General features: G+C 38.8%; 16 protein-coding genes, 1 long non-coding RNA gene, 1 other non-coding gene and 1 pseudogene across 25 annotated transcripts; 12 read left to right on the plus strand and 7 right to left on the minus strand.

Annotated features, from left to right (window-relative positions):
• Positions 1-1,028: 1,028 nt before the first annotated feature.
• Vkor (Vitamin-K epoxide reductase) lies at positions 1,029-2,441 on the plus strand. Its single transcript, XM_089471167.1, has 3 exons — positions 1,029-1,640; positions 1,694-1,806; positions 1,872-2,441. Exons 1-3 carry the CDS (start codon positions 1,285-1,287, stop codon positions 2,081-2,083), a joined length of 681 nt encoding a protein of 226 aa, XP_089327293.1. The 5' UTR covers positions 1,029-1,284; the 3' UTR covers positions 2,084-2,441.
• A 2,638-nt stretch (positions 2,442-5,079) lies between these two features.
• resilin (pro-resilin) lies at positions 5,080-7,777 on the plus strand. Of its 2 annotated transcripts, XM_018012278.2 has the most exons (3): positions 5,080-6,038; positions 6,336-6,470; positions 6,572-7,777. In XM_018012278.2, exons 1-3 carry the CDS (start codon positions 5,157-5,159, stop codon positions 7,361-7,363), a joined length of 1,809 nt encoding a protein of 602 aa, XP_017867767.2. In that variant the 5' UTR covers positions 5,080-5,156; the 3' UTR covers positions 7,364-7,777. The 2 variants fall into 2 exon arrangements, with proteins under 2 accessions (XP_017867767.2, XP_017867768.2); XM_018012279.2 differs by lacking the exon at positions 6,336-6,470.
• A 144-nt stretch (positions 7,778-7,921) lies between these two features.
• On the minus strand, positions 7,922-14,526 carry LOC108616835 (arylsulfatase I). Its single transcript, XM_089471498.1, has 7 exons — positions 14,057-14,526; positions 10,698-10,824; positions 10,457-10,616; positions 10,308-10,395; positions 9,859-10,250; positions 8,326-9,076; positions 7,922-8,270 (listed from the first exon to the last, which is right to left on the minus strand). Exons 2-7 carry the CDS (start codon positions 10,812-10,814, stop codon positions 8,108-8,110), a joined length of 1,671 nt encoding a protein of 556 aa, XP_089327624.1. The 5' UTR covers positions 10,815-10,824; positions 14,057-14,526; the 3' UTR covers positions 7,922-8,107.
• A 99-nt stretch (positions 14,527-14,625) lies between these two features.
• ZnT49B (solute carrier family 30 member 9) lies at positions 14,626-17,744 on the minus strand. Of its 2 annotated transcripts, XR_016270551.1 has the most exons (9): positions 17,401-17,744; positions 16,500-17,333; positions 16,313-16,439; positions 15,844-16,250; positions 15,455-15,783; positions 15,319-15,393; positions 15,147-15,260; positions 14,798-15,079; positions 14,626-14,741 (listed from the first exon to the last, which is right to left on the minus strand). XR_016270551.1 is itself a non-coding variant. In XM_089471495.1 (8 exons), exons 2-8 carry the CDS (start codon positions 17,308-17,310, stop codon positions 15,035-15,037), a joined length of 1,908 nt encoding a protein of 635 aa, XP_089327621.1. In that variant the 5' UTR covers positions 17,311-17,333; positions 17,401-17,744; the 3' UTR covers positions 14,626-15,034. The 2 variants fall into 2 exon arrangements, 1 of the variants encoding a protein (XP_089327621.1); XM_089471495.1 differs by having other exon boundaries at positions 14,626-15,079.
• Positions 17,745-17,983: 239 nt separating this feature from the next.
• LOC149268812 (methylglutaconyl-CoA hydratase, mitochondrial) lies at positions 17,984-19,379 on the plus strand. 2 transcript variants are annotated; one of them, XM_089471502.1, is made up of 3 exons: positions 17,984-18,001; positions 18,061-18,480; positions 18,650-19,379. In XM_089471502.1, the coding sequence occupies exons 2-3, from the start codon at positions 18,153-18,155 to the stop codon at positions 19,225-19,227; spliced, it is 906 nt and encodes a 301-aa protein (XP_089327628.1). In that variant the 5' UTR covers positions 17,984-18,001; positions 18,061-18,152; the 3' UTR covers positions 19,228-19,379. The 2 variants fall into 2 exon arrangements, with proteins under 2 accessions (XP_089327628.1, XP_089327627.1); XM_089471501.1 differs by lacking the exon at positions 17,984-18,001 and having other exon boundaries at positions 18,035-18,480.
• Positions 18,503-18,574, plus strand: TRNAA-UGC (transfer RNA alanine (anticodon UGC)). Its single transcript has one exon. It is a non-coding gene; the product is annotated as a tRNA-Ala (tRNA).
• Positions 19,380-23,626: 4,247 nt separating the features above from the next.
• Positions 23,627-34,933, plus strand: LOC149268814 (proton-coupled amino acid transporter-like protein pathetic). 2 transcript variants are annotated; one of them, XM_089471499.1, is made up of 7 exons: positions 23,627-24,086; positions 30,623-30,765; positions 30,832-31,060; positions 32,730-32,851; positions 33,354-33,834; positions 33,899-34,026; positions 34,086-34,933. In XM_089471499.1, exons 2-7 carry the CDS (start codon positions 30,623-30,625, stop codon positions 34,429-34,431), a joined length of 1,449 nt encoding a protein of 482 aa, XP_089327625.1. In that variant the 5' UTR covers positions 23,627-24,086; the 3' UTR covers positions 34,432-34,933. The 2 variants fall into 2 exon arrangements, with proteins under 2 accessions (XP_089327625.1, XP_089327626.1); XM_089471500.1 differs by lacking the exon at positions 23,627-24,086 and adding an exon at positions 28,995-29,146.
• LOC149268815 (uncharacterized) lies at positions 24,387-26,490 on the minus strand. Its single transcript, XR_016270553.1, has 2 exons — positions 25,105-26,490; positions 24,387-24,980 (listed from the first exon to the last, which is right to left on the minus strand). It is a non-coding gene; the product is annotated as an uncharacterized LOC149268815 (long non-coding RNA).
• Positions 34,934-35,576: 643 nt separating the features above from the next.
• Positions 35,577-39,548, minus strand: Iswi (nucleosome-remodeling ATPase imitation SWI). The gene is made up of 6 exons (XM_089471493.1): positions 39,359-39,548; positions 39,028-39,242; positions 38,713-38,967; positions 36,529-38,641; positions 36,286-36,446; positions 35,577-36,217 (listed from the first exon to the last, which is right to left on the minus strand). The coding sequence occupies exons 1-6, from the start codon at positions 39,404-39,406 to the stop codon at positions 35,947-35,949; spliced, it is 3,063 nt and encodes a 1,020-aa protein (XP_089327619.1). The 5' UTR covers positions 39,407-39,548; the 3' UTR covers positions 35,577-35,946.
• Positions 39,549-39,774: 226 nt separating this feature from the next.
• On the minus strand, positions 39,775-42,325 carry LOC149268817 (chromatin-remodeling complex ATPase chain Iswi-like). Its single transcript, XM_089471494.1, has 4 exons — positions 42,093-42,325; positions 41,819-42,027; positions 41,510-41,761; positions 39,775-41,448 (listed from the first exon to the last, which is right to left on the minus strand). The coding sequence occupies exons 1-4, from the start codon at positions 42,114-42,116 to the stop codon at positions 39,897-39,899; spliced, it is 2,037 nt and encodes a 678-aa protein (XP_089327620.1). The 5' UTR covers positions 42,117-42,325; the 3' UTR covers positions 39,775-39,896.
• A 141-nt stretch (positions 42,326-42,466) lies between these two features.
• On the minus strand, positions 42,467-44,414 carry prel (preli-like). 3 transcript variants are annotated; one of them, XM_089471504.1, is made up of 6 exons: positions 44,274-44,414; positions 44,065-44,194; positions 43,795-43,963; positions 43,516-43,729; positions 43,012-43,443; positions 42,467-42,945 (listed from the first exon to the last, which is right to left on the minus strand). In XM_089471504.1, the coding sequence occupies exons 3-5, from the start codon at positions 43,893-43,895 to the stop codon at positions 43,039-43,041; spliced, it is 720 nt and encodes a 239-aa protein (XP_089327630.1). In that variant the 5' UTR covers positions 43,896-43,963; positions 44,065-44,194; positions 44,274-44,414; the 3' UTR covers positions 42,467-42,945; positions 43,012-43,038. The 3 variants fall into 3 exon arrangements, with proteins under 3 accessions (XP_089327630.1, XP_089327631.1, XP_089327629.1); XM_089471505.1 differs by having other exon boundaries at positions 43,795-43,929; positions 44,065-44,406; XM_089471503.1 differs by having other exon boundaries at positions 44,065-44,406.
• Positions 44,415-44,488: 74 nt separating this feature from the next.
• eEF1beta (elongation factor 1-beta) lies at positions 44,489-45,430 on the plus strand. Its single transcript, XM_018012281.2, has 2 exons — positions 44,489-44,683; positions 44,783-45,430. The coding sequence occupies exons 1-2, from the start codon at positions 44,604-44,606 to the stop codon at positions 45,369-45,371; spliced, it is 669 nt and encodes a 222-aa protein (XP_017867770.1). The 5' UTR covers positions 44,489-44,603; the 3' UTR covers positions 45,372-45,430.
• A 136-nt stretch (positions 45,431-45,566) lies between these two features.
• LOC149268818 (lysozyme-like) lies at positions 45,567-48,694 on the plus strand. Its single transcript, XM_089471508.1, has 3 exons — positions 45,567-45,795; positions 47,927-48,097; positions 48,306-48,694. The coding sequence occupies exons 1-3, from the start codon at positions 45,714-45,716 to the stop codon at positions 48,536-48,538; spliced, it is 486 nt and encodes a 161-aa protein (XP_089327634.1). The 5' UTR covers positions 45,567-45,713; the 3' UTR covers positions 48,539-48,694.
• Positions 48,695-49,281: 587 nt separating this feature from the next.
• LOC149268819 (lysozyme-like) lies at positions 49,282-49,994 on the plus strand. The gene is made up of 2 exons (XM_089471507.1): positions 49,282-49,440; positions 49,501-49,994. The coding sequence occupies exons 1-2, from the start codon at positions 49,371-49,373 to the stop codon at positions 49,938-49,940; spliced, it is 510 nt and encodes a 169-aa protein (XP_089327633.1). The 5' UTR covers positions 49,282-49,370; the 3' UTR covers positions 49,941-49,994.
• A 499-nt stretch (positions 49,995-50,493) lies between these two features.
• On the plus strand, positions 50,494-51,240 carry LOC149268820 (lysozyme 2-like; annotated as a pseudogene). The gene is made up of 2 exons (XR_016270552.1): positions 50,494-50,801; positions 50,863-51,240. The product of XR_016270552.1 is annotated as a lysozyme 2-like (transcript).
• Positions 51,234-53,449, plus strand: LOC149268821 (uncharacterized). The gene is made up of 3 exons (XM_089471506.1): positions 51,234-51,447; positions 52,352-52,516; positions 52,582-53,449. Exons 1-3 carry the CDS (start codon positions 51,234-51,236, stop codon positions 52,824-52,826), a joined length of 624 nt encoding a protein of 207 aa, XP_089327632.1. The 3' UTR covers positions 52,827-53,449.
• On the minus strand, positions 52,823-85,675 carry LOC149268822 (uncharacterized). Its single transcript, XM_089471496.1, has 6 exons — positions 85,537-85,675; positions 83,156-83,644; positions 55,410-56,476; positions 54,940-55,352; positions 54,776-54,867; positions 52,823-53,867 (listed from the first exon to the last, which is right to left on the minus strand). The coding sequence occupies exons 2-6, from the start codon at positions 83,303-83,305 to the stop codon at positions 53,742-53,744; spliced, it is 1,848 nt and encodes a 615-aa protein (XP_089327622.1). The 5' UTR covers positions 83,306-83,644; positions 85,537-85,675; the 3' UTR covers positions 52,823-53,741.
• LOC149268823 (inactive pancreatic lipase-related protein 1) lies at positions 60,596-66,986 on the plus strand. Its single transcript, XM_089470380.1, has 6 exons — positions 60,596-61,109; positions 64,505-64,604; positions 64,675-64,829; positions 64,902-65,375; positions 66,291-66,444; positions 66,512-66,986. Exons 1-6 carry the CDS (start codon positions 61,058-61,060, stop codon positions 66,753-66,755), a joined length of 1,179 nt encoding a protein of 392 aa, XP_089326506.1. The 5' UTR covers positions 60,596-61,057; the 3' UTR covers positions 66,756-66,986.
• A 4,324-nt stretch (positions 85,676-89,999) lies between the features above and the next one.
• On the plus strand, positions 90,000-100,229 carry inaC (inactivation no afterpotential C). The gene is made up of 11 exons (XM_089469553.1): positions 90,000-90,375; positions 97,799-97,830; positions 97,890-98,084; positions 98,151-98,279; positions 98,337-98,493; positions 98,548-98,776; positions 98,836-99,233; positions 99,293-99,494; positions 99,554-99,742; positions 99,800-99,940; positions 99,992-100,229. The coding sequence occupies exons 1-11, from the start codon at positions 90,092-90,094 to the stop codon at positions 100,142-100,144; spliced, it is 2,109 nt and encodes a 702-aa protein (XP_089325679.1). The 5' UTR covers positions 90,000-90,091; the 3' UTR covers positions 100,145-100,229.
• The last annotated feature ends 6,160 nt before the right edge of the window (positions 100,230-106,389 follow it).

Consider the following 106,389-nt stretch of genomic DNA (forward strand, 5'->3'; position numbering starts at 1 on the left):
CATATATATTATTACAATTGTGTGTATTTTTAAGAATTGTAATTATAAGTTTCCGTTCCATGTTAAAAAGCAATTTTTTTTTTTTAATTAAAATGAATTTTTATCAGGTCTATCAAAACCCGCTTAGGGGTTTAAGTATTTATTTATTTATTTTTGTATTTTTTATTTACATATTTATTTATATTATATTATATTATTAAGTATTTATCTATTTGAAAAGAATTTGAGTTCAGGCCATTGGAAATTATCTGTCAATTCTTCTTCTCCTTCTACAACCTCAATAGTACGGCTTGCTAAATTATTTAAGCTATTGCTTAAACTGACTTGGCTTCAACTTCAATTTAAACATCATCTTGTGCAGTTGGCATCTCCCCTGCACATAAATTCAAACTCGTGAGGCTATAAATTAAAAAGGGACATGCGCGACTTGGACAAGATTTTGTCGTGAAAAGCACATGGAAAATAAGATGAAAAATATATAAAAACAAACTACAAGATGAGCTCATGTCTAATGCATTTTGTCTTCAGCTGTTTGCAAGCTGTTTTTTTTTTTTTTTTTTTTTTTTTTTCTTAAGTCTGGGATATGTCGCCCTGACGCTAATTTGATATGCATGCAATGGAGCGTTACGGAAAGTCGAGTGTCGGCATCAAACGACTAAGTATTACAGTTAGTCTTGGAGCAGTCTAAAGAGACACAAAGAGGGAGAGGGAGAGGAAAAGTCTACAGACCTAATCGCATGGGAAAACTTTGATGCAGTTTTAATAATTTCTGGGTTAATGAAGGCTTAGGAAACTGATTATTTAACTATTATTAGTTGTTTGTTGCTGGAATTGAAACTGGAATAAATGAAAATGTAGATTGAAATTATGATTGAAAATATAGCTATCTTATTGAATATGATTTCCAATCATCATATAATATATATACATGTTTGTAGCATTCGACGTCTTAATTTTTGGATTTTGGATCTTCTACCTTAGGTAGTTTGGCTCCTACAATTTTCTTTACTCAATTTCAATTTTATATACAGCCATCTGTTTCTCTAGTGTCAACTTCTGTGAAATTCTTGCACGAGCTCATCTTAAATCTTAAATTGGTTTACTTCAATCACTTTTACCACCTGTTGTCTCTCAGTCAGCACCTGTTAGATTGTGTTACCTTTGCAGTTGGGGTTGAAAATCTAATTTATGCAGCTATAAATAGTAAAGCTAAGTTAATTTGCGTCTTGGCCCAGCTCAGGTCGAACTGCGCAGCTGCCAGCAGAGTTGCCAGGCCTTCAGTTCATGCTGAGATTCCCCTCATATTTTCCTAACTGTTTCAGTCGATGCCTACCCTCCGTCTCTCTCGCAGAGCTTGGCAACTCTGTGCAGCAACAGTTTTCCCTGGCTTGCTTGCTGTTAGGAGTTGCATTCATTATCCTTGCCTGCCTGAGCATGTGCGCCAGCAAATCGAGCTCCACGTCGCAGTTATTATCAACTGCCACGCCCACCAAGTTCCGCCTGCGTGTTCTGTGCCTGTGCGGTCTGCTCATCTCAGTATATACGCTATATGTGAAGATCCAGCTGGACCACGATGCCAACTACAAGGCCATGTGCGACTTGGCCGAGCAAGTGAGCTGCACAGCGGTCTTCAAGTCCGAGTGAGTGCCCTTAAAGGAAGCTTCTGGCTAGTTCTGACTTCATCCTCTTCCAGCTTTGGTCGTGGCTTCGGCTTGACGCGGCTTGTATTTGATGCCAACTCAACTCACTTGCATCCCTCCAATGGCTCCATTGGCATAGCCTTCTATACGCTGCTCCTTGCGTCCTGTGAGTGCCTGCAAATGCGAGCCACAGTTCCATTTATTATTCTTTTATTCTATTTCCCACTCTAGCCTTCTTTGAGAGGCGTTGGCTCTGCCAGCTGCAGTTGCTTTTTGCAGTTCTAACTCTGGTTCTCTGCGTCTACCTGGGTGGACTGCTGCTGCTCGTTCTCAACGACTGCTGTGTGGTCTGTGTGCTCATCTACGGCATTCACATGCTGCTCCTCACGGAAGTCTACGGACGCTATAAACGCCTTTATCTAATCAAAAGATCCATTGAATAAATTTATTTAAATTTTTAATTTACAGCTTATAATATAAAATGTTTTCTTTTTTTGCACAGCATTTATGTTGTTTTAAAAAATATGTTTTCAAGAAATTAAGAAATTAAGAAATTTTTGGTAAACTTGTAATTTCAACGTATTTTATTTATTTTCCAAGTATTGACAAAACATTTTAAAGATAATTTTATAATATTTATCTGGAGTCTAAGAAATGGCGGAACGTAATGGCGGCCTTTTTCAAGCAGTTTCGTAAATACTTTCTAAACCATTGGGATTATTTTTGTAAAATTTTTTATTCAGTGCCTAACCTTTGATAAAGAAGCCAAAATATTGTTAATAGCAAAATATAGAAAAAAATATATTTAAATAAAAATTTAATGTTTCTTTAGCATTTCAATACTTAAGTGTGGAGGAATTCGGCTTCCCTCACTTTACAACACTGCTTGCAATCTGCGCAATTTGTGCAGTCGCTAACTTATGTGGGTCACTGGGGGGTTAAGCTGCCGACAGGGGCGTGCTACTACAGGCCAACAAGTACGAGGTCCGAGTATGGCGACTGCTGCCTTCTGTTTTAGTAGCTCTTTGGCTGGTCTTTGTCTACAAATCGCTCACTTTTGACCCAAACTCCACCCGGCACGTCTGCACATTTGCGACTCGACGCGGAGGTGGATCTCTCCCAGCACGTAGTTGAGCAATTAATTTTGCAGTTGGCCTCTGTCTCGTTGCCTTTCTGCCTCTCTGTCTGTGGGTGTGTGTGGTTGTGTGTGTATGTGTGTGTGTGGGTTGCTGCAGCTCGAATCCGGCTCAGTTAAAATGATTTTCTTGGTAGTAGGTGAGAATTGAACACAATTAATTTGACATAAATTGAAAAATCTGGATGGGCCACAATGAATGGATCAATTAAGGCATCGTTTGTTGATGCACTATGGTCGAGTTACGTTAACGTGTTGCTATAATTTATAGATAGACCATATAGTACAATATAAGTACTATAAGTAAGCACTTAATGATTTTATCCCATTGATATTAATGCACATATCTAACGATTAATTTTATGATTAATGCAAAATATTACATTCACGATTTGAAGTAGTAGAAGTATATTTATTGCAAGATTCCATGTCTTTTATCTTATTATAAAGTTAATGTAATCAAGTGTTTTTTATTTACTGATAATAAATCGTTCGTTTTAGTAGTATTTGAATTGCTACTTTAGTTATTAATTAATTTACTCTATTATTATTGCCTTCACAGTACTTCAATTGGATTTATCTAAACACTCAGAATATTTTATTGAAATTTAAAAATTCCCAATCATTAGAATGCCACATAGAAATTATCGAAAATGAATCCATCGTCCTTCGCAATAGCCTGAACTAACTTATTTTCAATTCCTTTACACCTTAATGTGCGATGAAGTTAAATTACATATATTACCAATTGATCGATTTTAATATTCTAGTGCCTTAACTTGCTGAAGTATTTGAACATTTCTATTAGCAAAATCTCTTTATACAGATTGATTGATTTGAAGTACCGTCATCAATAGATATTAAACTCACGGATATCTGCATTGGATCTTTGATCTAGTTTCGACATTTGATACCTTTCAGGTACACTGCTTAATGCAATTTTTATCCCTAGCAATCAATCAGTTGTAACCTCCAAAATATTCATATATATTATACTCAAGCTATATCACATACATTCGCTTGACAGCTCGAATAAATCGTTTCGTATCGAGACGATCTTTTATTTTTGTCGGCCAGGCGTTAACAAATTGTTGCCTAGACTTATGCTAAAAGCCCATCAAACGCATTTCAATTGCGCCTTCAAAACGATCCGTCGCTTGTGATCGGTGCACACCATGTGTGCAGCCCTCTCCAGATCTCCTCATACTCCCAATTGGGGTCGCATGTGGCACGATCTTCTTCAATTTTGACAAGGCAAACAAAAACAGACTGAGCTGTGCCAAACAGAGAGAGAGAGAGAGAGGCAGATTGGGATAGACAGAGATGGGGTAGTCTGGCTGTGTGGCAAACATGGCTGAAAGAAACATTCACCAAAGCGACGGAGTAGACTACTTTGCGCCAACAACAGCAGCAGCAGCAACAGCAACAACAACAGTAACAATAAACACAATCACCCGCCAAATGATGTGCAGCTTGACGAAGAAGAAGAAGGCAAATCAGCCGCGTGGCAAACGAGGTGAAGCCCATCCGACAAACAATCGCAAGCTGGCAAACCAAACCATCTAAGCCAGAGCAGAGCGCGCTGATTGAGATTGAGATTTTTCTGGCAGGCGACGATAGAACAACAATGGAAACGACCAGTTTGACTGATCGACTAGCAAATGCCCTGTATTCATGCAAAAATAAAATAAAATACCTATGTATATATATCAATGGATCATAAATATATCAATATATCAGGTAGCCATATCCATGGCAATACATCAATACATCAATTTATCAATAAAACAATATATCAATATGCCCTGTATACAATAGTATAGTTGTATCAATATATTAATATGGCAGTTTATCAATATATCACTAAATTAATGCATCAATATATCGATATATCAGTATATCCATACAGTAATATATCAATATAAATGCCTATTTCTTCAACTTACATAGTCATACATACTAAAGAGCCCCTAAGCTTAGGCCATTTTGAAGGGGCACAGGGTATGCTGCAACTGCAACAATGCAGATCGGAAAATGTGACTGCAGCTGAGTTGGCGCTTTGAAGATGATCGTATGTGGCAGCTGTTGCGGTTGCCACACGTAGCAGCAAGCCAGCAACCAGATGAGCTGAGCGACATCAGCTCATAAACGACTTTGTCCCTGCCTCAGTCTATGTGTGTGCGTGCATGTATGTGTGTGTGTGTGTGTGTGCATCCTCGACTTTCAGTTTCGTTTGCTGCGATTGGAGAGCAGCGTTTCATATAAATACGTGCACTGGCTGCACATCGAGATCAGTCAGAATTCGGCGCTGCTTCGTGGCGCAGAGAAGTCAACCACCAAGCTCCCAGCAGCAACCGCAAGCACAAGCACTCAGTCGGAATATGTTCAAGTTATTTGGTATAATGCTGTTGACAGCAACTGTGCTGGCACGCCCCGAGCCACCAGTGAACTCTTACTTGCCGCCCTCGCCCGGCGATAGCTACGGCGCACCGGGTCAGGGGCAGGGCCAGGGACAGGGTGGCTTCGGCGGAAAACCGTCGGACAGTTATGGTGCTCCAGGCGCAGGCAATGGCAATGGAGGTGGACGACCATCGAGCAGCTATGGTGCACCGGGTCAGGGACAGGGCAGGCCCTCGGATTCTTATGGCGCTCCTGGCGCAGGCAACGGCAATGGAGGCGGACGTCCTTCGAGCAGCTACGGCGCACCTGGTCAGGGACAGGGCGGCTTAGGCGGACGCCCTTCGAGCAGTTATGGAGCACCGGGCTCTGGAAATGGCAACGGCAATGGACGCCCGTCAAGCAGCTATGGTGCTCCTGGCCAGGGACAAGGTGGCAAGCCATCTGATTCCTACGGTGCTCCTGGATTGGGCAACGGCAACGGTAATGGTAATGGACGTCCTTCAAGCAGCTACGGCGCTCCTGGTCAGGGTCAGGGTGGTTTCGGTGGCAAACCCTCTGATACATACGGCGCTCCTGGCGCAGGCAATGCCAATGGTAACGGACGGCCCTCAAGCAGCTATGGCGCTCCTGGTCAAGGCCAAGGCGGATTCGGTGGCAAGCCCTCGGACTCGTACGGTGCTCCAGGTGCTGGCAATGGCAATGGTGGTGGTCGTCCGTCGAGCAGCTACGGCGCACCTGGCCAGGGACAGGGACAGGGCGGTTTCGGTGGCAGACCATCCGACTCATATGGTCCGCCGGCATCGGGAGCTGGCTCAGCCGGCGCTGGTGGTCCCGGTGGTGCAGGTGGTGACTACGACAACGATGTAAGTAGCAAAATGTTTGGCTCTGGGTTCTTACTTGGCTCCTTCCAAGCACACACGCATACACGAACAATGCGAAACTCGCCTTCAATTGAACGCTTCCTTGTCCTCGCTGCACGCCCTGAAAACTTGCACCGATCCGACCTGCTTGCTCTCTTTCTCTCTCTATCTCTCTCTCTCTCTCTCTCATTTTCTGCCTCCCTTCTATTTCTCACTGATCTCTATCTTGAACTATTCTCTGTATCTCTCTCTCTCTTTCTCTCTCCACACGCTCTGTCACTATCTCGCGCTACCCCATAGGAGCCCGCTAAATACGAATTTAATTACCAAGTTGAGGACCCTCCAAGTGGTCTCTCCTTTGGTCACTCAGAGATGCGCGACGGTGACTTCACCACCGGCCAGTACAATGTTCTGTTGCCCGATGGAAGGAAGCAAGTAAGCAAGAGCTGCCAATCTGAGCTGAATCAATGCTGGGGAAACAGGACAGACTGCCACTTCGAGCGTAGCTAATATGACTTTCTCTTATTCGGTTACAGATCGTTGAATACGAGGCGGACCAGCAGGGCTATCGTCCACAGATTCGTTATGAAGGTGATGCCAATGGTGGTGCTGGCGGTGCTGGCGGTCCAGGTGGTCAGGACTTGGGTCAAAATGGTTACTCTAGCGGTCGCCCAGGTGGCCAGGATCTTGGACAGGGTGGTTACTCCGGTGGTCGTCCCGGCGGCCAGGATTTGGGTCAGAATGGTTACTCCGGTGGTCGTCCCGGCGGTCAGGATTTGGGTCAGAATGGCTACTCTGGTGGTCGTCCCGGTGGCCAGGATTTGGGCCAGAATGGTTACTCCGGTGGCCGTCCCGGTGGCCAAGACTTGGGCCAGAATGGCTATTCCAGCGGTCGTCCCGGTGGTCAGGACTTGGGTCAAAGTGGTTATTCCGGCGGTCGTCCCGGCGGTCAAGACTTGGGCCAGAATGGCTACTCCGGTGGTCGCCCAGGCGGTCAGGATTTGGGTCAGAATGGTTATTCCGGCGGTCGTCCCGGGGGTCAAGATCTAGGTCAGAATGGTTATTCGAGCGGACGTCCAGGCGGTAATGGTGGCTCCGACGGAGGACGCGTAATAATAGGCGGACGTGTGATTGGTCAAGACGCTGGCGATGGCCAGGGATACTCGAGTGGTCGGCCCAATGGTCAGGATGGCGGCTTCGGCCAGGACAACGTCGATGGTCGGGGCTACTCTAGTGGCAAGCCAGGCCAGGGACGCAATGGCAATGGCAGCAGCTTCGGACCCGGTGGTCAAAACGGCGACAACGATGGCAGCGGCTACAGATACTAGACGAGACAAGTGAACACCGAACCAGACAAGACACACACTAGCTAGCTATTTCAGACGAGTTATGGAAAGACGTAGATCAATATCTAGAACTTAAGCGACACCTTAGAACTATGAACTAGTTACCATTACCATTACCATTACCAATAGCCGTCAAACGGACACATCCGATCTATCGCCCCGCACTCTACTCTATACAAATCTCACGCTATCTCAGACTATCTTTCTCATCCCATCTTCAATTTCACTTAGGCTAAGTTCAACTTGTAGTTGCATATGAGAAAAAATATTTCGCTTAAGCGAATGAGAACAAAAAAATAGGAGGAGGAAGATGATATATAAATCAAGTTTAGCATAGGCATTGTTTGTCAATAAGTATGTGACGTAATAAAGACATATTTTTATAAAAAAGAACAATATTGATTAATTGAGATAGATGCTAAGCATAACCATAGAGTTATCTGGATGAGCGAACCCATTAGAATTTCTCAGAAAGGTAATACCATGCTTTAATGATTTAGGTATTTCAATAAGTGTACAGAAATTCTCTCAAAATGTATAAAAGATAAAGAGGATGAGATTTTCTTAAATAAATAACAAATTATAGATTATAAATATGTAAGTCCTAGACCTATAGATCAGAGCTTGATATCACGTTTGGTTCTAGGAAGCAAACCTACTCGAGGATACAATCTTAACAAGAATTAAACGCCATCGATTTTTTCTAAAACCTTTAATCAACTACATCTAGATACAATCGTTTGTGTCCACGTAGTCACCGAAGTTCGTCCACGTGTAGTTCCAGAAGCGTGGATAGCCAAGCGGATCATCGGGTTTATTTGCGGGAGGCACTGCAGTTGAGTTTATGAGCTGCAGCTCCTTCAGCATGAGTTCCAGCACCTTAGGATAGCTAACGGATGGAGTTGAGAGTTAATGTATATATGAAATGATAAAATGATACTTACACAGCCGCTTGGTTACGCTGCTCGCAGGGATCTTCCCGTATATTGAAGAGACAGGGCGCCTTTAGTGGGTTGCAGGAGATGTTCGGCGCATCCTTCAGCCTGGCATCCTTGCAGATGACATTGGCTGCTTCGCGGGCTCGTATCATATCCGCAGTTTTGGGCAACACCTTCAGCTGCTGCAGTGTTTGGCCTGCTGGACTCTTGGCGACCAGGAACCAGTCGTAGTCGCGGGGATTGCGCGTGCCCGCCGGCCCATACCAGCCATCCCATGAGCCATTGTAGTTGGTGCCCTTCACCAGCTTCCAGTCGCCCACGCTCAACGCTGCGCTGCCCCAGATGTCGTCTATGTTATGCAACACGCTCTTGCGCGGCGACACCTCGTTCTTGAGCAGCGCTTGCCACACACTCATCCCATCCAGCTGAGCGTTGTTCAGCTGGGCAAGTGCCGCCTCACCGCCAGCCGCTTCCAGCAGCGTGGGCAGCCAATCCACAATGTGCATGGTCTGATCTGCGACGCGTGGACGTTTGCTCAGCTGTGCGGACCACACCAGCCCAGCACCTCGCACTCCGCCCTCCCACAGCGTATTCTTCACACCCCTCAGTGGATAGTTGGAGGCGAAATTCGAGTTGAAACCCTCCGCCGGACCGCCATTGTCAGTGGAGAAGATTATTATGGAGTTGTCTAGCATGTGGGACTTCCGTAGCTGCTCCACAATGCGCCCCACAGAGTCGTCCATGGCGGTGACCATTGCTACAATGCAGAGACATTGAGAGTTAGCATATGCTAATATATCGTTTTATTACATATTGTATTGTTTTAGATTTGTTATTATATAGGAGTTCTACTTTCTCCCAGCATCAAAGTTGAGTTAGCAATGTGTCCCATTAGTTAGGATATATTAAATCAATTTTGAAGTTATGTTTCTTAATTGTTTTTAATATCCTAATAAATAAAACATATTTTAATAATGGTAAAATTTTGTATATGTGTTCGAACAAATATCTTTAAAAGTCTTTTATATTTGAATCTATAATACATTGTTAGGCTATGATAATTCCAAATATTTGGTAAAACCATAAATAGATCGAAAAATAAAACTTTAATACAAACAATTTTAAAACACTACCAAGACAACTTGCAGTTACAAAAAATGAAACAAAATTAAAAAAAAAGTATGCATATATCCTCATATATATCTACTACTACTAATCCAAAGACTAAGGCTAAGAAGATTTAGGAGCTATGAATGGCTCAATTAATTTGCTGGTTCAGTTCCGCAGTTCATGAGTGATTCATATTGTCAAGTCAGTTATGAATAATTTGTACCGCTCAGTTATTCAGTTGTTTGTTCATTAACGATCGCAGCTGAATCGCATAATCGAGTCCATCATTCATAAACAGCTGGAGAGCTCATTTAAATTAGCTCGCTCACATCAGATAGAATGACTGGGTAAATAATAACTTTTAAACAGTCTCTCTCTCTCTCTATCTCTCTCTCTCTCTCTCTCCCTATTTCAATGGGACCCACTCACCCGCATACTTGCGCCTCTTGTAGTCCTGAATCGTGCCCAATCGGCGTACTATATCATCCTTGGCAGGCAATGGATTATAGGGATTCCCGGAATGCACCGCCGCATGGGCCACATAGAGAAACAGCGGACCCTTAGTCGAATTATGCTTGGCTATCACATTGAGCGAATGCTGCGTGATCACGTCTGTGGTATATTGGCCGTGCAGATCGTAGGCCAGCTCGGTGCCATTGCGCATGTCCAGGCCCCACTGGCCGTGCTCCACGGCCGAGTGATCGTTGTAGTCCTGTTGGCCCGACCAGTAGCCCACATGGCTGCTGAAGCCACGATAGAGCGGCGTATAGACGCGTTTCCAATGGCCCAAATGCCACTTGCCTGCTATGTGTGAGGTGTAGCTGTAAGTGGGAAGGTATTTGATTAACTAATCCAAAATGAGACAAGCTTGAGCTTACCCCAAATCGTTCAGATATTGCGGCAATATTTTCAAATTCAAAGGCAGGCCACGCGGCTCAGCCGCATAGAGAACTGTGTGTTGCATGCCTGAACGAGAGAATTGGGCTAAAATGAAATCTGTTTCAGCCGCCGCAGACAAAAAGGTCACCTGTGTGTATGGGATATTTGGCAGTCATGAGCGCCGAGCGTGAAGGCGTGCAAATGGGGTTGACATAGTAGCGATTCAGTATGAGACCCGAATAGGCCAGCGCATCGATATTGGGCGTGGGAATTTGCGCCGAGCCACGGAAGCCCACATCGTTGAAGCCCTGCAAAAAAGAGAGCGGCAGATCAAACAGCAGCTTAACCAATGTCGCATAGCTCTCCAGCTACTTCAGCTACTCACTTACCAGATCATCGGCCAATATGAAGATGATGTGGGGCTGCGCAATGGCATACCCGATGAGCAGAAGGCAGAGATGGAGCTGAAGCTGGAGCTGCATTGCAAATGATTGCCTCATTTGCATTGTATATACGCTGCATAAAAGAGGGTATGTAAGAGTTTTGATCAGATAGGTGGGAGGCGGGAAAAGTGCAGCTGCTTGAATAGTACTTATTCAGAAACAGAGATAGTTTTGTTTGCATCGAATCAGAGGCAGCTTAGCCAATTAATGAAATGATTAACAAAATGTTTAATCTCGTTTGTAGTTACATTTATATATATAAGATCTTGTCAATCTTTTGAGAACCTTCTGAAAATTCTAATAGATCTTTGGTCTAACCATGAACGAAATTGTTCCTAATAAATGTATACGTATAAATAATATACATATATATTATTCAAAGCTCGTAAATTATTGAAAATAAACATTTATGAATTTAAGCTATTTTTATCCTGTACAAGAAAACATACATATTTTATTTAAAGCTATTTCTAGGGTATTTTCCAGTCGCGCATGCCCACCAGAACACTGTTGCTACACTACAACATTGAGTGCTTTAGGGGCAGGTATTTATGTGCTTGCAACGATTAGAGCTGATTAGTGGGACTAATTGTAAAATTCGAGATTCGGATGCGGGCACATAGTAAAGCGGATATATGTATGTATGTATGTGTCAGGTATGTTATGCTATGTGTATGCTAATTTAAGCCTCATCTTAAGGCTAAGTGCAATTTATTGATACCAACTGACATTGACATTCCATTACAGTAGAACGTGCATAAACTAAACAAGTAAGAACGTTGCAATCGGGCGATACCGATAGCAGAAGACTCATTCACAGCCCAAACGCTGTCAACCAGAGTATATAGTGCAATTTTCAAGTCTAGTGCGCAGCAAAAGACACGGCATGATGCCATTAAAATTTGAAAATCATCGATAGCTATTGCATTCAAATTACATACATATATAATTTATACAACTCTGATTTTTATTATATATTTATATCCATACATTGGATACCGGCTTCAAGCTAACAGCAGATCAGCGCGATTTTCCTATGCTTGTGCACACACTCATAGTCTATTCTATGCGTACAGACAGAAGCGCGCCTTTTCTCACATTCTTAGAATTTCTATTGATTTCTGGACTTTCTAGCCGTTACTGTAGTTTTGTCTGATGACGATCTCTCATTAAGCTATTCTATTTTAGCAACCGATTGCTCGAGCAAAGCAGTGGCGCGGGTGCTAAGGGCGACGCAATTAATGTTAGAGTAGGGGAGGTTCGAACCTTCACTGTGTTATTTTTTTTATTTTTTCATACATATTTCGGTTTTTATAAAATAGATATTTTATTGGGAAGGTGCGAGCTTGACTGAATGGCACTTAATACTTTTTATTTTCTTAGTCGAATAATTTTGTAAGCTTAAATTTGTTTCTTCTTAAATAGCCCTCAAATACATATACGCAAATACATACATATGTATATATAATTATATATGTAAGCCTGCACGCATAGCATCAAGCATTCCAGCCTTATACACGCGCTCATTTGTATGTGTGTATGTATGTACACATAAATGCGTGCTCTAGCATATTCTAAGAATCCCGTTGCGATTGATTTGTCTTTGCATTGTTTTTGAATTTCCAGCCGCTACACTGGCTTTTCTTTTCTATGCGGCGTCATAACAATAATGTGATTTCGTTTTAACTACTCTCGATCGAAACGACGCGGTGGTGCTGTAGGCTGAAGCGCCGACGATTTTTATTTTAGCTATTTTGACAAACATGCTGTTTGGGTTGGGTGCGAGTTCAAATCCCGCTGAAAACACTTTTTTGTAAATTGCAAATTTTTGTTATTTTAGCTTTTTTATATTTTATTAATTTTATAAAAATGTTTCCTTCCGTGCTATCAATGCCTATTAAGCCTACTTATGTGTACATATACATAAATAGATGGCTGACGCATATAAATGTCGCAACTCGAGCACTGTAAATGCCGATTGCCACGCCCCTAGTGGCCGTAGACTCCTCAATTTTAGCCAGTTTTTAGAACGAGCAACCGGTTACCTAAACACAAAATTTGAATTCATACGCTCAAAAAATGTGAAAATTACAGGGTATTTTTCGATATGCCACGCCCCTAAAGAGGCTTAAAAATTATTTTTGGGGCATCGATAGAGGAGGCCACCAGTAACTTAACTATCCAAATTTGAAGCTTCTAGCTCTTAAACTGTAGGAGATATAAACTTTTGCGGTTTGCCACGCCCCCTATAGGCGGACATATATCTACCATAGCTCGTTGGACGTGGGTGGTCAACCCGCGTATATATACTAAATTTCAGGTCTCTAGCATCAATAGTGCTTAAAATATAGCAGAATTCGAAAAATCACTATATCAGCAAGGTCCGATTTGCCACGCCCCTAGTGGGCGTAGATATATAATTTTTTCACCAGTTTTCATAGAATTAAAACATCAGCTTTCATGCAAAATTTCAGCATTCTAGGTTTATAACTTCAGGAGATACAGTTTTATCCGATTTGCCACGCCCCTAATGGGCGGAGATATATCCGCTACAGCTTGTGATCTTGGGTGATCGGCGCGGACCTACATACCAAATTTCAGCTTTCTAGCTCTTCAACAAACATGATTTCTGGTATATCGGAAAATTCATTTTCCGCCCCTAGTGGGCGGATCGGGAAAATTTTAACACTTTATAAATCGGAGATATACACGAGTATGTGTTCCAAATTTCAAGTCTCTAGCTTCAATAGCGCCGAAATAGATTGCGTTCATACGGACAGACGGACAGACGGACGGACGGACAGACGGACAGACGGACAGACGGACGGACAGCAAGACGGACATTGCACAAAACCAATATACTGATTCACTTTCGTGAATGAGTATAAAAACAAAGTGCCAATTCATATTTTTGAATGGGGCCATAAAAACGGAAACTGGAAATGGAACTGGAGCTGCAACTGAATCAGCAGAATGCCAAACCAAAGAAATGGAACAGCTGAAAGAGTTGCATAATTGATTTGTTTATACTATGAAATGTCAAACGCGACGAATTTCTTTTTATGCAGAATATAAACTGAGCCCAGGCAAGAGCTAATTAGCATGTGAATTGAATGAATTGAATTGAGCCCATTAATGGGTCAACTAACTGACCAACAAATAAACAATCCAAATATGAGTCCCACCAGACATACAGTGAAATCTCTGCTGACGGACATCACCCTAGACCCCTGAATTTTAGCCCATGCTAAGAAGGGGGCAGCATTATTGTGATAATTATTTAAATAATAAATATTCATACTCACCCCTATATTTTGTTCTGCTTTTACTCAGTCACCTTTGTATTTATGAACACAATGCCTTTGTTCAAGCACTTTCCATAATTTTATCTTTTGTAAGCAAAATATAATGAGGCGCTAATGGGCAAGCGTGCAAACAATTGATTTAATTTATGAGCACTGCACGCACTTAAAACACTTGCTTTTACTTTTGTTTGTTTTTATTTTATTGCGCCAAAAACATTAGTTCAATAATTGACACAGCTCCATTAAACCGCCTCTTAGCACGCGTCAATTGCGACTGACCAAAGCTTTGGCCGCTCTTTAAACTCAGCCCGCTTAACAGTGTGCGCCGGCGTCGCTGGCTCTACCATTCTCTTTCTCGCTCACACTGCAAAGTGAGCAGTAGCGAAAGTCGCGTGCTCAATGAAATGCTGAGTTGACAGCGACGTCGACAGAGCCGCGACTGCGAGTGTTTCAAGTTCGATATGTAAACAGAGAGCCAACCACACAAAGCCAAAGAGAAAACGCGCAATAGCGGCGTTGCCAGACTAGTTTAATAACGTTGTTGATTTTGTTCTGCTACTTCTCAAAAATTGCATTTAAACATATTAATTTTTATTTTTTACAATATATAGTAGAATTTTAGGCAAACGTGTGAACCGATGAATTTTGATAAGATACCATACAATGTTGCATCTTTGCACTAAAACTGAAAAATTGAACAATGTAATTTTTTCTTTTTACTTAAGTCTCTATCGAACCTACCCGAGAACAATAATATTAATAAAATAAGCCAGCCAGACATATACCAAACATCTAACTACGGTAGTCCACTCAAGTACACAACCGAAATAACTGTATATATATATGCACGTACGAATAGATATATATCATATACATATATATATATCCTAATATATATATGTTAAACAGGAAATTTTGATTGAGAGCCGTCAGGTCCAAACTAATATATTCTTCAGTTAACAGCCAACAAGGAGGGCTTTAGAGTATTTCAAGATCGACATGTCGAATTTCTGGAAAATGCGTCTGCACAAACGAAAATAAATATTTTATCATCCAGAAATAAATGCATATAAATAAATGTCGAACTCACGCGCAGATTCATTTCAATGCGATCAATCTCGCCACCCATTAGGTCTACGATACTCTCGCCCTGATCCAGCAAGAATCCCTCCAAATCGTCCACATTACGAAATCCGCGCACAATCTGAACATTAGAGCAGATATAGCATTTGAAACATAACTGTATTTGAACTTATACTCACCGCCAGTAGCTTATTTAAATCCTGCTTATCCAAATACGAGCGTGTTAGCTCTCGTCCATCAAAATCCAGCTCAGCCTGCAAATAAGCGAATGCCATTAGAAGTCTAGTTGTTATAGTATCCATACAATAAACTCACCTTATAACGCACTCGTCCATTGCCGATGTCTATTCCCTTGACATCGTATATAGCGCGTATCATCACATCAGCTTCAAGTGCCGCATTGATCTTTTCCAGGCGATCCATCGAGATGGAAACACCAACCAACGCATTGGCATTCGTATAAATAATGAAGGAAGCAACAGCAGCCAGTAGTCCTCCGATCACCAAAGAACCAATCGCATCGAAGATTGGTGAGCCAGTTAAACTGCTCAGGCCCATGCAGCCGGCGGCGACGACGACGCCAGTGACAGCAGCTGCGTCCTCACACAGTACCACATTCACACAAGGATCCTTTCCGGTAAGAACTACAATGGAAAATAATTAGATAGGCATGGTGTAGCACAGTTATCACTGAGACTGCTTACCATACTCCTTAAAGCTTAACTTATTCTCTTTGGCGGCGCGCTTCAATTCATTGATGGCCACCACGAGGGTCGCGCCCTCACTGACAAGGGAGCCGGCCAGAATACAATACACCCAAAACAGATCAGTGATGACTTCCGGATTGAGCAGTCCCTCGATGCCATGGTAAATGGATAAGCCGCTGCCCACACAAAATATGCCAACGCCAGAGATGAGGGAAGAGACGTAACGCATGTTCATATAGCCGTACGGATGAACCGTATCGGGCAACTGTGACGACTTGTAGATGCCAAAGGCCAATATAAGTTGATTGACCAGATCTGCAAGTGAGTGAATGACCTCTGCAAACATGCTGTGCGAGCCGCAGTATAACCAGCCGCCTGTCTTAAACAGTAGATTAGCTGCATTGCTAATGTAATTGATAGGTAAATCATCATTTAAGAAGTGAGGAACTACGTCTAATGCACTCACATGGCAATGGCTGTAGCAACTACCTGTCCGGATTTCTCCGAATTTATATCCGTGTCCAGCATGCTCGTGGTTCGTGAGCCCACTTCTCGTCGATAGTCACGTAGGCGACGCTTCACAGTGAATACATCTGAAATCGATTATGCATTAGCAACACAATGAAAGCTGATCAACTGAGAGATTCACTTACTCTGTTGATACTGTTTGCGCTCTAGGTCACGTCTAAGTCGCTCCCGTACAATACCCTCCTTTGAGCCCCACACTTCAAGAGCCTTGGCCTCCACATCGCGCCGCCAATAGACCGTCATCGGTGGCTCCTGTTCGTAGGGTGATCTGCGCTTTATCTTGGGCAGTTTCTCCAAGTCTTTGAGGGTTAGCATGAAGTCGGATAGAGCACGCGCAGGCGTTACAAAATTACGCTCGAGCGACATGCGGTAATCGAAGCGCGGTCGTTTCACTGCAGGCGTTGCTGGTGCTGGAGCATCTCCTCCGTCCTTTCGCTGAGGCGGCGCTGGAACTAACTCAGGCGAACTTGTTGCTGATTTCACCTCAATGCCTGGCATAACATGTAACGTGGGTTTGGCCACCGGTGGGAGGTCCGCCTTTTCGAACACAATCTCATTGATCTTCGAGTCCTCGATGGTGGTGGTTATTGAGAGGATGCCCTTCGAGGTTTTTATTTCAAAGTTCTTTGTCTGCACGTTCGGCAATTTGTTCACTGCTTCATCTATCTTTTGGCGGACATTTGAATCGACAGGAGTCTTATCATTTATACCGCCCCCCTTGTCACTGGAGCTGGAGCTCGAGCGCATCAGCAGCAAGGAGGACGCATTACACGTTTTGCCTCCACCCAGACGACTGCGAGCCTGTAACCGAAGCGTCACATGTTCACTGCGTTGCAGGCCATGACACCAGGAGAAGTGTTGCCGATTCCATAGGAGAGCGGCTTGTGTGTAAAGTGGTTGTCGGCGCTGCAGCAGCCACACACTGCGCATCAACATATTGAAGCTGCAGGTCAAGTGCTCTGAAAGAAACAATAGCTTGATGAATCAGTGAAATTACTTAGCAACCCATTCTAGTTTGGCACTTACACAGCGCGCACCTCACAGATTTCAGTCTGTGTTGACGTCGCTGTTGTTGCTGTTGTGGTTTTGTTTTTGTATTTTCTTGCCGTTTCACTATTTAGGCGGACTACGTCATGCGAAGGCACAGAGTGTATATATTTTTGTGACTGCTTTGCTTTCGCTTGTGGCTGCTTGGAATGGTATGGTACCTAGTCAAACTGTGCATCCCTTGAATTTCAAAGCCATGCAGCGTTTTTGTGTTTTATTTTAAAAATTTTTATAAGGAAAATATAATTTAGAAGTGCCCGGCTGTAAATTTAGCTTAAGAAAAAGATTTAATCGATTATCGATAACTGCTAATGTGTTTTGGATGTTGATGTTTGCCAACACTGATGCAACAGCTGTTTTATATACCCTAATTTTGCTGCATAGCTTGATTCATTTCAGCAATATATCGCCATATGTGTATATATGTTTTAATAACAGTTCAAATCTCTCATATAAAATATAGATTTTATATAAATTATTTATTATTAAAATTATACACTTTAAATTGTTAGTTGCTGCTTAATTTTCGAAAATGGATACAACTTGTATATCTATATTTTAAGTGCAAACAACTGAAAGGGTATTTACACTCCGCTCACAGTTTTTCTTTTATTTATGTTTTCACTTCTTCTTCATCAGCGTTCTTCACTACCGCTGCCGGTTTTATAACCATTTGCAATTTTCTTGCTACAAGTGATTGTTTTGTTTTTGGTTTTTTTTTATATTAAATAATGTCGCTGTTATTGCAACATGCTGCAAAGCTAATTACGCGTAGAACGCTGCCTCTAAAAACTGCAAGCAGATGTTGCTACTCCATTGATGCGGAATTAGGAGATGGCACCGAAGTTCTAGTGGAACGTCTGCAAGGCCAACAGCAGGGCATAACGGTGCTGGGTCTGAACAGACCAGCTGCGAAAAACGCCTTTAGTCGCGGAATGGTCAACACTTTCACTGATATACTGCAGGATATTAAGCGGGATAACGGTTCACGTGTTGTTGTGTTGCGCAGTCTCACACCTGGCATATTTTGTGCCGGCGCCGATTTGAAAGAGCGTAAAGGTAGGGAATTCGGTTTTCGTAAGGGGATGTAGCTCAGTGGTAGAGCGTTCGCTTTGCATGTGAAAGGCCCCGGGTTCAATCCCCGGCATCTCCAATCGTCCTTATATTTTTTTATTATTATTTTTCATAAATATTTTGTTTATTAATTGTTTTTTTTTTTTTATTTCAGGTATGACTGCTGAGGAGACTAAAGAATTTGTGACTCAGTTACGTAGCCTGCTTATTAGCATTGAGCAGCTACCCATGCCCGTGATTGCAGCTCTCGATGGCGCCGCGTTAGGAGGTGGCTTAGAAATGGCTCTGGCCTGCGATATACGCACAGCTGCCTCGAATGCCAAGATGGGCTTGGTAGAGACACGTCTGGCGATAATACCCGGCGCTGGCGGCACCCAGCGTTTACCTCGTATACTCTCACCCGCACTGGCTAAGGAGCTGATATTCACGGCTCGCGTGTTGGATGGTGCCGAAGCCAAACAACTGGGATTGGTCAATCATGTGGTGCAGCAAAACGAGACCAAAGATGCAGCCTATCAACAGGCGGTGAAGTTGGCGGAAGAAATATTGCCCAACGGGCCAGTCGGCGTGCGCATGGCCAAGCTAGCCATAGACAAGGGCATGCAGGTGGACCTCAGCACGGGCTACTCCATCGAGGAGGTTTGTTATGCTCAAGTCATACCCACCAAGGACCGTCTGGAGGGACTGGCGGCATTCGCCGAGAAGCGCAAGCCTGTGTATAAAGGCGAATAGACGAAACGTAGAAAGAAATTGAGTTTAATTTTCGGCCTTAAGCGGTGCATTTATTAGTTTTGTTAAACATTTATTATTGTTATTCTGAATTTGAATAAGGAATTCAATTGTATAGTTTTTATTTCTATAAAGCTGTCAGGCAGATGTGCGAAGTTCGCTTTGTTTTTAATTGGGAGGGGTATCTGTCAAGTAGAACATCTACTCTGTTTGTAGTACTATAAAATTAGAGAAAGATAAAATAGACATTTGGAATTAGTTTTAAATGTTTCAAATCTCTGTCTGTGTGCTTGCTCTCCATAAAGCAGTTTCCTCTATATATATGTATATACATACTACATATACATATATTTGTACGCATATGAATTGACTCTGCTATTCAATTGCTATAGTATCTAATCCTCTAGCAAACAATTGTTACTATTTTTGTTTGGTTTGTGCTATATTGTTGGCCCAGATGACGCAGCTCCAAACAGTTTATGCACTTAGTCATGTTGAATAGCTAATTGCTGTAATTAAATCTCAGCTTGAATTCTCGTGTCATGATATTTTGTTCTCATTAAAAATCGATCCACCTCCACCCCTATGCGGAAATTGTAATTTCCACAGAAATGGAAATTCAGTGAAGCATTGTTTAGAAAGCAGCTGCATTCCTGAACCTCAGCAATTGGATATACATATATTATGCATGTGCATATAGATGACTATATGATATATGGAAACATTAACATTTCAGTTGTCATTTTATTACTCGTTGCGAGTATGTTGCGCCAACAAAGAGCTTTTGTTTTCGGCTTTATTGAAATTTGTATACGCAAAATGTAGTCAATGAAAGGCGTTAACTGCTTATTAAAACAAATAGATATTGCGGGTGCTTGGCTGTCTCAAGGAGGCAGACTTCTTTTGACTGATTGCAGCTGCTTGTCTCCTACAACGGCTGACCCACTTGCCACGCCCTTAAGGCTGGCGGGCAGACACTGTCTCGGTGTAGACATCAAACGCCCATTCAATTAACATGCGCCACCTTGCTTGACATCATGCAAGGTCAGTAGCCGCATGCTCAACTGACTGAGAGCTGTACGGGTGCGCGACGTCTGGTTTTTTAAGCATTTCAGACCTAACACGGACTGCTGACTCAGACTCAGAGTCAGAGTCAGTATCGGTCATTTGGCAAATCGGATGCGACAATCTAGAGAGAACTAATGCCAGGCGCACTTTGCATACTAATCAATTAATTAATTAATTAATTGCTTAGATGATGAGCTCGGCCTGGCTGCAATACGATCTCGAAAATACAAGCAAAACAAAATATAGACATCGTACAACTCGAAGGCTACTTGATCCGGAACCAATTGCGGAAGTATATTCGATTCAGCATTATTATTTTATTATTTTGTATCATTTTTTGTTTCAATCCAAAAACGAAAAAAAAGTCATTACGTACTACGGAATTCGCGCGAAAACGAGTTTCATGCATTTTAAATGATCTTCGTACATTATTTGCCTGAACAAAATATACATGTAGATATTAGCATTTGCACGTGATATGTTGGGTTCACAATTTGCATTGCGTACACCCTGCACAAAATAAAGGAAAAAATCGCTCACATTACAAATGATAATATGTTTTCCAGGTATTTTGTACTTTTAAAGTGAGACATGTTGAGTGTTAACAATTATCGAGATTGCGAACACGTCAAGTCAAACAACAGCAAACGTAACATGACTTAAGCTGGCAATACAATGGATACCCTGTATTATCGTAATGCGCTGTCAAAATACAAAGTCCTACCTCAATACTGTCGATATATTCAACAGGTAGATTGACATATATAGATAAGATTTCAAATTATATTTTATATTATATTTTTTAAGAACATCGCTTTACAATAACTGCTTTTAGGTCCCAGAATGTTCTTCTAACTTATAGCACTATGATCCTAATAATATTTTTAAACTAATTATCTCTCAACGATTTTTTAAAGATATATGTAAAGGTCCCTGCAAATATGTCTTTTCCAAAATGATCTTTATAGATCTCCCTTTGAAGATGGCCTTTTAAATATTTTCTCAATAATTTAATTTTCAATTCCCAAAAAACTTTAGTTGGAAAAACCCAGATGCCATTCACAAAGACCTCTAGGGTAGGCCAATGTTTTGGTTAAATTTGAGTAGAGAGTATCTGCTGTTAAGGCACTCTCGACTGGTTATTTGCTTTGCTTTCTACTCATTTGTGCACTCCCTGACATCAATTATAATCGAAGAATATATACATATATCATCATTATTTATAATCAAAGTAATCATTGTATAACATCCATATCAGATTTTAGCAATTAATGATGGACTTGACCTTCGACTCATGTTGCACTGATAAAGCATAGCTCTCCACTGCATCAGCACTCCTATTATTTATCTACACCTTTATCTTAACATAATCTCAACCTCGAACATTGCGTATACGTCACGTATTGCGTATATCCAGTCTAGTCAGCTTATCTATATTGCTGTTTGTAGCACAAATTAAAGATACACCAGGGCCAACGAATTAAGAGCCAATCAATTGTGACAATTACGTCAAGTAAGTTTTGCTTGTTTTTGATTTTATTTTTTAAATCACAAATTGCTTTCAGCCAATTACATTTGCCGTTAAATGTAAATATATGCTTTAAGTTTTAGTTTAGCTTTTTCATCTATATATCAATCGAGTATCTTGGTGCCTTTATTAAGTCACTCAAACTGAAGTCGAAAGAGACATTTTAAAGTGCGTCACGCGTGAAAATTGTGATTCAAAAATTTTCCACTGGCCCACTGAATGGAACAAGCGACAGCAATTTTATGGCCAGACAACAAAATCGAGTGCAAGAGCAACGCAACACACAAAAGCACAAGCAAACGACAGCAAACAAACAACAACGTCCACTTGAAACAAGTTAATCACTAAACTCCATGATCGGACTTGAAGAGACGCCTCAAGGCGGCAACAGCAAAAACAACAACAACAATCACCAACAACTGCAACTGCCTCTAAGTAATTGCCTTATTGCTGAAGTACTTTTAGCTATCGCCTGTGCCGTGCAAAGCGCTCTTTAAGGCGCCTCTCAAATTCTTAGCTTGACAATGTTCATTGCACTCCACCTCGGCCAAGTCTCCGCCAAGTCTCCGCCAAGCCTCTCTGCACGTCTCTTCTCGCCAAACGCCAAGCCAAATTAATTGCTGCTGGCAGACACTGTGTCTCTTGCAATATACAGGGTGCTTCGAGTCTTGGTTGAGTTAAATGTTTGAGTTTGTTTGAAAAGTGTCAGTTGACAGTTGAGTGAAGTTATTCGACTTCGACTAAAACTTAAAGCTATATTATTTACATAAATCAATTTACACTATTAAAATAAATAACAAAATATTAAGATCAGAAATGAAAATAAACATTAATTATCTAAACAAATTTCCCATTTTTCCATACTATTTAAATATTACTAGGATTTAAATATGATATGATATGAGGAATTAACTTGCCAATTAACTTAGGAATTTTTTCTACAGGCTGCAGTCACACATTCGTCAAATGACAAATAGCAATCGGAGATAACAGATATCTTTATTTGTAGAGCCATGAACCATAGATGGTGCATCATATACAAGCATTTTGTATACATAGAGTAAAACATTAAATGCATAATGCATAATCTGATGATAATATGATATATATGATGATGATGATGTACAGTATGAAATCCAAGATAGCGTAGATAAAGCCAGAGTATTTCATTACAATCAATTTAGATATGTATGAACATGTGTGTTATCTATAAAGTCATCTGATACAAATATGAACATAGTATATATGTTACACTGACCTAGATATGCGCATATGTTTTCAAGTTTTCGTGAATAAATAAATGTCATAAATAAATAAAAGTTCTTAAACTTCAAGAACAGTTTAAGAGGTCTGGTTTTTAACTATTTGTTCATTTTAATTTGTGGCAAGATTTTGTTAACAGGTCTAGTACAAGTGCAGGCAAAAGCGAAAAAGCTGCTCATTTTCAGCTGCAGCTGCTGTTGGCCGTGGATGCACTTTTTGATTCATGTGCCACCCTGTGCGAGCGGACAAACGGTGCGTATGAGCGATGCAATGCAATGCCCAACTTGTCTTGCTATACAAGACAATTGCAATGTCCAAAACGATCCAATTGGTATAGAAAGCATGCGCACACTCACACAGACACACACGCGCTGAGTGAGAGAGAGGACGGCGTCACAGTTTCGTTTATTGTCCGCTGCGCTAATTGCTGGCTGCCCCCTCTCACCCATAAATAGTTCATCCAACAGGTGTAGCTGTGTGCGTTGCGTTGTGTTGTGTTGTGTGTACTTTATAGCCGGCAGCAGCAGCAACAAATTCAGGCACAATCATTGGCTTAATATCAGTCACTAACTGATCGCCAGCCCGTTAACAACAAAGCGCACGCAGTCGCAGCTCGGAAGTTACAAAAACGCGCGCGACTTTAAAAACGGATTTAGTGATTACTTAAAAGGAATCCGTTATTTACGCGTATGCTACATAGCCTTTTTTAACTATTGGCATTGTGTAGAACAAATTAAATAAATTTAATTAGACTCAACTTCCAGTGAAACAAACCACTCGCGACCTTTAAGCGACTTTCACGCGACTTTCACGCGACTTTCGGCCAGGCGATTTGCGTGGGCGTTGATTAACGCTAAGCTAAGCAAATAAAGGAATATAAAGAGCTTAACAATTCGTGTCAATGCTGGACTCAGACAAATTGCCAAAAACAATAAACAAATAGCATATTCTCAAATATATATCTTTCCGAATATATAATTCATTTAATAACACTTGGGAGAAGGTAACTATTAAATTCACATACAAAATGAAATGTAAAAAAAAAAAACAGCTATTAAGAGAATATTAAGTTTACTATTTAACCAGACAAATTATTAATAAATATTTAAGTTCACAAATACACAAAAATTAAACTGCTGAATAATAAAATTCGAGAGAACGAGTTTTAAATTGCTCTTCTTTGGAGAGAAAATATAAGAGAAGCTGTATAAAACACATTTTTGTACATTATATAATTACTAGCTGGCCCGGCAAACGTTGCATTGCCCTCTATATTATTTCTAGGTAAAAAATTGTTGAAAGCTATGTTGTTCAGGCTGGGATACACTGATAAATTTATTAATCGGATTTTCATTCAAGCACCTTGTTGTAAACGACATTCTTCGTTTTTTGGTCGGGTGCAAGAACAAATAATGCGGATCGTTTGCCAACACGTGAGCATGCCACGTACAATTGACCATGAGAAAAACACGCATTTTCTAGATTGAGGCCACAAATAGTCAAAGATTGGCCCTGTGACTTGTTGATCGTCATGGCGAAGGCAAGACGAAGCGGGAATTGAATTCGTTTAAATTCAAAGGGCATATCTGTTGAGCTCATCGGAATCCTAGGAATAAGAACTTCCTCATCTTTAAATTTTCCTTTGAGTATCAACGCGTGAATCACATTGCTCATCAGTTTTCTTATCACCAAACGCGTTCCATTGCACAGTTTTGGTTGGTTTAAATTTCTAAGCATGCAAATCTTGGAGAATTGCTCTTTTCATAGCTGTGTTCATTTCTTGACGCCGGTCAAGTTGTTCTTCCATATTGCCCATGAAGTATATTTGCAAGAATTTTTGCTGTGCATCTTCAATAGGTTGCAATGATCCAATGCGATGGCAAATCTGGCCTTGAATCTTTAAATTCAAAGCCATAGTTATAGTTATATTTACAAACACTATTTACAGAAATCTAACAAACTACATTATTCAAAATTTTTTTTTGGCAGTCATAGAAAATAAAATTTTTAACGTAAATTACCTTAAATATCCGTCTCCAATATTTTCCGCCCCAAATTATGTCATTTGGAAACAGGCATTGTATTTTTGAGTGTTCGCTAGAAAATGTCGTGATTCTAGTGTTTCGCCATAAAGCAGGGAACGCAATGGCTATGGTGACCGCTAATGGCAATGTCACTTTACCACTAAGGCAGCACAAACCGGGCGTTTCACCAGCAAACTTCAATGCGCCACAATGCTAGCAAACAACGTCCATTGGACCAATGCAAACTAAACGATTCAAGCTGTAATCAATGGTGCAATCATATCGAAACGCTGCTCGATTCAAATCAATCCTTGAACCATTTCTTATTGCCATTTCACGGGCTGCCTCTCTTTGAGAAGCACGAATTAAGGCCCTTCTTCCCTGGGTACTAACGCGGAGCCTTTCTCGGGCGATTTCTCGCTCTTCGTCAGATAATTGACTCGCGCTATTCCGTTGCCTAATTGCATTATGGGTCCGCCGGGAAAGATTAGATCTTCTAGGACGCGGCATTTTTATTAATAGTAATACTGCCCTCGCACAAAACCATATAAAACAATCGAGAAATATAAATATAAATAATTTACACAAATTTATGTTTGAGACAAACAAATACCTGAACTTTCGAGATATTTAGCTTTTGTAAAAGTCCAAAAATACAATTTTTAATAATTAACTTTTTTTTTTTAATTTCGAATTTTGAATTTTGAATTTTTTATTTATTTTTGATTGTTAGGTTTTAATCTTTTGATTTTTTTTTTAATTTTTGCAGATTTTTGATTTGAAATATTTATAAAGTTTAAAAGTCCGAAAATATAAAAAGCAAAAAATACACTTTTTAATAATTACCTTTTTTTTTTTTAATTTCGAATTTTTAATTTTTTATTTATTTTTTGAACAGTCAGGTTTTAATCTTTTGATTTTTTGCAGATTTTTGATTTGAAATATTTTTCCTTTTGATTTGAATTTTTTTTTTTTTTTTTTTTTTTTTTTTTTTTTTTTTTTTTTTGAATAGTCAGGTCTGCTCGAGGTCAGGAGACCGTAGACTGACTGACTACATTTGTTTATTTACTTCTACACTATTGTCAAAACTGTCACTGTTACCAAGCCTACTGGGTATAAAAAAAATTTGAACATTTGGGGAAAAAACCGCGTTTTTCAAGTATTCGGCAAATTTTTTCAGTATTTTTAAGATACTATACTAAACTCGTTGCGGAGACAAATCCAACAAATCAAAAAGCGTGAAAATTGGTTCAGCCCAAATCAAGTTATAAGCAGTCTTCACTTTTACACAACTTTCTTTTATATATATAGATAATCTCTTATTTAGTTTTTCTCTACTGCTGAGCAATTTATATAAATCAAAAACAAAAACTGTTTTATAACTTGTACTCCTTTGAACTCGACTGAATGAAATGATATATTAGCTACCCTTGACATTTATGAGTTGAGCTAGTTCTCAAGCAATAATGTGAAATTTACGGTCATAAGTTGTATCCAGAAAATTTTTGCGACATCTTTTTAGCAATCAAGACTTGACTTAACTAATGAAACATTTAACTATAACAAATCGAGTAACAATATATTACCTAGAATCAATTGGTCACAAATATAGCCGACGTGCTACAGAAAGGTAATTTTATTTATTATTGTTTACAACTAATTTGCAATAAATCTTAAGTTAACAAAGCTCTAAAAGTTGTTGAATTTAGTGAACTGAGAAACTTTATTGTATTTATATAAACATTTTTACTTTACTTTGCTCTTACAAATTGATCGTATTCATTAGTTTAATTTATATTCTATGGTTTGCTTAGATTTCTAACAGCTGATCATCTACTATTTTACTTTTTTTTTCTGCCAGCCGTTTAGGATTTAAATAGGTTTCCATAAGCTCGAGCTAATTTATGAGCCGTTCTCAGCGAACTTACATAATATCTGGGCAAGGCTTTGTAATTTGCGCACGCGATTGCAATATACAAGTTCAGCATGAAGAATTCGCCAGCGACCTCATTAATTATGCGACGCATGTTTAATTTTTCATTATTTTTCGTTTTTGCATATCGAAAGCGAACTCACTTACCTAGACGCGAATTTGATTTTTGACACTGAGCAGCTCCATTGAAAAAACATTAACCCTCAATTGCGAATTGATGGATTACGTTATTGATAATTCTGCGTGTCGGACAACAGCTCTTGCAGCACGTGAATCAAACTTAAAAAAAAAAGTACAAATAAGAAAACAAAATAAGATATGCAAAACTATAGACAAAATGTATAAAAAACTGAATCATACGTTGACTTTATATACATAAATAATTGTTTAAATATTATGTAGAGCAAAGAAAAAATAAATTATGGGAATGCAGGCCAAATTAATTTTTTAGACATTGTGGTCTAATGTACATATTCAGTTCCTAAGGGCTTGGAGTGCTTCAATCTCAAGTTGAAGAGTCGAGCTTATCGAAATAAACCGGTTTTAATACTTACATTACATTAAATATTTTATATTATTATTTGGCGTAAAAAACAAGTTTTCTGCATTTTTAACTTTGCAAAACCACATTCTTAATTATTCAAATTTTTGGCCATTAAGTTGCATGTATTTGGGTTACCTGAGTAATTTAAGGAAACTTAAATGCTTTATGAAATGCAATCAAAATAAATCTGATGCCGATTCCATATCCTTTGCTTAAGCAATATAAAATCAAGTTTGGCCTAAATTGGAATCGATACAGTTTCGTGATATGAATAAAATATAAAATCAGATAAATTATAATGAGTTAAGTTTTCATTTTTTCTATAATATTAAAATATACATTTTTTCTCAAATATTTTTTTAAAAGTCAATGGTAATCATACAATATATATAGCTTTTTCTCAAACATAGTAACAGAAATTATGAACTAATAAACTCTTGAGATTAGGACAGATATTAAGCTCTACCCCGACAGCTGATGTCATTGTCATTTAGCATAATCATAAAAAATTGAGTGACGCACTTGTTGCTCAATTATTATGATTATTAATTAAATCATGGCTGGGTGGTGGCAGTCGAGCGTCGATTATAATGCCAACGGCAATCGGGCGCCAATAAACATAAATAATTCGTCTAAATTCGCGGACAGTGATATGACATCGAGAGCTAATCAAGTGTCCGCTATGATTCACGATCCTATCGATCGTCCGCGTGACACAGTAAAAAACCAAAACAGTTCTAGTGCCAACAATATACATAATAATAATTACAATCGGCCAGTGCTCGTATAAAATACGGGCTCAACATTTCTAATCGAAGCTCGTAAACTTTTATTCAATCAATTTCCCATGAACCCTTTTATAACTATGTAGATATAATGAAACTCGCTAACTATATAGGCTATTGCATCTGTCGTAACTGTAAAACATGTCAATGTCGCAGATAAAGATTTATATACATATATATATATATATATATATAAATTCTATAATGCATTATATATATTGTTCCTAATTGCCTGACTAATCTTATCAATAATGTTTTTGATAAATAATGCTCGTACAATTTCTTAAGCGTATCTTTTTCTTGATACGTCCACAACATTTAATTTCAATTATGTTATTATAAAATTAACTTTCGCTTTTTCCAGGTAAGCCGCAACTAGCATACAAATTGCAAAGTTGCAAAGTCTCAGATAGATAGCATACGAGTATAGCAGAGTCCTCTTTGGACTGCTTTAAATTTAGGCAGGCGGCGTTAACAACAATAGTAATTGCTTATCAGCCTTATCGGTTATTGGGTACAGCTTTATAATTGATTTTAAAAGTAGCTTTGAGTATTTATGACGAGCATTTCGCCGTGTTACTGTATCAACTGCCGCCATATCGAGGTGTTATCTTTCGGACACCTTCCTTGGTAGCCATTTCAACCATTTCAACATTGTAGCCGGCCCGAGCATTCAGTTACATTTGGCCCGAGGGCGCGTTCGGTTCTAAGCCCTAGCTAGTTCTCGATTCGATTCCATATAAAGAATAAGAATAATTATTGTTAAGGAAAAGAAACGTAAGTTTAATCAATTAACCTCTTAACTGCCTCTTGACAAACAAGAAATGGAGAGACTTGGGCTATTAGGCTCGTGAAAACTTATCTCAAAAATTTCCATTTTCTGAATGAATTATTAATTTGAAACTATGAATGAAAACGATTATATGGCTTCTTGTTCAGAAGCAACTTTTATGCGGCAATTGTTTTAAATTTTTAATTTTTTTATTTAATTCTGCAAATAAATCGAAGCAGTAACTGTGATATTAATTTCGGATTCTATCAGTTTTCGAATAAATTGAAAAACTTAGTCAAAATCTAAATGAATTTTATAAAAATATGAAATTTTTACTTTATATTTTATTCAATCTGTATCTAAATAATAACTGTTAAATATAAACAAGATCTGAACTAAGGATCAGTGACATCAGGTGTATTGCAATTTCGATTCCTCTCCTCTCCTATCAAAACCTTCTTCACTGCTTCAACAAGAGGATTATAACTCTTGAAACAAACCAAATTTAGTTATGCAGCCTGCAGCTTATTACTCTTCGTTTTTTTTTTTTTTTTTTTTTTTTTTTTGGTTGATTCTAATTTTACTTTATGAAAAGAAAATATTTTTTTTTTTTAATAAAATTAGTATAGTTTTGATTGAAACTAATTGATTGTTGAAATTGGAATCAGTTTGACTTTTAAATTTAATCTTCCGGAAGAAGTAAATTATCCTTGCTTATGGAAAAATAATTGCACATGATTTAAATCCATAAAGAATATGTATATGTTTATATACTCAAGTCTATCCTTTTCTAGTTCATTTTTATAAAATAGCTCCCTATTAGTGAATAATAATTTATTAAACGGAATGCTCAATTATATTACAACTTTTTCGAAGGAGTCCTATACCACGTGCTCCTTTAATCTAATCGGCCAAAAAAAGTACATGCTAAGAGTGTAGCTGGCACCAAAGCAAGTTGGCAACCAGCACACTCATCCAGCTCTCGAGAAAAGCCATAAATAACATTAAGAAGTGATTAGAACCTAATCTAATTTGACTATTTCGTGGGAGTGGGAGAATGGGAGATAGAGAGAAAGAGAGAAAAGGGGAGTATGAGTGTTTGGTCAGGTGACCATGGGAGTTATCATTATGCATTATGGCCGAGAGCTTTGAGGGGAACTTTGAATGGACTTTTATGGGGTCTATATCGGAATTATGAGTCCGGAATTATAGCCCTGACGGAAAATACTGAATAAAATTTATGAATGCAGTACACTGCCGTCTATATCTGGACGGTCCGAAAAATTCAGATAACGATCGTATTTGCGATTCGCATAGTTTTATAGATGTCCGACCTGTGTTGCGATATAAAGTACTTGAAATTGTCAACGATAAGATATCGATCGGCATGCGCCTGGGAAATCTCTCAAGTGGATTAGCTCTACCCTGCCCAGAACCAAACCTACATTGAACCTAAAAGCAAACATTTCGATCATCCACAGATGACGGACAATAAGGCATTTACGCCGGATACGGCCGCCGCTGAACCGAATACGGCACGGCCTTCGAATGCGAGCTCAAAGCAAGAAGCCTTGCCGCCCGCCTACAGCAGCACGGTCGACAGTCTGAAGGACTTCAACTCCAAGTAAGTGTTAGTCATTTTTTGGTGAATATGCATCCTCTCATACTCTGAATCTTTCGCTCATTACAGAGCCAACTTGACGGAGAAGGATCAACTGGAGGAGGGCGACTACAGTCCGTTCGATCATCGCGATCCAAATGGCGCCAGCTCTGGCGGCGCGTTGGCCCATCTCCTCAAGAGTTCCCTGGGCACTGGCATCCTGGCCATGCCCATGGCCTTTCACAATTCCGGTTTGCTCTTTGGCGGCATCATGACACTCGTCGTCGGCTTTCTCTGCACGCACTGTGTGCATATTCTGGTAAGTAGTGTCATCAAATGCGAACAGAAAGTGAATTGAAATTAAAGTTGAATAAAATATGTAGTTAAAGAAGATCTAACTTAACTTGTCTGTCTTCAGAAAGTTTTTGAAACGCCCTTAAAAACAACAAAAAGTAAGCAAATTTAAAATGCAAAACTTGAAGAAACTCTATCAATATAAGGGTAGGATAAATAGTAGAATAGATGTTTCATAAATATTAATATGAACCTAACTTAGAGAAAGGATATTTTTCTTTATAGTAGGAAATGTCAAGATTAAAAAGACATCTATTGAATTATTAAAAAAATAAAATGTATGCAAAATTTTAGATTAAAAATCAGTAAAATTTTACAAACAAAAAATTAATCAAAAAATGTAAAAAAAAAGGAAATATTATTAAATTAAATAATCTACCAATCGACTTAGCTGAAGTACCTGATCAAATAAAAGAAAATTGAACGAGCTCGTGGGAAAGTAGCTTAGCAATAATATTTATTCAGGAATTAAATGCAAGTCAATGCAACTCAATGCAACTTTCTTGTTAAGTCAAATCTAATGTTATTAAATGGTATATAAAGTAAAGCCCATGCTAGATGATAAGCAAACTGGCTTGCCAACGCCTTCCAATCAGGCAATCGATAAAGAAATTTGCGTATCCGGCTGAAAGCTTTTTAGCACCTATTTTCGCAATTGACGCATTTGCTAAATGCCGGGGATTTTCTTGCACTTTGCTTTGCGGAAAGAGCAACTAGTTCAAGGGCCGTTCAAGCTCGAGCGCATGTGCAAACAATTGGCAAAGACCTCGATAAAGGCGCGTTTTAAAATGCGTGCGAGTCGCCTTCACTATCAGCGGCAGACAGCCTGACGTTTATAATGATCAGTTACTATAGCAGATCAGTGCCAATAATATATGTGCTCCAATTCCTAGAAATTACAAGTGTTATAAATGACACACGCCCAATAATGAAGCACGCTATAAATAATTTCTTCTAGTTGGAAAGTCCAACAATCAACTCACAAATCTCCAGGCAATTCACACTTCCACATATCTTGAGCCACTCGAGTTGCAGATTTATGGCTTGAGATTTAATTAGAATTAACGAAAAAGCGCAAGTAACGCGTGGGCTCTAAATAAACATACAGGTCTTATCTATTCCTAAGCTTGATTATTACGTATGTAGTTGCTGGACAATGCCAGACAGTTGTCGATTGCCCAACAAGAGCTATCAGCTGGCGATAATCGGTTACCATGGCTAATACAAACTGATGGCTTGTTTATGGAGTCGTCATTATTTAACACTATGAAAATAGGGTCAACAAAAGAGTAAATTACAGCCCTACCTTAGGTATGCAATTGAAGAACTTTGAAAGAAATTACAAATTGTCCGATGTAATATTATAAGTAAATATAATTAGACATTTTTGTTAAAAAACTGAATAGCTCTTAAAAACAAACTGCAAAAAATATATAAGTAAAGAAAACTAAACATATAAATAAATCTTTATGGCTACAAATGTAAGATATTAATATAAATTATACTTCATAAGCAATATTATTTATTAATTAATAATTATTATTTTATTTAATTTGCCAACTAATTAGGGAGCAATTCGATGCGCATTCGATTTTTATAATTTATCTTTATCTATTTTATCTCAATCTTTCTAGGTAGCAACTTCTCACAAGATTTGTCGCGATGCCAAGGTTCCAGCTCTGGGTTTTGCAGAGACTGCTGAAAAGGTGTTCGAATATGGACCTAAAGGTCTAAGACCCTATTCCAATTTCGCCAAGTAAGTGTCGATATATCATAATTTTATTTTATATCATATTCATTGTTTTTCTTTTTATTTTTTATCAGTTTAATTAAATATTAATTGATAAATTAATTGGTAAATTTTGGCAAATAATGTTTAACTTCGTTAAGCTTATATTCGCATCAAAATCCTATTATAAGTATATAGATAAGATAACTGAAAATCAGTTGAAATACTCTTAACAATATCTGAAGGAAATTTAGGTATATACGTAAATAATTATTATCAAATGGAAATTGGGAAATTTTTGCATATATTCTATATAATTGATATATAATCTGTAGAGTTCAACAACACTTCCATCAATTACTTTCACGCATTTGTGACCACATTTTGAATCAAAAATATTCCCCGCAAACTTTTATCGATTCCTGATAACTCGTATAATTAATGAGTGTTTTTTGTTGTTGTATTGATAAATAACTGGGACTTGGGATAAGTATTTCCGTTAAAGATAACTGATAAATGATCTTTGCAGGCAATTTGTGGATATTGGCCTGATGGCTACCTATTATGCCGCCGCCTGTGTCTACATGGTCTTCATAGCGACCTCGTTTCATGATGTCATCAACTATGATGTGGGCCTCGAGTGGGACGTGCGCATCTACATAGCCATGACGGTGATACCCTGCCTGCTGATTGGCCAGATCCGAAACCTGAAGTGGCTGGTGCCCTTCTCTCTGATGGCGAACGTGTTCATTGTTGTCACCTTTGTCATTACACTGTACTACATGTTCGACCAGGAGCTCGACTTCAGTGATAAGCCGCTGATTGCGCCAGCTGCCCATATTCCCCTCTTCTTTGCCACTGTCATCTTTGCCATGGAGGGCATCGGCGTCGTCATGCCCGTGGAGAACTCGATGAGAAAGCCACAGCAGTTCCTTGGCTGTCCCGGCGTGCTCAACACGGCCATGATTACGGTTGTGGTGCTCTACGCCATCATTGGCTTCTTCGGCTATGTGAGTGGAGGTCAGCTCATCGAGTTGCAAGCGTTTTACTCATGCTTTTTTGCTCACCTTACAGGTCAGATTTGGAGACGAAGTGCGAGGCAGCATCACGCTGAATCTGCCCGATGGCAGCTGGCTGGGTGACACGGCCAAGCTGCTGATGGCCGTGGCTATACTCTTCACCTATGGCCTCCAGTTCTACGTGTAAGTAAAGCATTTCACCACTACAGACATCCTTTTCCTTACTCTCCCTCCTATTGCAGGCCCAATGAAGTTCTCTGGCGCAAGATCCAGCACAAGTTCCGACCGGAGAAGCACAACATAACGCAAATTCTGCTGCGCACTGGCATCATCCTGGTCAGCGGAGGCATTGCAGCGGGCATTCCCAATCTGGAGCCATTCATCAGCCTCGTGGGCGCCGTCTTCTTTTCGCTGCTGGGCATCTTTGTGCCCAGCTTCGTGGAGACCGTGTACCTGTGGCCCGATCGTCTGGGCTGGTGCAAATGGAAGCTTATCAAGAACGTATTGTTGGGAGTTTTCTCGATCCTGGCGCTTGTCGCCGGCGCAGTAGCCTCCATCGACGAGATAATCAATCCCAAGCAGGAGTAGTGGCATGTGCTGTCACAGCACCTGAGTAGTATTAAAGAGATGCAGGTGCATCCAGTGACGGGCGAGTGTAAATGACTAAGAGCAGCAGTCACACACACACACACACACACACACACATACACACACACACACACACACACACACATACACACACACACACATACACACACACACAACTAGAGACACGTAGACCCAACCCCCAATGGCCATGTTGAACATGGCTAAGCAGCTGCCGGACTGCTGGACTGCATTGTAAAGTTGATATTAATTGTTAAGCCCTAACACCGATTTCGCACATATATGTTTGTCTTATGTGTGCCTAGTAAGTACCTGTATCTAACTGTTATGCATCCTTATACACATATAAACAGATATATCTATATGTGTCTGTATATTTGTATCTTAAGTAATGCCCAATCCATAGAATTTATAATCGTATTCAATAAGTTTCAAAGTCTTCTTTTATACGCGTTAAATAAAATGAAATTGTTGAAAATATTAATTTTATGTGTACGCTTGTGGGCGTGGCTCTTAACGGGCAAACCAGTTTATTTCTATTCTCGAGAATCTAAATAGGTTCTGCTTAACGACATTTAGAGTCAAGGGTATAGTTGCATACACTAAATTACAGAGCGAAAGCAATTCTATTGTGTCTCGATAAGGATTTCGTTATATTGAAGTTTTGAAACACTGAATAACACTAGGGAATCATATAAATCAATGGAAACCTTCGTGTGGAAAAGCGGCTTCATATATGATATAAATTATGACTAATTAATTGTTTACTGCAGAGCTTTTATAAAACCAATTAAGTTTTATAATTATGTTTATGACCCCAATTTTCATAAAAACATTTTGATAAGAAATCAAATGCTTTGTTGAATATGATAAGAGAAAATGTTTACATTCGCAAGATATATGTAAATAGATTCATGTGTAAATAAATGGCCAAGTTTAAGAATATTGGCCAGGCTATCCAGTTATTCCTGTTCTCCAAATTTGTAAAATTCATTATTAATATTCCTTCTAACATATCAATTTTCTTATCCAATATAACTTATGTAGTATAAGTTCACGATTCCACATATTAGCCAGAAATGTTTTCAGTGGATTAGAAAACTCCAGCTCAACACAAAATGCATGTGTGGATGTATAAGTTTGTTTAATTTTGCTCCATGACAATAATTTGCATATATTTAAAAGTATAAATAATTGAAAACTTATAACGAAATACAATTAAGTGGAATAGAATACAACGGCGCACATACATAATTATTATTACTTATTTGTTAATCTTTAAGTAGGTAGTATAATGTTCCTTTTGTTGCTTGAATTAAGAAACTACAAACTCGAGCCTAAAATGTTTTTGTGGATGGTCTTTAAAATAATGTTGTGTGGAGCTGAATCTCATATAAATCGGATGTGTGTATTGTTATTGTTATCAGTATCATGTATTATGTGTATAGCTATATTATAAACTGTCTCTTCGGTTGCGACGTCATGGCGGCTGGCTCTTTACTTCTTCTTCTTCTTAGCATTGGAGCTGGTGGCGACCACCTCGCTTTTGCGCTTCTGATTTGCCTTTTGCTGCGGCGGCGGTGCAGGTGTGCTTGTGCTGCTGCCGCCCGGTGTCTTGGGTGCCTTCTTCTTCTTCTCGGCGCGCTCCTTTTCCTCAAGTTCGAGATTCTCACGCTCAATTAGTGTGATTAGCGTATTGCAGCGTCGTTGAAGCTCCAGAGCTGTGCGGGATTTAATAAACCAGTCAAAGCGAAACTGCGGCGAAGCGCTACAAGCCGTAAATCAAATTGCATTAGTTGGTTTCTTTGTCAAAAATTATAATTTTCGAATTCTTACCGAATGGCCGCGCGCAGTTCCTCGTAAACGTTTTCTTTGTCAAAGCCCAGCTTGTGCAGCATGCAGACCAAGAAACGATCTTCGATTTCTGTGTAATTCTTGCCCTTGTTGTTGCCATACTGCAGACGCAGCTGATGAAAAGGTGCGCGATAACGAGACATCTACAAAAAGGACAGGGAATATAAATATTGAAATAAAATACTACTCAAAGGGGGATAAAAACATTCATATAGCTAAACCCACCTTCTGATCCAGCGCCTTCTTTATGGACAGGCGTCGTTGAATCTTGCCCTCGCCACGTTCGATTTGTCCCATGATGCGTTCAATGTCCTGCAGCTCAGTGCATCGCTCCCAGAATACAGCATTGTATTCGATCACCTCTTCTGGCGTTTTGCCTTCCACGTCCTTGGCAATGTTTTCGATATCATCGCGTCCATATTTCTCGTTCGCTTTGATGAACTGATTGAAGTCTCGCTTTGTCCAAGCTGTGAAGCCCTGAGACAGCAGATTTTCTTTCTCAAGAATCTCATCCTCAGTGAGAGGTTCAGCTTCATCAATTTTACGCTGTTCCTCTCGTTGCACTTTGGTGGCCTCCGAGCCGAGTTCCGGATTCTTGGGTACTTTGTAGCCAACAGTTTTGCGGAAGTAGTAAATCTCCTGATCGAGCAGCTCGAACAGGCGCGGCGGAAAGAATTGAAAGTCTTGAACAATTGGTTGCTTGGGTGGGCGTGGCGCCTTCGGTGCCTTTGGTTCAGAGACACGCAACGCCTCACGGAAATAAGCATCCACAGCGTAGTTGGCCTTACGCTCACGCTTCGGTGGCTCGATCCAGTTGCCCAGCGCATTTAGCTTTTGCTTTTCGCGCCAATCCTCACCCTCAAATTGATAAACAGATGAGGTGCCCGCTTCGCCGTTTGTGTCCATGGTAAAGGTGCGCAACGAGCTCTCGCCCAAGCTGTCCAAATGAGCTTTCTGCTCTGCCGTCTTTGCCTCGCCGCGCTCCAAAATGACATCGATGTCCTCGTCGGTGATGTCAGTCTCCTTGGAGCTAAATACCTGGTTGGCACCAAAGCGTATAATGTTCAGCATCTCGTCTTTATTCAGCTGGGCACGATTGTCGACGAGACGGCCGCCCTGAATAACCATTTTGTCCAGTCGCAGCTTCACCTCGGCACGTTCCACAATCTTTTCCTCGACGGTGCTTTCGGTAATTAGGCGAAACACGCGCACTTGTTTCTTTTGACCGATACGATGAGCTCGATCCATGGCTTGTAGATCCATCTGTGGGTTCCAATCCGAATCATATATAATGACCACATCGGCAGTGGCCAAATTGATGCCCAAGCCGCCGGCTCGAGTGGACAACATGAATATAAATTTGGTGCTGTTCTCCATATTGTATTCTTGGATCTGTCGATTACGATCCTCATGCGGTGTCTGGCCATCCAAGCGGCAATAGTTGTAGTTGCGCCAATGGCAATAATCTTCCAGAATATCCAGCATGCGAGTCATCTGTGAGAAGATTAGCACTCGAGAGCCCTGTTCCTGTAGCTTGGGTAGAAGCTTGTCCAGAATAGCCATTTTACCCGAGTTATAGACGAGATGAGTGTCCGTTGTGTATGGAGGGCCCGGCTCAGCACCATCAAACAAATATGGATGATTGGTACATTTACGGAGCTGCATTAAAATGTTTTGAAGACGCATTTTCTCGACTTTGCCAGCGCCGTTGACAATGTCGATGTCCTTGAGGAGCACCTTGGTATACCAGTCACGCTGCATTTTCGACAGACCAACAAAGATTTTCATCTCTTTTTTGGGCTTCAATCGTTTCTCCACCTCTGCCTTTAGACGACGCAGCAGGAATGGCTTCAGTACAGCGTGTAGACGCGTAACAAGAGCATCATCGCCCAGGCAAGTGTTTGTGTTGAACCACTCGTCAAAGTCCTCCGAAGAATTGAATACATCGGGAAGCAGAAAATTGAGCAGCGCCCACAACTCATGCAAATTATTCTGTAGGGGCGTGCCGGTAATTAGCAGACGATTTGCGGTCTTGAACTCGCGCAAGATCTCCGAGAGCTTTGACTTTTCGTTCTTAATGCGATGCGCCTCATCGATGACCATGTAGCGCCAGTTGAACTTCTTAAACACCGACTTTTCGCGAATACACATCTCATAGGAGGTGACGCAAACATCCCATTCTCCAGGTAACAGTACATCACGAATGAAGGTGTTGCGAGTGTCCTGATCGCCAATGAGACAAACAGCGCGCAACGACGGACACCACTTCTTAAACTCGTTGACCCAATTTTGAAGGGTTGACTTGGGGACAATTACAATGTGCGGCCCAGCTTGATTCCTGTTTAGGGAAGAGGTATATATATGTAACAAGTCTATTGATTAAGGTGGGCATAGGTAACTGCTACTCACTTGAAATGCTTTAGATAGCCCAGCAAAGAGATAGTCTGCAGTGTTTTACCCAAACCCATTTCATCAGCCAAGATACCATTAATGCCGTTCTCATAGAGCGATATCATCCAATTGAGACCACGCACTTGATAGTCACGCATTTCGCCTCCTTTAATATAGGCTGGCGAAGCATCAAAGCGAAATATTTCCTTACTAGTCGAGTCCTCAGCAAGTAGCTCCTCATCCTCTTCCTGTTCTGTCTTGCGATGACGATGGCTGAAAATGAAAAGATAACTTTAGTTATGTAGCTTAACGAGCATTTGCTGAATCACTAACTCTGCCACATCCTTATCCTTGTCTTTGTCCTTATTCTTCTTGGGGCGCCCCTTGGGTTTGGTTGGGCTCTTTGTGCTGTTTGTCATAAAATGCGTGAAAATCTCCGTTTGCTTTAACAAATAATCGAAGCGTCTGCTGCGATCTACTTCGATTTTATTGTCAAACTCGGCCTCCTTTTCGCCAGAGGAGCTGGTCGCCTCCGAGGTAGTCTCGTTCTGCATGAGCAAATTATTAACAAACATCTGTAAAATTTTTATCGAAGCGGCATGCGGCGTCTGCGTTTGGCGAAAATTTTGCGAACGCAGCTTTTGCTGTAGTCAATAGCTCTTACCGAGTTTTCCTCGTTGGTCTCCATTGCGGCGGCATCTGTTTTCGACATTTTGATAATGCCGTTTGTTTGGGCTTTCACGATAAAATTGTTTAATTATTGAGTTTTCCAAATTATTTTGGAGAAGCGAGAGCGTTTTGCGCGTTGCTGCGTCTGTATGTGTGAGCGACAGCGGGAAAAAGTGGCGTTTTCGGGGTTGCCTTGAAGTCAATTAATCGATAACAGTCGATAGCAACAACCAGGGCTGCCGAAATAAGATTACTTTTTCAATTTTAAAGCGCTAGGTTGCGCGCCCTTTCTCGAATCCCACATTTTATTGTTGGCAATTTTCTTTTCTTTTGTGTGTTACATGGTTGTTATGGATGTATACAAAAGAACAAACTCTTAATATAACAAAAACATAAAAAACAAATAAATGATTTCACTGGATTGTGGTCTTTAACTTACATTAATTCATAAAGATTACTTAGTTCATAATTATTACTTAGTTTTAATTCATAAAGATTACTTAGTTTTCTTGACTTGTGCGTAAGCTACCCTATTAAAATTTACGGTGCCTCTTGGTAGGTTTAACATTGGGCTCTACGCTTGTACAGCCTTGCTTCTTGCGCCAATCTTCGCCTTCAAATTGATAAACAGAGGATATGCTAGCTACGCTGTTTGTATCCATGGTGAATGCGGGCATAGAGCTGTGGCACAGCCTGTCTAGTCTCTCCTTCTGTTTAGCTGTCTTCGCTTCCCCGCGCTCCAATATGACATCGATGTCCTCATCTGCGATATCCAGATCTTTGCTGTTCAATATGTCATTTTCAGTTAAGCGAATTATATTCAAAAGAGCTTGTTTATCAGGCTGATTATTAACACCATTTTGTATCACTTTTCTATCCAGACGCAGCTTGATATCAGCGTGCTCTAAAATCTTCTCATCGACGGTTTTCTCTGCAATCAGCCGGAATACGCGCACCTGTTTTTTCTGGCCAATACGATGGGCGCGATCCATGGCCTGTAGATCCATCTGTGGATTCCAATCCGAATCATATATAATGACCACATCGGCAGTGGCCAAATTGATGCCCAAGCCACCGGCTCGAGTCGACAGCATAAATATAAACTTGGGGCTATTCTCCATATTGTACTCCCGGATGAGTTTATCGCGGTCCTCGTGTGGCGTCTGCCCATCCAAGCGGCAATAGTCGAACTTGCGCCAGTTGCAATAATCCTCTAGAATGTCAAGCATGCGCGTCATCTGCGAGAAGATGAGCACACGAGAGCCCTGCTCTTGAAGTTTCATCAGCAACTTGTCTAGGATCAACATTTTGCCAGAGTTTTTTAGCAGATTCGAGTCCGTGGTGTAGGGGAGCTCCTCGACGCCTTCGAACAAATAGGGGTGATTTACGCACTTTCGTAGCTGCATTATAATATTCATAACTCGCATTTTCGAAATGGTGCCAGTGCATGTCATTACGTCGATATCATTGAGCAACAGCTTTCTATACCACTCCCGTTGCATTCTTGAGAGGCCTACATAGATGTTGACCTCTTTCTTGGGCAGCAAATTCGCCTCCACCTCAGACTTGAGACGACGCAGCAGAAAAGGCTTTATCACGGCATGCAGGCGGCCAACTAATACGTCGTCGCCCAGGCAAGAGTTCGTGTTGAACCACTCATCAAAGTCATCTGAGGAATTGAATACATCAGGTAGTAAGAAATTGAGCAGCGCCCACAGTTCGTGCAAGTTATTTTGCAAGGGTGTGCCAGTAAGTAGTAGACGATTAGTGGAATGGAATTCCCGGACCTTCCTCGAGATCAGGGCCTTTTCGTTCTTTATGCGATGGCCCTCGTCGATTACCAGGTACTGCCAGCTAAAGCTTTTCAAGAAGCTGCGCTCCCGCAAGCACATGTCATACGAAGTGACGCATACATCCCATTTAACTTTCTCATTCTTAGGCATTTTAGTTTTGATCGTCTTGCGAGTCTTTTTGTCGCCAATGAAACAAATCACTTTCAATGAAGGACACCAATGCTCAAACTCATTCATCCAATTCGCCAAAGTCGACTTGGGCGCCACAACCAAGTGAGGGCCAGCTTGGTGTCTGTGAACAAGGCTTGTATAAAGTTATCTGGATAATATTCACTCAAGTTTATTTCACTCACTTTATATTCCGAATGTAGCCCAGCAGCGAGATCGTTTGCAGCGTCTTGCCCAGACCCATTTCATCGGCCAGAATACCATTGATTCCATTCTCGTAGAGCAAAATCAGCCAGTTCAAACCACGTAGCTGATAGTCCCGCAGCTTCCCGTTTACAATAAAAGTAGGTGAGGCATCGAAGTATCCTGCATTGTTGTTATTAGCATCTCCTTCAAGAGCTACCCCGTTCTCATCATTTGATGCATCAAGTTGTTTTCTAAATATTATCAATATATGATGCATTGTTTTTATTTAGTTGGCCATTTTTGCCTACCTGGTCAGAGGACGAACCTTGGCTCCGGTTGTGGGCTTACCGCCGCGATCTTTGACGTTTTTTGCCTCTGAAAACGTGTTTCCAATGAAATGGGTATAGGATTCGGTTTGTTTTAGCAAACACTCAAACCGGCTGTCGCGCGTGGATTCGAAATAATCCTTCTTATTATTGACTGGGCCATCGTCTTCATTCTCAGCCAAGTTTACGCTCTAAGCATAATTTGTCCCATTAGCAACAACATAAGAACCATTTCTTTGTAAAAAGTTCAGCTTACCATATTTTCTTTTTCGTCACCCATATTGTAGACATTTACTTTACAAATTTCAGCTTTGTTGGCTATTTATCTTTATTAATTATTTCTTAAAACAGCTAAAAGATGTCACAATGGCATCGCGGGAAAAATGCACGAATGCTCAATTTTCCTTTGAAGTTAGATAATTATCGATAAATACTTATCATAAAACATTAATTACCAAACACTACTCTGTATAATTTCTTCTAGGAAATTGCATATTGAACAACACTAATACATATTGTTTCTAGGCGGTAACTGGTAATTGTTGTCACTCTATTTCATGCAAAATTAAACTAAGTTTCTGTTACTATTTGTAATGGTATCATTCGAAATTCGTTATAAAAGCATTGTCATATGATTTGAAAATTTTAAAAGTTGTTTTATTGGCCACATCTGTGAATAATCGTGAATAATAATAAATATGGTAGTTAACAGCACTAAATAATAAATTTCGCGCTTGGTTGCAGTTTGAATTTTTTGAATAAATTACATTTATAGTTTTTGGTTTGTATCTTAAATTATAGAAATGTTGTTTGTTTTAACCTAGGCATGTATTTTCTACAAAATATATTTACAGTACATAAAAATCCAATTTTTACATGAGTGTTTCTAGCGAAATATACAAAACAAATGTGAACTATCTAAAGCCCCATTTAATATGTGAAAAGACTCGCTGTTCATGCATTGTTATTGTGGTGAGCATATGATTGATGATCTAACTCCGTTCAGCTCAACACACGGAATGAAATGCAGCAAATGTTGTTTGTTATATTTTGGAATACATGTATGCATGCATACATATCTATATATATATATATATATATATATATATCTATATATATATATATATATATATATATATATATATATATATATATATATATATATATATATAGACATCTATATATATATTGTTCTAGTTAAGTTAGTTCTTGACGGAAAAGAGTTGAGCAATTTTACTGGCGTGGCCCTTGCAAAACTCATAACTAATTTTCGCTGTCCTCTTCAGAGCCTCTGTTGTGCTGCTGCTGCTGTTGCTGTGATTCGCAGATGCAACGGCCATGTCGCTGTATGTCACATTAGCTACTGCGCTCTGTGAATTGACTGACGTTGATGGCGACGACGCTGCCAATTGATTCTGCGGGAACATGCGTCGCAGCACGTAGTTAAAGCCATTTGAGGCTTTGTGGCCGTTAGATTTGAAGCGTTCAATGCCAAAGGCGCGTATTGCACGGGAGAAGCCAAATACTTGAGAGCTAATGTATGCTCTCCGGACCGCCAAAGTGCGTCCGTCCTTTTGTTCGCTGTACACTACAATTTCATCCACTTTCTGGAATGTTCGGTATGTTAGCTTGTGTCACCCTGTGCACGAGCAAGCGCGTGCGGTACAAAGTCTACTTACCATTATCTTTTTCATGCCCAGATTGCGGGTAAATGTTGTAAATGTCTTTTTCACGGGGTCCAGCACCGAGTCCTCAACAATCTTCACCGGCAAATTGTTGTAAAATCGTGCCCCCCACTTGGGCACGGGATTCGTCTTCGATAACAAGCGGCGTGAATATAATTTTCCATCCCGCACTTCACGCCTAATAGTGTCCTCGGTAAGGACATGAGTGCTGAAATGGAGGGAAATGCGATGGTTAGATATATTAAGGACCATTAATTGATAGAGACATCGTACCTTGACGGATTGGGATAACGATTCCAATAGGCAGAAACGACATGGATCCAGCTGTAATCGAAAACCGTTTCCGTGCAGCAAGTGGACGCAGTGACTACCATGTCGGGAATACTCTACAACGGACTGCTAGAAGCTCTGCCAAGTAAAGAAAGTGAAAATCGTTGCGGCCCTGAACCACATTGAAAAAATGACAAAGGAGATAGCCGAACACAAAAATCAATTAGATGCATATTGCCATGCTATAAATAGAGCCGATTATTCGATCGTTACCTGCTGAACGATTGTCGCAGAGCTCTAATTGTGTGCTTATTGTTGTTGTATCCGTGCCCCTATCGTTGGCCCTGAGGCCTACTACTCGTCCAGACTGAGAATTTAGAGAATTTCTCTTGACGTTGTGTAACTGCGTCACGTACAGGGTGTTTCAAAACATCAACCAGATATGAGTGTGTGCTGCCAATGGAAGCGCTTTGTTGAATTACCTATTGCTAATGTTGCTTTGTTTTGGACTTTAACACCAGCGCTCATTAGTTTTGATTTATATTCAACAAATTTTGCTTAACACAATTTTAACAATTAAGCCAATTACATAGACGACTAGCAGAGCTAACAGGAAGCAGCTGAGTGGCTATGTTGCAGTGCTGCACAGTGTGTCATACATATCGATATACTGTATTCGATATCTGTGCAAAAGTATTGCCGCTCTTGCACATCACCAGCTCTTTCGCTCAGACTTTTCCAGCGTAGACGCAGCTCAGCGCACGACACATTTGATTTAAACGTGAATTACACTAAAAATAATCGCATTTAAAATGGCATTCGGTGATGTTAAGACCCCACAAGGCCTCAAGGAGTTGAACGACTTCCTGGCCAACAACAGCTACATCAGCGGGTAAGTAATGAGCCGCATGTGCCTGCCAAATGTGAGGTTAGGCACGACAAACACGTCGGCATATTTCTAATTGAAATGAATTTGTGTTTTTTGTTGCAGTTACACCGCTACCAAAGCCGATGTATCTGTGTTTGATGCCCTGGGCAAGGCACCAGCTGCCAGCTATGCTAATATTGCTCGCTGGTACCGTCACATTGCCTCCTATGAGGCAAGTGAGCGTTCTGCCTGGGCGGGTGCTCCACTGCCCCAATTGACTGGAGGCAAACCCACAGTTGATGCTCCCGCTAAGCCAGCTGCCGATGACGATGACGATGTTGATCTATTCGGCTCTGATGATGAGGACGATGCCGAGGCCGAGCGCATTAAGGCCGAACGTGTTGCCGCCTATGCTGCCAAGAAGTCGAAGAAACCTGCTCTGATTGCCAAGTCGTCTGTACTGCTCGACGTGAAGCCATGGGATGATGAGACCGACATGAAGGAGATGGAAAACAAAGTCCGCACCATCGAAATGGACGGTCTTTTGTGGGGCGCATCCAAATTGGTGCCCGTTGGTTATGGCATCAACAAGTTGCAGATTATGTGCGTCATCGAAGACGACAAGGTCTCCATTGATTTGCTGCAGGAGAAGATTGAGGAGTTTGAGGACTACGTGCAGTCCGTCGATATTGCTGCCTTCAACAAGATCTAAGCAACTATATACTCTTTAACTGATGCATAAATAATAAAACTACAGCAGAGCTAAACGAATTGATGTCTATTGCTATCTGTCTCTCCCTCTCACTCTCTCTCCCATACACATAAAAGCTGTTTTTCAGCTACGATTTCAAGTTCGTTTTTAAAGTCTTTTGTTCAGCGCAAAAGCTTTTTCAAGTAGCTGAACAAAAGAGTGCAGCTCGAACGTTTGGCAGCTCAGTTATACGAAAAACGCTAAAGCGTGCGGTTCCAGTCGAAGAGCAAAGTTTACAAATTGGTTTAGAATTTAAATACACTAGTATATTTTTTTCGGGCAATAAAAATATACATATATACGATGGCTGCAAACAAATTGTGCTGCACATTGGCTATTGGAGCTCTACTGTGTCTCGGCTTCGCTGCTCTAATACAAGCACAGGGTAAGCGACACAGGGTTCGATATATTTTATATTCAGTTTGATGTTTTTGTTTTTTATTTGTTTACAAATTCCGTCACATATACATATATATATTTCAAATGCGAGTTGGAAATACCTGTCCGCAGGTATCGTGCATTTCATTAACATTAATTAGCAATAATATACATACAAAATTCTTTTTGTTTGGGATAATGCTTAATAAGTAAACGCATATATTCATCCGTATGCGTTATATTCTAATGCGTTTGTAGTTATGTACAGAGATGCACATCTGAATGCAACTGTCATTCGGGGCATTGACAGAGGAGGTTTTCAATTACATTGCTAACTACTTCCGATATTAATAAATTATTTAAATTGAGCTAATGAAACGGAATTAATTTGAATTACAATTCCACAACTATAGTGATTGATTGCTGAAAGAGTTAAGTGATAAATTGTGATTTATAAATATAAAATGTTTTTGGGTTAATGTCAGCGTATGCAAATAATTTTGATGTAGCATGCACAAAATTATTGTATAGTATATTTATATAGCAAACAAATTTATAGAAATGATATGCTCATATTTGTAGAATTTCCCCGCTTTATCACGCATCTTTACATCCATTGTTTTTGTCGAGTCCGGGAAAAAGTTCTCCCCTCTGCTGTGACATTTATTCATGTACTCGTTATTGTTTATATCTTTGCTTTTTCCAGTTAATATTAAAATAATTATATGATAATTATAAACGTGTTCAGTTAATGAAGTCATTTAATTATAACAAATAAAATTAACGACATGAATAATAATTGAGAACATTTTATAAAAAGAAAACACACACACATAAATATAGATGCGGCTAAATATATTCAAATTTTGACCTAATTCATAGGGTTAATGAAAAGAGTCCGTTGAACCCGAAAGACACTACAAATGAATGAAAGCTATACTTACATTAAATATATTAGTATTTAGTTATTTCATTTGAATATTTTTCATTCAATTATAATTAAATTTAATTTTGAGGAACTGTACAATTGTAAGAAATATTATAATCGATTTAAATAAATTGAATAATGTATTTAATTATAATTTAATGATAACTAAAATGTATTAAAGAAAAACTAATGAGTTTCCGTGGCATTAGCAGAAATTGAGGAACTGTTCAATTGTGTATAATCTCAAGCATTTAATTTCTAGAAGCAGGCGTAAAATATTTGAAGGTAGTATTAAAAAAATATCACAACGATAATTATATTTAATTTCAATATATGTATTCTTATCGATTTAATTTTTTTTTATATTAACTTGAGAAACCATTTATTTACAACATGAAGTTGTGAAGAAACTGAAATAAATTTCTCCAAGGCTCTAAATCATTTTTTATGAAAACAAAATACATTTTCACATTAACAATATGAGACGATAACGCATGCAAACAGAATAATTGGAAAAAATACAGATCAATTTTCGCACTTGACAAGCAACATCTGCCGGCTTGAAAGCCTTGGACAACCCACAAAAAAGTACAAAAAAAAAAGACCCAGAGAAATAAAAGAATATTGCTTGACTCGTGCTTCTTGATAAGGTAAATTGACTCATACGCCCGATTCGAAATCTGTAGTTAAAAAGAACAAAAAAAAAAAAAAAAAAAAAAAAGAAGAAGAAGAAGACAATGTAGTCTTGAAGTCTTGATGCTGCCATTGAAAGTTGCAAAACTAGTTCGGCAATGGCAGGCAGATAGGTATATACAGCATCCAACGGAACGTGAGGTTCATGGGCGTACAATTTGTATTATTATTATTATTTTGTCTGACACATTATACAGCTACATAGGTATATAAATTGGATACACATTTTATTGACTGGACTTACAGTTTACATATATTTATTTCATTAATGAATCCCAGAATATATAACGATGACATCTCTAAGCAAAAATGTGTACACAAAAAAAAAAAAAAAAAAAAAAAAAATCAAAATAAAATTTCCAGTTTTTTTTATTGAGTCTCGAAAGCTTGTTACGTTGATCGCAAATACTGAATTTATAGATCATTTAATGCTTATCAGCTGAGTGTCGTATAATCATATACCCTTTGCACCTTTGCTCTATTAATGTGCTATTTGTTTATACTTATACTATTTTAGATAAGCCCGTTACTGATGTGTGCCTGGGCTGCATCTGCGAGGCCATCAGCGGCTGCAATCAGACCCGTTATTGCGGCGGCGGCGTCTGCGGACTGTTTCGCATCACCTGGGCCTACTGGGCGGATGGCGGCAAACTGACCTTGAACAACGAAAGTCCCCAGTCTGAGGATGGTGAGTAAAGTGCATGCACGCTCTCTCACACAATCATGTGTACACAGTTCTTCCCAAATTTCTTTGAGCTGTAAGAAAATTTAAACTTACTTCGCTAGCTTAATTTATAAAAATTAAGTTAAATAAATAATTTAAAGTTATTGAACAGTTTTAGCCTATGAACCATGTTAACCCATGCTAAAACCATCTCTCCCATCTTTCCTTAAAGCCTATGCTAACTGCGTGAACGATCCGTACTGTGCTGCCAATACCATTCAGAACTATATGTCAAAGTTTGGTCAAGATTGCAACGGAGACGGAGGCGTTGATTGCTACGATTATGCAGCTATCCACAAGCTGGGCGGCTATGGCTGCAAGGGCGAACTGAGCTATCAATACCAGAGTGCGCTGGACAAGTGCTTGACTACCTTCTCGCCTCTCGATGTGCGCACATCGGGCTGAGCTCTATATCTAAAAATATGATCTACGGCACTATGTTTTAATTATTTATATGCGGAGCTACAAATTGGAATTTGTATTCATTTTGAATTGTGCAAAACCCTTTGAGAATTACATATTTTGTATAAATAAAAAAATAAATAAATAAATAAAATAATATATATTTTAGTAATTCATATGGGGTTAATATTGGAGAACAATAAACCAGATTATAGTTTAATTCGATGTACACAAACAATAAACCAGATAATAGTTTATATCTGAAAAAAATGACATGAGTAATTCCCAGACAAGGCGTCGATGAAACAATTGAAAACATGTATAAATATTTAAGGAAATATATGTAAGATATTTAAATCTTATGATTTAGCAGATTCTCCCTATAACAAACTATGTAGATGATAGAGTATATCTGAGTGGAAGCTTTTAGCTATAATAGGTAACGGTTCAAGCAAAAGCTTTTGTTAGGTTCGAAACCTTACTTACATCTTGCTTATCTGCGAGGCACGTGTGATTTTCCATGAACAGCTTTTATGGAAATACGACTATGTATATACGACTATGCGATACCTATGATAAGTTTTAAGCAGCGTAAGTCTAAGGCATTCAAGTAGCATCTACAGAAAAAGCTTCCAGTGTGACAGTCTATTTGAGCTTCACATAGATATCTGATTTGTTCTACTAACGTAAATGAGCCCTACAAACCGGTATTCTTGACTGTTTACCGGCTCTATACGAACAAGTATTTCAAGCTAGATGCATTAACTGATCAGTTGCGGAAGTGCTTGAACGTGCTTCGATCCGGCTTATCGCATAAAATTTTGCATACTATATAATGCGAATGCTTTGGAGCTTGGGCCTGTGCGTTGCCTGCCTGGTGTGGCTTAGCCTGGTGCGTGGGCAGGGTAAGTACCGATTGCTATAGCATATGTAGTCTATTTTATCATTTGCCCTATCCATGTTAGGTCACGTGCTGGATAAGCCCGTTACGGAAAAGTGTCTTACTTGCCTTTGCGAGGCGATGTCGGGCTGCAACGCAACTGCAGTGTGCATCAGCAATGAAAAGGGCATCTGCGGTCTCTTCCGCATCACTTGGGCCTACTGGGTGGATGCGGGAAAATTGACCATAAATGATGATGAGCCCGATTCGGAGAACGCCTTCATCAACTGTGCGAATGATGCACACTGCGCCGCCGACAGCGTGCAGAACTACATGAAAAAATTCAATCAGGACTGCAACGACGATGGGGAAATGGACTGCCGCGATTATGCGAGAATACACAGATTGGGGGCCTACGGCTGTCATGGCGAGATGCCCTATAAGTTTCAGAGCACCTTCGATGATTGTATTGAAAACTTCGCGCAACAAGAAGCAGAAGAAGAGTTAACAAAGAATGACCCTTAAGAGAAGTTTGATGAAAGATTTCTTATTCAAATATATATAAAACAAAAAATGAAATATAGATAAAAAATATAGGGAACTTAACAGGATTAGATCTTAGCTATGTTCTGGGCTTTACAAGCAAAAATCCGTTATTAATGGGGAATTGCTATATACATAGAATTATGAAATTCAAGTTGTGCAATAATGATTTTTTATGCTAAGATATATAACTATATTTTTGGAGAATCTTTTATTATATAGTAGCTGAAGATTATCTGAAGATATACAGATATGTGAAATGTTTTTAATGAACTTAAACTTGTTATTAAATAAAATAAAAAATTTTAAATTTCCTTAAATTAAAATATAAATAAATAAAATTAAAATACAAATAAGGAACAGGAGTGGATTCCTCTTCAATTTAGCACTCATTGAGCTCAATGAACTTGTAGACTTGTCATTTAGTGTTTGCTAACTGTTTTCGATTACCTTCCCATTTCCTGAACTACACTGTTTAGATTCTATATAGTATAATAGTAGCGACAAATGACTAACTGCGTATAAATATCAACAACAAATAGTCGACACATTTCAGTAGCTCGACAACGCTTGAGCCAATCGAAACGGAAACGAAAATGACTACAGCTAAAAACTTGGTGTGTTTGTCTATAATACTGGTTGTGGGCGTGGCTGGTGCCAAGGCAGAGCAGAAGCGGCCCATCACCGAGACGTGACTAGTGTGCATGTGCGAGGCATTAAGCGGATGCAATGCAACAGCTGTGTGCGTCAATGGGGCATGTGGCATCTTTCGCCTTACGTGGGATCAGTGGGTCGACTCGGGTCGGTTGACAGTCAGTGAGGAGCCGCCGCAATCGGAGAATTGTAAGTAGTAATGTATACTACATATATAGACAGTGAAGGAAAATCTTATCCGTTTGTTAAGCCTTCACGAACTGCGCCAATGATCCGTACTGCTCGGCGGATACCCTGCAAAACTATATGGTCAAATATGGGCAGGATTGCAATGGGGATGAGCAGGTGGATTGCTACGACTACGGCGCTATACACTATATGGGTCCATTCAATTGTCAAGCGGATATGCCATACAACTATGAGAGCATATTTAAAAACTGTCTTAAGCGTGCCAAGAAACAACAACAACAACAACAACAACAACAACAACAGTAATCAAGAAGTGTCTGGATTGATGAATTTTTAATATATTCTATTTATTATAGTAAAGTACACTCAGTGATTAGATTGCATATAGTATAAGGGTTTTCCAGCTAATAAAAACAGAATTGTTATAGGAAAATGTCAATCAGCATTGCATTGCTTGATCTTATTTTTATGACTCGGCAGTTAAACCTACTACTCAGTCGTGCGCCAAGCGTGGCAAAGGCAACAGCTCAGATAGAAATTGTCGAAATAATTTTTCAGCAATTAAAAATGTTAAACAATCGATTTTTGTTGTTGTTCAGTGTATTTTCTTTGTTTTCTGTGTGGCACATTGGTGCCCATATTGAAGGTAAGGCATCGAAAATGAATTATAAAATTGTTTTAGTAGTGGAAACGAAGTTCGTGTTACAACTCAGAATGGAATAGTGAAAATAAATTAAATAGTTGAAGTACTTTCTGCTAAAAAATATAATTTTATTTATTTTAATTTTTTATTTTATTATTTATTTCTTTTTTTGTGTGTGTTGAGCTGGGTAAAAATATATATTGACAGGTATTTCGGACGACTCGTCGTGACTTTTTACCAACAAAAAACCTTCGATTTCCTTGGCTGCTTTTCATTAGCATTCAATGTGTTCTTGGATAGTTTCATTCCTTCAGGCTCTGCGTTCCAGGCTCTAATTTTTCTAGCACGAAGAGTAATGATTATAATGATCATACTACAACGAGATCAAATAATAATTATTTCAGTATCATGATAAGTAATTTAATTATAAATAATAGATGAGCACACTTCAGTTAAAATTCTAAATTCTTTTTATGAATCCCACATATTAGTCTGTAGATGTGAGTACCGGAGGTCCTTATAGTTTGTGCTGCTGAAAAAATCAAATACGTGGATAAACATTAACTATTTTTGTTTGATAAATATATTGAATCAACTTGAACTATCTTATAATTGTTTGGTAATAAGGATTATTAAATGTATTCCAGCTAGTTAATTTAAAATTGTGAAATAATTACATATGCTGAATCTTTTCAAATTCAATTAATTTTTAAAACTAATTTCAATGCATCTTGCACCACTGTGCCGCTGAAGTGTTAGGTAATTATTTTCTAGAATAAATGAATACGAGTAATAATGTAAACCGGCTTTGCCGGTACAAATACTGGATGTATTTCCATTGAATGCAAGCGACTAATATGCTAAGCAGCTCTTACTAAATATCCCTCCCCCACTTACCCCGTCACAGTTGAAAATAAGCCCGTCACGGAAGACTGCCTGGAATGCCTATGCGAGGCGATGAGCGGCTGCAATGCAACGAAGATCTGTGTGAATGGAGCGTGCGGCATCTTTCGCATCACCTGGACCTTCTGGCAGGACGGCGGGTCATTACTAGGGCCTGGGGAGGGCGACGGTGTGCACTCACATACATATGAATGACAACTTAGTTAACTGAAACAAAGTCTTCTTTTCGGCCAGCATTCACAAACTGCGTCAATGATCCACACTGCGCGGCAGACACCATCCAGAACTATATGTATAAGAACGGCGAGGACTGCAACGGAGATGGGAAGGTCAACTGCAAGGACTATGGATCCATACACAAGCTGGGCAATCTGAAGTGCCGGGACGAGCTGCCAGCCACCTTCGGGATCATCTTCTTCAAGTGCCTGGCTAGAAAAGAGCAAGAGGCCGCAGAAGCCCTGAAGAACAGCTCGACTTAAATAACTTTTTCTTTATTTGGGTTTGTTTTTCGAAAACAATTAGTAATATACATTGCTTATGTTTTTCCATTTGAACAGTTTCCAATACATGGGGCATAGACTCTATAGAACTATAGTCATAGTACACAGTATATATATAACATATGTATGTATACTTGGTAGTATATAGTATATGCAAAACTACTATAGAATTCTTTTCAACACGTTCGAATTTGGTTAACGTTCGCTAAATACTTGTTTGTTTTTCTTATAGGGATTCAAAAGAGTTCTTAAGTTTACCTCATAATTTTTCTTTTTCTTTTGTTATTGTTGTTTACTTTTGCTTTAGCTACGCTTTCGCATTCGGTATTAAAATCTATTAGGCGTAGAATTGAAGTTGAAAATTTTCTTTTGTTTTTCATACATAGTATATATTTTTAATTGTTTAAATTGTTTGGAACAACCTTTTCAACTTATGAGACAGATGAGTTTGTTAGGCTTGACTGGAAAAACAGGAAACCTAAAAGAAGAAAATATATCTATTTTTATAACTTTATCGTATGCTCTGTAGCTAAGGCAGAGTTACAAAAGTTTTTTTTTTTTTTTTTTTTTTTTTTTTTTTTTTTTTTTTTTTTTTTTTTAAATTTAAAGTAAAAGCTAAAAAAATATAAACAAATATAACTACAACAAAAAAATTGTTCTGCACTAAGAAACAATTTTTTGTGTGAAGGGTTTTGTTGGTTGCTTTTTTTTTTGGGTAATAAAATAACTTCGGTTTTGTATATAAATAAATATCCTATAAATTCAATCAAGCTCGTTTTTATGGAATGTGTGGGTGTATGTTTATGTGTGAGTCATGTCATTATCTTGTCTGATATAATACAGTTTCCATTTATCGTTTGTAATTTCAACATTAGCTTTGCAAGTTAATTAACTTTATTTCTTATTATTGCCATCGTTTGCCAATAATAGCTCCTTGGCCTCCTTTTTGCCACGTTTCTTCTCCTCCTTGGCATGCAGCTTGGCCAGGCGCTCTTCCTCCTTGGCCAGTCGCTTCTCCTCCTGCCATGAAATTAAATGCATAAAAATGAGTTATAATAACCCGTTATATAAGCAGGAAACTTTATAACATTATGCTTCTAATTAGGGCTGAGGAAATGTTGCTACTATGTAGGGTATATGCACACCATCATATTGTAAAATCACTTTTATTCATTATTAATTATATTTCAATCTGAACATAAATATTAATATTTATTTTCAATATGTTTCGGAAAATGGTTTATAGGGTATTAGCTAGTCTTATATTTGTACATCATTTTACTGTATACTTTTGTATGACACCTATAAATACAGGGTATTTTCTAGTAAGGACGATAAATGGAAGTATCTCATTACATTTCATCATTAATTTAACATTTTTATAATCTTCAAGTCTTATAATCATATCAAGCCTGTGCTTAATAATATATGTACAAATGAACACATGGTAGCCCCGATCTGGAAAATTTCTTATTTCTTCGTATAAGTAACTCACTGCTTACAGGGTATCTGCTAGTGTGTCAGCTATGCTTTCAAACTGTTCGCTTGTTCAACATGCAATAAATAGAAAGCTTAAAAAGTGCATCAACTGCTCAAAAAACTACCCAGCGCGCATTATGTGCTACTTTTTTGTTGGCAACCGCCGCCCCTTCGCCCACTACACCTCATTCAGCAACGTGCTGGAGGAGGGGAGTCGGAGGTGATGGTGGGATTGGTGAAATGCACAAAAGACGCGCTCGTCCCGCGTTTAATGAAAAAGTTTGCAGCGGAAGCAAACGAGGCCAATTACAAACAATGGCGCCCCCTGGCGGCGAAACAATAAAGACGCCTGCTCTACAATGAGCAAGCGAACGACTGAGCGAATCAGAGCGGGAGGGAGAGAAAAGGAGAGAGGGAGAGGTTTGGTTGTGAGGGTATGGGGCGCTCACCTTTCTGGCTTCCTTTTCAGCCTTCATCTTGAGCTTCTCCTCCTTCTTCTTGCGCTCCATGGATTCGTTTTTCTTGTTATCCGCTTTCTCTTCTGCAAAATTGTCAAGCGGAACTTAATTAATTTCAATCGCCACACTGGCGCCATCTATCGCGATCAACTTACTGCTGCTGCTGCTGGAGAAGAGCGGAAAACTGCGATTGGAATCGTTTGAGTGGGGCTTGCTGCAGTTGTTGCCCGACTTCGAGGAAGCGGAGGAGCAGGAAGAGACACCGGCGCCGGCTCCTGCTGTGCCTGCTGCTGTGGCCTTGGTGACCTGACTCTTGCTGCTGGCGGGTGGCGGTGGAGCATTCGCTAGCTTCTTGTCCTTGGGCATCACGTAGGCATTCTTGGGCAGCGAGTTTTTGGCATTGAGCGGGCTAATCTTGGCGCCGCCTGCCTTAAGCGGGGGCGGCGCTAGAGTCGTGCAGCTGAGCTGTATATTCATGGGACTCGGTCGACGCGGTGGCGGCGGTGACGTCGATTCACGCAGCAGCGGCGCCAACTCATGGCCGCTGGACTTCGTATACGAAGCATACCTGCGAGAGGGAGAGACAAAAATTAGCTAAAATTCGGATTAAAGCAACGGGACGCACCGAAAGCGCGGATTGCTGACGTGCACCGGCGAGGGATGTGGCACTTTGGCTGGACTGCGAAACTCCTTGATGGGTGGCAGTCGATTCTGCAGATCCAGCATGCGGCTCTTAACGTGCCGCCTCCCCGGATAGGTGTGTGTGGGCGTGGGTGTCATGCAGCCGCTGCCGCTGCCACTGCCACTGCCGCTGCCACAGCCGCTGCTGCTGCTGGATGAGGAAGTGGAGGCTGAGTTGCTGAGCGTGTGCAGAGGCTTGCGCGGCACAGCGCCCGAGCAGCCGCTGGGACAGCCTCCGTGGTGCGAGTGATGAACGCCCGAGTCGCGAGGCGATAACGAGCCCACGCTCGAGCAAGAGGATGAGCCAGACGGTGAAATCACCTGATGCTGATGATGATGCTGCTGATGATGCTGCTGATGATGATGGTGTGTATTGGGCGATGGCGGCGCCAAGTGATGGGCACTGTGCGCCAACGCCGCCGGCGAGGCTGGCGAGCAGGCGCCGCTGCTCGATATGGAAGACGTCTTGGAGTAGTGCGAGTAGCCCGACAGTGTGGAGCCCGCCGAGCCCGTGGAGCTCATTGAGTACAAGCTATCCGATTGCGAGACCCGTCCATGAGCGCCACGTGCCGCTCCATACTGATGATGATGGTTGCGTCCCCCAGCGGCCGTGTGTAGCGTGGGCTGATGGAACGCATGATGCTCGCTGTGCGCATCGTTCATCGAATAGGAGCTGGCCGAGGCGACAACGCCGCCCGCATGCACGCCCGCCGAGGCCCAGCTCTTGGCACCCATGGAATAGCTGCTGGCCGACTCCTGTATGCGCCAGCTGCCCGACGACGAGGTCAGCCGATTCACCCTCGCCCGACAGATCACGCAGCGCAGCGGCAGCAAACGCTGCGCCACGGCACTCTGTATGGTCTTCACGAAGCAGCGCCGACAGACGACGCGATGGCCGCAGGGCGAAGTCTGCATTGTGGCCCGAGCATTGATGCAGATCACGCATTCATCTTCCTGCGAGGTTGGAGGATCCGGCTCGCTCTCTTCTTCCAACTTGCTCAGCAGTTTGTCCTACAAAAAGAGCGGAGATTTAGTAAATATTTCGTAGTTATTCGCTTAAAATATTTTTTGCCCCAGCCTAAAAGTATGCAACAGTTTTGTTAGCAGCGCTTAAAATATATATACAAACAAAAAAAAAAAAAAAAAAAAAAAAACACAATAGAAGGTTAAAAATTATTGCGGTTTATGTCCACTGTGTAGCCCCAATTTGGCTCTACGGTGTGCAGATTTGGGGAATATGCGCAAAAACAAACTATAAACGCATACAGGTCCTGCAAAATCGTGTATTGCGGCAAATTACAAACTGCCCATGGTATGTGCGCGGCTCAACTCTACATCGAGATCTGAAACTGTTTACTGTGGAGGAACAGATTGGGAGACACACTAGCCGATATAGTGACAGACTGGCTAGACACCGGAGCAGACTAGCGAGAAGATTGCTTCCTGCGAGACCACTAAGGCGATTAAAACGCTTGGGTTTTGCCAAAAATATGAGATAAGTCGTTTAGGGATACTTGTAAATATATATTTGTAAGTCCTCCTGAATACATCAGAAGGTTAGGTGTTATATAAAAATTCGAATTGTGTTGTTAAGGTACTAAACTTGCATTGTACAGATTCAGCGCTTAAAATATACATATATACAAAATACATATATACAAAAACCGTTCGATTTCAGAAGAGACATAAATCAAGAGCAATAAAAGTATTTGGACAATATTATTTAAGATAGACCTTAAAATTGGCTATATTCAGCTGCAATAAACAAATAAAAAAAAAATAAAAATTAAACTTAAATTAGTACATGTTTAATAAGATAAGCGGGATACTAAAAAAAATTGACAAAAATAAATAAATGTGGAATATAGATTCAGTAAAGATTTTAAATAGCTATTAATAAAGTTAGTTTAAAGATAATAATAAGTAATGACAGTAATGAAACTTTGAATTTTAATGGATCAGAACAAGTAGAATTCAATTTGACATATATAATCCATAAAAAATGTATAATCTTCAAATATAATAATAGAAATTAATACAATAATAAAAATATATTAGAAATAACTTATTAATTATAAAAATTGTAATCTACTTATGTAATATAATTAGATTTAAATTCATAGTGTTATTAGTATATACATCAGTTCTACTCTTATCTTTATGTTTATGTTATGCTAAAAAAATTTGCGCACTTTAATTGGTTTCAGACATAAATTTTGCTTTCAATACAAGATGTTTGTTTCATTTATGCTAATTTATTATTTATTAATTAACCAAGATAATAATTAATTGCTCAATGCTGTGCAACTAGTTTTAATTGCGGCTAGCGTTTTGCTTTCTTATATCCTTTAAGAATAAATAAATAAAACTAATTGAAATTTTTATAGATCTCCCAATATATTACAATCAACAGTTTCACTCTCAATTATATCGCAGGCTGGCCAAGGCTGCAGCCGGAAGCCACTTGACACGCCTGTTAAAAAATAACAGCATCCACTAATGGCAATAAATATGAAACTCGAATTTTTGTATTGTTGAAACTACGCATTGGCTAACTGTATTTATATGATATGCAAATGACAGCGATTCGGATTAATAATTAAATTAACTAAATTGGCCAATGACGCTGTTCGATTTTTGCTATTGTTGTCTTCAATCTGTCAGCTTTTATTTTATATATTTGGGGTGGGAGTCCGACCTCAGGCTGGTTTATTGTGCATAAAACATGTAGTATACCTATGTTATATATATATATATATATATATATATATATATATATATATATATATTTCATGCATATATATATATATACATATTTAAACTTTAAAGAATTGTTTAATTTCGCATTGTTAATTTTCATGTGTTTTTTTTTTATTGCTTTTTGAATGCATTTTTGCTTACTGTTTATTGTCATTAATTTTGTGAGTCAGCAAATATTTTGATATGTTGAGTGTGATGTGGGGTATAATGGTTAAGTGGAGTTGGACGCCCCATGAGGATTTATACTAAGTTAAATGTTATATATTTTTGTTATTCTCTAATTTCTTCCGGGGGATATTTCGTATAGTATATTGTAAATTTTATACACTTTTAATACATGACAAATGGATATTAGTACACTATGTTAATATTTCAAGCACGTACAATAAGTACATAAGTAAATTTTATGGACGTGGTGGATATATATTCATTTTTTTTTTTTTTTTTTTTTTATAGATAAGCATCAAATGCTTCTATATTATATATTTATTATTCAGGGGGCTAACTAGCTCCAATCAATATATATCGTTTATAGTAAAAATTATATACGCATTGTGAGCAAATGTAATTGTTTTAAGCATTATATAATTCTCCTTTTCACGCTTCACTCTTCTATAAAAAATGTATAAATCAAAAAATAAAATAGAAAATGTATAAATCAAATTTAATCATTATTCAAAAAAGTATTGCTACTTCGTTTATCAATTTTCATATCAATTTGATATTTGAATTGATTGTTGACAATCACGGGTCTATAGCTTTCGGCGGCTTCTCAACTAGACATAACTGTTGCTTATTTTTAGCGTCTTGTTGTGTGCTTACTGTAAATTTAAATAAACAATTGTAATTATCGGCGTGCAATGTACCTTTAAGCTTCTCACCTTTCAAGGCATGAGGAAGTCGTAAAAGAATACGCATTGAGTTGAATTGGAGTTGCTGGACGGGTTTTGCAATGGACCAGAACGTGACTAGGCCTTGCACTTGGGCCGCTTTCACGGTCAAGAGAGCCAAACAAAGCACTGCAATGGCCAATAAGCCATTGAATTACAGCCGACAATCAATGTAAAACCTCGAGCCGCCAAATGCCAATTAGCTAATAAGCTGGTGTTAGCTGTCATAACGCAGAGTCACAACTATTTATTTCGAGACTCCGACCCTGACTACCGGTCTTCGCAGGCAGAGTCAAGCTCAGTTTCAGCTTCAATCTATGCATAAATCAAAGTCAGAGCCGCCCGCAACTTGAGCAAAATTTTGAGCAAATTGATTAATGCAAAACGCGGCGCCTCGCTAATTGACCCGCCACAAAAGCAATCCAAGCCGAGCAGCAGCCAAAGAAGAGGGTAAAGCAGCTAGAGGTTGCTCAGAACCGCTTTCAATATTGCTGTCGTAGTTTGGCTACGGTCAACGAAAGGCGACAAGCATCATCAGCCGCGTAGACTGAGAGCATCTTATTGGCATAATGGAATCCAAAAGTCAGCATTCGGTCAAGGTGAGCCGGCCGTTTGCGATACACTGACAAAGAGACTCTAGCCAGAAGAGCAAACATTTTCATTTAAATAATACAAATAAAAAAATTAAAATAATAAATAATAAATCAAATTTAATTTGAGAAGAATGTAAGAGTGTGTAAAAATGTAGAATATTTTTCTCTCTTTTTCAATGTAATCAGCATTATAATAATATCATGTTTAACTAAACTGTTCTACAAGAAAGCTTAGAATGAAACAGTCTAAAACTCAGATAAAGTTAAAGTTAAAGTTAAATTAAATTTTGATATTAAATTTTAACATAACTTTAAAACAATTTTGTTTACCGTAAATTGATTAAAAATACAGTGTCCTCACATAAGATACAAAAATAAAAAATAAATTTTAATTTATTATTAAAATATATATATTATAACTAACATTTTATAGACATGTATTCAGTTCCTTGTAGTCTATGAAAACTACATTAAATTCTTTTAGTTCTAATATTTCCAAATTGCCACTGCAATACACAACTAGTTCAGTCTTTTTTGTCAGTGTAATCACAGCCAGATGCAGTCCCAGCATCAATGACAGTTAAATTAAAGCCTGCTCAATTTACTGTTGAGCTTTGGCTGGATTCTTGAAAGTTTCGTAGTTCGTACACAGAGTGAGAAAAAGAAAGACACAAAAAAAAAAAAAAAAACAATCACGTTAACGATCTACCCCATCGATGCTTCATTTCGTATGCTGGGCGCAAGCGGCTGGCGTGCGACATCAGGAAATTAAAATTAAAATACAGAAAATAAGGCGACTAGCAACCACAATTTTACGACTTTCCCAACGTGTGTGCGGGCGCGATTGCCTAATCTAAATATTTGGTACAGACGAAGGCGGAACAGGCATGAAAATTGCGACGATCAAGTTCGTTGCCTCAGTCTTTTGTTTGGATTGTTTTGCTTTTCGCATAGGGCGCATTGATTTATCAGCCAAGCAGCATGGCCCAGCCCCAACCCAACAAGCAATCGAGCATAGCTCGTCTACAGCTCAACAGCTTCTAGACAACGAGCGTCGCCATCCACATTCAGTGCGACTACGAAACTTGGCCAGAACGGAACGTTGTTCGCGCTGACTGAAATTAAATAAAACCTGTGTGCCTTTGTGTGTGCGTAATTTTTGTATCGGGCCTGTCAATGCGGAAGCGATTATTGAATATAACAAATTCAAATAGTTCATAGTGTGAAATTTGGTGGATGGGCATGTGCCAAGTTCATTGATCGCCCACAATTCGATTGGCCCCGCTGACAAACTAAATATTTGATTATAAATCGACGAAAACACATCAAATATAAGCCAATTTTTCGGGATGGTGTTGCCAACTACTTCAACATTGTGCAATGTCTTTACATTTCTGCTGGGTAAGTTCTCCAATGTATTATCAACACATTAGCACAGCCAAAAACTAGATGCGTAAATATAGATATCGACTCTACTAAGTAAACTGCCTCCATTTGCTGTTCTTTGTGTGGAGTTGTTTGTTCTTGCTTTTAGATACAACATTTGCTGTACTTAAGTTCAAGGTGGCATAGATTGTAAATACTATGTACATTATAAATAGCATGTGTGTCAGTGTGTGTGTGTGTGCATTGATATGTGTTGCTTACATTTGTTTGGGCCTATTTGAGGGTTTACTCAGCTGTGAAAGAAGGCCGCCTTGCCACCGGGCAGCCCATAAACAACAATGGCTCATCGGATCCGCACTAGCTTGTAAATAAAGTCAAGGCTCCTAATAGCTCAATTGTGGGGGAGACATGTGTAATATAAAGATGTGCCGCAATGTGACCAAAAATTACTTATATTTGGTTAAAGTTGATTGAACAGAGCTTGGTTGTTAACTAAGTGGAAGAGTATATTATTTTGCTAAATGAATGGAAGAGTCAATTTAAAGCGGCCAAGGTATCTGCTGTATTCCTCAAATTTTTATAATGTTACCATACTTGAGCTAAATGTATTGTATATGTGGACATAATATTTCCGACTATTTTGGTTTGATTAATTGACTGAATGATTAGCAAATTCTCAGAACTTAAGCTGTCACTAAAATTATTTATAGTATAATTAATCCAAGAGAAAAGTTTGCAAAATACAACGCAGAACCATGATAAATTTGTCATTTATTTACACTATATTTTGTTGCTAATATATGATCTACACTGAGATGGCTTTCAATACTATGTAAGTTCATACTTAGACGAATTGAAAAAGTAAAAGACTTTGACTGTAATCTCAATGAAATTGAGACTTGAATATAGAGCGTGGGCGATTATTATTTATATCAGGTGTACTATGCGATATATCACATAATTTTAAAGTTATTATCCTCATTAAGTCATTTTAAACTGTTGGCAAAATGTAAATAAAATTGATAATAATGTGAAATAATATAGAATAATATATCATATATATTTGTATGGCATTTGCAAAGTTAAATATTATAAAAATTTACTGAATAACTTATTAATAACTTTAAAGTGCAATCTATGCGAAATATTATTTTTCGTGTATTTTTAAAGCAAAAAGAAATGATTAAAGTATTCCGCTAAATATATCTTTCATTCTTGCTAAACGCGTTTTTTGACGTAGATATTCATAAAAAATGTTTGCTCTCAAAACAACTTTATCGCTTTGCGCTATATACAAAGTACTTCACCCAATAGCTCGTTGCGCTAGAAACAGAAAAAATCACCTGGACGGTGATTTATATGCTTTTTAATTGAAACACTCCCCAATTAGATAGAATTTTATGGCAGTTGGGCATCCCTTGGGCCATTATGTGTAGACGTTTTAATAGCAGTCGAAAGGCAATGTCCGCCAAGAATATTTCAAACCAAATCTAGAACCTAAGAATAACACAGCTGTGATAATTCATCCCACAGCAACAATGTGAAGCGCAAGCGAGCCATAAGGTTGATAATTAGCTGACAGACAACATGAGCAAAGCAAATAAAAAAGATTTAAACGAGCCACAAAATGTTTGTAATATTTAAATATGAAATTAAATAAAATGCACGCCGTAACGTGGAAGCAAATGTGAATGCGAGACAAAACAAAATCGAGATAATTTATATATAGTATATATACATATAAATAATATATTATATTATATAGGTACATAAAAAGACTTCCGCTTATAACAGAGAGGGGGGAGAGGGAGAGAGAAAGAGAGAAAAAACTGTTTATTAATTTACATAAATACAAGTTTTCTAAACTATATACATAAAATCAAGTTTACGACTTCGAATCGCTTAGCCAAGTCTGCTAACTCAATTGACCTTGTCGAAGGTCACGATTATAACGTTTCATTATTGGCACTGAATCGAATGCATTCAATGCACAAATAACGATAAATTTGTGGATCAAAACAAAAGCGAAGAAATATGCGAATACGATGCCATTAACATTGCGATTGGCTGCGCTTCTTGTTGTCGTTATTGTTGTTGTTGGTGACCCACTGCCACGCCCTCATTACAGTGTCTCAGTGAACATTGAGATTTTGGTAAAAAATACTCGATAAAAAACTAGTTTGACAGCGTTTTATATGGGTATGCTGACTATTGGAGGAGGTTGGTAATGGGAGAGAATTTACTTGTAATAGAAAATATTTGGATTTTGTTATAGAAGTTTTCTGAGCATTATTAGTTTGACGGGATTTTAGTAATGAAGAGATTTTATTTTGTATTTGATTCTATATGCTTTTATTTACCTATAATTTTTGTATTAATGGTTTTTTATATCTATATATTTTTGTTGATTTTGGCATTTATATATATATATTTCTTTTTTTTTTCTAAATTAGAAACTAAATCAAATTATTATAATAATAATAAATAAAAAATAACTAGCTAAAAACTATAAATAGAATCTTTAAAATTCGGTAGTGTTACATTAAAACATATTTTACAGGGTATGCATAAGTTGTTACATTTCCGACATATGTTAAATACCCAGGTCTCTGTACGCGCAAAGATTTGCCTATGTAAAATTAGCCTCTGCTAAGACGTAATACGCGGCGTATGCGTCACGTGCTGTTGAAGTCTTGTTATTGTTGTTCGTCGTCGTTGTTGTTGTTGTTAGTCGTTGTCGTTCCAGCTATCAATGTTGTGGTTGTTGTTGCTGCTGTGATTTTTGCTGTCGTTTTTATTATGGCAGTTTGTAGCTCAACATCATAATGTAAGATTCAAGTTCATGGTTAGCTTGGGTAGCGCGTCGCTTGGCTGGTTTCGTTTTGGTCAGGTTTTATGTTGTTGCGGCTATTGTCTGTTGTTGTTGTCATAACTGCTGCGGCAGTTGTTGTTGCTGCTGTTGGTTTTGCTGTCTTATTAGCTACTTAACAATTCAATTAGTTGGCCCCAAATAATTGCTTGCATTTTTCACATGCCAAATTACAAACTTGAATTCGAGACTTTGCCGTTCATTAGTATCGTAATATGGCTGCACATTTTTACAGAACGGGTATATAAGTTTCTTCGATTTGGAATCGATTTTCAATTAACTGAAGACATCAATTGATTCTCAATTTTTCTCCCTCAAGATCTCACCCTCTCCCTCTGCATTTGCAGCTGGCTTTCACATCTTCAGGGCTATCTTCTAGTTAGTTAATCTTGACCTAATCAATTTATACACTTGTTGCAATTATATATAGAGCCTTGGTATTGATCAAATAGCCGCAGATTATTTTTAATTGCAGCATTACATTTATGAGATTCTCATCATCTCTCTCTCTCTTTATCTATATGTCTTCTTCGCTCCACAGCTGGTTCTCCTATTTTCTATAGTGCAGCACCGCGTGGCAGCTGCAGCAGCTGTTGTGCGATACGCGAACGCGAGGACATCAGGTTTCTGCTCTACACCAGGTGAGTTTTTGGGGTTGGGCAGCACTCGCTTGGCTCATGCATATTGAAAGGTCATTTGGGCAACTTGCAGGAAAAACCGCAACGCGGCCCAGCAGCTGCAGCTGAGCGACGATGTGCGACTGGCGCGAAGCAATTTCAATTTCAATTACCCGCTGGCCATCTATCTGCACGGCTTCTCGGAGTCTGCCAGTGGGGAGAAGCAGAGCAGCCAGGAGCTGAAGGATGGTAACTCAATCTCTCCAGGCGCTGTCCACTTAGTAATTCACGCCTTTTTTTCACCTTTACTTTGCTCCTTAGCTTTTTTGCGACGCGGTAATTACAATGTGATACTCGTTGACTGGAGCGCCATGGTGGCCGTGCCCTGGTACTCCAGCGCCGTAGAGAATCTGCCCATAGCCGCGCGCTATCTGGCACGATTCCTGCGCTATCTCGTCAGCAGCGGCTATGCTGTGAAGCATATACATCTGATCGGCTTTAGCTTGGGTGCCGAGGTGGCTGGCTTTGCCGGCAAGCAGTTGCAGGAGTGGGGCATCAAGCTCTCCAGAATCACGGCCCTGGATCCAGCTCTGCCGCTGTTCGAGGGCAACAGCTCCAATCGACGCCTCAGCTCGAGCGATGCACGCTTCGTGGATGTCATACACACGGATGGCGGAATATTGGGCAATCCCACGGCCATGGGGCACGCGGACTTCTATCCGAATGACGGACGTCCTCTGCAGCCGGGCTGTGCCAAGCAGGAAATCGCCAATAATCGCTGGCTGAACATCATTAGTAAGCTGCCTGAATTTCAGTCTGAATTTCCGCGAAATACTCTGTTTAAAAATTTTACCATGGGGTATATTAGCTAATAGACATGTCCTTTTAGCTTAATTGCGTAAAAGTAAGAAATATCATTTGAAAATTTTTAGACTTATAATATGAAAGTCGTGGGATATTGATTGCCGGAAAGGATGAGAATATCTGGAAGACTTTTCAGTTAATGTTTATTCTGAGCTCTAATAAACTAAAGTAAACCTATAGCCTTTTAGTCAATATAGCTAGGCTATAGACTTACACTACAGACCTAGATTATAGATCTCTAATATAGAACTAGACTTTAGACTATAAGATCTGATCATTAGAGGAACTTATTATTGGGTAGTCGATTATTTGCTGAAAATGGGATATAACAGGCAGCAGTAAAATGTGTGTAACAGGCAGAAAGAGAGCTATTAAGCTCTTCTTGATCAGGATGACGTAAATGGAAGAGAAGGGACCCGGATTGCTTTTAGTCAGTAGTCAACGGCTAGGGCACTCTTACTTGTTTAATATTGTAAACATTTCAGACTGAATCATAACTTAGTTAATGGAGTGTGAGCTCCTCTAATTAACGATTATCTGGAAAGATATCAACCGTTCAGACTAAAGACTCTTTTTGGAAGGTCGCTAGATTTGTCATAATTGCAGCGAAGTAATTGAAAAGGTTTGTCGTTACTTGTCATGACTTTCTTTAAGAAAGCATGTCCATGTGATATTTAATTCATTGGGCTATCTAATCAACTGAAATGGACTTATAACTCCTCATTTCAGACAGTTAAACTTATGCATATATCAAATATCTCAATCATAAGTCAAGCGTTAGTTTGTAAACAGAGTATCTAGCAGTTGGGTATCCCCACAATGCTTAAATGCTTCACTTCGTTGCAGTTGGCTGCAGCCATCAACGCGCCTGGGAGTACTTTGTGGAGAGCATCCGTCAGCCGTTGGCCTTCCCCGTCGAGCGCTGCGAGCCCTCGCAACACTTTGGCAGCTGTCGAGATGGCAACGGACGTGCCTACATGGGCTATGGTGCCGATCCAAGGTGAGCAATCGATATAAATTATGGTGCAGGCAGCACAGCACACAGCTAACCATATCATCTCTGACAGACTGCGCGGCAATTTCTATTTGGAGACGAACGATGCCAAGCCATTCGGACGGCTGCGTCAGCCGTCGTCGTCTATGCCTCAGCTGCCCATCACCTACAAAATGCCAAATGCCTCAAGGGAGTCTGCACAACTGCAGCAACAGCAACAGCAGCAACAACAACGACGACAGCAACAGCAACAGGAACTGGAGCAGCAGCTGGAGGATGATAACAATATGCTGAGCAACAACATCGCATTGACGTGACAAAATGTTGAATGTGCCCCCAGTCTCCATTAACATGAGATTTGTGTGAGGGCGCGTGATTTGCTCGCTCGGGCAAAACAGTTGAAGGTTTCTTCCTGCTTCCACGTCCGCTTCTCTTTAGTTTATCTAAGTAGATGTAAGATGTCTTGTGATCTGTCTGATAAGTATTGTTAGCACGTAAGCTATTGTTATTTTTACTTTGAAAAGAAAATACGCAGCAATTGAATGACATTTGATATGAGCTTTTTATTATTATCGCCGCCCTCGGCGATTCTCGGTGATTGCACTTTAGCAGCCAAGCAAACTTAACATTTATGTTGATGGAAATGGAGTTGATATAAATGGAAATGAAGTACAGAGGATAATGGAAGAAAACTAAAAAATAAATACGAAATATAAAAATCAAATACATCGATTTGTTTATCTCTCTCCCTCTCTCTTAGTTGCTGAATAAATATGTAAGTACACATTCTTAATCAGGGCTGAGTCGTATTAGCTCAGTCCCTCAGTCTATATGTCTATCTGTCTGTTTGCCTGTGTGAGCGCGTCGAATGAAAAAATTCGCCAATTCTAATGGACAATAGCACAAAAAAAAATCGACAAAAGTAACAAGTATTTCTCCTAAGTATTTCTTCCAAGTATATCTTCTATGCATTTCCTTTAATTTTTTATAGTATATCTTTCAAGAATTTCTTTTAAGTATTTTCTCTAGTAGTTTCTTTCAAGATTTCCTTCCAAGTAATTCTGCTTAGTATTTCTTCTAAGTGTTTCTTTTAAGAAATCCTTTGAACAATTTCTTCTAAGTATTTCCTTTAAGTGTTCGCTTAAAGAATTCCCTCCAAGAATTTTTTTAAAATAATTCCTCTAAGTATTCCATCAAAAAAGTTCGCACAAGTATTTTGTCTAAGAGTTTGTTTTAAGTATGTCTTCCAAGAATTTCTTTTGAATATTTCTTCTAATTACTTCTGGGAAGAATTTCCTATAAGTTATTTATGCTTAGCCGAACGATCACATACTTCACTGCTTTTTACTGCATTGTACGACTGACGAACTGTGCGCCTGGACGACTGAAGAAATGCTGTAGCTAATGCTTTTTATATAGGGCGACTTTAACCAACGACAGATAAGAACTATTGCAGTCGAACTTAATCGGACCAGTGGGAACTCTGCTCGTTTTATTCGGATATAAACAACATAAATGATCTTCTGCAGCTCTTCTTCTGCCATTGCTTTTGTTACAGAGACAGAGTGCGAGAGATAGTTGGAGAGACAGGCGGAGAGACGGACTGTGGAATATGTGTGCGTGCGTACGTGTGTGCATGTGCATGAGCTGTTCCTTGTGTAAACTGAGAAAAAGCGATACATTATTGAAATGAATTATTGAATCCTTCTAAGGGTTCAAGAAATCGAGCAGTCGCAACTAGAGCATTTCTACTTGTTATGATATATCAGAGTGCATATTATAATTATAATTAAATTAAAAAAAGTGAATACATATATTTACCTCTCACTCCCTCTCTTTCCGTCTACCTTGCTGAACAAATATTATATCTTAATATTGGTATATTTTTCTACTTTACACTATTTGATATATGTGAGTATGTACGCCATTAGGATAAATGTTATTTTGAGCATGTTTCGCCTAAAGCCGTGAGAACGTGAGAGTTTACTTGAGCTTGATTTATATACATATTTTTACGAATATATATGTATATTTGTATTATCGATTTTCAAGATTATTTACATCTTTCATCAGCAGTTTTACAGCCTTGGCAGCCGTAAAATATAAATTCGATGAGGCATTTCGCCCAGGCGCTCAGCTGGAGCTCTGCGTGAGGGCCTGACCTAGTAAAATTCTGAACAAACGTAAATTCACAAATCATTGAGAGTCGTAACGCTTAAATGGAGAGCATGTTATTTACCTAAGCAAAGATTGCAAATGCTGCATATGCAGCAGCCAACGGCTTTTCACTTGCTACTTGCGACTTGGAACTTGCCACAGCTGCCGCTGGCTAAGTGGCACTGCAGTAAAGCTGTCACGTGCTGGCTGCGTCGTTCGATGTTTGCAAATCTGCCAAGGCGGCTTTTGCAAGGCAAAAAGTTCTCATTAATAATGCAGCGCACACAACACAAACACAAACACACACACACACACTCACAAATGCACATACACACCTGAGTTGCCACAACTTCCGCTCGTTAAGCGTTCGCCTATGAAATGAGTTGAAAATCGGTCGCCGCCGCAGCTCATTGCACATTATGGCGCACATCCTGCCGGCTGCTAGACTTTTTTATGGCTTTTTATTTTACCATATTTGTAGGCTGCACTTTAAAGCGATCTCTGGCTGGCTAATAAGCAATTTACAGCTATTATAGCGCGACCTCAGCTTGGCTTAAATATATACATATATTATTAATTACTTTTTAATTACTCTAATAACTTGGCTTCGAGTTTTTCTGTTGCCACCCATTTCTGCAACTAAATAAAAAATTTCTTGTTGTTGTTTTGTTTATTGCTTTTGCGATTTTTGTTGGTGCTAAAACAAATATTTTTGTTGACTGCCCTTGAGGGCGTATACTTAATATTTAAAAATTTTTTTTTTCTTTTTCTTCCTTCTCATTTTGTTCTGCCTGCCGGCCCAATTTCTAAGGTTTCCCGTTACGTCATTGCCATTGCCCAAAGCACTTTGCATGTCGAATGTTGTTTTTGTCGATACCCTAAGTGAGAACATGTTCGCATAGCCAGGGAGTGAATCACTTAAGTGGGTAATTCCGTAGCTCTGTAAGTTTTGAGCTAACATGAAGTCATTGATACTTTAAGTTAGATGTTGCGTATATGCTTATCTGTAGTTGATACAGGATTTAAATCAATAAAGAGGCAAAAAATGTGAAAGATTAAGGGAATAATAAGAATTTAGAAAATAAAATAACGATAAACATAACGGGATTAATGAGTGAATAAATAATATGTCAATTTTAATCTTAGTAAAATATTAAAAATATGGATAGTATATGAAAGTACAAATAATAACAATTAATAAATACATATAATGTCTATAACAAGGATTTTAAAAATATGAATATTTAAAAAAAATATTATTTGTAAAATTCCGTTTATCATCAGTAATATAGATATAATATTAATATTTATTATGATGGATACTATAAATTCAAAAATGTACATAATATCATATTGGTTTTACCATTTAAATTAAAATTGATGATTATAATTATACTTTTATAGATTGATAATATTAATGTTAATAATGATAATGATAATTTATGTTTCTCATGAATCTGATAATTAACTTTATTCTAGTAATATTAAAATTAATATAAATAAAATTCTTATCAATTAAAATTTTAAAAATTCTCCAATAAAAAAATGAATAAAATAGAATAATAGAAATAATAACTTTCTATTTATTAATAATATTTCTCTGATATTCAACAAAATGAAAAGGTATCTCAGGTTCGACTTTCTCTCGCTAAACAAACCCACTAGTTTTTTAGCTGTTTTTCCGGACATTTTGAGCAACTAAATTAAATTACTTGGGTTTGCGTTTTGTCATGAGTCACGCCTAATACTAAGACTCCAACCTGCTGTCTGTGACGAGGGTCATGCGAAAAACGAAGAATAACGCAGCATGGCCTAAATGAAAGTGAAACGCATAAAAAAAACACCAAGAGCGTTTGTCCGCCTTAAGGTGGGCTATAAAAAATGCATTAGAGCGAGAGCAGTGATTGTCGAGCCTCAATATAGACTGAGAAATCAAATTAGTTTACCTAAGTCACAACAAGTTTCAATGTTTTCGTATTTGTCAATGCCCCGGGGAATCGTTCCAGAGTCCTTGACTGTTCTGTTTGTATAACTCGTATAGGTACTAACATACAGTTAGCATATCAATTATACCTTGCCGGCCAGTTGGGCCGGTGTGTGGGCCAATTAAATATGAGTTGTGCTTATGATGAACGCTTTAGGGGTTGCTCAGCTCGATATGGCGGCCTGGCATGCCATGACCATGTCGCACACATGACAATGGGCCACTGAACAAGGTGCAGACACGTGCAAAACGAGCCGCATACTGGCCTGATAAACGAGTCGGCCCACGCAGGACACACACACAGGCGGCACAGGAGACGGCGCTGAGTCATGGGCGTTGTCTAATGAGCTGTTAGCTGGAAATGGGCCTGCCACTATAGAGCTCCATCTGGCTGGCAGGCTGACTGACTGAATGATTGATTGATGGCTGTTCAAATTGATTGCTGTCGTATTTGGCCTATATCCATGTCATATTTATAGTTAAACTCATATGTAATTTAATACATTTCGTATATGTTTTCATATTTGGAGAGTGCCAGACAGCTTGACACCTCGAAGTAGGCTACTCAGCATAACACGAACTTGCATGTACTCAATCAGTCAATCGTTGTCAGTCAGGCAGTCCACCCGTCCACCAGTCACTCAGTTAGCTTGACAACACCTGCTTCGCTTGTTTGCACTTTAAATTTGAAGGCACTCAAATCCAATAAGGGCACCCGAAAAAATTAATTAAATCGATAAGGTTTTCCCTTTGTGCTTTCATCGTCGCTTTTATGTTCGCTGTGCATGCCAGGGCAGAGGCGGAGCTAAGTCAGCCTCTGTGCTTGCTCTACCCTGTACAAAAACAGTGGTAAGGTGTGTTCATGTGGGAGTGGGAGTGCTGATCTAGTTTATTATTGGAAAGCCATAAAAACATCCTTGGCTCCAACTGATATAGATTGAAGTGATGATAATTCCGTAATATATTTTCTTATGTTTGGGATTCGAGTAAATATTTGTTTTGCCCTTTCTTGTGGTTGACTTGTATTTATATACATCCGATTGAAAGCAAACGTAATTATATCTAGTTAATTAGTGATATTTAATCTATAAGGAATTATGCTACACTGTTATTAACATTATGTTAATGTAAGGTACTTTAGAAATTACTGTAAGTGTTGTGTATTTACGTAGGTTGACAGAACTGCTTTTATTTTTGTTGTTTATCTTATTGAACAAGCTGTCACTTCACTAAATTTAGTCCATAAATACTACGAAATAGAAGTCCAAGAACTTCAGCTGAAATCTGAAATTAGCATTGTTAACAGCGCAACACTTACTTTAATTGAATAATATTTACAGAGCAACTTCTGGTCTAATAACCTGTATTTGACCCCAACATTGATAGCTGGGTGCTGCATAGTTTTTCATAGCGCTCTGTTAGCTGCTGTTATTGTCTAGGTTTTCTATGAGAGACAGGAGATGGAGAGAGGGAGTGAGAGAGAGGTACATAGTGGCACAACAGAGTGAGCAAGACAATAAACATTCCTATTAAGTTATACAACAGGGCGACTCTACTATCCACACACAGTATTTGTGGCTCTGGCTCTGGCTTTGGCCTGTGTGGGAGTCTGTTTATTTGTTGCATTCCTGCCAGCGCAACAATGTCATGAAAATTGCATTAATATCAGCGACGTTTACGTGCCAGCGAGAGGCAGAGAGGCAGAGAGAAAGATAGGCAGAGAGAGGGAGGGAGTATCTGTGTATTGTGTGTTTATTCATGTTGCCGCTAAGTGAATTTATTGCATTTAATATGGTTTTCATGTCAGCTGGAACATGGCTCAATATTTTATACATTTTTACAGTGAGCGGCCACGGCAAACAAGCTCATTAAAGCGAACAAGATGTTTAAAGAGAGCGTGGCAGGGGTAGAGGCGGAAGAGAGCTGAAATAGGATATGTTTGTGCCATCTACACAGGATGTTCTAATTGCCATACACATTAAAATCCAATTAAAGGCCAGCGAACAGCAAGCACTAAAGGCAATGTCGTGTTGGCTTCCAATTGAAGCCTGCAAAGGACTCTACGCAATATTCACTATGATAATTAGCTGCAAAAATTGCCAAAAAATCAATAGACGTGTGATGGACAGTGCAAACGAATTGATTGACGTACTGACTGTTGCATAATTGACGCACAGTAAAAGCCTTCACAACTCAATGTCCTCCATGCGGCTTAATAATTGCATTGCAAACTATAAAAGTCAAAAGTAATAGATTAATTGACTGCAGAACCGACAGAGTGTCAATCTAGCAGCACTTTAGCACTTTATTCAAAAGAGCCTAAGCAATTAAGTTGTACAGTTATTAATAGTTTGACAGTATTATTCATTATCGATCGATCGAATCAGCTCAAGATGTAAATTAATATGATATAATATCCAGAATATAGTTTGTGGATTCAAGATAAGGAAAGACTGATGAAATTAATTCATTAATTAATTGATTGACGGCTTGATTTTTAGTCAATGCTTTAACAACAATTGAAGATATTGATTGATTGAAGTATAGGAAGACTGATAGTAACTGTGAGTAATAATGAATTAGAAAGATCATAAATTCCACCTAGAGATCTTTATATCTATGTATCATTATATCTTTAGTTCATTTCACTCAAGTATTCAATAATTATATTTTCCTTACTAAAAATTACTAGTTACTAATTGAATCTGAGACTTACTTAATAGATTTTTAGACTAAATATAACTAATGTAGATATCTGATGCAGGAAATTGATTGATTGAGAACAATGCAGACTGTTAGCCATGCAGATAACATTGGGCTCTCTACAATTATCAATGGATAGTTAACAGTCAGACTGATAACATTTCTGCTAACGAGCTAAGAATACATATATTTAGATAATATCAGACAGGCAGCTGGATACCTTATGAGGCAAAAAATTGTTATTTTGGTTGAAATAATACAAGCAAAATAATGTGATCTTATTTTTTTTTTTTTTTCAATTTATTTATTTTACTAATAATACTAATAAAACTAAAATTTATTCATTTTTATCAAAAAATAAGTTTCTTTTCAAAAATATAAATATTTTGTTTAATATCCTATTTTAAAGCAATTTTTATTTAAAACAAGAAAGGCATACAAATCTTGAATAAAATGCCCAGCATGCTCCAAAACAGCAGCAAAACGCCAATAGCTATAAAAAACTGTTCCTTGTTTGCTGTCGCTCACTCTTGCTGATATTTATCAATAGATGCGCTGGCTAATTGTAGGGCTTGGGCAGACAGATAGGCAATAAGCAGAACAACAAACAATGACAACAAACCATGCACAACGATGACAATGAGCTATACCCACACATACACACGCACACACACACATACACACTTACATGCAGTGCCTACTAAAGTGCAGACAAAAGTGTCAAATTTGCCAACTAAACAGCGCGCACACACATTCACACACACACACATACACACACTGAGAGTGCAGCCTCATCAAGCGTAATTATGGCTTTTAACACATACAACGGGGCAAAAAGTGAAAAGTGGAAATTGCTGCTGCGATGCCATTTTGGTTTATTCATTGAAAGTCAGTTGACAAGAGTTGAAAGCAAAGCTCAGTGCGGTGGAAGAGGGGGAAGGGGGAGGTGTTAGGCGTACAAGCGTAAATGATATACTAGTTAACTTAGTTAGCCGTTAGTAGCGAAATGAGTCAGCGAAATTGCATATTCAAAAGCTGCAATAGACGTGAGTTGACATTATGTAGGAAAGAGAGAGAGAGAGAGAGAGAGAGAGAGAAAGAGAGAGCAGGCGACAGAAGTAGGGGAGCTAAAGAGTACGATGCTATATTTTTGCTAAAAGCACATAAGCTATAGAACTGCTCACATGTGTGAAGGTGTGAGTGTTCTTTTTTTGTGCATGTGCAGTTGCCGTGTAGCAAGTGTGCGGATGGCGAGGGCGTGGCACGCCAATGGCATCGACTCAATTTTAACAAGAACGCAAGTGCGCTTTTGTGTGATGAGTGCTGCAATAAGAACAGTTACACTTAACTCACAAAAATGGCTTTTCAATGAACTGTGAAAGAAAAATAAGCGGAAGTGTAAAAAGCGTTGCCTACTTTTCAGCGCAGTATAAATTTCAAGCGATGCGCGTGGGCGTGTGACATGGAGAGCATTTAAAACAATTGTCGTAGCGCCTAATGGAAACTCCATTGAAAGCATTTGGCAGAGAAAACAATAAATTTAATTGAAATGTGGCCTTGACTCAGAATGCGGGAAGGGCGAAGCAGCAGAAGAGATTGAGGATTGAGGAAGCGATAAACGGACAAAGCAAACTCGGTTCTTTGTTATTACAACTAAAAGTGTTGTGCGTGTATGTGTCTATGTTTCTGTGTGTGTCTGTGTTTGTGTGGCGGTTGGTCTTTGTGGGCGCTTTTCCAATTTCGCGTCTTCCATTTCCTGCCAAGCGGCGGCGTGCAATGCAAATTTATGACATTGTCCTGTTATATATTTTTTACAGCAAGCTTTTCAGTTTTGCGTAAAACTTTCATTTTGCTATTTTTGCCGTCATTTTACATACCCAGTTGAGGCAAAGAAGCGTAAAAAATGAGTGGAAAAACTGAAGGGAGCCTCTTACACCCTGATCTGTCTATGCACCACTCCAGGGTATCTATCAGTTGTGCGTGGTTGCAGTGTCAAAAAGTTTTTGTTGCTCGCTTTGAGCTACGCTGCGATATGGTCAATGTTGCCCTAAATGAAAGCTGCAACTTTTTGTGGCTTTAACTTTGAGCGCATAATGAAATGACAAGCCACAGGGACGCACTATACATCAGATTGTCGTTTTAAAACAAAGCTGGGCAAAACAGAAAGAAGCGTAAAGTAAATCAGAAGGGGCGTCAGTGGGGGCGGAGACCGTTTGCTGCACTGCAATGCATTGGAAGCTGCATCGATTTGTATTTAAAAGTTTGCATAACACAATCGAGTCATTGGGGAAATGCAGGCATACAATTTGTGTGGCTTCGGATTGGAACTTATCTCTGAAAAGTTTCTCTCTGGGGCGCATACTGTTGTATGAAAAGCTTAGAAAAACATATGCAATAGAGATTGTCAAGGCGAGGCAGGGGAATAGCTTGAATTGATATTAAAACTTGCTTTAGTTTTGTTTGTGGCATATCGAAGTTTTTTCTAGCTAAGTTTTTGCTGTCTGGTTCAGATTGAATCTATTTTTATGAGCAGAAAAAAACTAGAAATATATATAAATAGATATAAATGGTATAACAGAGTTGACAAGCAAACTCTTGTAAATCAGGTGCTTTGGTTTGATAAAACATTGGTTCATATAAGTTAAGCGAATGATTCAAATATTTATAAAAGATTTAAAATCAATTCGGAAATAAAATGATATTGCATTTTCCTAAAATGATTATTTTTATGCTCACAACCTTTAAAATGACTGTCTCTATAGTATTTCCCGCAATGTTTGCTATTATCACCTGCTGTGCTATCATAGTTTATGTGCTGGACAATCTTTACTGCTCTCTAAGCGCCATTCAATGCTGCTCAGCTTAAAGGACTCAGCAGAACCCACGCGAAACTCAAAATACTTCAATCAATGCAATTATACAAAATAAAAGAGAATAAAAGAAAGCAGCAACAGACGTGTCCATATAGCTGCCTGTGTGTACATGCTATACTCGCTATATATTTATAGTTTAGTGTATACATATATACGCTTTAATAGCGCAGACATCGCGTGAGCTGCTCTAATGCATTGCCACACCCTGCCGTGGCGCGCTGAATGGGAACGTTGCGAGGGGCAACCCTTTTTAGCCAGGCACGTCGAGTGCAGCACGTGAGGCGAACGCAATGCTGATTGTAAAATTCAGCGAACCATGGCAACAACAGAAACAACAGAAACAACAGCAACAGCGACAAGGACAACAATGGCAGCGACCTGAACTCAATGCGTAAACACTAAAGTTTAATGCACTCTAATTGCTGGGGCAGAGACATCAGCAGCTGCTGTCGAGCCGTGCGCTTGGAGTCCTGGCGGAAGCGGCCGAGACGACAAAGAAACTTTCAAGGCGTCATCAATGCAGATGCTAAACTACACTGCGCGAAAAGATAAAGCCAAGGCGGAAGTTGTAAATGAGCATTGGAAAGTATTTTAGTAGACGTCTAGTTTTCAAGGGGTCATAAAAAAGACATTAAGCTGTCGAGCTCTAAGTGAGTCGGAAAGAAGGGATAGCTTAAAAGCAGATTTGGAAATGAAGAATGACGTTCCAGCTGATATACTTAAGCTTACTCTAACAACACTAAACTAAAGGAAATAATACACAAATGTTTGAGGAATAACAGTGATTGATATATGATATTACCATATATGAAAGTAAACAAAATATAGATTTTCTGAGGTCCTACAGCAAATGAGACTTACATCTGAAATTCTTGGCTACCCTTGGGGCACAGCTGTTGCTACTCCAGTTAGAAAACCCACTGTAACTTTATTTATTTACTTATTTTCATTCACAGCCGCCTTTAAGCTTTACCAGATGCTTATTTCATGACAATACTAAAAGATCACAAATATTGGGAGGTTAATTCTTTGTGATGAATTCGATTTGACTGTTACAATAAATTACTTTACTGTATATAAAAGAAATGACAGAGAGAAATAGAGAGAGCAGAAAAAAATATAAAATATGCTAGTGCCCTTTAATTATTTATTTGACTGAATTATTTTTATTATTTTTTTTTTATTTATTATTTATTTTTGGCAACTTATTAACTATTATAAAAAAATTTTACTACAATTTTATTTTAATTATTTATTGCTTTTTGAGGTTTTTTGAGGATTTTTGATTTAATTTGACTTAAATTTTTTTATTAAATATTTACTAACTTTTTACTAACTGCTTAAATATGGTAGGCTCCTAAGTAACTTTAACAGCTTATTTTGAGCACTTTATAAATTCATAATTTCATATTGTAATAAAATCCGTTTGAATCTTAAACTCAAGGCGGTTACAATTAAAGTGGCTTTAACAACAAATATTATATCTCTAAAGACTACTGAAGCCATTAAACAGCTAGCAATTATCGAGATTTGTTTCTTTTTTTTTTTTTCAAGTTCTTCCATTTTCACAAGATTTTGACTAAAAATCTGAGTATCTTAAAGTCGTGCACAATTTCCACTAGAATCTGAAATAGTTTTCTGTCAGTGCGTATTATTCGCTGTTTCATCTATTTAAACTGCGTTGGGCTATCTCAAATTCCGCTGACACGCCTGTAGCTGTCGACTGTTTAATGAAATTGTTTGATTTACATGTCACTGTTGCTTTGCGCGCAGTGTAACGGTATTTAATAAAGCTAAATAGCGGACTGGCGACGTTTGGCGACGGGATTGCGTGCCGTCTGGCTACCGAAGCGCTGACACAAAGGTTCAACCACTTGGCGCTTGGCGAGGCAACAAAGCAATGGCTGCCATGCGGATATCCGGTTTAGTTGACCGCGTGTGTGAGTGGCCCTGTGTGTGCTTGGGTGGGTGTGTGTTAAGGGAGCAGCGAACGTGTTTAACGGTCATCAAGTTGATTAATGTTTGATTTTAATGATTTATTTAGTCGAGTCTGCAGCAGCAGCAGCAGCAACGATGGGCAGTCAGAATTTGCTCTTACGTAAACAGGTAAAAACTGTGAGGCCCAGAGCTCTATATCAAAAGCACATTTATTACGTTGTAGTACACGAAAAAGGAGGGCTTGGGCAGCAGAAACACTAAAAACGAAATTATTTTCAAACGGTTTTGTGTGATTTATTTGGCTGTCTGTGACCACAAAGACCTAACGAAGCGAAACGAAAACGAATCGAAAGCCAAGGCCCAGTCCGGGGCTTTTTTTTGGCATTGGACAAAGTCCTGCTGCAATCGAATGACTAAGCCAATTTTCTGTTGCCTTTTATTCTCTTGTTGGCCAAGTCAAATTTGGTGTGGTCAGAGCGGCATCTGCAATTGTTCGGCCAAGCTGCAAATTGCATTGGAAGCTAATAATAATCGGCAGGAATGCCCAGGCGAAGGTAAAGCCCATTAATTTAAAGCCCCTTTCAATGCCAGGGCCTTGTCGCTGCGACTTCCGCCCAACTAAATTATAAATTTTACTGCCGAAGACATAATAAAAGCAACAACGGCGCAAATATTGGTCAAATATTTGTACGGCGTGTGTTGTGTGTCTTTATCTCTATTTTGTTTATGTTGCAGAGTCACGCGAGTTGTCAACATAGAAATTCTTGGCTGCTTGTTAACATTTGACAGCGTTTTGCTTTTAAACGGAGAGACAGCTAGCAGCCTGCTGCCATTCGCTAATCAACATTTAATAGCCAGGGAGTAGGCGTGCGTATGCGTCATATCTTATGCCAGTTTGCATGAATAACATATCGCGCATACGCCGCGTACTACAGCACTCTCTCTATATATATATATGCAGCTTCTACTCATAATTAGACGTCATCAGCGCCTTCGCAATCAGCTGTGGCCTATTCTCTAGTCAGGCTGATGGCATTTGGGAAATGTAGATGCGTGCGAGCGTACAGCGCGTCGTATACGCAATGTCAGGCACTTTGGGGGATTAGCCAGCGAAGTGCTGAAGACACTTACAAGATTCCAACTTAATGTTGAACATCCTGATGGTTATTATGAAAACTTAATAGAAACTGCGTAAATTACTTTCTAAAACTTATCGTAGTTATCTTTGGGTGTTTGTAAAACACAATTGTAATTGAAGCTGCTGTTGAGAGCACAGTTCATCACTTACTAAGTCAGCTAATTTAAACGTGGCTTAAGGGTTAGTGCGTCTGATAAACTATACATGAAACGCACTAATGACTTACAAGCTTAACATAATAATTTTAAAATTGCGAAACAACTTCACCCTACGCCTTAAACTTTTATTCTTTTATTTCTCACAATAGCTATGAAAAAAGCTTTTAGCTTATATATAAACTTAACATTTAAGCTGAGAGTTTATTTCATAGTTATTGTTATTATTAATAAAGCGAAGCTTAAAAGCCAAATATATTGTAAATTAATAAAGAAAGGCAAATCTGACAGAAGTTTGTCGGGAATAGCTAAACTGTTATCTTATTATAAAATAAATGTATATCGATTGCATCTATAGTATAAAAATGATAACGGTCTTTCGATTAGGTTTGGAATGCAAGTCTGTCTGTAAATAAAATATCGAGCATATTTGTCACTTCAATTTTGCAGCGAATTTTATCGAGAAAAATAATCCTTCTTCCATATTGAATATTTGTATAATTTTATAGTAAATAGTAAATTAGGATATGCAGCTCTCTATCTACAGGGTTTGTAGTTGACCAACCGAAACATACAAAACCATCGATTATTGATATGACAATATAATAATAATAATAATAATAATAATAATAATAAAATAAATTACATTGAACTATTAAATTGCTGCCCTAATGTGAAGAGCTGTTAATTTATGCTTTTAAGCAAACATTAATTTTTAATTCAATTTAACGAAGTGACACAAAACAGTATTCTAAATAAATGGCATATAATTAAAAAGTAATAATAGTCGACCAGCTCTGTAGTTAGGCAGGTCTAATAGCCAAATATACCTGCCCACTTTCAATTCCCTCTCTCTCTCTCTCTCTCTCTCTCTGTTTCTTTCGCTCTCTGAAGCATTAGCGTAATACGAGTCGCATGTGAAATGCCATGACAAATACCATAATGAGCTCATTGCCTAGCATTTCCTGTACTCCACTGTGCCTCGACTCTCTGTCTTCTTCTCCACTTTGTCAGCTAATTAAAATGCCAGTTAGCTGTAGGACAAAATTGCTTAGATAGAGGCCTACCTGAGCCTCGCTTCCCATTCGCTTCATTGCCTGACTTTGCTCGTTGCCTTATTTGCGTTCGCTTTGAGGCGTTGCGCATAAATTTTGGGGCCATCCATTTGCAGGCCGTCCTCTTCTAGCTCTAGACTCTCGCACATGGCCCTTGGCATTAGCCTAATTGTTGGCCCAGACACACACAGACACACATACACACATTTGGGTGATGGTAAAAAGGTAATTTTAGTTTTCGCATTTCGCATTTTGCTGGGCATTTAATTGTAAAAGCATTTTAATACGCAGCTCACTTTTTTTCTGTAAATTTTTGCTCTAATGTTGCATAAAAGCATTTTCGTGTGCCAACCCTCTGTCTACGTGTGTGTGTGTCTCGGCTGTGTGTATTTGCTGTGCCTTTTCAAGGTCGCGTGCTGAAATTACAGTCACGCGTCAGATTTTATGCAAAGCAGGCAGCGTGGGACTCAGCCAGTTTTTAAGTATTTTGTGCATTTACAATTGCCCAGTTCGCAGTCCTTATATAAGTGTGTGTGTGTGAGTGTGTATATATGTATAAAAATATGTATGTGTTGTGGCTGGCTGTTTTTTTTTTTCTTTTGGTTCCCTGCCTACGCCTTTTGAGCAAGTCATAAATTTTCAACAAGTCTTGTAAAATCTCAAGTGAGCCTCACATTTTCTCGCAGTGCTCGCGCTGTTCATTTCGTCGTCGTTGTTGCTGTTGTAGTTGTTGGTGTTGCTAGCATGTAAATGAACAAAGTGAAATACTTGTGTTTATCTGGTACTACGATATGCATATGGTTTATGTCTATGATAACGAGTGGCAGGCTATAGCTCTTTCTACTTGACAAGCAATAAGAAGTTCGGCAGAATAAGAACAGTTTGCAAGATATTTAAGTTGAAGTTGGAATTTATATAGAAATAGTGAACGGATGATGAGGTGAGTTAGCAAATGAAGAGTTAGCATGAAAATTGAAATATATTAGCTGTAATATTGATGTATTTACATTATTGTTCTGGTTTTAGTTCGAGTTGTTGACTAGTTTCTTATTTCTATACATCCTATGATCCCTGTGAAAAAATCCTTCTATACAGTATAAGGAAACATATACGTATATGAATTAAAATCCTATAGATCAGCATTATATACAATAATATTATATAATAAAACATTATGTTAGTTAAATACATAGTAGCTTAAAATAGTGCTTATAAATTTGATTGCATATTAATTATTGACCATTGAATAATTCACATCATTTCAGTATATTCAATTATATCATCATCGATCAATGATGCTTTTATATTACCCTCAATTGAATTTTATTTTATTTCCATTTATTTAATTCTAACCTAAAAAAAAAAAAAGCTCAAGTATAAATTCTCAATTTTATTTCCACACCTAATTTTGCATATTACAAATCTTCTATTATATTTTGCAGCCTAGGCGCCATTCGATTTACCTCAACTATCCGCATTGGTGTCAACTGTTTTCTGTCAAGTGTTTTCTTATGGCTTCAATTCCCCTTGGGGCTCGCTTCTTATATTTTTGCATATTATTTTAGTTCTTGTTTGTTTATGTCTTTCCCCTAGAGCAAAAGCCAACATTTTGAATGTTGGCCTAAAATGCAAATAATTTCACACTTTCACACATACGCACATACGCACACACACATACACACGTACACAAACACACTCACTCACACTTTTATTCTCTTTTATATGAAATGTCACATAAATTTACGACACTTTTTATAGCTTCCCTGGGTTATATTTTTTATTTTTTATTTTACCTTTGACAAAAGCTAAGCTAAACCTCACCTTTGGCGATTTATATAGAACGTTTTTTTTTTTATTTTACGAACTATTTGCTAAAGTTAAATGTGAGACCAAAACAAACGAATATTGTACATAAAAAACAAGAAGACAACAGCAACAACAACAGGAAGCACTTTAAAATGTCAAAGGGATGTCAGCAGCAGCAGCGCAGTGGCTGGGGCAGCGGCAGCGGCAGCTCAGTCGCAGCGCAGTCAACGCTTTTTGTAGGCACTTAAAAGTCGGACTGCCTCCTGTTGTTGTTGCTGTTGTAGCTAATGATGCCTGCAGCTTTGATAAAGGCTCCGGCATCATTCAACGGTTTTATTGCACGTTTTATGTGCCGAGCATAAAAGGCGAAATACACCGTAAGAAATACATATAAATATGTATATATTTGTATATAAACTGCTTTGATATGCTGTTTAATCTTGTGCAATCGGAAATCTCAGAATGAAAGGCGTAAATAGAGAGAGAAATATATACACATATATGAATACTCCTAATGTTTAATCTATATATCTTGTATAATATGGAAACTAATTATCTGTAGATAGACTGTGAAGTTTTAAGTCGAGAGATATCTGTAGAACTACTAGATTAGTAAGAATTCGTAATATAATATAATAACTAGTATTGTAATGATAGTGGCACCTAACTAATATATACTGGCATTTTTAATCACATTTTTCAAGCATTTCGCTCAGTGTATTTTTGCAACATTAACAATCTTCTATTTATATTGTTAACAACGATTTCAAGTTTTATGACATAAATGCTTTTATGAACCATATGCATACATGTTACATAACATAAATTTTTCTTAGTGTAGGTTTTGCTACGTAGCATACTTTTTGGGGCGCAGCTTAGCATACTTTTTGGATCGTTTTGTTACTTACGATTTTATGATGCAGGGCTGAGAGCTCCCGTTCGGTGACCCTTCGACTGGCCGCCTCACGTCGTCTCTGTCGGAACTGGCTGTACTTGTAGGCCAGCATAACGCCGGGCAGGGCGAGCGCCTCCAGTGGGGATTTACGTCCAAAGGGCATCCTTGTCTGAGAGGGAGTAGTCCTTGTCTTCTCGGTGTTGAATTATTGCTTGCTGGTTATTGACAATTGCTTCCTGTCTGTCTGTCTCTCTCTCTCTTTCTCTCTCTCTCTGGCTGTCTGTCTATCTCACGCGCTTTCTCTCTTTCTCGCTTTTTGCTCCGGCTAGTGTCTCATTATAATGATTATGTAAGCAGAACAGAAGCTAGCGCATTATGTTCCTTTGTTGTCTGGCAGTACTCAGTCCACTTGCCTATCGACTCGCACAATTTTTCAATTCAATTTGTTTTTCCGTTTCCTTCGCATGCTGCAATTCACTTTGCATTCGATTTTGCAAATCGCCTGTGAAAACAATTTATCATGTGGGGCTCAACACGTTGATTGCATCCACACTTGAATCTGAGTGCGTTGTAAGTGCTTTCTGATATTCCCTCAAGGCGTGGTCGTGGAGGGGCGAGTGGAGGAGGTCGGAAGGCTGCCACAACTACAAAATGTCATGTTTTGAGTATTTACAGATGCTCGAGACCTAAATTGTGTTTCGCAAACGCATTTCGCCTCGAAATCGTCATGGATTTCTTTCCCCATTGCAATTTAAATTTTTTATGGAAGGCACACGAAAGGACAGAAAAAGGATATTCAAGGAAGACTATTAAAGGAACCCAAATTTAGAGGTTCCACGTAAAAAACACCTACATAAAAACATATAATATTATATAGAGATATTTCCGAAAAAGAGAAAAATAATTACTCAAAGATTGGAATGGAGTCGGCTGAATTTAATTTACAATTAAATTCAGAGAAATTTTAATGAGACTTTTTATAACATTTTCTTAATTGGAAAATTTCTATGATAGATCTAAAATCAAGTGGCAGCTAAGAGAGGGATGATTTGCCAAAAGCAAATTTAATTAATTAATTAACTTTCATTTAATTAAGGTTACCGAAATGTGAAGAGACTCTAATAAAAGTATCAAATTATTTGCCTAATGAAAGCGAAAAGGAATCTAAAGAGATTCAATTCCAGGCAATCAATATCTCCATGTTTACTACGTATACAACAAATACATTTGAGATATTTAAATTTTGATATACGTCCAAACAAAATTCATATCTGCTAATATACATTTTAAATATATTAAATATTCCTTTATGTTTGGCAGGCAGCAATGAAAAATAGACTAAGTCTACATTCCTATTTACCAATGTACCATATTAAATATAAATTTTAATCTCAATAATTCAGCACTGCAAAATGATTTCTATTAAATATTTATCAAAGAGCAACTGAAACAGAAATTCACATTCCAATCAACATTCATATGACATTCTCTTATCGCTAGCAATTTAGTTGCGAACAATTGGAGCAATTTGAAAAGGTCCATTCCAAATGGTCATTTGTTTGGCTTAATTTGCTCTAGGAGTGTGGCACAGGGTGTTCCTGGAGCTAGGGATGCTTGTCATTATTTGCCAGAGTCCTGGCATTAGAAAGTCTAATAAATTTATGCTTTGGCTTTAGACAGTATCAAATTACAAGGCGAAGATGAACATTAATTTCAATTAGAAATCGCACGCGAGTGAGACACATGCACGCACACTCTCTATCTCCCTCACACACACATGCACACGCACATATATACATATACGCTGTAAATCACAGCAAAGGCAGCGCAGCGGGCGGGCTGAGCGGGGGCGTGGCAAAAGAAACTGTCACTGATTACACGCTGCGTTTAGTTTGACTTGTATTTTTATTTTAGTTAAGCTACTCAAACAGAGACACATACACGCACACACACACACGGCGTAAGGCGCGCGCGAGATATGGCGTGTGAGAGCGGGACAGCGTTAGTTTTTGCGCACTTTTCGCTTTTCACTTCGCTTTCACGTGCCACGTGCGTCGGCGACGAACGCAGAACGTTGAATGTCGCACAGAAGCTTCGCCGTTTCCCACGCAACCAGCGCTGGAAGCTGCGTAACTGTCCCTCTGAACGTGTGTGAGTGTGTTTGTGTGTGCGTGTGTATATGTGCATGTGTGAGGGACGCAGTTCCAGCGCTACTGTAGCTAAAGTTGCTAGCCGTCGCTTCCAGTGCGGATTGTTTATGCTAGCAGCACGCGGCTCGCTGCCTTGCATTGCTTTTACAGTTACTTGTTATGCTTTGCCTTTCGCTTGTATTTTGTTATTGCACTTTCAGTTTTATTTACTGCAAGCTTAGTTTATTCTGCCTGTGGAACTCACGAATTTGGTGTTAGCTGTTGGCCTTTCGCACGTTACGTATACGCCGCGTGCGCCGCGGTCGTGCAACATGCAGCGTGGCGCCTTCGCAGACGACTGCGGGCAACGTTCACGCTTCCAGCGGGCCAGAGCAAAAGCAAAGCAGCGCAAAGCAAATGCGCAGAAGCTACTCACATACCGTTAGCCGGCAAAAGTTGCTTTTCTGCGTATAACAGTTTGGCAATTTTGTTGTAAACAAAACGTCATCAAATTATCTATGTGTGAGTGTGAGTGTGTGTGTGGGTAAACAAATCACAGACTGGGGGCACATTTACAGTTGTCGCAGTTCTCAACATTTGCGACAACTTACAACTGTTTTTTCATCCTTTTTGTTTGCTTTTGCGGTCACTTTGCAACAATTCAATTTTACGAGCCCTTGTTAATTATCGCTAGGGCCTTGTTCTGCTAATTGCTGTGGCTTTTTATTAGCCCTTCTGTGGAATGCCACCCTAAATTTGTGGGACCAATAATAATTCTAAATAAATGGCCAAGAGGTAAAGGTTAAATTAAACTGACGATTGTCATTAACAAAATTCTTGAAATATTAAAATATTAATATTAAAATAAATAGAATTATATTACTGAACTAAGCAAAGCTAAGCTACATGTTGCTAGAATAGTTCTATCATTTCATGTTTCTTAAGCTTTTGAGTCTAAAGTTGCCTTAGAAGCATATATACAATGTTGCCGCAACATATTCTCATTAATGTGTAAACAACAATTAGTGCAGTCTTAGAGAACTTGCTGTGATGTAAATTAGCAAGACAACTCAATTAGCTCAGGTGTACAGCTTATGCTTAAAATGTTACTGCAGAAAAAGCAACATATAAAATGTGCCAATCTAAGCAACATGCTGCCAGCACGTGTTGCAAAATGTTGCGGTAGAATTAGGTAGCAACAGAATTACTGAGTCTGCTGTTAAAGAAAATTTTAATAAATGCACTAAGTAAATTTGAGATAACTATTAATCTCTTTCATGCTCTTTCTCCTTCATAATTTAACATTAATACATAGTAACATGTTGTCAGCGAGCAAAGATGATCTGCTTGCTGCAGAAACATTTACATACATATATAGTTGTTCTATTTTCATGTTAACTAACAGGCAATGTTAGTTAACAGCAAATACAAGCATTCACGGAAATACACACACACAGCTACTGCAGATCAATAGGTTTTAAGAGCGCAGGTCAACAAACCAGCAACAACAACAGCAAATTGCCAAATGCCCAAACAGAATGGCAAGGAAAAGAAAAGGCAAACTAACATTAGCAAAGTCACTGGAAAGCAAAGCCACACTGAACTGTGCTACAATTGCTCAAACTGTTCTATGCCCGCTGAGCGCAACCTCTCTCACTCTCTCTTGAAAGTGAGAACAAATGTGAGCGACACTCTCGCGTGGCCTGCTTTGCTAAATGCAAAAATGAAAAAAAAAAAGTCCGACCAATGCGAAGACAACAACACGGCGACGCTATGGAAATGATGACGTAAATTGAAAGCCAGCTACAACAACAGCAGCAAGAAATTCTATTTGCATTGTTCTTGTGTCTGTCCGTTTGTTCGCTTCCAACATTTGTCTGTCTGCCACGCAATGTGCTCAGGTGTTTCAAGGAGGAGAGGATGGGAGGGGAAGGCATGGGCTGTCGCTTGTTTGTCGAGCATTTGTCGATGCGAGCAAGTGCACTCCACGGATACATAGATAGATACGCACACACGTGGATACACATGCACACATATACACTTTTACAGATAGACGGGCATTCGACCAGTTGCCAGCCCATTTCTAATGGCATTTGCTTCGTTGTTTCGCGGGCGCTTTTAACGACTCACTGACAACGCTTCTATTTCCGCTTAGCTGCGCTAGCTACGACTCTATTCGAGATGGGCGCGTGTCGTGACACGAGCAATTAGTGCTTGCATATTAAGTAACACGCAAATCAAGGCCGAAACTAATAAATCGTCATAGCAAATTTCTAAAAATACCTCAAAGCTTTCGTGGCTGACTTTTTGTTATTCCAAATTGAAAATATGCACGAGATTAACGTGTCCATTATTAAGCAATTTTTTAAAGTAGATAACAATTTTGAATATAAATTGTAATAGACATATAACATATAAGTTTGATATATTTTTATGTTTTTTATATAAAACATAGAGTAATAATATTTCATTATTATTCTTTGCTTTACATTTCTATTTTTATTTTATTTTTGTTTTGTTTTAATATTTACTTCAACATTAAAAGATCTGTAGTTTGATCTAATATAAACTTATTTTCCATACTGAAAATTTTCTAGTAATATCAAATCTTTATAGACACGTTGCATCAGTAACTATTTCAATCACGCGCCGATCTCTAAAGCTTAACGGCGTTTGTTTTGGTCCACATCACAAGTTCTGCTGGTCGCTCAGTTTATTTATTTCTTTCAATCTTCTTTCGGTTCACTATGCAGCAGCCCGCAACCTGCAGTTGGTTTATTTGTTTCGCCTGTTTGTTTGCTGTATGTGTCCTTCGCAGCAAATCCACTCACTCATACAAACACACATACAGAGATAGACACACACATGTTTACTCTAGCGCGTGTCTCATATTTCGTGGTGTGCGTCCTTAAAAACTTTTGCACTTTGTGCTCAATTTGGCTTTTTGTTGCGTTTTGCTTTTCTATTTATATTTTTAGGCCGCACAGCTCGTTGCACACATAAATACACACACACACACACACAAGCATTTACACATGCTAAGGTTAATGGTTTTTCTTGGCCAACACACGTTGGGACTGGAGAAACTGCGATATCAATCATACGCCATGTGTTCGCTGGATCCTACTAAACGCATAAAGTAATGAAGAATAGCATACAAATAAACGAAAAAAGTGTATCAAGCGAAAGACAGCAAACAAGAGAGATCGAGTTTGAGAGAGAGATAGAGAGAGAGAGAGAGAGAGAGAAAGAGAGAGAGAGAGAGAGAGAGCGGGCAGATAGTGAAGCTCTGCTTCGTCTATCATTGGCATTGTCCAAGTTTGTTGACGTCCCCGTTCACAGACAGCCATTGACGTCACAGACTGCACATGCACATCACACATACGCCCTATGTGTGTGTATGTGTGTGTTCGGGTGGGTGTGTGTGGAAGGCAGCAGCTGCTGCAGCTGCATGCCACGGATTGTCGCATTGCCATGCTGCCACAGCCAAGTAGCCAGCACACAGCTTATTCCCCTGACCTTACTCAAAATTGTTTACACTTATCTTTGGCAAATGTTTGCCGAAAACTTTTGCCCAATTGCCAATTTGAACAAAGGGCAAAAACTTTTTCATAAATAAAGCTCTTGTGAAGCCATAAATTGCTTTTGGAATATTAATTAAAATTCGCAAAAGATTTAGGTAAATATAAAAATCAAATATTTACTTACCTAGCAATAAATGGAAAAATATACAACGCTGAAGCAATTTAAAACTGATTCCACAATTTTCTATGATTTCAAGGTCGAAAACTAATTGTAGTTTATTGATATTTTTCTGTTTTTTATTTATTAAAAATTTACGTATCAAATCAGCTCATGGGGCTTATTTGTATTGAATAATTAATAATATTTAAAAAACCAATTATTTTTGATCAAATAATAAAAGTATGCGGGGATTGTGTTTGGTAGTCATGCGTATGCATGTATATGTGATGTGCGAGTGTCAATCGTATCGCCTCCTAGAGTTCAACTCAAAGCGACCAACAGAAAATAAAAACACTCAGGGCGAGAGCGATTGGATGTGATTTTTCAGTTAACCTCAGGAAAATAGCGCAAAGAAGTAAGCGAATAACAGTTATTGGCGAGCTTTTATTTTTAACTGCTTCAGATAAACAATCTGATAAACTGTGAAAAAAATTTTTTCAGGTTTTTAGTTTAACGGAAAAAACTAAATAATACAAATGCATATTAAACTAAAGAAAACATTAGATTTTAGATTTATTTAAAAAAAAAAAAAACCCATTTATATTATTGTTAAAAAACGAATAAAATACATTTTAGCAATTAACCATATAATGTTTTCCTAACTTTTTTCTGACATTATAAAATTTTAATGTTTTGTGCAAATAAAAAAAAAAGAAGATAATCACATGGTTAAGGAATGCTGAGAAACTCTTTCACAATTTAAGCTTTTTTTTACCTCTAACTTTAGGTAATATATGTATATGCAAAGCTAACCAAAGAGTCCATTGAGTCACGCTCAAAAATGTTGCAAAATGGCATTTCAAGTGGAGAGCGCAAAATCTTTTTTCTTTGATGTTGAATACCTAAAAATAGCAGTGAATTAAAAGGGATTATTTCTCTATATATATGTACATACATATATGTAGTGGTGTGTCTATAGGGAAGCTCTTCAACTACGGCACTTGATGGGTTTCTTCTGTTCCGCTGCTAATGTGAGGCCAACTGCTGCGCGTCAGTTGGCTTTAGTGCTTGGCACAGCACAGTTTGGCATACGGAAAACAGTTTTTTGATCCTCTCTCGTCGCGATCCTTTAAGCTATGGCTGCTGCAGCTGTGGCCACGCCCGGTGCTACGGTGCTGCCCTCGAGCGCTGCCGCAGCTGGTCCTGCACCACTGAAGGTGCCCGCGGCAGCAGGAGCGGGCAAGGTGCCGGTGAATCTGGTGGAAATCGCCGGCGAAGCCAACATCGTCAACTATATGAAGAATCGCTTGCGCAAGGGCGCAATGAAGCGAAAAGGCCTGGAGGTTGTGAACGGACATCACTTTGCGGTGCGCTTCTTCAAGCAGCCCACTTACTGTGGCCACTGCAAGGACTTCATCTGGTAAGTGAGCCGGCAACCACGCAACCACAGTCCCAGCCACAGCAGCGACAAGCACCAGCACAATCGGAGCAACCACAACGACAGCCGCGACCCATTTACTCCTGACTCTGAGATTGTGCAAGGTTTTGTGTCGGTTGTATTCCCTATGAAAATGCATGGCAGAGGGTCTCATGAAATCCTTCCACTTGCTTTGCCTTTAGCGGGTCTTGGCTATTAATCTAGGAAATAATTGACGACTTTGAATTAAAAATATTTAGATGCTCTTATATTTATATATTCCTTCATTCCGCAATTATCGATTATTGAAATCCGATTTGAGACCTTCGAGAAGAAATCGAAAAATGTTCAATGCTATTTAAGCCAATATGCTATGAAAATTCTACTCGCACTTCTATGTGGGGAAAAAATTTCTGCTGGAATTCATTTTTATGTCAAAGTATACTAAAAAATATATATTTATATATTTATTTTATATTAGATGAATATAATTTAAATAAAAATGAAATTTACATTAATATAATGAACGAAATATTTCAAGTGCCAATTTTACATATTAAATGCATTTTCTATATATATATATATATATATATATATATATATATATATATATATATATATATATATATATATATATATAGTAATATATGCATCAGCACTCACCCACACTTAAACTCGACACCAAAGCCACGATCCCCTTCATAACTCAACATAAACAAATCGCCTCAGCAACAATCATCACTCTGCACCAAAGCCACTCAACATAAACAAATCGCCCTAGCGACTACTTATAAACAAATCGCCTCAGCAACAATCATCCCATCGTCCACACATACAAACGAATCGCACTCCAACGCACTAAACCCTTCCCGTGGGAACTGCATACGCAGCATATTTGGGAGTCACCGATCAGGCCACTCACTTCGCCACAATCACGCCACCATCGATACATATTTCTAGCTATATAAGACAAACAAATCATCAATTCAACTTCAGTTTTCAACTCAGCTCTAAGACCGATTGTACATAAGTTATTAAGAATAAAATTTTTTTTTATCTCAACAATAACGTCGGTTTTATTATTGGCGCAGCCGGTAGGATTGATTTGGTGAATACAAGATCATCATTTCAATCCGCTAAAGTACTACGTGACCTCTCGCGTGTGCAATCAGACTTCTAGTTAAAATATAGACCCGTTGGACTATTTAGAAGTTCTGCGTAGTGGAAACCAACCACTACATAACATTTGTGTCCGGGACTTACATATCGCTCGATCCCAAAAAGTCATAAGTGTTATATCAAAAAAAAATTAACAACCCGTTCAATTATAAACGATTAATCCAACTAAGTGAAATAATCGAGTGAACGAATAATTCAATCACAATTAAATGCCAACTGTGTGCAAGTTAAAAGTGAATTAACAAAACCAAAAACTGTTCAACTAATAACGATTGATCCAATTAAGCGAAACAATCAAAAGAACAGAAACCCACTCACAATTTCGTGCCAACTGTGTGTAACCTAATAGTGAGCTAACTATTTAAAAAAAAAAAAAAAAAAAAAAAACTCTCAAACAAACAAGTGCTTAAGAACCAATTAAACGGCTCCACCATGACTCTGGAATTGTCGGAGACCCACCTCAATCAGGCCCTAACTCTTCTAAGGCAGGTGCCTATATTCGACGGTGACACCAACGGATTAAGTGCTTTCATCAGACGCATCGACTATATAATACAACTATATCCAACAAAAGACGTCCGCCAGCATAGCCTAATGTATGGAACCATCGAGATGCTACTAACTGGAGCAGCACAACGAGTGTCCCAACTCACACAAGCCACTGGTTGGACTAGTCTTCGATCCGCCCTGATCAGTGAGTTCAAAACTCACACACCTTGCGAGGAACTTCTACGACGTTTGTACAACACCAATTTCAACGGAAGTCTTCGTAAGTTTATCGAAGAATTAGAACATAAGACATTCATAATTGTAAACAAATTAACATTAGAAGGCAACCCCGCCAATGCTACACTCTATATAAATGCAATGAATAATACAGTAAAAGAAGTTATTACTAGAAAGTTACCAGATAGGCTCTATATGACTTTAGCGAAGTTTGATATTTCAACAGTGTCTAACTTAAAACAAGTAGCCCAAAGAGAAGGCTTATATGAAAATAGTTTCGCAGACAAACCCAAGTACTCTTCGAAGTCAACTGATTCTCAAACTTATTCTAAACAAAACCAAACTCAAAATAATTATAAACCAACACAAAATCAAACGAATTACAAACAAAATAATTATCAATCCACTTCAACAGGACAGAATAATCCTACTAACCAACAACTTTATACTGAGTTCCGTAGCAAATTAAATCACGAAACGCAACAAAATCCTCTAAACTATCAACAGACCACCCAAACTCAAAGTCCTTTCCCTAACCAACCAACTAAACGAATTAGAGAAAGCAACAGCGGACAGACTAAAATGGATTGGTCAGAAAATTTTCATCAATCTGCCTCGGATCAAACCAGACCGATAACACCAATCGAACAAACCCCTACATCAGACTCATCTTAAATGATACACCCCTTAAATGCATAATAGACACAGGTTCTTCCATAAACCTTATTAACAAAAACTTTTTCAATTTCCCAGAAACTAAAGAACATCTAAAAGTTCAAACCATTAAAGGTATAATAGAACTCAATAAAAGCGTCTCATTCGCAAGCAGCAAACTCTGCCCCACTATACAAAAATTCTATTGTCACAATTTCTCAGACAGTTACGATATACTATTAGGTAGAAATTACCTCTCGGCATCCAAAGCCATCATTAATTATGCAGAAGATAACATAACCGTAGGGAACTACACTTTCAAATTCAAATATAATAAAGAAATTTCCAATGAAACCCCTTACCCTCCAACAGAATTCGAGTACGACTTATTTTCGTACGAAATAAATAATAATATTGAAGAAAAATACGAATACAGACTGGACCATCTAAATCCAGAAGAAACAAATAAATTAAAAAAAATACTTCACGACTATAGTGACATTCAGTACAGAAAAGGTGAAAATTTGACCTTTACTAGTACAATCAAACATAAAATAATAACCAAACATGAGGACCCCATCTATAAATACCCTTATAGACACCCTCAAATTCTTGACCAAGAAGTCAACAAGCAAATTAACGAAATGTTAGAACAGGGAATCATTAGAAAATCTAATTCACCCTATTGTTCACCCATATGGATCGTACCTAAAAAAGAGGACGCTTCCAAAGAAAAAAAGTATCGATTAGTCATTGACTATCGTGGACTTAATGAAATCACAATAGATGATAAATACCCAATACCCATCATGGATGAAATCCTTGATAAACTTGGCAAATGCCAATATTTTACCACTATCGATCTAGCAAAGGGCTTCCATCAAATTCAAATGGACCCTCAATCAATCGCAAAAACTGCATTCTCAACAAAACAAGGGCATTACGAATTCACCCGTATGCCTTTCGGGTTAAAAAACGCCCCTGCAACCTTTCAAAGATGTATGAATAACCTTTTAGAAGACTTAATCTTCAAAGACTGTCTAGTTTACCTCGACGACATAATCATATTCTCAACTTCACTAGATGAACACCTAGCTTCCATAAAAAAGGTATTTGACAGATTACGCAAAGCAAATTTAAAACTCCAACTAGACAAATGCGAATTTCTAAAAAAGGAAACACAATTCTTAGGACATATAATAACAACAGAAGGAATCAAACCTAATCCCGATAAAGTAGCAGCTATAGTAAATTTTCCAATTCCTAAGACACCAAAAGAAATTAAATCGTTCCTAGGTCTTTGCGGATTTTACCGCAAGTTTATTCCAAATTTTGCCAAAATAGCAAAACCACTCACTCTAGGATTGAAAAAGGAATCCAAAATTGATATAACTAACCAAGAATTCATCTCAGCTTTTGAGAAAATGAAAGTACTTATAACGAATGACCCAATACTAATCTATCCAGATTTCAATAAAACTTTCTCTCTAACCACAGACGCAAGTAATGTGGCTATAGGAGCAGTCCTCTCACAGGACCACAAAGCAATCTGTTTCGCAAGTAGAACTTTAAATGATCACGAACTCAATTATTCAGCAATAGAAAAAGAACTATTAGCCATCGTATGGGCTACCAAATACTTCAGACCATATCTCTTCGGTCGAAAATTCCAAATCCTTAGCGATCATAAACCACTAGTATGGCTACACAATATTAAAGAACCAAACATGAAATTACAAAGATGGAAGATTAAATTAAATGAATACGACTATACTATAAAATATCTACCAGGAAAGGAAAACCACGTAGCAGATGCCCTCTCTAGAATCAAACTAGAAGAAAATCTTTTAGGAGAAGAAATTAACAGTTCCCGAGCAACCATTCATAGTGCTCAAGAAGACAATCAAAACTTAATACCTATTTCAGAAAGACCTTTAAACTTATATAACAGACAAATCGAATTTATAAAAGGTAACGAAGACAAAATCGACATAATACATTATTTCCACAAAACAAAAATAAAAGTAACATATATAGAAATGACAGATACATTTGCCAAAAACATAATTAAAGAATATCTTTGTTTAAAAAATAATGCCTTATACTTTCATCACCTCTCAGATTTCCCAATATTCCAAAAAACTTACGCTGATATTATAAATCCCGATAGTAAAACGAAAACGTTAAGAACTTCAACAAAATTACAAGATATCCTCACCTTTGCAGAATTTAAAGAAATAATTCTTTCAAACCATAAGAAATTACTCCACCCAGGTATTACAAAAACGACCAACTGGTTCAGAGAAAAATATTACTTTCCAGACCACCAAAATCTAATACAAAATATCATTAACGAATGCGAAATTTGCAATCTATCTAAAACTGAAAACAGAAACACAAAACTGACTTTTGAAATCACTCCAGAAGTATACAATCCCAGAGACAAATACGTCATGGACTTTTATTTAATTGACAACAGACAATTTTTATCTTGCATTGACATATATTCAAAATACGGAAACTTAGTAGAAGTAAACAGTCGTGATTGGCTCGAAACTAAAAGAGCAATCATAAAAATTTTCAATGACATGGGAAAGCCCATCGAAATAAAAGCAGATAAAGATTCAGCATTTATATGCGCAGCTCTCCAAGCTTGGTTACAATCTGAAAAGGTAAAAATTAATATCACCACTAGCAAAAACGGTATTTCAGACATAGAAAGATTCCACCGAACAATTAACGAAAAACTTAGAATTATTAATACAGAATCCGACATAGAAAACAAACAGACGAAATTCGAAACCATTCTATATATTTATAACCATAAGACAAAACACTTGACAACAAACAGAACCCCAGCTGACATATTTATATACGCAGGTACACCTGAATATAATACACAAGCAAATAAGATAAATCAAATCAAAAATCTCAACAAAAACCGAATCGACTTCGAAATAGACACAGACTATAAGCACGCCCCATTAGTTAAAACTAAAACAACGACTCCATTCAAGAAGACAGGACAAATAACACAAACTGACGAAAAACATTACATAGAAACTAATAGAGGACGACAAACTACACATTACAAATCAAAATTCAAACGAAAAAAAAAGACTAACGAAAGTAAATACGACAATTAATTCCAGAAATCACCATATTACTACTATCAGTTTTCTAAACATAAAGACTTCTACTTGGTTTAAGTCAGACACAAACGAAATATTCATAATTTCGCATGTACCGAAGAAAATAAGCAAAACACCACTTTATAAGATTTTACCATACCCAGATAACCAAAATAATACATTAATAGAAAATACTTTTGAGACTTACTACATCTTAAATAATAAAGCATATATAAGAGCCACAAAGAAACAAGAAACAAACGATTGTATAAGTAGCATAATCACTCAAAAATCAACAGAATGTAAATATACCAAAACATTTAAAACATACCAAATCAATTATATAGAACCGAACATTATTGTAACTTGGAACTACCCAAAATCAGAAATCATTCAAAACTGTAATAAAAATAACATTAATATTCAGGGCAATAATATAATTAAAATATATGATTGTAGCCTTCAAATAAATAACATCTCAATTGTAAACACACTTTCCGACTACACACAAACTATCTATGTAACAAATAATATCACAAAAACAGAACCAATATCATTACTACAAACAAAGCAAATAATTTTAGAAAATACTAAATATAATAAGACATTCAATATTATAACCACTACAACTTTTATAATTACTATTATAAGTCTAATACTATTTGTAATCATTAAATTTAAAACAATATCTAAGAAAATTATTATAAGACACGAAACAGCTATAACATCAAGTAATTCAACACCAGAAGAGCAACCACTCCCCGAAATTCATGCACCATTAGAAACCATACCACAATTGTACCCTACATTTTCCGCCTGAGGACAGGCTAATCTCTTTAGGATGGGGAAGTAATATATGCATCAGCACTCACCCACACTTAAACTCGACACCAAAGCCACGATCCCCTTCATAACTCAACATAAACAAATCGCCTCAGCAACAATCATCACTCTGCACCAAAGCCACTCAACATAAACAAATCGCCCTAGCGACTACTTATAAACAAATCGCCTCAGCAACAATCATCCCATCGTCCACACATACAAACGAATCGCACTCCAACGCACTAAACCCTTCCCGTGGGAACTGCATACGCAGCATATTTGGGAGTCACCGATCAGGCCACTCACTTCGCCACAATCACGCCACCATCGATACATATTTCTAGCTATATAAGACAAACAAATCATCAATTCAACTTCAGTTTTCAACTCAGCTCTAAGACCGATTGTACATAAGTTATTAAGAATAAAATTTTTTTTTATCTCAACAATAACGTCGGTTTTATTATTATATATATATATATATCAGATTGATGTGAGATTTGATATGGTTTAACTGAGAACAGAAATTATAGGAATCAGGTCTGCTGCCATTAAAATAATTTATTTATTTTTTATGAACATATATCTATTTATACAATGGAAATTGATTTGTTAGAAAGTAACGAAGGTTCGGTGGCAAAGCGTATATAAAAAACCAAATCGTTAAAATTATATGAAGAGCTGAGTGAATTTAAATGAGATTAAAATATTTCACAATCATTTCTCAAGGGCTGGGTATCAGTTAGTCGCTAATGTCCGATTAGAACACTTTAACCTTCCGTTGCCGTTGTGGCATTTGTTGTTGTTGCTGGCGATGCATCGCCTAATTAAATTAGCGCTCTGTAAGTTGACACGTTTCGTTACTTTCTTTGCATTGTTGCATGCACCGCAAAAACGGCGCCGGATTTCAGGGGCTTTGGCAAGCAAGGCTTTCAGTGCGAGGGTAGGTTGAAACGTTAATCCATGAATATGGCAGCCTAATCAGTTGCAATTGCCACACAGAATGTCGCTTTAATATACATCAGAAATGCTGCAAGTTTGTGGTGTTTAAGTGTCCTGGCAAGGACACCGACTTCGATGCCGACTGCGCGAAGGTGAAGCACGGCTGGATCTCCACCACCTACACCACGCCCACGTTTTGCGATGAGTGCGGCATGCTGCTGCACGGCGTTGCCCATCAGGGCGTCAAGTGCGAGAGTGAGTACGAAGTGGATCAGGATAATTAGTGCGACGTTCACGTCTTCTTAATTGTTGCCTGTGCAGACTGCAATCTGAATGTGCATCACCAGTGCCAGGCGCAAGTGCCGCCCATGTGCGGAGCGGACATTAGCGAAGTGCGCGGCAAGCTGCTGCTCTACGTGGAGCTCAAGGGCAACAATCTGAAAGTAGAGAGTGAGTAGATAATAGAAGAGGAATCATATATACCCTACTCACGTATCCGCACTCTAGTCAAGGAGGCAGCGAACCTCATACCCATGGACACCAACGGCTTCAGCGATCCTTACATTGCCGTGCAGATGCATCCGGATCGCTCCGGACGCACCAAGAAGAAGACCAAGACCATACAGAAGAATCTCAATCCGGTGTTCAATGAGACATTCACTTTGTGAGCAACTCGAAATTACTCCAGCCACAAGTCCTATAGCTCCTTTTCTCGCAGTGATCTTCAGCCGCAGGACAAGGACAAACGTCTGCTGATTGAGGTTTGGGATTGGGATCGCACATCCCGCAACGATTTCATGGGATCGTTCTCATTCAGTCTGGAGGAGCTGCAGAAGGAGCCCATCGATGGCTGGTACAAATTCCTCTCTCAGGTTGAGGGCGAGCACTACAACATACCTTGCGTGGATGTCATCAACGACATGGCGCGTCTGCGTGACGAAGTGCAGGTGAGCTAAGCCCACTTCCTAGTCTTCCCCTCTACTGAACGAAACCCCCTCAACTCCAGCACGAGCGTAAGCCCAATGAGAAGCGGCGCATGGACAACAAGGACATGCCTCACAACATGAGCAAGCGGGACATGATACGCGCTGCCGACTTCAACTTTGTCAAGGTCATTGGCAAGGGCTCCTTTGGCAAGGTGCTGCTCGCCGAGCGTCGCGGCACGGATGAGCTGTACGCAGTGAAGGTGCTGCGCAAGGATGTCATCATACAAACGGACGACATGGAGCTGCCCATGAATGAGAAGCGCATCCTGGCCCTGTCGGGCAGGCCACCCTTCCTCGTGGCCATGCACTCCTGCTTCCAGACCATGGACCGCCTCTTCTTTGTCATGGAGTACTGCAAGGGCGGCGACCTCATGTACCACATGCAGCAATATGGCCGCTTCAAGGAGTCGGTGGCAACGTAAATATAAATGTCGTCCTTGCTCTACCCTAGATTAATCAGTCTTCCGTCTCACTTAGTTTTTATGCAGTGGAAATTGCCATCGCTCTGTTTTTCCTCCATGAACACGATATCATCTATCGCGATCTGAAGCTCGATAACGTGCTGCTGGATGCGGAGGGCCATGTGAAGCTAGTCGACTTCGGTCTCAGCAAGGAAGGCGTCAGCGATCGCAACACCACGCGCACCTTCTGCGGCACACCCAACTACATGGCACCAGAGGTGGGACTGATCCATCCTCACCGAAAGAGCCTCGACTAAACCAATTATCCCCCATTTAGATTGTTAGCTATGATCCTTATTCAATGAGTGCTGATTGGTGGTCCTATGGTGTGCTGCTCTTCGAGATGATGGCGGGACAGGCTCCGTTCGAGGGCGACGATGAGGCCACTGTCTTCCGCAACATCAAGGACAAGAAAGCCATTTTCCCCAAGCACTTCTCGCAGGAGGCCATGGATATCATTACAAGCGTAAGACTTAACAGTAATTATGTTAAATTGCTTATTAACTTTATCCTTCTGCAACAGTTCCTGGCCAAGAAGCCCAATAATCGCTTGGGTGCAGGTCGCTATGCCAGGCAGGAGATTACAACGCATCCATTCTTTCGCCTCATCGATTGGGACAAGGCGGAAGCATGCGAAATGGAGCCACCCATTGTGCCCAGAATTGTTGGTATTTGAAATTTTATTCTAGCTCACAACTAAATTGAATATTTTTAGAAACATCGCAAGGACATCAGCAACTTTGATGAAGCTTTCACCAAGGAGAAAACGGATTTAACTCCTACCGACAAGCTCTTCATGATGAATTTGGATCAAAATGATTTTATGGGTTTTTCGTTTATGAATCCCGAGTTTATAACCATTATCTAAAAGCTTAAAAGCTGTTGTGAGTGGCTGCAAGTTCAGCCAATAAAGCTTATGGAATAAAAGCAAAAGCTAGCAGTAAACTGCATAACAGCTGTGTATAACACTTTGGGAGAGCTTAAAGCTTGAATGGGTTGCCTAACATTGGGTTAACATTTAAGAGAGAGCTTCGCTCTCTTCGTTGACTTGCCTAATTAGGTTTGCACGGACCCAGATAGTAAACGAAAACAAACCCGCACTCCCGGACGAGCTGCCTCTGGATAGAGTCGTCGTCGCCGTCGCCGTCGCCCAGTCAAGCTGGCTCAGGTGAAAGCTAACCGTGGACCCGCGCCTCCCCTGAACTTTAACCTTCAAAAGGGGAAGTTGAGGCGCATGAAATTTGTCTGGGGAATTGCCGCTGGCCACGAGAAACTCACCGCACATCTATCAAGATGTTCAACCGACTGGCAGGCAGACCTCGGCGTATACGTAATGTTGTGTTAACTTACGTTACGCATTCGCCGCGTTGACAATCGCAAGCACTTGGCTAATTGACTGAGCTGCTGTTAAGTGATGAACTGCCTGCCTGCCTGCCTACCTGCCTGCCCGCTTGACTGACTGCCTGGCTGTACACGCCAATTTGACAGCAGCTGTCAAATCTCATTTCATTTCAGGTCTAACTTGTTGCTGTTGGCCCCTTCGGTCAGGCCACGTTCGCAGCGCTCGACAATTAGCCGAGCCATATTGAATTCATTTCGCACTCGCCTATTTGGGTCCCCTCGAAATTGCTAGCCGCGCGCTCAGCTGTAAAATTTCTCGCAAATTGTTTTCGGCTACCCCCAACACTCTCACACGCACATACGCACACATGCCTTCAGCTTTATTGTGGGTTTTTTACATGTAAACTATGGCAGCTGCGTGGTTTTCTATGGCATAGGCGGCCCTACTGCAAATTTTGTTTATGGGTCGTGCCCGCAAATAGTTTTCGGGCATGGCCAAATATTTTCTCTCTTTCTCAGACATTTTAATACAAATTCCATAACGCAAACGATCCTGCACCAGGCAGGCCAAGCATTTGAAATTGCGCCAAAAGCCAATAAACGTGGTATGACCTCCACTCCCCCAGCCCTGCCGCTAGCTTGGCAGTCATTTGACAGGCAGTTAGCTCTCTACAGCTTGATTGAAGGTCCTTTAGTTTTATTAATGGGTTCGTAACGTACAGGCAGTAAATTAAGTTGAAGAATATTAGGTATATAATAATAAAAGTTGATGTGCGCAGAAAAATTATTAGGTTTTGCTTTCTTCCCAACTTCCTTGATATATAACGGGCTTAAAGAAGACACAAGGCTGTGATGGGTTGTGGGTTTGCCTATTCGCAAATATTGTTCAAAGGGCAAGATACCCATGGTTGGCATATAGAGCATTAAATACGGAAGTATTATTAATTAAGCGGTTATTCCCGATTTTCCTATGAAATATGACTTATGGAAGTATATGTACAATAATAAACAATATGTGCATTGATGAATTAATGAATTTATTAGACTCGTTTTCGTTTAAAATTCCTGATAATTACAGACATTATGTAGTATTTTTTTAGGTTTGTTAAGTCAGCTAAAATATTTTAGTTATAATTTTTAAATAAATATATATTTTAATAAACATTATATTAAATATTCGTATTGGACTTAACTTCTGTCTTGCAATGTAAAAGAGAAAAAAATAGAGATAAACTGTGATTTCCTCTCATCTCATAAAGTACTAGTACTCTGCCTGAACTTTAACTGAAAATAATTAGAAAATTACTAAAATATTGCGCAAGCCACATCCATGTATTCAAAATATCAAATTGATCCAATTAAATCTCTATTAAATTATTCCCTTATATTATTTAGTAATCTGATTTTGAAGTAACTACTTTATTTCAATTATGATTTCCCATTTCAATAAGTATACGGACTCAAACTAAAGTAATTAAAACACCTCCAATATATGTCCCAGTTCAATTCTCTACTTCGAGATCAGTCACATTAAACTGTATTATAATCTGTATTATATTAATTATATTTGCTCAGCAATAAATTCAAATATTTTTCTTGTTACTAAAAAATCATTTTAAAAAAAAGTTAATATCTTCCAAATTATTCCAACCTCAAGTGGAGTACGTGTTAGAGTATCTGCGTTTCGAGTTGCGCACATTAATGGGTTTTCATTTTTCTCTTATTTTTCGCATCGACGCTCGACTTGAAAGCTGTTTGCACTCTATTAGTGGCAATTTGCAGTTTTACGTGGACTTTTCAGTGGCAGCGTTTGGCTAACTGGCTGCGTTTCAATGTCCTCTGGCTGCACGATGTCCTTGCTGCCATTTCCTGCCATCTGCTGGCAACGCAAGCCACACTAGGTGGCTGCAAGAACAACGCCACGCATTAGGTTGTACTAAAGTGCTTAACAGGACATAAATAATAGCACAGCGCATGCAGACACTGTTCTATTGTGAATCTCTCTAGGTGCTCCACTGACTGAGCCAATTGCCATCTGAAATCTGCCATCTGCCATCTGCCATCTACCATCTGCCATCTGGCAAGTGGCAAGTGGCAAACGAAAGCGGTTGCGCAACAACAAGGAGAAGAAAGTAAGCAGGCCACGCCTCAATGTGGCATCGCCCACACAGAGCTTTATAGGTCTCAGCTGATGTGGCTAATGAAACCTTGACCTGCCAGAAGATAAATGTGTAAAATAGATGGAATGCGAATACTCCACGTCCAGACTATCGCACATAAATCAGCTTACAAAGATTTCCAACGTTCCGACCGGGTCTTGGGCATAAACCACAATTAGGAGCTTAGCCTCGGTGACAAGTGACAGTCTTAGCCCACACCTATTTGTTCTCTTAAGGGTTAACGAAGCACAAATACTCTAAAACAACCAAGGCTACGAGAAACAAAATACATAGGGCTGATTGATTGATTGCACCATGCAAAGCCTAAAAGCTAGAAAGTGGAATTCGAAATCTCAAGCAGTAATCAGAGATTCATACAAATTTCTATACAAATCCATAAAATATAGTTTATGTGTAGGCTAAAATGTCCTCAATCGTCCACTACATAATGATCATACTACTTTACTGAAACAAAAAAAAAAAAACAAAAAACAAAACAAAAAACAAATTGAAAACTGGAGGGGTAAATTGGTGAGCTTATTGATTATAAATGTAATTGATTGATAGGTTGACTTAAGCCCAATATAAACCCCAAATACTACAAGCTTGAAAGCTGAGTTGATAACTAATGTGATTGGTTAATACTCTAATCCTAGGAGACTGAAAGAATGAATATCTGTAATAATGAGAAAATGAGAAAAATTGTTAGAGAGTAAAATTCAATTAATATTTACAGAATTTACAGAAGTCTAGTCAATATGGATTAACGTATGCTGGAATTAATTACATGAAAATGTAAATAAAAATTAATCTATATATGTATATATTCTATCTATATAAAAACTCAATCGAATCTCATTCGATATTCAATGGCAAGGAGCATAATATTCGTAAGGGTATGAATAGAGAAGTGTTTATTTTCAATTGAGATAACATTTTCATGCATAACAAAAGCTTTCTTAGGAGATCGCATAATCTTAAATGAAAAACTGCTTCAGGATATTAAAGCCAACGTTTGACTATTTCTTATGCCGTCTCTCTCGCTCCATTTTGGTTATTTGACAAATAAAAATGCGCATTTTGGGTTTCTCTTTATCTCTTTATATATTCATATATACATACCTTTATATGCATATATCGTTTTGCAGATATGTGCTCCTGACAGGCAGCGCAGGGATATGCAAATCGCTGCGTTCCATTGGCAGAGAGCAGCGAAGCCTGTCGTGAGCCCTGGCTTAAAACTTGAAGCGCTGCACTCAACAAATTGCCAAATGCAACTGCAGCCGACTGCTGGCTGACGAGCTGACGGGTTGGTGGCTGGCAAGTGAGCAACAGCAGTGAAAGGACAAAAGCAAACAAGGACACACGGCAACAGTTTGTTTGTCAAAGTGTTGAAAAGCGCGCGCGCTTGAGGGAGCCCAAAGGAGTGGCAGGTGCATAGACGAAAAACAAAACGAAGCTTGTTTGCATAGCAGATGAGGGGGGCGAGTTGAGCAGCGAGGCACTTTAAATATTTGGGCAGCATTTAAAAGTCCCCAAAACAGCAGTGGCCACAACAACAGCTACACTGACAACGACAACGACAACAACATCAAGAACAAGAACAAGAAAAGGCACCGCACGAGACATGCCAAATAATGGCTGTAGCTGAAGCCCATGAAATTAACTCACTAGGATCAAGGCTTCATTGGCGCAAGGACACATTGAACCGAGTTGACTGCTAATTCTAGGCTATATATTTTGTGACAATGTGAGTGGAGAGAGAGAGAGAGAGAGAGAGAGAGAGAGAGAGAGAGAGAGGGAGGGAGCCATAGAGGCACACTTGTCACTGGCTGCCCATCAGCAGCTCATAAAAGCGAGCTGGCAAAGGAAGAGAGAAGAAAAGACAAGCAGTCTGTGGCTACGGACAGGCCGGGTGCTCATGCGGAAACGGAAGTGACAGTGTATGAAAAAGATGGACGTCAGCAGACGACAGCCGAAGCGGGCAGCCAGAGGCAGAGGCAGAGGCGCTCAGTGCCATTGCGCATGGACATGAATAAGAAACAATTCTTATCGTTATCGTTTGCCGGCAACGACCTGACAAAAATTCATGCATAAATATCTAAATAACTTTCACTAGACAAGTTGCCTAACTAGGTATACAATGCCCAAACAGCAAAGGCAGCGGCTGACAAAATAATAATAATAAATAAAACACCTTCATATAGCTATGTATAGTAAGAGCTTTTTACAGTTTGCTTTACTGAATCTAAGAAAACAAATATGTACATATAGATATACAAAAACTTAAAAATATAAGAAAAGATATTGCAAATTTTTATTTTATATTACATTATAACAATAAATATTTTTTACCATTTGATTCTGTTATTCTGTTATTAAGAGTTTGGTTGTGAGAGTTTAACAAAATAGATATATAAACAAAAATTTAAATACATAAATAAAATAAGATATCTATTTTATAAAAATAAAATAATTTTTTTTTTCTTTGTTTTCAATGTTCATTTAATACTTATAATTTATTACAGTTTGGTTTTAATTGTTATTATTAAAAAATAATTGAAAATTGAATAATTGAAAAAAAAAAAAAAATTAAAACGAATATGTTATTGTATTTATTTTTTATTGAATATAAACTTAAACTTTTTTAAAATATTTATTATTCATATTTTTTAATTTTCGATTGAAGTCCAACTTATTTACAAACAAAAAGTGAGGTACAAGATGCAAAAATTGCTTCATAAGCCCATAGGCATTTCCTCCTTGTATTGAATTGCCAATTTTATTAAGTTACTCAACTGAAATACCAAGAAATAAAATTATGACTCGGCCATAAAAAATATGGACCATGCAGCTTACACACTATTTTGGGCAGTTTTATTTTCATCATACTCGTTAAAATGAAATTTTTGCTTTTTATGTGCTATGGATCTACTTTGCCTGCTCTGTTTTATTGAGCCTAGCCTAGTCCGACGTGGGTCGGACGTGGCGAATGCGACACGTGTCGAAAAATTATGCAAATAGACAGAAGGAATCAGAGTTCTTTGGAAATATTTTTAACATATTTCTTTTTATTTGCTCTTCCGCTGTTGATTTAATTTAATGCCGTGCAACATGAGCCATACTCGTTTGAAATAGATACGCTGAGAGCGCTGCGCCGCCTTCGACATTCCTCGCAATGAAACAGTGCAAATAGTTGTGCTTAAAGCTGTGCTCTACATATTGCATGTTGGGTTTAAAGCAGCGCTCGGGTCATCAATTCGCGCACTCAGGCAACTCGTAAAGGGTCCCACACAACTGTTTCAAACAGCGGCGCTGTTAGGGATTTGAAATGTCGCGGAAGGGGGATTCATCTCTTGAGATGGGGTCAGGAACAGAATAGCAGAAATGAGAATAGAAGCAACTATCGAACAATAGAAAGGGGATTACCGTTCAGCTGATTCAAAAAATATACGATTGTATAGTTCAAGTTAATTTTGATAGTTGATACTCTATAGTCTACTACTCTTGCTACTAATACTGCTTTTGCTACTAATTGCTAAGAATACTACTTTGGTAGTATTACTATTACTACTATTACTACTATTACTACTATTACTACTATTACTACTAT

The sequence above is a fragment of the Drosophila arizonae genome, chromosome 5, assembly GCF_054131065.1.
Source record: "Drosophila arizonae isolate 15081-1271.41 chromosome 5, UAZ_ARI_1.0, whole genome shotgun sequence".
In the NCBI taxonomy this organism is placed as follows: domain Eukaryota; kingdom Metazoa; phylum Arthropoda; class Insecta; order Diptera; family Drosophilidae; genus Drosophila; species Drosophila arizonae.

What these genes read in the sequence shown, in the direction of transcription:
- Vkor (XM_089471167.1), top strand. Translation starts at nt 1,285, where the DNA reads ATGCTGAGATTCCCCTCATATTTTCCTAACTGTTTCAGTCGATGCCTA. An exon ending in ACAGCGGTCTTCAAGTCCGA is followed by an intron (nt 1,641 to 1,693) that starts GTGAGTGCCCTT and finishes ATCCTCTTCCAG; the next exon opens with CTTTGGTCGTGGCTTCGGCT. An exon ending in TACGCTGCTCCTTGCGTCCT is followed by an intron (nt 1,807 to 1,871) that starts GTGAGTGCCTGC and finishes TTCCCACTCTAG; the next exon opens with CCTTCTTTGAGAGGCGTTGG.
- resilin (XM_018012278.2), top strand. Translation starts at nt 5,157, where the DNA reads ATGTTCAAGTTATTTGGTATAATGCTGTTGACAGCAACTGTGCTGGCA. An exon ending in GTGGTGACTACGACAACGAT is followed by an intron (nt 6,039 to 6,335) that starts GTAAGTAGCAAA and finishes GCTACCCCATAG; the next exon opens with GAGCCCGCTAAATACGAATT. An exon ending in TGCCCGATGGAAGGAAGCAA is followed by an intron (nt 6,471 to 6,571) that starts GTAAGCAAGAGC and finishes ATTCGGTTACAG; the next exon opens with ATCGTTGAATACGAGGCGGA.
- LOC108616835 (XM_089471498.1), bottom strand. Translation starts at nt 10,814, where the DNA reads ATGCAAATGAGGCAATCATTTGCAATGCAGCTCCAGCTTCAGCTCCAT. An exon ending in CAATATCTGAACGATTTGGG is followed by an intron (nt 10,251 to 10,307) that starts GTAAGCTCAAGC and finishes TCCCACTTACAG; the next exon opens with CTACACCTCACACATAGCAG. An exon ending in CAGCGTAACCAAGCGGCTGT is followed by an intron (nt 8,271 to 8,325) that starts GTAAGTATCATT and finishes TCCATCCGTTAG; the next exon opens with CTATCCTAAGGTGCTGGAAC.
- ZnT49B (XM_089471495.1), bottom strand. Translation starts at nt 17,310, where the DNA reads ATGTTGATGCGCAGTGTGTGGCTGCTGCAGCGCCGACAACCACTTTAC. An exon ending in GTTAAGCTTTAAGGAGTATG is followed by an intron (nt 15,784 to 15,843) that starts GTAAGCAGTCTC and finishes TTTCCATTGTAG; the next exon opens with TTCTTACCGGAAAGGATCCT. An exon ending in ATTTAAATAAGCTACTGGCG is followed by an intron (nt 15,261 to 15,318) that starts GTGAGTATAAGT and finishes TCTAATGTTCAG; the next exon opens with ATTGTGCGCGGATTTCGTAA.
- LOC149268812 (XM_089471502.1), top strand. Translation starts at nt 18,153, where the DNA reads ATGTCGCTGTTATTGCAACATGCTGCAAAGCTAATTACGCGTAGAACG. An exon ending in CGATTTGAAAGAGCGTAAAG is followed by an intron (nt 18,481 to 18,649) that starts GTAGGGAATTCG and finishes TTTTTATTTCAG; the next exon opens with GTATGACTGCTGAGGAGACT.
- LOC149268814 (XM_089471499.1), top strand. Translation starts at nt 30,623, where the DNA reads ATGACGGACAATAAGGCATTTACGCCGGATACGGCCGCCGCTGAACCG. An exon ending in CGCACTGTGTGCATATTCTG is followed by an intron (nt 31,061 to 32,729) that starts GTAAGTAGTGTC and finishes CAATCTTTCTAG; the next exon opens with GTAGCAACTTCTCACAAGAT. An exon ending in TATGGCCTCCAGTTCTACGT is followed by an intron (nt 34,027 to 34,085) that starts GTAAGTAAAGCA and finishes CTCCTATTGCAG; the next exon opens with GCCCAATGAAGTTCTCTGGC.
- Iswi (XM_089471493.1), bottom strand. Translation starts at nt 39,406, where the DNA reads ATGTCGAAAACAGATGCCGCCGCAATGGAGACCAACGAGGAAAACTCG. An exon ending in AAGGATAAGGATGTGGCAGA is followed by an intron (nt 38,968 to 39,027) that starts GTTAGTGATTCA and finishes TTTCATTTTCAG; the next exon opens with CCATCGTCATCGCAAGACAG. An exon ending in GGCTATCTAAAGCATTTCAA is followed by an intron (nt 38,642 to 38,712) that starts GTGAGTAGCAGT and finishes TTCCCTAAACAG; the next exon opens with GAATCAAGCTGGGCCGCACA.
- LOC149268817 (XM_089471494.1), bottom strand. Translation starts at nt 42,116, where the DNA reads ATGGGTGACGAAAAAGAAAATATG. An exon ending in GTGACGAAAAAGAAAATATG is followed by an intron (nt 42,028 to 42,092) that starts GTAAGCTGAACT and finishes AATTATGCTTAG; the next exon opens with AGCGTAAACTTGGCTGAGAA. An exon ending in GGCTACATTCGGAATATAAA is followed by an intron (nt 41,449 to 41,509) that starts GTGAGTGAAATA and finishes CCTTGTTCACAG; the next exon opens with ACACCAAGCTGGCCCTCACT.
- prel (XM_089471504.1), bottom strand. Translation starts at nt 43,895, where the DNA reads ATGGTAGTCACTGCGTCCACTTGCTGCACGGAAACGGTTTTCGATTAC. An exon ending in CGTTATCCCAATCCGTCAAG is followed by an intron (nt 43,730 to 43,794) that starts GTACGATGTCTC and finishes CCTCCATTTCAG; the next exon opens with CACTCATGTCCTTACCGAGG. An exon ending in TGGGCATGAAAAAGATAATG is followed by an intron (nt 43,444 to 43,515) that starts GTAAGTAGACTT and finishes CGAACATTCCAG; the next exon opens with AAAGTGGATGAAATTGTAGT.
- eEF1beta (XM_018012281.2), top strand. Translation starts at nt 44,604, where the DNA reads ATGGCATTCGGTGATGTTAAGACCCCACAAGGCCTCAAGGAGTTGAAC. An exon ending in AACAACAGCTACATCAGCGG is followed by an intron (nt 44,684 to 44,782) that starts GTAAGTAATGAG and finishes TTTTTGTTGCAG; the next exon opens with TTACACCGCTACCAAAGCCG.
- LOC149268818 (XM_089471508.1), top strand. Translation starts at nt 45,714, where the DNA reads ATGGCTGCAAACAAATTGTGCTGCACATTGGCTATTGGAGCTCTACTG. An exon ending in TGCTCTAATACAAGCACAGG is followed by an intron (nt 45,796 to 47,926) that starts GTAAGCGACACA and finishes ATACTATTTTAG; the next exon opens with ATAAGCCCGTTACTGATGTG. An exon ending in AAGTCCCCAGTCTGAGGATG is followed by an intron (nt 48,098 to 48,305) that starts GTGAGTAAAGTG and finishes CTTTCCTTAAAG; the next exon opens with CCTATGCTAACTGCGTGAAC.
- LOC149268819 (XM_089471507.1), top strand. Translation starts at nt 49,371, where the DNA reads ATGCGAATGCTTTGGAGCTTGGGCCTGTGCGTTGCCTGCCTGGTGTGG. An exon ending in TAGCCTGGTGCGTGGGCAGG is followed by an intron (nt 49,441 to 49,500) that starts GTAAGTACCGAT and finishes TATCCATGTTAG; the next exon opens with GTCACGTGCTGGATAAGCCC.
- LOC149268821 (XM_089471506.1), top strand. Translation starts at nt 51,234, where the DNA reads ATGTCAATCAGCATTGCATTGCTTGATCTTATTTTTATGACTCGGCAG. An exon ending in CATTGGTGCCCATATTGAAG is followed by an intron (nt 51,448 to 52,351) that starts GTAAGGCATCGA and finishes ACCCCGTCACAG; the next exon opens with TTGAAAATAAGCCCGTCACG. An exon ending in AGGGCCTGGGGAGGGCGACG is followed by an intron (nt 52,517 to 52,581) that starts GTGTGCACTCAC and finishes CTTTTCGGCCAG; the next exon opens with CATTCACAAACTGCGTCAAT.
- LOC149268823 (XM_089470380.1), top strand. Translation starts at nt 61,058, where the DNA reads ATGGTGTTGCCAACTACTTCAACATTGTGCAATGTCTTTACATTTCTG. An exon ending in CAGCCAGGAGCTGAAGGATG is followed by an intron (nt 64,830 to 64,901) that starts GTAACTCAATCT and finishes TTTGCTCCTTAG; the next exon opens with CTTTTTTGCGACGCGGTAAT. An exon ending in GGCTATGGTGCCGATCCAAG is followed by an intron (nt 66,445 to 66,511) that starts GTGAGCAATCGA and finishes CATCTCTGACAG; the next exon opens with ACTGCGCGGCAATTTCTATT.
- LOC149268822 (XM_089471496.1), bottom strand. Translation starts at nt 83,305, where the DNA reads ATGCCCTTTGGACGTAAATCCCCACTGGAGGCGCTCGCCCTGCCCGGC. An exon ending in CAGCCCTGCATCATAAAATC is followed by an intron (nt 56,477 to 83,155) that starts GTAAGTAACAAA and finishes CTCTTTTTGTAG; the next exon opens with GACAAACTGCTGAGCAAGTT. An exon ending in GTCAGCAATCCGCGCTTTCG is followed by an intron (nt 55,353 to 55,409) that starts GTGCGTCCCGTT and finishes TCCCTCTCGCAG; the next exon opens with GTATGCTTCGTATACGAAGT.
- inaC (XM_089469553.1), top strand. Translation starts at nt 90,092, where the DNA reads ATGGCTGCTGCAGCTGTGGCCACGCCCGGTGCTACGGTGCTGCCCTCG. An exon ending in TCAGGGCGTCAAGTGCGAGA is followed by an intron (nt 98,085 to 98,150) that starts GTGAGTACGAAG and finishes TTGCCTGTGCAG; the next exon opens with ACTGCAATCTGAATGTGCAT. An exon ending in CCATGGATATCATTACAAGC is followed by an intron (nt 99,743 to 99,799) that starts GTAAGACTTAAC and finishes CTTCTGCAACAG; the next exon opens with TTCCTGGCCAAGAAGCCCAA.